The sequence below is a fragment of the Pristiophorus japonicus genome, chromosome 23, assembly GCF_044704955.1.
Source record: "Pristiophorus japonicus isolate sPriJap1 chromosome 23, sPriJap1.hap1, whole genome shotgun sequence".
Taxonomy (NCBI): Eukaryota; Metazoa; Chordata; class Chondrichthyes; family Pristiophoridae; genus Pristiophorus; species Pristiophorus japonicus.
In genome coordinates, this window is record NC_091999.1 from 23,145,969 (window position 1) to 23,277,663 (window position 131,695).

The 131,695-nt window shown below is 45.5% G+C and overlaps 1 pseudogene; it reads right to left on the reverse strand.

Annotated features, from left to right (window-relative positions):
• Positions 1–39,328: 39,328 nt before the first annotated feature.
• On the reverse strand, positions 39,329–121,600 carry LOC139235441 (oocyte zinc finger protein XlCOF6.1-like; annotated as a pseudogene).
• Positions 121,601–131,695: the final 10,095 nt, after the last annotated feature.

The following is a 131,695-nucleotide window of genomic DNA, read 5'->3' on the forward strand; positions in this document are numbered from 1 at the left end:
ACGGACTCTTTCTGTGCTGTATTATTCTGTGATTCTATTTCTTAGCTTTTATCTCTCACCAACTAGTGTCTCCTCTTTTTAAGTCTCTTTCTCTCTTTCTCAGTCTTTCATAGATTAAGCTTTTGTCTACAGAAGTTGGCCGAATACTGCAGCTCGGGCCAAACCTGTGATTTATAAAGCTTTAGCTATAAAGTCCTTTCTTTATAAGGGAACTAGTGGGCAAAATAAACAGATATGTTCTCCCAGTAGAGGTTCTGTCCCTTCGGGTGAAGGCATTGAACGGACTATTTTAACACAAGTACCTCCCTTTGTTGCGGTTACACTAAAAACCTTGAGTGTAATTTTCATCTTCACGTCCGGGCAGTAATCCTGCCCCAAAATCCATCACTTGTAATTAGATAAAGTGTCCGGGGCCTTTCCCAAGGCCACAAAGGGGCTCAGGGCAACTTTCAGCGTTCAGTCCGCTTCCAGCCCTTTACTGTTACACCAGACCTCGCTTCTGTTGTTATCACTTCCCTCTGTTATTCTTAAACCAGATCCCATTGCCGCTCTTGTAACACTACAGCCCGCATCTATTCCACAGGAATGTAGGAACACGATGAGGCTGTTCTGCCCCTAGATCTCATATTTATAGCCCATTAAAGAGATAATGGCTGATCATAACTCCATCTATCCTCATTGGTTCCATATCACTTAGTTAGCAAATGTCTGTCTCAGATTTAAAATGATGAATTGACCCAGCATCTACTGCTGGTTGTGGGTGAGAGTTCCACACTTCTACCACTCTTGGTGTGAAGACGTGTTTCTTAACTTCTCTCCTGAATGCCCTGGCTCTGATTTTAAGGTTCGATCCCCTTTTTCTAGACTCCCCCATCAGCGGAAAAGTTTTCTTTCTATCTGCCCTATCGATTCCTTTCAAAATCCTAGAAATCTCAGTCAATTAATCTGAACCTTCTCTATTCCAGAGAATACAAGCCAACCACGCGTCGATAGTTATTGGACAAACAGTGAAGTGAAGTACGTATTGAAATGTTGTCGCTGCTGCAATGTAGGTAACTCAGCAGATACTGTTCGCACAGCAAGATCCAACAAACAACAATGTTATAATAACAAGTTACTCAGTTTTTAGTGAGGGTTGGTGCAGGAAAATATTGGCTCAGGACACCCGGGAAGAGCTACCCTGCTCTTCCTCTGATAGTGGCCATGGGATCGTTTATAGCCACCTGAAAGGGTAGGCGGGGCCTCGGGTTAACACCTCACCAGAAAGACGGCACTAAATCTGTACTGACACCGGGAGATTCGGCATAGATTGTGTGCTTGAGTCTTTGGAGTGAGAATTGAACCCACGATCTTCTGACTCTGGGGTGAGAGTGCTACCACTGAGCCAAGGCTGACATGATCGACTCTGTGTTCCCATTACACTATACTGTGCATGTGATATTACACAAACCCACCCCATTCATACTGCAGTAGGCCTTGATTCTGTTATTAAATATTAGGCAAAGCATTTGCAATTATAACACTCGGCCCTGATGTGCGCACACTGTTATATGAGACACAATATTTGTTTCATTGCACTAGATATTGCCAGTGTGATCTTCACACTAGATGCAGTATTGTCTTCAGTATAACACTAGAGTCTGCCTCTGTTATTAATGGATCAAACACTGTCTTTGTCACTCTTACAGTGGGCCATGCATTTGCTGTTATTACTCTGGACCATGCCTCCACTCTTATTGTATGCGACCTTGTCTCTGGAATTGTTACACTAGACCCGCCCTCTGCTATGATTGGAAAATAACCCGCTACTCTTATTCCAGTTCTGGTGCACACCTCTATTATTATAACTATAGGTTTTTTCTCTGTTGTATTCAATAGAGTATGTTTCTGCTATTGTTAAAGTAGACCCGACTTCTGTTAGTGTGACACTATCATCTCTTTCACTTATTATTGCAAAAAAAATGATATTATTATAAAAATACTGGTTTCTTTTAGATTTTCCCTCGGCCCTGCCTCAGTTATTACTGCACCAGACCATTCCCAAAGATGTTGGAAGGGGTTGGAAATAAAACAGTGAATGTAGTCAGTCAATTTCTCCGGAGATTAGCAAGTGTTTCACCCTTTTTCCAATCGAAGGTAATACGTGGATCCGCTGCACTGGGGGAAGGATGAAGAGAGGAAGCGCTATAGTGGTAGGGGATTCGAATTTAGAAGAGCAAACAGGCGTTTCTGCGGTCGCAGGCATGACTCCAGGATGGTATGTTGCCTCCCTGGTGCCAGCGCCAAGGATGTCACCGAGCTGCTGCAAGACATTCTGGAGGGAGAGTGTAAACAGCCAGAGGTCATGTTCCATATCGGGACCAATGACATAGGTAGAAACAGTGATGTGTTCCTGCAGGCAGACTTTAGGGAGCGATGAGAGAGATTAAAAAGCAGGGCCTCAAATATTACTGTTGGTGTCACGTGCTAGTGTTTACAGAACGAGGAGCATAGAGCAGATGAATGCCTGGTTGGATAGATGGTGCAGGAGGGAGGGCTTTAGATACCTGAGGCATTGGGATCGTTTCCGGGTGTGGTGGGACATGTACAAGGGTTACACCTTGACAGAGCCGGGACCAATATCATCGCGGGAGATATTGACATGAAATGTTAACATTGTTCTCGCCACAGATGCTGCCTGACCCGCTTAGATTTCCATCACCTTCAGCTTTATTTCAGGTTCCAGCATCCACGGTATTTTACTTTCATAAAAGTTTTCAATTGGGGGAAAGTAAGTTTTATTTAACTAAATGTGATTTAGCCAAGGTGGACTGGAAACAGCTACTTAAAGGTAAATCAGTGTCAGAGCAGTGGGAGGCATTCAAGGAGGAGATGCGGAGGGTTCAGACTAAATATGTTCCCTTAAAGAAAAAGGGTGGGTCTAAAAAACATAGCGCCCCCTGGATGTCAAGTGACGCACAGGCTAGGATAACGGGGAAAAAAACGGGAGGAGTATGGCAGATACTGAGGGCTCAATACTGCGGAAACACTAGAGGAGTATGGAAAGCGCAGGGGTTAAATTAAAAACGGAATTAGTGAAGCAAAGAGAGAGCAAGAATATTTTAGGAAAATCCAATTATGTTTTATAAATACATCAGGAGCAAGAGGATAACTAACGAAAGAGTGTGGCCTATTAGTGACACCGTAAAGGTAATCTGTGCATGGAGGCAGAAGATGTGGATATGCTTCTTAATGCATACTTTGCATCTGTTTTCACAAAAGATGCCGATATTGCAATAAGGGACGAAGTGTGATAAAGACCTATTTCCCTTAGCAGAGGGGTCAACAACCAGGAGGTCGAGATGTAAAAAAATTGGTCGGAGGTTTAGAGGGGTTTCAGGGGAAATCGTTGCATGCAGAGGGTTCCTGGGTTATGGAACTCACTGCCTGAAAGGATGGTAGAGCCGGAAACACACCCCACTTTTTAAAAGTATTTCGATGTGCACTTGAAATGCCATAACCTACACGGCTACAGACTAATATCAGAAAAGTGAGATTAGGCTGGATAGCTCTTTGTCGACCGGCATAGACACAGGTTACTGCACAAGATTAAATTTCATGGGGTTGGAGGTAATATATTATCATGGATAGCGGATTGGCTAATAAACAGAAAACAGAGAGTCGGGATAAATGGTTCATTCTCGGGTTGGGATTCAGTAACTAGTGGTGTGCCGCAGGGATCATTGCTGAGACCCCAACTATTAGCAATCTATATTAACGACTTGGAAGAAGGGACTGGGTGTAACGTAGCCAAGTTTGCTGATGATACCAAGATGAGAGGAATGCAATTTATGAGGAGGATACAAAAAATCTGCAAAAGGACATAGACAGGCTAAGTGAGTGGGCAAAAATTTGGCAGATGGAGTATATTGTTGGAAAATGTGAGGTCATGCACTTTGGCAGAAAAAAATCAAATAGCAGGTTATTATTTAAATGGAGAAAGATTGCAACGTGCCACAGTACAACGGGACCTGGGGGCACTTGTGCAAGAAAAACAAAATGTTAGCGTGCAGGTAAAGCAAGTGATCAGGAAGGCCAATGGAATATTGTCCTTTATCGCAAAGGGGATGAAGTATAAAAGTGGGGAAGTCTTGCTACAGTTATACAAGGTATTAGTGAGGCCACACCTAGAATGCTGTGTGAAGTTTTGGTTTCCATATTTACAAAAGGAAATACTTGCTTTGGAGGCAGTTCAGAGAAGGTTCACAAGGTTGATTCCAGAGGTGAGGGATTGGCCTTATGAGGAAAGCTTGCATACGGTGAGCCTCTACTCATTGGAAGTCAGAAGAATGAGAGGTGATCTTATTGAAACGTATAAGATTATGAGGTGGCTTGACAAGGTGGGTGCAGAGAGGATGTTTCCACTGATAGGGGAGACTAGAACAAGAGGGCAAATTCTTAGTTAAAATGAGGGGAGGAGGAATTTCTTCTCTCAGAGGGTTGTAAGTCAGTGGAATTCGTTGCCCCAGAGAGCTGTGGAAGCTGGGACATTGAATAAATTTAAGACAGAAATAGACAGCTTCTTAAACGATGAGGGAATAAGGGATTATGGGGAACGGGCAGGAAAGTGGACCTGAGTACATGATTAGACCAGCCATGATTTTATTGAATGATGGAGTATGCTCGAGGGGCTATTACTTCTCTTATTGCTGAAATTCTTATGTTCTTATAATAACATAAGTAATAGAAGCAGGAGCAGCCTATCTGGCCTCTCGAGCCTGCTCCACCATTTAATAAGATCATGACTGACCTGATCCTGGGCTCAGCTCCACTTCCCTGCCCACTGCTCATAACGCTTCACACCATTATCGTCAAAAATCTGTCCATCTCCGCCTTAAATATATTAAGTAGTAGCAGGATATTTCGAAAATCACAATACAATCAAGCAGCATAAGCATGGTTTTTTGAAAGGGAAATCGTGTTTGACAAATTCATTGGAGTCCTTTGAGGATGTATCGAGCAGGGTAGAGGAAGGGGAACTGGTAGATGTAATGTATTTGGTTTACCAATAGGCATTTGATGAGGTGCCGCATAAACGTTACTAAGCAAGATAAGAGCTGATGGTGATAGGGGTAATATGGATGGAGGATTGGCTAACTAACAGAAAACAGTCAAGATAAATGGGTCATTTTCAGGTTGGCAAACTGTACCTAGTGGGGCGCCAAGGGAATCAATGCTGAGGCCTCAACTATTTACAATCTATATTAATGACTTGGCTTAAAGGACTGAGTGTAATGTAGCCAGATTTGCTGATTATACAAAGATAAGTGGGAAAGCAAGTCCTAAGGAGGACACAAAAAATCTGCACGGGATATATATAGGCTCAGTGAGTGGGCAAAGGATTGGCAAGTGCAGTATAATGGGGGAAAATGTGAGGTTATCCACTTAGAAAAGAATAGAAAAGCAAAGTATTATTTAAATGGAGAGAGATTACAGAATGCTGCGAGACAGAGGGATCTTGGGATCTTTGTACATGAAACACAAAAAGTTAGTATGCAGTTACAGCAAATGATCAGGAAGGCAAATAGAATGTTGAGCTTTATTGCAAGTGGGATGGAATATAAAAGTACAAGTCCTGCTCCAATTGTTCAGGGCGTTGGTAAGACCTCACCTGGAGTACTGCGTACAGTTTTGGTCTCCTAATCTGAGAGAGTGCAGCGAAGTTTCACCAGACTGATTCCCGGGATGGCAGGACTGACATATGAGGATCGTCTGGGCCTGTATGAACTAGAGTTTAGAAGGATGAGAGGGGATCTCATAGAAATATATAAAATTCTGATGGGACTGGACGGTTAGATGCATAAAGAATGATCCAGATGTTGGGGAAGTCCAGAACCAGAGGATACAGTCTAAGGATAAGGGGTAAATTATTTAGCACTGAGATGAGGAAAAACGTCTTCACTCAGAGAGTTGTTGACCTGTGGAATTCTCTAAAGCAGAGAGTTGTTTATGACAGTTCATTGGATATATTCAAGAGGGAGTTAGATATAGTCCTTACGACTAAATGGATCAACGGGTATGGAGAGAAAGCAGGAAAGTAGTACTGAGGTGAATGATCAGCCATGATCTTATTGAATGGTGGTGCAGGCCCGAACGGCCGAATGGCCTACTCTTGCACCTATTTACAATGTTTCTATGTTTCTATAACATGATTGAATTCTTTATTAAATGGAAAGTGAAGTAGCCCAATCCGAAACTATGGTCCTAAATCTAAACAAAGCAAACTACGAAGGTATGAGGAATTAATTGGCTATGATAGATTGGGCAGATTCATTAAAAGTCACGGTGGTGGACATGCAATGGCTAAAATTTAAGGAACGAATGCATGATTTGCAACAGTTATACATTCCTCTCTGAAGTAGAAACACAAAAGATAAAATGGCCGAACCATGGCTAACAAAAGAAACTAAGGATGGTATTAGATCCAAAAAGAAGTCATACAAAGTTATCAGAAAAAGTAGCAAGCTTGAGGATTGGGAAAAGTTTAGCATTTAACAAAAAATGACCAAAAGATTGATTAAGAGTGTAAAAATAGAGTATGAGAGTAAATTGCAAGGAACATAACAACAGACTGCAAACGTATGCAAAAGGAAAAAAAGATTAGTGAAGACAAATGTAGGTCCTTCACAGTCAGAAAGCGGAGAATTTATAATGTGGAAAAAGGAAACGGCAGAACAACTAAATAAAGGCTTCCATTCTGTCTTCCCAGAAGAGGAGACAAATAACGTCCCATATATGCTAGGGAACCAAAGGTCTAGGGAGCAAGAGGAATGAAAGGAAATGATTATTAGTAAGAAAATATTGCTGCACAAATAATGGGAATGAAGGTCGATAAATCTCCAGTGCCTGATGGGCTGCATCCCAAGTACTAAAAGAGGTAGCCATGGAAATAAGGGATGTATTGGTTGTCATCATCCAAAATTCTACAGATTATGTAACAGTTCCTGCAGATTGGAGTGTGGCATATGTAACCCCACTATTTAAAACATGAGGGAGAGTGAAAACAGGGAAGTACAGACTGGTTAGCCTAATATCAGTAGTATGGAAAATGCTAGAGTGTATTATAAAGGATGTGATAATGGGATACTTAGATAATATCAACGGGATTAGCTAACGTCAACATGGATTTCTGAAAGGAAAATCGCGTCTGCAAACCTACTGGAGAATTTCAGAAAGTAACTGATAGAATAGATAAGCGAGAACCAGGGGATGTAGCGTAGTTGGATTTTTAGAAGGCCTTTGATAAAATCGCAATTTGAGATTTGTGTGCAAAATTAAAGCACAGAGGATTGGGGGTAATATCCTTGCATAGATTGAAGATTGGTTAACTGACAGGAAACAGAGAGTAGGAATAAACAATTATTTTTCGGTGTAGCGGGCAGTGACTAGTGCGGTACCACAGGCATCAGTGCTTGGCCCCAGTTATTCACAATATATATATAAATGATTTGGATGAGGGAACCAATTTAATATTTCCAATTTGCTGATGACACAAAACTTGGTGGGATTGTGAGTTGTGAGGAGGATGCAGAGATGCTGCAAGGCAATTTAGATAGGTTCAGTGAGTGGGCAAACACTTGGCAGATGCAGTATAACGTGGATAAAGGTGAAGTTATCCACTTTGGTCGGAAAAACATAAAGACAACGTATTATTTAAATGGTGGTAGCTTGGGAAATGTAAATGTACAAAGGGACCCGGGTGTCCTTGGACACCAGTTACTGAAAGGAAACATGCAGGTGCAACAAGCAGCAACAGGATTTGAGTGCCGAATCAAGGATTATTTACTACAGTTATACAGGGCCTTGGTGAGACCACAGCTGGAGTATTGTGTGCAGCTTTGTCTCCTTGCGCAAGAAAGGATATACTTGTCCTAGAGAGAGTACAACGAATGTTCACCAGGCTGCTTCCTGGGTTGGCAGGACTCTCATAAGGGGCGAGATTGAGTCGACTAGGCCGGTATTCACTAGAGTTTAGAAGAATGAGAGGGGATCCCATTGAAAAATGTAAAATTTAAAATTATGACAGGGCTGGACACACCGAATGCGGGGAAGAGGTTTCCCCTGGCTGGGAAGTCTCGAACAAGGGGGCACATTCTCAGGATGCTGGGTAGGAAATTTAGGATTGAGATGAGGAGAAATTTCTTTACTCAGAGGGTGGTGATGTGTGGAATTCTCTGCCACAGAAGGCTGTGGAGGCCAAGGCACTGATTATATTGAAGAAGGAGATAGATAGATTTCCAGATACAAAAGGCATCAAGAGATAATGAGACAAAGCGGGAATATAGTGTTGAGATAAAGGTTCAACCATGATCATATTGCATGGCCTTGGAGGCTCGAAGGGCCGAATGGCATACTCATGTTCCTATTTTCTCTTTCTCTCTCGGGGAAAACTCACTTTCACTCACTGATTGCGGCTCTTAACCAGTACCGAAGATTTAGAGGGGATTTAAGGGAAGCTTCTTCACGCAGAGGGTTGTGGGGGTCTGGACCTCACTACCTGGAAAGGAGGTAGAGGGAGAAACCCTGACCACATTCAAAAGGTGCGTGGATGGGAACTTGAGGTACCTTAACCTGCAGGGTTAAGGACCTAGAGCTGGTAAGTGGGATTAGATTGGATAACGTCTTGCTGGCTGGTGCAGATACAATAGTAATACTTCAGGGAATCTAATATGGCCAGAGTGATCTCCTGCACTCCGTTCGATTTCCTGGATGAGTCTGAGAGGAATTTTTCCAGCTTTTTTATTGATCGACAATTGGCGTGAGTTTTTATCTGTTTTTTTTGCCTCTCACAGGCGATCGTATGGCACCTGGTGTGATGGAGTATAAAATGTTGCGATACATGGAGTATCGCAGTTGGGGGGTGGAGGGGGGTGCGTAATGGTTGGACCGGGTACTCTTTACCTGTCCAGCATTGTTCATTGTACATAGGTTTATATGTAACATCAGGGCTGCTAACCGGGCTGTGTGGCTCTTTGTCCGCCAGCGCAGACACAATGGGCCGAAATGGCCTCCTTCTGCTCTGTAAATAACATTGTTTCTATCTTTAGAAACAAATGCCCGCACGGAGCCTGAAACTCAGGGCCCAGCGAGCAGGGGAGTGTGGGAGAGGATGATTGACTGGGGCCCAGCGCGCAGGCGCGGGGGACGATAATTGACAGGGACCCAGTGTGTGTGTGCGTGTGTGTGTGTATGTGTTGAGCATGCGCGGTATGAAACCGGGGCCAATGGAGGAGTGGGCGGGGCCAGGGGCACAAGCGCGGTGTCAGTCACAACTCAGGGCGGTGCCGGAGCGCAGGGGCATGTGAGTATTGCATCCGCCATTACTGTTGGTCCTTTCAACCAACCGGCTGAAAATCAGCTTCACTGCCCCCGGGCTGGGAGGTGGGGGCATTTAGCAACTTTCTCCCAGTTATCACTTTTCGAATCTCGTTTTTGCAGGGTTTTAGATGTTGAGCATTTACAGACAGCAAGCTGGAACCAAACATTACGTCAGGATCTGACAGGTAGCGCGATTCAGTAAGACTTGAATATAATCGGCTTTGCTCATGGAAGGGGAGGGCAGCCATCGCAGCGCGGAAAAACCAAACACGTGTCCCGCGTGTGGACCGGGATTCAGCCGATCGCCTGGTCTGGTGAGACACGTGCACCATCACACCGGGGAGAAACCGAGTCAAGGTGGGCACCGTGGGAAGGGATTCAGTTCCTCGTCTGCACCGATTGACTTTCAACACAGTCACACCGGGGACACTCCGTTCACCTGCTCCGTGTGTGGGAAGGGATTTGTTTATTCATCCTGCCTGCAGATACACCAGCGAGTTCACACTGACGAGAAACCATTTCAGTGTTCTGACTGTGGGAAGAGCTTTAAAAGCTCTGGGAAGCTGAAGGGACACGAGCTTGTTCACACTGATGAGAGGCCGTTCACATGTTTAATTACTTAGCAGCTTTTTGCCACTTTGCAAATTATTGAACTTCAACTATTCTCATGGTTTATATTTTAATTCAAACTAGGAGACTCTTGTTCAGATTAGAACAAATGTTTTTGATACAGGAATATTGAGTAAAAACAACAGAGATTTTTCAAGTAAATGACGTTCTGTTACAAAAAGTAATACTTAACAACTGATAGTCGCAGCCTGTTCTCCATAGCATCCTCTTGAGAGACCGTGGTGCTGACCCGTTATCCTCTTTTCCTTCTGAAGATGATTTTTTTCCCGTTGTCTTGATTCGCACTGCCTTTCTAATAGAAGAGCTCTTATTTTATGCCCCTTTCCTCCCATTCAAATGCTGTGAAAATCTGCAGCCGTTTTAACGATACAACAGATCACATTGACAACTGCCTTTCACCTTCTATGTTATCTCTACTTTCCCTCGCTCTCTGTGGCAGGATTCACTTCTCTGAGAATAATTATACATACCTATACACACACACTTATACTGAGCTTGGTTTTACAAAGTTATGACAATAAATGGTACATACTGCATACCTTTATCTTATTGATTAAAAATTTTGGCCTTGATCCTTCTAGTTCTAAATGAAGCTCTATCAGCAGTTACAAAAATGGATAACATAATAATGGCTCAATTTACCATGATGCTTTGCTTTTCAGCCTTTGGCCATTTCTACACCCATTTTATATTATACGGTCATTTTCTATCATTTATAAACTAGTTTTACAGACAATCAATGCACATACAGAAAGTTACAAACATAAAGGCTATTCATTATTTATAGAAATGTAAAATAAGCTTCTTCATTCTAACTTCTATCATCTGTCAATAGTTGATATCTGACAATCCTGACCTTGAGGTGGAGGAACTTCCAAAGTTTTCATTTTGTCTCTTGTCGAATCGGCTTTGTGCGGTTATAACATTAAGTCGTGTTTGTATGGCGTATGAGGTGCTTTAAATAGCAGATGTACACCATTAAACATATTAACACTGTGAGTTGAACTATTAACAATAAATGTGAATTTTTTCTAATCCAGGGAAGAAATTCTATATTAATCCCGATAACTTTTGCTTGGCTACCTTGTGATATTCGTGCTTGACTGGATATACTTTAATCAAATTTTTAATTTTACACAGTTCCGCATCTCTGATCCTGATCTGAGTCATTATCTTCTTTATAGGATTTAAAGCGAAGACTACAAAATTCCCCTGTTGGAGCGGATTTTTGGACATATACTTGACGAGTATACGGGACCAAACATTTGTTTTTATTTTCCCCTTTAATGAATTTTGTAAGGGACAATACTGATGCATTATGCTTTATATAAAAAAACACAGTTAGACTTCAAGGTATGCTGGCCTTGAGTTATGGAGATAGGAAAGTGAGATAATGAACGACTGGAGAGATAAGTGCTGAGTATGTTTGTCTATACCGGTGCCAAAGAGCCTGCCCTTGTTTATAATGCCCTGTCACAATGCAGGCAGGTTTATATCAAAAACTCAGCCTTGGATGAAAAGCTTTGTAAACCTTGTAATGCGATGATTAGACTTAAGGACTCGTGATAAAGCATGTGATGCAAAGTGATGATAAAAAGATAAAAGAACCTCACTGGAGATACCAAATTGAGAAGCTGGTTCAAAGACAGGGGTCTTTAACACTTCTCCCAAAGCTTTGTCTCCGATTTAATGAACCTCTCTTTATATATTATACAGTCTCTGAAATACTTTTCCACAACACCCCTTTATCATTTAAACCACCTCCTATGGCATCCTCAAATTTCACCATCTGTACACCTATCCCACGTCCGTCAGGTTTGAGGTAGGTATATTTTCCGCAAGCCTTGAATGTATTCATGACAGGTTTATTTTCCGGGTGGGTAGGTTTAATATGTGTTGCAATGCATGAGTACTGCACTTCATGTTTTTTCCACCATCTAGGCCAAAACAACTGGGTGTATGCTTTCCTTTCTGATGCTATTGGGCCTTGTTTTTTTATCTCCCCACAATCCCCCACTCTTTTTCAGAAATCTCCATACCTGTCGGCCTTCCCTATCTCTTAACGGACATCTCATACATACTCCGTATCCTTCTTTTATTTCCCACTGATCTGCACCTTCCATTATAGCACCACAACCTGCCGTATATTCTGTTGGCACATTATTATCCTGCTTCATCCACTGTGGTAAATGCCATCCATAGGATTCACTATGTCTTTGTATTTTTATGTCCACCAAGAACCAGTGGTTCTGTTCCAAAAAAGAGGAGTTGAGTACATTTATCTTATGAGACTGATCTGCAGTCCTGCTCTTCATTCGTTGTCTTTCCCATACTTCCGAGTAGCAATAGAAGCGTATCGATCCACATCATTCACATGCAAGAAAACTAAGCATAATATCTTTTCATTCTTAACAGGTTTCATCTGATTGATATGGAACCATTTCAGTTTTGGTTCTCCCTTTAGGACATTGGGAACATTCAATGGGTACACAAAGGGAATAATTTCTCAATTATTTGATGTGGACCCGCCCATTTGTGTGGTCTGTTATTCCCCAGGTTTTTGTGTACTGGTCTCCGCATTTGTCTCCCAGTCACAGCCTCATATGGACTTACTCTCATCGTCGCATGAGGGGTCGTACTCGGACTGGAGTTTATGCAAGTCGATAGACTGTGTTTCAGTGGCAGCCGCTGCAGCAGGTAACTGGGGAATTTAAAAAACGCATCCTGGAATATTTAATCCGGTTGTTGCAGATTCTTTAGCCAACTGATCGGCTGCATTATTGCCCTTGGTAGGGGGTGAGGAATCTTTCTGGTGTGCACAAACATTACTGATGTGACAAAGGGGCGAGTCGTTTCTGGAGCACTTCCCAAAGTTTACGGAGGAGACCAGAATGTAATAGAATTTTACCATCTAACTAATGGTACGCAGTTTTTGGTATAGGGGCAAGGCCATAACTTCATTGCATACATAGCTTCTGTCGGAGCAAATGTTTGTTGCTTCAGATGCTGTATAGTGGGTGGCGAGAATAATGGCTATCAATTATGCTTGCTGAGAGGAGTGGGTGTTCACTCTGAATCCCACCGAGAGAGATAAGAGCAGTAACCTGTATCGTCGCTTGAATTAAAGCATTTTACTGAGTTTGTCTGGCTATCGCCACAGGCCGGCCGAATCTCTTCCCCATACTTATTTTTCAACAGTCCATACAGAGGTTTGGCCCTGTCTGCAAAATTCTGAAATAAATTCCTTTGATATCCTATCAGTCCTAAGAAGGATCACAGCGCTGTGTTTGACACAGGCAGCGGAAGTGTCCGAATGGTGTCGACTTTCTGCTGATAAGGTTACTTTTAAAATTCTGAATGTAACTGGAGGAATATTAGTTTTTGTATTTAACAAACATCAGAAACAGATTCTATACAAAAGGCAAAAGAGAGGGGAACTTCCCTTCGCTTGTAGCTTCGAGAAATTTATGCAGGCTTTTTTAAAGGCACTTATTATCTTTCAAACCAATGTAATCAATTTTTAAGTTTTCTTTTGACAGGTAAGTGAGCATCTCGGATTTTTTCAGCTTGTAATAACACAATTGAAAAGACGGACTTTGTTACAATCTGGATTGATTTAACATGAGACCACACATTTATTTCTCCAATTAAAACGTCCAAATCAATTATTGTTTAGCAACTGTAACTTCAAGGCTTAAGTTTTATATTTTGTTAAACAAACCTATCCTTTTTGCAAACCCATCGCTCCATAAATCCTAATTAATCTAACTAGGCACCTGCGTTTCTAACTTAAAATGTAATTCAATTTTAGGTACACAATGAATATTTTAAGGCTCAATTTATTCATACTTTCACTTTTTTTCAATTATTTTTTTCCAGCAACATATTTTCTAGATCCCTGTTTTTTTCTTCCTTTGCTGAGTTCTTCGATCTTCCTGCTCTCTCTCCTGCACTTCATGCTTATCCTGTTTCTCAAGTCTCCATGCTACGTACAGATGTGTGTTGTGTTTTCCGGTTTCTAACCGGCCTCTTTAAGTTTAGTTTTTGAAGGCTGAGAACGCTGACACACTCCTACCAAACAGGAGTGCTGGTGATGCAGTGCTATCAGCATCGGCCGCAGTGTCAGCTGGTGTTGAGTTGGGGTGACATCAGTTCAAGTCCCGATACTTACTGGTTTTTGATAGCTGGGGGTTTGAGCGGAGCCTTTTTCTCATCCTTTATAATTGTTGTGTCATTATTACCACATGATGGGGTATTTAGCTTTAAGGGAGCGAGGAGGAATGGATACAGATTTCAACAGGAACGAGCCAGACTCTCATTAATGTCTGAGTAGGTACCTTCCATCGTTACTGCGGCTACATCTGCATGTTTTTAATCCCAACTAGTTTTATAACTGTCAGATTGTAGCCTGACAAGGTTGGTGGTCTGCCGCTCTTTGGGGACGATGCAAGGCCTCATTGCTCCCCATGAATCCTCTAATTTTTTGGTGAGATGGCTATTCTCTCTGCTTGGGTCTTCGTTTTGAATATCAAGATTACCTAATTTTTGCATTACAGTCCCTGCTTGATTTGCATTGATATTCTGCTGCTGCATTACTGCAGTAGCTGAGGCAAATTGACTCAGCAAATTCTCAATTTTGTGTTTATCGTCTGAATGAATTTTCTGCAATTCTTCATTCTTGGCCAAATTTTGTTTTTCAAATTCTGATATTTTATCCTCCAAATTTTTCTTGATCTTTGATTCACGTTCTGCGAAGTAGGAAGCTGCATAGGTGACTAGACTCATCGCCTTACCCAGCTTCCATTTCTTAGCTTTAATCTGTTCATCAATAAAAGTTGATATGTCCTTACTATACAGTATAAATGCACACGAGGCCCATAACTGAGAGGAGGTCGCTCTGTGAACAGTTACCTTTATTACCAAGACCTCAAGTGATGAAGTTGGGTGGAGCTTCCCCTTTTATACCTGAAAGTCGAGGTTAGGAGTGTCTCCCACAAGTTCGTCCCTTGTGGTCAATGTTCTCAAGGTGTACAACTTAGGTCAGCTTATACATGGGTTACAATGATAGTTGAATACATGGCATCACCTCACCACCCAAAGTCTTATTGGGATCAAATGTTAAGTCTCTCTGGTGGTTTACTTTCCCTTGTAGAGCGCCTGAGTTGGGGCTCCGGTTGTTAGCGCTGGCCTGAGTGTCTGCTGTTTGCGGTGCCTCCAGCCTGTCTGGCCTGCCCACAGTGATTGGCTCTCCTCCACTTGGTTCTACAGTTCTGTCACCTGTGGTGGATTACACTCTACGTCATATTCTTCCTCTGCTTCTTCTATGGGCTTGCTGAACCTCTTTTAGTTTGATCCACGTGTTTGCGGCAGATTTGTCCATTGGTAAGTTACACTACCAAAACCCTATTCCCCTCTTTGGCAATCACAGTGCCTGCAAGCCATTTGGGCCCTGCAGCGTAACTAAGGGCAAAGATAGGGTTATTGACATCAGTACATCACACCCTCGTATTCCTGTCATGGTAGTCACATTGTGACTGACGCCTGCTCTCAACAATTTATTACATAGTAGGGTGTATAATGGACAACCTGGTTTTGAGCGTCCTTTTCATTAGCAGCTCAGCGGGTGGAACCCCTGTGAGCCAGTGTGTTCTGGATCTTTTGGCCAACAGGAGGCGTGTTAAGTGGCTTTGTAGGGAACCCCCTTGGATTCTGAGCATCCAATGTTTGATTATCTGCACTGCTCGTTCTGCCTGGCCGTTTGAGGTCAGCTTGAACGGTGCCATTCTGACATGGTTGATTCCATTGCCTGCCACGAAGTCCTGGAAGTCAGTGCTTGTGAAGCACGGGCCATTGTCGATGACCATGCCCGGGTGCTAATTGTGAAGTTCTCTGATAAACACCTCTCTTCCCATCTGGGGCAAAACTAATTGGTTTCCACACAGTAGGCAATCGGCCTGAATTGAGAGTTCATCCTTGCGAATATGAAATGGTTTAAATTCCTCAGGGCACGCCCCGTACGTGGCTGCCCAGTCCCCAATCAGGACACATTTATTAACTAAAGACTGTAGAGGGTCTTTATTTGTCCAGACTTTAATCTGACGGGCTGTCACTGGTGAACCTTTACTTTCTAAAGCTTCAACAGCCATAACCATCTCGGCATCAAGCTCAGTTGCCCCCTCAGTGGTGGCTTGTGGGAGCCTGCTGAGTGCATCGGTGCAGTTTTCATTGCCCGGTCTGTACCGAATTGTGTAATCATAGGCTGGGACCATAAGTGCCCTCCTCTGCTTGCGGGCCGATGCATTCGCATTTATGGCTTTGTTGTCGCCAAAAGAGGCTTTAGGTGTTTGTGATCTGTCTCCAGCTGAAATCTCCTGCCAAACAGGTACTGCTGCATTTTTTTTTGCTGCATATACACATGCTAGCGCGTCCTTTTCTACAACCCCGTAGCTCCTTTCTCTCTGGGACAGACTTCTGGAGGCATAAGCTACCGCATGTAACTGACCATTGGCATTCACATGCTGCAACACACACCTGACCCCATTGGACGATGCATTGCATGTTAACACAAGTTTCTTACATGGGTCATATAATGTTAACAGTTTGTTCGAGCGTAACAAATTGCGTGCTCTATCAAAACCCTTTCCTGGCTGTCCCCCCAGACCCAATCACGACTTTTGCGTAGGAGCACCTGTAGCGGCTCTAACAGCATGTTCAATTTGGGTAGAAAGTTAACAAATTAGTTCAGGAGCCACAGGAACGAATGCAGCTCCATCGTGTTACGGGGTCTGGGTGCTTTCTGGATCGCTTCCATTTTGGACGCAGTAGGTCTGATCCCATCTGCTGCTACCCTCCTCCCCAGGAATTCTATCTCTGGAGCTAAGAAGACGCACTTCGTCTTTTCCAGTATCAGCCATAACCGGTCGAATCTGTGTAGCACATCCTCCAGGTTGTGGAGGTGTTCTTCAGTATCGCGACCCGTGATGAGGATGTCATCTTGAAAAACCACCGTCCTTGGAATCGACTTGAGGAGGCTTTCTCTGAAAGATCGCGGCGGCCGAACGAATCTCGAATGGACATCTGTTAAACTCAAACAATCCCTTGTGTGTCGTGATGGTGGTCAGCTTCTTCGACTCACTCTCCAGCTCCTGGGTCCTGTAAGCTGAAGTCAGGTCCAATTTTGAAAAAGGTTTTTCACCGGATATCGTCACAAAGAGGTCCTCCACTTTCGGTAGCATGTACTGGTCTTGGAGTGACACCCAATTGATGGTGACCTTGTAATCGCCACATATCCTGACCGACCTTGAGCACCGGCACGATCGGGCTCGCCCAGTCACTGAATTCGACTGGCGAGATAATGCCTTCCCTCAGCATGCGGTCCAATTCGCATTCTATAATTTCCCGCATCATTGAGTCAAATTTGTCCAGGATCTGTGAGTATGATAATCGCTCCACAGAAGAAATTGCATTGACATCGCCCCATTTCGACTTCATGACATCAAGCCAACTCCTCCCCAGTAGTGTGGGACCATCCCCCAGGACAATCCAGAGTGCCAACCTGTTCTCCAAATTTTTGTGGGTCACGAATACCGTGGCGCTGCCGAGCACCGGAATGATCTGCTTTTTATATGTCTGTAGCTGTGCGTCTATCAGCAATAATTTTGGGCTCCTGGCCTTGGACACCCGTAAACTTTCAAACGGTTTGATATTCATCAGGGACTGGCTGGCCCCGGTGTCTAGCTCCATTAATACTGGGATGCCCTTGAGGAGCACTTTCATCATTATCGGTGGCGTCCTGGTATAAGAACTGTATATGTGCTCCACGTGAACTCACTGAACTTCAGCTTCCATCGATTTCCCCCAATATTCATTTGGCCTCGTAGTGCTTACATCGGACACATCCTCTTCGTATATGAACCTGGCTGTAGGTTTCCTGCACATACGCACTGACATTGCAGTTTCTGCAGGTATATTGCGGATACGTGCAAGCTCTGGCTGGGTGTATGCATCCACATCTCCAGCATGAGCGGGTGGCCCCATTGTTGGAAACAAAAGTTCCATTACCAGTCAATCGTCTCTGACTGTCTCTGTAACTGTCCTTAAGTGCACCATTAACAGGTGTTGATGGCCCCATTACTGGCCACATTGTTATTGCGATGGCATGAATCACCGTTCTGTTAGCCATTGTTTCTGTTGAATTCCCCCTTTATGTTCGACTGCTTGCTGGGGCATCTCCGATTGCCCGTGTCTGCCTAGAGTACTGGGTGCCGCGTTAACAATGTTGATTCCCTGGTCGTTCGCCTCAATTAAGTCAAGATTTTTGTCATACATCATTCTGGTCTCTTCCTCCCTTGAGATTAATGTCTGGGCTATCAGAGCCGCCGCTCCCACGGTCAAGTCTTTGATCTCAATCAGTTTCCTGAAAACCCCAGTGTGACCGATGCCTTCAATAAAAAAGTCTCGCAGCATCTCCGCTCTGCATGCATCTGGGAACTTACATAGGCTCGCCAGTCGCCGGAGATCTGCCATGAAGTCTGGAAAGCTTTGCCCTTCTTGCCGCCGGTGCATGTAAAACCGGTGTCTCGCTGTAAGACAAATTTGCCATTAGGGGTACCAGCGGGACAATGGTTAAAGTGCTGGTTCCTGCACCGCCCCATAAGGAGGTAAAAGACCTCTCCTCGGCCTTGTACCAGGGCTCCAGAAGTTATCAATTCAATAATATTCCGACAGGATACGATGTGAGAACCTAAACAGACATTGATAAGACCTTGCGAAGAGGCTCAAGGCAGACTCACGGGCACCAAGGAGAATCAACAATTCTGACCTAATGAAGTCATTCTAGTCACGGCCTAAGGTGGTCACGAGGGTCTTGGCCTGTCAATCCATGTAGCACTAATAAGGTAGTCCAATTAGAGAAGTAGCACTGATAAGGTTGTCCAATTAGAGATCGAGGGAGGTCTTACCAGGGAACGGAGGGGTTTTTGAAATGTATAAAAGTTGTATGATTGTGATGTTTGGGGAGCATCTCCACTCACAGGCGGCTGTGACAAGAGGTGTTCCCGGACGTTCGTAATAAACATCGTTATATTTTGCCATCCGTCTCTGTCTGCTAACTTCGAGAATTGCTACGTGGGCTGCGGTGAGCGTCGACCCTCTATGTCAGTGGGCCCGCTCGTGGGAAAAGAAGCCTTCTCTCTCTCCCCTTAACATTTGGTACTGCGAGCAGGGTACGGATTTACCGAATGGAACAATGACTCAGCTGTTGGGTTGAGTATGTTTTAATTTACCACCTTCAAGTTAGAGCTGTGGCATTGTAAACCACAAGGGAAGGACATCCGTACAAAAGAACGATCTGTAGTGAATCCCGGAGGGACGGAGACAGAGGACAAGGACGATCTATGGGTGAAAGGGGGGCAAAAGGTGCATCCTAAAATGCGCGCGTGGAGGTAGCATGGCAATGCGAGGGTATGACGCAAGGGAAGATATAGAGGAAGGTCTATTGACCCGAAGCGGTACGAGCGCACATTGAAGCGATGACATTGAGAGGACATAGTGACAACGTCCCGGCAGTGACGGGATATACTGACCCAAAGCGTGACAGTGGTATGAGTGTACGGCGCCAAGGGAAGACATATAGATAGCGTCCTGCATACTGAACACGAATTTAAGGGAGTACCTAAGACCCTCATAACACGAAGAAGATGGGTAACATGGCTGGTAAAAAGATGAATAAAATCAATCCTTAATTGTAACTTATGTAACTACGTAATGCCATAAAAAAGCTGATAGTGACTATCTTAAGTGACATATGTATCCAAATATAGATCCGGGCAAACAATTAATAGGCTTTGTTGAATAAAGAGTGACTTTTGTGAATGTCTGTCGTTGAGTGAGAGTTCTTGGGTGATTTTTGACTGCGGAATGAATTTTCATGTTTCTGAAAGCCTGTTTGGAAAAATAGTGCAGCTCCACCCAGTTTTCCAAACAGAGTGAAAGTTTTTTAACCCTTTGTAGTGTGTCCTTTATGTGGGATGTTTTAAGACATTTTAAGTTATAAACGCAGATGTGGATTTATTCGGATGATAAGTTACGGAGCTAGGAAAGGCACAAAGGATTAGATTGTTGAGCAAAAGATAAAAAATACATGGTCCCAGTGGTTAAAAAAAAGAATTTATTTGACACGCTCACTTACTTGTCGACAGAAAACACGCAATCATTGATTACATTGGGTTGAAAGACTTTAGTCTAGGAATGAGATAAAGAATGCCTTTTAAAAAAGGCCTGTGAGGATGTCTCGCGGCTGCGGGGAAGTATGCTCCCATTTTCCTTTGTGTAAAACCTTGACGCAAAAGCTTCTAGCTCAGTAAAAAAAAAGAGTTTTAAATAAAGATTGAAATTACAAAATTTGAATTGGGATTTTGAAATATTAAGAGAAGGCACAGCAAAATACTGAGATGGATTCAAACTAAAAAAAAATTAATTATTAAATTAAATCTGATCTCTTAAAGAAAAAAGGAGATATAAAACTAAAAGGTTTGTAAACAATCTAGAAATGGCTTCACGTATCAAGTCAAACTCCTGGGCGAGTGGCGAGCTAAATGCGAATGTGTAAAAGGGACTTTTGAAAAATGTTAAAACAGCATGCTTTAGCAGTTTAGAAAATACATTGTAATGACCTTGAAACTGGAATTTGAGAGAACAAAAAGCAGCCCTCAAAGCCTACGTGCTACATTCCGTTCTAGTTATGGAGAAAATAAAAAGATGAAGACGCCACTTTGAAAGTAAACAAATAGAACGATTGAAAGAAAAAGTGTGTTCAATTGTCTGATGATTTTAAATTAACAAATTTAAGGAGTCTCGAGCTCTCCGTGTAAAATACAAAACCTAATTTGAAGAAAGGTGGTCTAAAAAAAAAGATGTAATGCACTAATTAGGTGCTGGGAAAAAAAGGGGTGTTTGCGATGGAAAAAGACATAACTTACTAAATACTAGTTGATATCGGCTGTGAAAAGGATATTGGTTTAATTGAAAACAAAATAATTTGAAGCGGTAAAAGACACTCTCAATTGATAATGATTTTAAATTACGAGAAAGTTTCACTGCAGTTTGAAAGATTTCCAAAATGGACGTTGTTTATCAAGAAAAGTCCCGAAAAGTCTAAACAAGCAGGAGAATTTTGAACATAACGGGGAGAAAAGATCTAAGCTATGCGAACTCAGCGCAGAAAGAAAAAACTGGGAATTAGAGAATCTTCCTGAATTTTTAAATTCTTATAGAAAATGGAACTGGCATGGATGTTTAGATTTTGTGATGAGAGAGAAATAAAACACAAGATTTGCCCAGTGAATGGAACCGTAAAATAAAACGAAATGTTGAGAATATATACAGCGTGTATGAAAATTGGATTTCAGTAAACAAAATAGCTATTAAAAATGTGTGGTCTCGTTTTAAATCAAAAAAAATCTTTGGCAAGTACTTGAATTAGAAGTTAAGAAAAAATTGGAGTTTAATCTAAAATGCCGTCTTTCCTGATGAGAAAACTTTTATTATGATGGCTTTACTAATGATTTCTGCTGTTTTAACGGATTCCTAATTTATAAGCAAGTTTTGAAGGCACAAAGACTTAACAAAGAATTTTCGGATGATTACGCGAAGTCACGCAATGACATCAGGCTTTCTTACAAACCTGTAAAGGAGTTAACCCTTTCCATTGACAGCTGTTTTATACTGGACATTATTAACTTGGATGTCTTAATAGAATAAAAAAGACTCACCTGACAGATAGAGGAATTGGTGGGATAGTCAGAATAAAAATAAAACAGAACTAGCCTATGTAATAATACTCCCCTGATACAAATAACAGAAAGATATTCAAACAAAACAAATTCAAAAGTTAAAAACAAAGATAAATAAGCTGGAACAGATTTTTTTTTAAATGGGACCAGGCGGATATTGCAGTGTGCAGCCATAGCACCATCACCTACGGCAATAGAGCCCACGGTGGGTAAGTAAAGTCCACAAACCCAACCTAACCATTACCTCCGATTTCACAGAGTGACCTGAACATGCATGGATAAAAGATGAGTAGACCAGAACCTAACACCTGGTGATGAACAGGCTATCTATTTAAAATTTGCAGGTAAAACACTCACCGAGATGGGACCGCAGCGGCTACTTCGACCCTGGAGACTCAGGATACTGGGAACCTTAAGGCCCACGCAAGCACTGGATAATACAGATGGACTACGAGAGATATAGCACACGCAGGAAAGACACAACTACATGAACTAGCTTTGTTTAATTTAACTGCCGAAATATGCATCCCAGCAGCCAAGGACTGGAACGAGGACTGAACCTATTTTAACGCATGACTATGTATAGTGTATTAAATGTTGTAATGCAGCAGGCTGCCGATGCCATGGGCGCCAGTAGATTCCGAGGACAGGAGCTAGTTCATAGGACCAAAATTGGAAGTGCGCAGAAATCGAACTGGATGGAATTTCAGTTCTAGAAGCTCATGCCTGGGCGGACGAAGCTGCAAAACAAGTCGCCAAATCCACCCGCAAGAGAAACAGAAGGGTGGGAACAGAAGAAAGCAAAAAGGGGGATGGTACACCAGGATGTTGAGGAAAACTGGCCAGTGGGATAAAGTGAAGACCAAGGGAGGTCTCTGGAATATAAGGTGTATGTCCCGAAGCGTGACATGGTAACAACACGGAGAAGCCGGCATTGATCATGTGCAGCGCAAACAAGAAGGAATACAACCTAAAAAGGGCGGCGGATGCAGGTGGAGGAAAGATGACAATAAAGGTCACGCTGGGACACCAATCACGCCCAAAGGGACCCTGGGAAGGCCTACCACTGCCCCAACAACCACCCTGGGGACAAAAACTCTTCCCAGCACACCCACGCAAGTCCCCCCATAAGCCCATCAATAAAGACTGGAGCCAAAGGGGGGCTAGTGATAAAAGAATCTAAAGAAAGTATATAATTTGGGATGTGTCAGCGACTACTTAACCTAAATCTAATGGATATCACTCTTCCTAGCTTCTGTGGGAATCAAACTACCAGAACTTGACTCAACGGATCCTCGAAGGCCCGGAATCCATTACCCTGACATTTAATGTCAGAAAGGGAACAGGGCAAGGTCGAATAAAAAGGGGAATACTGGAAACACTAGGCACGGGTTATGCGGCAGGGGTTACGATGATGAATTCCATAGACCTGTATGCAATATATGACCGGGCTAACAACTTAATGACATAGTCTTGAGGGGTTTACTGGGGAGGGACTTGGATAACCAAACCCTACAAGCGTGGAAGGGGAACTTTTACAGGAGGCCCATACATTACAGGAGCCTGCCAAGACAAATTTGATCCATGCAATAGGGAACGACTTAAGTAAACGATCACAAGCTGAGGTAGTTTGCTCTGTGTATGGGGCCTGGATTAAGTGAAGCACAACATAACTTGGAGCAACTCCAGAATGGGGACATACCAGATTGGATACCGAACAGCATACTAACAATTGGACTCTAGATAAAAAAATGAATGACAAATCCGAGGTACGAAGGAACAGTCATGCATGGATGCCAAATTTCAGATGTATTACTGGGCGGGTGAATATGATGGGATTTGTGTTGTCCATACCACAGTATGATGTAACAAAGGGAGACCCCTTATATTAGATCAATAATATCGGTGAATTAAGAAACCAAACTCGGTTGCGTTACCATCAGCCTGCCAGATGGGCGATTAAGATTAACAATAGTACCAAAGGCATTGACAGAACCGACTGCTATAAAATTAACCAAGTGGTTTTATGTCGAGGTACAACACGAATGACGAATGATGATTGTAGATTCCACCAAACAAACGGATGGATGCTGAGTATCACTCCTCTCGAACACGATTCTGAAACAATCGCTGCTCCACAAGGGAATGCAGAGTGGTACCTGAGCATGGGGGCAGCAGCCCGACGAGTAAGACCAGGGAAGGAGTCAACCCCTGTGTCATCACCAACCCTAACTTCTGTTTCAGGCCCATGGGAAAAATAGACATATATGGATACCACATACATCCCAAGACAACGGAAAACATCCACGGAACGATCACGGATACCCTCCGAGAAGGATACAAGGAGGCGGTATGGAAACCGCAAGGCAAACAGATACCAGAACTAAATGAGGAACAATTACGTTTGGTGCAAGGAATCCAGAATCAAAGACGACAATATATCCGGCTGATGGAAGAAATGGACAACTTACAGAGAGACACTGATGCAATGCTGGCTGATCAGCCCCTGTACTCAAAGCTGTGGGACATTGGACTTGATATTCAAATTCACCCATGGATAAGAATAATATCATATATACTTGTAGGAATACAGGGCCTGGTTATGATGGTCATGATGGGATTAACATGTGCATGAATTAAACAGGTTAAACAATACGTCAGGGCATGCACTATGATTAAGGCTATAAGGGATGGAAATTTCAGCAGTCCTATCGAAGGACTTACCTTATATAACTCTGCGGGAAAGGTCTCATGAGGTCCCGAAGCTTGGGAGATGGCCACCCAGGTGAACGGACCTATCTGGAACTTGCCTGCAGGGAAATAGTTATCGGGAAATATGGCCAGCTTGGCGTATAGCCAAGGGCCAAAAGGGGGGAATAGTAAGAGGAATTTGTCATTAGGGGTGCCAGCGGGACAAGGGTTAAAGTGCTGGTTCCTGCACCGCCCCATAAGGAGGTAAAATACCTCTCTTCGGCCTTGTACCAAGGCTCCAGAAGTTATCAATTCGATAATATTTCGACAGGATACGATGTGAGAACCGAAACAGACATTGATAATACCTTGCGAAGAGGCTCAAGACAGACTCACGGGCACCAAGGAGAATCAACAAATTCTGACCTAATGAAGTCATTCCAGTCACGGCCTAAGGTGGTCACGAGGGTCTTGGCCTGTCAATCCATGTAGCACTAATAAGGTAGTCCAATTAGAGAAGTAGCACTGATAAGGTTGTCCAATTAGAGATCGAGGGAGGTCTTACCAGTGAACGGAGGGGTTTTTGAAATGTATAAAAGTTGTATGATTGTGATGTTCGGAGAGCATCTCCAATCACAGGCGGCTGTGATAAGGGGTGTTCCCGAACATTCGTAATAAAGATCGTTATACTTTGCCAAATGTCTCTGTCTGCTAACTTCGAGAATTGCTACGTGGGCTGGGGCAAGCGTCGATCCTCTATCTCAGTGGGCCTTCTCTTGGGAAAAGAATCTTTCCCTCTATCCCCTCAACACTCGACATGTGCATGCTGCTCGCCGGTTTAAGGTGTTCCCCGATCAACTTACTGAGCTCTTCGAACGTCTTCGCCGCCGGTTTCTCTGGTGCTAGAAGGTCCTTCATCAGTGAGTACATTCTGGATCCACAAACCATCAGGAAATGAACCCTGCGTTTGTCGGCCGAATCCTGTCCAAAACATTCCTTAGTGACAAAACTTTGTTGTAGTCTCTCAATAAAGTCGTCCCAATCATCACCAACACAGTCCCTCTCTTCTGTGCTACTAGTGGCCATGCTCGCGTGGTTTAAATCCCAGTTTCTCCTCGCCAATGATATGTCCTTACTATACAGTATAAATGCACTCGAGGCCCATATTTGTGAGAAGATCACTCTGTGACCAGCTATCTTTATTACCAAGACCTCAAGTGATGAAGGTGTGTGGAGCTTTCCCTTTTATACCTGAAAGCCCAGGTTAGGAGTGTCTCCCACAGGTTCGCCCCTTGAGGTCAATGTTATGAAGGTGTACAACTTAGGTCAGCATTTACATGGATTACACAATGATAGTTGAATAAATGACAAAAGTGACCGCATCCTGAAGCGACACTTTTGGGTTTTTCACTCGGCAATCTACCAACAGTGTCTACACTTGCGTTTGGCAACACCTTTTTTCTAACTTTTTCTGATACTCTTCCCAAAGACACTCCTCTGGCATCTTAAAATTAATTATTTTTAATTTATCTTCCTTAACGAAGATAATAGTCACTATCGTTTGATGTAAATTAACCCACCATAAGGTTTGATCGGTGATCAAACTATCTGCCTTGCATCTCCTGTTTATACAACCTGTTTTCAAATGGAGAGAAAAAATTACAAGAGTCCCCAATTAAATTGGTAAAGAATATATTGTATTTTGTACAATATCTCTTTGTTTTGTCCCTTCGTGTTCGCCAGATGCACTTTTCAACTACTTAGCAGCTTTTTGCTGCTTTGCTAACTGTTGCAATTCAACTATTCTCAGGGTGTATATTTAATTGAAACCAGGAGACTCTTGTTCAGATCATAATAAATGCTTTTAATACAGGCATATTGAGTAAAAAATTGAGTTTTATCAAGTAAATTACGTTCCGTTACAAAAAGTAATACTTAACAAATTATAGTCATAGCCTAATTCTCGATAGCGTCCTCTCGAGCTGACCGTGGTGCCGACTCCTTATCTCCTGTTCTCTTGATTCGTACTGCCTTCTGAGTAGAATAGCCGTTACTTTATACCCGTTTTTTCCCATTCAAATGCTGTGAAAATCTGTAGCTGTTGTAGCCTTACAATAGATCCTATTATCTACAGCCTTTGACCTTCTATGTTATCTCTATCTCGCCTCCCTCTCTGTGGCAGGAATCACTTCTCTGAGAACAATTATACAGAACATGTCACACAGAATTCATTACTGAGCTTGGTTTTACAAAATTATGAAAAGAAATGGTACATGCTGCATACCTTTATCTTATTGATTAATATTGTTGGCCTTGATCCTTTGCAGTTCTAAGTGGAGCTCTATCAGCAGTTACAAAAATGGATAACATAATAATGGCTCAATTTATCTTGATGCTTAGCTTCTCAGCCTTTGGCCATTTTAGGCCCAATTTTATGTTATACGGCCATTTCCTATCATTTATAAACTCGTTTTATAGAAAATCAATGCATATACAGGAAGTTACAAAGATATAGGTTATTCATTAATTAAAGACGTGTAAAATAAGCTTCTTAATACTAACTTCTAACATCTGTCAATACGTGATATATAACGTTAGTCACCAACTCCACCCATTCCCAAACTCACTTCCAAGCCTCTTCAGCAGCACCGATGTTTCTTCCCTCCTGCCAACACGAAGCACTATTCTACTAAAGGAGGCCTCAGGCCTGGACCCCATGTGTTTAGAGGAAGTGCATCACGGCATCAGATGCAAAACGCCGGAAGATACTCGGGTGTGACCAGAAAAAGCGGGAGGTGTTCCGTGGTCGGGTGGCACCAAATGAACGTTCAGATGGTGACGGACAAGCTTCCCGAAGTTCTGGGAAACAGGGAGTGAATGTCACTGGTGGATCCCTGCGTGGTCTTCAGTGAGTTCAGGGAGATTGTATCAGAAGGAATGGAGCACAGTAGAAGATAAGAACATAGGAACATAAGAAATAGGAACAGGAGTAGGCCATACGGCCCTCGAGGCTGCTCAGACATTCAATAAGATCATGGCTGATCTGATCATTGTCTCAGCTCCACTTCGCTGCCCGCTCCCCATAACCCCTTATCCCATTATCGTTTAAGAAACTGTCTATTTCTGCCTTACATTGATTCAATGACCCAGCTTCCACAGCACTCTGAGACAGCGAATTCCACAGATTTACAACCCGCTGAGAGAAGAAATTTCTCCTCATCTCTATTTTCAATGGGCGGCCCCTTATTCTAAGATCATGCCCTCTAGTTGTAGTCTCTCCCATCAGTGGAAATATCGTCTCTGCATCCACCCTGTCGAGCCCCATCATAATTTTATACGTTTCGATAAGATCACCTCTCAGTCTTCTGAATTCCAATGAGTAGAGACGCCCATCCTACTCAACCTTTCTTCATAAGTCAACCCCCTCATCCCCGGAATCAACCTGGAAACCTTCTGTGAACTGCCTCCAATGCAAGTATATCCTTTCTTAAATATGGAAACCAAAACTGCACGCAGTATTGCAGGTGTGCCCTCAGCAATACCTTATGCAGCTGTAGCAAGACTTCCCTGCTTTCATACTCCATCCTCTTTGCAATGAATGCCAAAATGCCAATGGCCTTCCAGATCACTTGCTGTACCTCCATACTCTCCTTTTGTGTTTCCTGTACAAGTACCCCCAGATCCCGCTGCACTTCGGCACTTTGCAATCTTTCTCCATTTAAACAATAAATTGCTCTTCGATTTTTTTCTGCCGAAGTGCATGACCTCACACTTTCCAACATTATACTACATCTGACAAATTTTTGCCCATTGATTTAGCCTGTCTATGCCCTTTGTCAGGTTTGTTGTTTCATCCTCACAGATTGCTTTTCCTCCCATCGTTGTATCATCAGCAAACTTCGATGCGTTACACTCAGTCCCTTCATTCAAGTAGTTAATATAGATAGTCAATAGTTGAGAGCCCAGCACTGATCCCTGCGGCACGCCACTAGAAACTGGTTGCCAACCAGAGAATGAACCATTTATCCTGACTCTCTGTTTACTTTTGTTAGGCAATCCTCTATCCATGCAAATATATTACCCGCAATCCCATGAACTTTATCCTGTGCTGTAACCTTTGACATGGCACCTTGACAAATGCCTTCTGCAAGTCCAAATACACCACATCCACTGGTTCACATGTATCCACCCTCTTTGTTACATCCACAAAAAGCTACGGCAAATTTGTCAAGCAAGACTTCCCCTTCATAAATCCATGCTGACTCTGCCTGACCGAATTTTGCTTTTCCAAATCTCCGTCTATTGCTTCTTTAATAATGGACTCCAACATTTTCCCAACCACAGATGTTAGTCTAACTTGTCAAGAGTTTCCTGCTTTTTGTCTGCCCCTTTTTTAAATAGGGGCGTTACATTTGCAGTTTTACAATCTGCTGGGCACTCCCCAGAATCCAGGAAAGTTTGGTAAATTACAACCAATGCATCCACAATCCCTGCCGCTATTTCTCTTCAGACCCTAGGATGCACGCCATCAGGTCCAGGGGATTTATCTTCCTTTAGTCCCATTATCTTACTGAGTACCACCTACTTAAAGATTATGATTGTGTCAAGTTCCTCCCTTCCCCCGCCCCCGACTCGCCACAATGAATATCCACTATCGTAATATTGCTGGTGCCCTCTACCTTAAAGACTGATACAAAATATTTGTTCAGAGTTTTTGCCATCTCCATGTTCCCCATTACTAATTCCAGTAGGGCGAACTGTAATCTGGAAACAGGAGATAGAGTGTCAGGGTTAATGGGTGTTGCTGAGATTAGAGCAGGATTGGAGGTGGTTACTTTGCTCTCAGTCTGTTTCAAACATTTGGACTCGGGAGACATTTAAAGAGGCCAATCCAAAACCAAAAATCATTGTACAAGTGCCCTCCCGGACAGGAGGGTTCCACTCACATATTTGGCCTGGTCAAAATTAAATGCTGTTAGATCAGAATTGGACTTTTCCAGGCGATCACACACCTTGCCGCCACCGAGCCCACCAGCGGAGAAGGGTCAATAATACTCGCAGGCACCGTGCAGCGCCGCCTCTCATTGTGGATATGTGAACTGGATATATGGAAATAAAGACAGTAAAGTGAACTGGATATATGAAAATGTATAAGCCATGGAAAAATAACTAAGAGAATGTCAGATTGCAAATAATACAACATCAACACAATTAACAGACTTTATCAAGGTTTTAAGTTACTAATCATGCCAGTATAGATTCTAACATGAACTGGATATATGAAAATATGAAAATACAACATCGGCACAATTAGCAGAATAGCATGGTCTCAGTTACTAATCACGCCAGTAAAATTGTAACCTTTAGAAACAATGCATGGGCTTTAGCAAAATCAGCTCATTTAGATGTCGGCTCATGATTGGACAAAGGAAAGGAGGGATCAAAAGGGATAAGCTGAACTCGGATGTCACTCTAATTGTATCTTGTTATCTTGTACCAAAAAATGTATAACTGTGTCCCTTTACAATGTAACTTCACTTGTCCTTAGGAAGTGTGTACGCTCTATCAAGAGAGTATTCCTTCTGTCTGATAAGTCTCGTCCGGTGATTAATAAAGACTGCTTTGTTACAAGCTCCTTTGGTGTTCGCCTCAGTGTATTCTCTGAAACAGATTGAAGGAAAAGAATCCAGAAATCAACATTTGGTGTCAGATGTGGGATTTCAACGGACGACAGCCGAAAACTTGTGAATTAAGAGCCAGACTAGCCTTGGACGAGACGAGGGGAAAGTGGCCACTGGAGTAAGTATACTTTCAATACTGCTCCAGTTTCCCCCGGTTTCAAAAGTCTGAGGAAAGTTTAGGCACTCGCTGGTTCTCAGGTAGTGTCAGAACGAGTTCCAGGTCAATCTGGCGAATACCTTCTAAACATAGGAAATAAGAGCCCAAGTCAGGTGTGACGTCGACCTTGTATATCACTTGGCCCGTCTAGGCACTGATTAGATTTAAACTGCGCGGTGATGTGAAAGGATAGGGAAATCTGGAGACTAGAACAAATTAAGTAAAGCTCATAGGGGAGAATAAATTAAGTAAAGCTCATAGTGGAGAACAAATTAAGTAAAGCTCATAGGGGATAAGCATCCAAGTCAGGTGTGACATCGACCTTGTATATCACTTGGCCCGTCTAGGCACTGATTGGATTCGAATCGTGTGATGACGCGAACCACGGGCCGACGCGAGATTACATAGTGACGCGAACTGCGGGGCGACGCGGGACATAGAGTTAGTTTAGATAGGGTAAGTTTAAATCGCGCGGCGATGCGAACCGCAGGGCGACGCGGGAGATAGAGTTAGTTTAGATAGGGTTAGTTTAAATTGCGCGGCGATGTGAACCGCGGGGCGATGCGGGAGACAGAGTTAGTTTAGATAGGGTTAGTTTAAATCACGCGGCGATGTGAACCGCGGGGCGATGCGGGAGATAGAGTTAGTTTAGATAGGGTTAGTTTAAATCATGTGGTGATGCGAACCGCAGGGCGAAGCGGGAGATAGAGTTAGTTTAGATAGGGTTAGTTTAAATCGCGTGGCGACGCGAACCGCAGGGTGACGCAGGAGATCGAGTTAGTTTAGATAGGGTTAGTTTAAATCACGCGGCGACGTGAACCGCAGGGCGATGCGGGAGATAGAGTTAGTTTAGATAGGGTTAGTTTAAATCGCGCGGTGACGCGAACCGCGGTGCGACGCGGAGAAAAAGAAACCGCGCAACGTCGCGGAGGTTCGAGAAATCTGAACTAATTAGAAACAGTTAAGATATAAGGGGCGATGCGAAAATGGGTAATCAGTTAGATAAAACCACGGAGGCGGGTAGTCTGCCCCAAAAGTTATGTGAGGAATTCCATGAAAGAGCTGAACAATTTAGAAAATTATCAGGAGCCCTGAACAAATTATTAGGAGATGACCAATAGCCCCTAGGTGGCAGTAGAAACGTGGAGGTAGCAATAAAGGCTCAAGGATTGATTTGGAGAAGGGGCGAGGGAAAAGGGACAAGAATTTAATTGCAACATGGCGACATTATTGTCAAAAATTAAAAGATGTATCACTTCTGTCAAGTTGGCAAATAAACGCCATTAAATTAGGACTTTCATTGACAGAAGGAGGACATGTTAAAACCGTAGACGTCTTAAAAAAAAGAATGCGCACACGTAAAACGTACTAAGAGATCCGCTGGGAGCTCTGAGAAAGGTATTGACCGACTACGTAGTCAAATTGCTGGCTTTGTGTTGACCGAGGCTGATGATGAAATTGATGAATGGTCACTGACTCGGCGCCCAACGGCGACTCCCGCACCCCCTAGACCCTTGTCCCAGTCCTCTTCTCATCCCCCTCCACCTTACACTCCGGCGAAAAAAGTGAATAAATGTAACCCCACACCAACGAAGCTACAAGCCCAAACTGACTCCTCATCCTCTGATAGCGATTCGGATCCCCAATTCACAGGCAATATAACTGAGAGGACCAGATCTCACACTCGGAATGGCTGAACTAGATCTCGACATCACAAACAGTCCCGTAAATCTTCTAGTCAAACTACCAGTCCCAGTTGTGAAAGGCATAGCAAACACTCCCGCCGATCAAGACGTGGAGGTGTCGAGCAGTCAGACAGCTCCGAAACATCTTCCGACCTAGAAATGCCTCCCAAGATTCCAAAGCCCCGACACCAATTCCCTGTCAGACCAATGCCAAACCCTGATGCACAATAAGCTGCAAACCACCCCACCATAGATGTCTATGTGCCCTGGAAACCGAACGAAATTATGGCCATTATGGCCAGCATACCAGATCGAAAAAAAGAACCTATCAAATTTATAGTTCATCTTCGAACTACTATTTCAGTTTATAATGCACAATCAAGGGACCTGTGGGCCTTGGTAAAGCAAACCCTGAGCCCAACTGAGCATACCCGATTTCTAACTCACCTAGCATGTGTTACTCATGATGCATTGTTGGTTGCACACCCAAACGATGTCCAGGATCGCATAAATGCTATCTTTAATGCTCTCACCTCGAACCTTCAGAAGCCAATCAGTATGGCCACAGTATTAGAAACTAAACCCAAACGAGAAGAAACTGCTGATGAATTCATGGAAAGATTTATTGAAATATACGGGAGTCAATCATGAGATAATGCCTTCAGGGAAGGAGAGGATACTCCTCAATTCTGTGCTATCCTATCTCAGTGCCTGCCCTATTCAATTGCTCATGCTATTCAGACAAATAATATGAATTGGGCAGATAACAGTAAAGCCCAGATGGAAAGGGCGGTTAGATATTATTGGCAGGAAAAGAAAGGAGAGCGGTTGGTGCGCCCACAACCCGGGTCAAGTCTGAATAAGTGACTAGAAAAGAAGAGCCGTCTCGGGTGGAAGGACCAAAACCCAACCTAAGGGGATACCAGATGGAACCGCAATATTGTATGCAGGGTTGGGTGGATAAGCAAGGATACAGTTATACTAAACACGCAAACGGCCCGGGCACTGCTAATTACGGACCGCCCTATTGTCCCCGGCCTGGTATTGGAAGAGGTCGGGTTTGGGTAAGAGGAGATGAATGCTTTAATTGTGGGCAAGAAGGACATTGGAATAAAAATTGTCCCTTCCATCAGCACGAAAAAGGAAGAGGAGGAAGAGGAGGAGGATCTTACACTAACTTCTCCGAGAACAACCCCTTTGGCGAATCGTCCCCCAATTATTCATATTGACTACGTAGCTTGATTGTGCAGGGACCCTCCCCGGACGACGAACCGATGATATTGTTAATAGTTCTGAATGAGTGGCAACACTTCTTGATAGATACGAAAGCCTTCATGTCTTCTGTACAATCAAAGCTTAAACTCCCTGCCTACACTGAAACACAGGGACTGTCAGGATTCCTGGGACAAGTCTCTACATTCGCGGTTTCAGAACCGGTTAAAGGGGTTACCATGAAAAATCGGTGGAACATCGATTTGTTATCACTACCAATCTGGACTGCAACTTGATAGCTAGAGACCTCCTCTGCAAATTCCAGTTGCATTTGGAGTGTGGAGATGATGGGATTATTGTAAAACAAGGAATCCTTAAGCGGCAGATAATACCACTAGAACCCCTCAGTGGTGGTCTCTGGACCAGCCGCAGGCACGCTATCGCGTGACCCTAGCATACGATCCCAGTGGAAAGAATCAGGACCTGCAGAACTTTTATCAGAATCACGAAGGGGAAGTGAAGGAAATTCTATTAAGGGCTCGAGTGACTGGACCGGAAGGGAAGGCAGATTTTGTGGAAATGGATAAGAATCTGTGGAGACAGCCCCCAACTGTGGCACCACATATTACTCGTGAAGTATTAGCCCCTCACCACGCTAAAGATTTGGGAGAATGGCGCGGCAGGCTATAGACGAGGCTGACCCTAGCAGCAGGGATGTGCAAATTGTGAAACATGGCCGAACAGTCCAATTCCACGTGGACCCCGAGAAGCTCTTAACGACTCTGCAGCATCATACTGGCTCTGACATACCTGACTATGTGGATCCTCATGTGTGGGCAGAGGACCCCTCCCAAGTGGGTTATAATCCCATTGATCCGATTGAGATCTCAGTACAGGGCAATGTAGACTGGCCCCCTATCCGACAGTACCCACTGAAGTCACAGGCAATACCGAGTATCCACCGATTGATTAAGGGGCTAGTAGAACAGAGGATTTTGATCCAATGCCAGTCCCCGTGTAATACTCCTATACTGGCAGTCCCTAAGCCAGGCAGACCAAACGAATACCGTTTAGTTCAAGGTCTTCGAGCAATCAATGCTATCGTCCAGCCCCTGCACGCTCTGGTTCCCAACCCAGCACTGATACTGTTAATAATCCCAGCAAACGCCAAGATCTTCGCTATGATAGACCTTCAACATGCCTTCTTCGCTTTGCCGCTAGCCCAGGCAAGTCAGTACCTATTCGCCTTCACTTACCAGGGACAGCAATATACCTTGACTAGACTTCCCCAAGGGTTCATCCACTCCCCGACCTTATTCTCAAGGTGCCTGCAGAAACAGTTACAATTCCTCACGCTGACTAAGGGATCCACTTTAATTCAGTATGTGGACGATTTACTGGTAGCCAGCATAGATGAACCAAGTAATAGGGAGGATGCTAATCAGTTATTGAATTACTTGTCCTCCCTGGGATACATAGTTTCCCCGTCAAAGTTCAAAATTGGCCAGTCTCAAGTCAAATTTATTGGGATCATTTTATCAGGCACCCACCGAGCCTTGGAGGTATGTCGAATCGAACCCATCTGCCAGTTTCCAGTCCCTAGCACGACTAGACAAATGCAGCAGTGGTTGGGGATGATAAATTACTGTAGATCCTGGATCCCTAATGCTGCCCTGATGACCAAACAACTCACACCATACACGACCAAGGAAGGCAGCTTTGAAATAGAAACCACAGACGTCCAAGCCTTTAAGGAACTAAAAACAGCCCTGCTGCAAGCTCCGGCTTTGGGCCCCTCTATGACCGACCCTTTCAACTGTATTGTACGATCTTGAAAGATTGTGCTACCGCTGTCTTAACTCAGAAACATGGGGATAAGCATAGGCCTGTTGCCTACTACTCTTCTAAAATAGACCCTGTTGCCTTGGGACACCCCATATGTACTCAAATATTAACTGCCATCTACAATAGCCTTCAATCTGCCGCCAACCTTACCCTCCAGCAGGATATTGTTTATATACCTCTCACTCCGTAGCTGCCCTTTTTGGTCAACTGCAGACTCAACATCTTACCATGGCCAGGCAAAGTAGATATGAGATTTACCTACTAAATAATCCAAGGCTGACCTTTCGGCACCGTACTGCCATTAATCCGGCCTGTTTTCTGACCAAACCACCTCAAGATAGGAAGAACCGAGTCATGACTGTTTATCTTTAATTCAAGAAGCTAACTCGGTCAGGGAGGATTTAGTTGATGTACCAATGGAGGACCCTGACTCTATTATGTATGTTGACGGAAGCTCTTCCATTGACCCAGAAGGCAGACGAAATTCGGGATACGCCATAGTAGACCAGAAGAATCAGGTCCTGGAATCTGCCGCCTTTGAGACTGCCATTTAGCTCAACAAGCTGAACTATTCGCCCTCACCCGAGCCTGCATCTTGTATAAAAACCTCAAGGTCAATATCTATACTGACTCTGGGTATGCCTTTGGAGTAGCCCATGATTTCGGACAATTATCGAAAATAAGGGATTCCTAACATCAAATGGGAATGAGATATCCCATAAGCAGCTAGTATCTGACTTGTTGCAAGCCCTCCTGCTCCCCAAACTCATTGCCATTGTCAAATGTACCGCCCACACTACCGGAAACTCTCCGGTTGATATAGGAAACCGCTGTGCTGACCAAAAGGCCAAAGAGTCCTCTCGTGGACAACAAATGGTAGTGCCTAGAATGATGAGTCAAACTAAAAATCTTGCAAAGGATAAAATAGCCTCGGAAAAACTAATGCCAACCATCCATGATGTCATTAAAGCACAGGAGGACGCTCCTGAAAAAGATAAACTGTTATGGAAAGATTATGAATGTACCTATGACAATGTTTCTAAACTCTGGACCACTCTCACGGAACAGACTTGCAGGTCTGACGAGTTGGCTCTGTGGGTTATTGAATGTATGCATTTTGCTACTCATTGTGGAGCAAGGGCAACAAGTGATACGCTTTTGGCTACTTGGTGGCACCCTAGACTCCAGGTGCTGGCCCAGAACATCGGTAGTCGTTGCCTTGTTTGCCAACAGCATAATGCAGTGAAGTGAGGTCCCTGTTCTTGGGGTAAGACGCCCCTACCAGAAGGTCCCTTTGAGACCTTGCAGTTGGACTACATTGAGTTGCAAAGGGTTCAGTGTTACAAATATATGTTAGTAATAGTGGATGTGTTCAGCAGATGGATCGAAGCTTACCCTACTCGGGACAATAAGGCTCAAACTGTTGTTAAAGTATTAATGAGGGAAATTGTTCCTAGATAATTGTATCCCTGCTCAACTGAGTTCCGATAATGGCCCTCACTTTATTGGCAAAGTTAACAAAGAATTTTGTTCCCAGATGCGCATTAACCAGCAGCTGCATTGCGCCTACCGACCCCAAGCTGCGGGATTAGTTGAACGTGCTAATCAAACTCTTAAAACCAAGCTTGCAAACCTGGTAGCATCAACCAGACTCAAGTGGCTTAAACTCCTTCCCATAGCCCTATTCCAGATTCGCACTACTCCTTCTGGTAAGGCTAGGCTGACCCCTGCTGAGGTCATTTAAGGTAGACCCCTTAGGACCCCCTGGAATCAGAATGTCCCCTCCACTGTCCAGTTCCACCACATGACTGAGGAGATGATCACCTATATTCGTTCCTTGACTCAGGCTCTGCGAATAGCCCATAACCAGGTTCGAGATGCTCACCTCGACCTCTCAGTTTTTCCAGAATCATCCCTCGTGGTCCCAGGGAAGTATGTCCTGATTAAGAGGTGGATTCGGAAGGGATTGGAGCCACGATGGGAGGGCCCTTTTCAGGTGTTACTCACTACCCCCACTGCAGCCAAGGTTGAGGGGAAAAATGCCTGGGTTCACCTGCACCACTGCAAGCTCACCACCCTCTAACAAACTTATTTTACTGGTTATTCTAATTCCTGTTTCTGTTCCAGATTTCCTCTTCTCCATAGCTGAACAAGGCCGTCGACACCCAGCTACACCGACAGCTACACCACACTGACCTGAGAAGAGAGATGGGAAAACTGAAATCTATTAATCAGCAAAATTGTGAGCTATAAGATGAAACCATGTCTGTTTGCAACAGTCTGTATAATAGTGTTGATATATGACAGTTTCGGCGCATGGGAAGGGAGACAGAGGCGAGAGCTCAGTGTAAACACCTTTTTATATATGTCTTATGTTTATGCGCAAAATGGGCACTTTTCTAGATGCTGGGTGTTTTCCCATATTCCTATACATTCCAAGGGGGGAATTCCTTTGCGCCCTGTTCCACTGACCCTAACTGAGACTGTCACATGGATTCAGAGCCAGACTATCACGAGAGGAGGGGGGCCATCGCGAATACAAGAGATGAAAGGCGGGTCAAAAGAGGGATCACCAAGATCAGGAGGAGTATCATGCCGTTACCACATGAACAACCAAGGGGAGGTCACCAAGTGGGAGAGTGCTGGATACCCCATTAGTCAGACGTTCCAGGGATGGTACCAACCAACCTACAACACTGAAAAAGAACCCCATTCATAGCCTTCACCAATACCTCAGGGATTGGGAGACCAACCGGGGACATATGTCTAACCCGAAATGACACCAGTAACAAGGGACATATCATAGGGTACAGCAATTGCCCACACAGTCACAACTTCACCACAGGTGCACGAGTCACCATCCTTTCTCACCTTCCGGATAAAACAGGTGGAAGTTTGTGGGCCCAGTCCTGGGACCCGGAGGCAATATATCAGAAAGCAGCTTTTAACGGCACGTATTTCGTGTGTGGTCATAAGGCATATCCTTGGTTACCTAGGCGATGGACAGGGTCCTGCTCTCTGGGATATGTGGTGCCATTTGTGGAGCAAATACGTACCCTGGCAGAAGCACATGCTTCCAGCCGATACAAGCGAGCCATCACCCCCGCCGACAAGTTCTTTCGGGTCATGATGTTCCCAATCGGGATAAGACGTCTCATGGATGAAGTACAGAACCTTGAGACAATTTTGGAACAGATAGCTAACAATACTGCTGAAGCTCTGGAGGGCATCACAGCTAAATTGGTAGCAATAAGGACCGTAGCATTACAAAACCGAATGGCCCTCGATTACCTGTTAGCTGAGAAAGGGGGAACATGTGCCCTGATAGTGCAACATTCAGATCCTTACATTCCTGATAGATCAGAAAACATAACCAATCTCGCTGATCACATAAGAAGGGAGGTGAAGAAGTTATCCACACCAGCAAGAGGATCTAGCAGGTCTGATTGGCTGTTAGGTGGATCTTGGAGATCCGATCTAATGCATGGGGCAATTATTCTCATCGTAGTAATAATTACCTGTTGTCTGATTGTTGGTTGCCTTAACTTCTGCTGTAAAGTAATAATGGCAAGGTTAGCAAACCCTCCTGTGGTCAAGGGCTCACGGGTTATGATCCAACGAACTAAAGAACTACTCGACAATAACAACAATATGATTCAGGAAATAGAGTGTGAACAGATGAATGCAATTCTCCTAGAATGATCCTAAATGTTATCATGGAATGATAAAAGGGGGGAATGTGCATATGTGAACTGGATATTTGGAAATAAAGACAGTAAAGTGAACTGGATATATGAAAATGTATAAGCCATGGAAAAATAACTAAGAGAATGTCAGATTGCAAATAATACAACATCAGCACATTTAACAGACTTTATCGTGGTTTTAAGTGACTAATCATGCCAGTATAAATTGCAACATGAACTGGATATATGAAAATATGAAAATAGCACAATTAGCAAAATTGCAAGGTCTCAGTTACTAATCACGCCAGCAAAATTGTAACCTTTAGAAACAATGCATGGGCTTTAGTAAAAACAGCTGATATAGATGTCGGCTCATGAGTGGACAAAGGAAAGGAGGGATCAAAAGGGATAAGCTGAACTAGGATGTCACTCTAATTGTATCTTGTTATCTTGTACCAAAAAATGTATAACTGTGTCCCTTTACAATGTAACTTCACTTGTCCGTAAGAAGTGTGTACGCTCTACCAAGAGAGTATTCCTTCTGTCTGATAAGTCTCGGTCGGTGATTAATAAAGACTGCTTTGTTACAAGTTCATTTGGTGTTCGCCTCAGTGTATTCACTGAAACAGATTAAAGGAAAATAATCCAGAAATCAACATCATCTCCCTGAAATATTGTCGAAAAGCTGGAGCCACTCTGTGTGTTCAACTGGAAAATAGAGAGTCGGTGAGTATAACACAAAACAGTCGAGAGAGTGTGTGTGTGTCCGATAGGCACCGGGCTCTGGCAATCATTCCCCGGGGTTGTGTTCTCTGGGGTGTTTGTATCAGATTTCTAACCCGTGCTGTACATGCCCTGCGACTTTTGATGGGACAGTGTAGAGAGAGCTTTATGCTGTAGCTAATCTGTACTTTACCTACCCTGGGAGTGTTTGATGGAGCAGTGTAGATGGAGATTTACTGTGTATCTGCGTCGGGATAAATGGGTCATTTTTCTGTTGGAAAACATTGACTAGTGTAGAGCTGCAGGGATCGGTGCTGGGTCCTCAACTATTTAGAATCTATTTTAATGACTTGGATGAAGGGGCTAACTGTAGCTAAGTTTTCTGATGATACAAAGATGGGTGAGAAAGTAAATTGTGAGGAGGTCACAAAAATTGTGCAAATTAATAGACAGGTCAAAGTGAGTGGGCAAAAATTTGGCAAATGCTGTACAATATAGGAAAATGTGAGGTTATCCACCTTGGCAGAAAAAATAGAAAAACAATTATATTTTTAATGGTGAATAATTGCAAAGTGCTGCATTGCAGTGGGACCTGGGGTCCTTGTGCATGAAACACAAAAAGTTAGTATGCAGTTACAGCAGGTAATCAGGAAGGCAAATGGAATGTTGGCCTTTATTGCAAGGTGAATGGAGTATAAAAGCAGAGAAGTATTTCTATAACTGTACAGGCTGTTGGTGAGGCCACAGCGAGAGTACTGCGTCTAGTTTTGGTCTCCGCATTTGAGGAAGGATATACTTGCATTGGAGGCTGTTCAGAGAAGGAACACTAGGTTGATTCCAGAAATGAAGGGGTTGAATGATGAAGATAGTTTGAGTAGGTTGGCCTATACCCATTGGAGTTCAGAAGAATGAGAGGTGATCTTATCGAAACAGATAAGAAAATGAGGGGGCTCGTCAAGGTGGATGCAGGGAGGATATTTCCATTCACCAAGGAAACTAAAACGAGGAAACATAGTCTCATAATAAAAGGCTGTCCATTTAAAACTGAGATGAGGAAGAATTTCTTCTCTTGGATGGTTGTAAATCTGTGGAATTCTCTGCCCCAGAGCACTGTGGAGTCTGGTTCATTGAATATATTTAAGACGGAGATCGACAGATTTTTGAGCGATAAGGGTATAAAGGGCTATATGGAGCGAGCAAAAAACTGGAGCTGAGTCCATGATCAAATCAGCCATGATCCTATTAAATGATGGAGCAGGCTCTAGGGGCCAGGTGGCCTCCTCGTGCCCTTGGAATGTCTGGTGGGACAGTGATGAGGAAGCTTTATTCTGCATCTAAGCAACTGAAGTATAACCTTCCTTCGATAAAGAGGCCAAAACTGTGCACAGTACTCCAGGTGTGGTCTCACCAAGGTCCTGTGCAATTGTAGAGTGAGGTTAGAGAGAACATTCCCCTCTATCTAAATTATGCTGTACCTGCCCTCGGACGGTGCAAAGGGAGATTTACTTAGTATTTAACCAATACCTGGGAGAGTTTGATGGTACTGTGCAGAGGGAGATTTACTCTATATCTAACAAGTACTGTACCTGCCCTGGAATGGTTGGGACAGGATAGAGGGAGATGTACCCCGTGTCTAACCTATGTTGTACCTGCCCTGGGAGTGGTTGATGGAACAGTGCAGAGAGAGCTTTACTCTCTATTTGACCCATGCTGTACTACCCTGGGAGTGTTTGATAGGATAGTGTAGATGAAGTTTTGCTCTGTATCTAACCGGTGTTGCAACTGCCCTGGGAATGTTTTGGATATTGTAGACTGAGATTTACTCTACATCAACCCTGGTAGTGTTTGGTACAGGATGGAGTGAGATTTCCTTTGTATCTAACTCGTCCAGTACTGGTAGTCCCGACATCAGTAGTAGGGAAAATGCTACAATCTATTATTAAGCACGTGGTAACAGGGCACTTCGGAAGTGATAACAGGATTGGGCAGAATCAACACGGATTTATGAAAGGGAAATTGTTCTTGACAAATCTGTTAGTGTTTTTTGAGGTTGTAACTAGTAGGACAGATAAGGGGGAACCACTGGATGTGGTGTATTTAGATTTACAGCATGCATTCAATGAGGTACCACACAAGAGGTTATTAAACAAAAGTAGAACTCATGGGATTGAAAGTAATATATGAGCAAAGATTAAGAATTGGTTAATGAACAGAAAACATAGAGTATGAATAAACGGGTGATTTTCGGGTTGGCAGGCTGTAACTGGTGGGGTGCTGCAAGGATCGGTGCTTGGGCCCCAACTATTCACAATCTATATCAATAGTTTGGATGAGGGTACCAAATGTAATATATCGAAGTTTGCTGAGGATACAAAGCTAGTTGGGAATGTAAGTTGTGAGGAGGATGAAAAGAGGTTTCAAAGGAATATATACAGGATCAGTGAGTGGGCAAAACATGGCAAATGGAATATAATGTGAAGAAATGTCAAGTTAGATACTGATAGTAAAAATAGAAAGGCAGAGTATTTTTTAAATGGTGAGATTGGGAAATGTTGGTGTTCAGAGGGACCTGGGTGTTCTTGTACACAAATCGCTAAAAGTTAATATGAAGGTCCAGCAAGCAATTAAGAAAGCAAATGCTATATTGGCCTTTGTACAAAAAGATTTGAGCATTTACGTCTTACTGCAATTATACAGGGCCCTAGTGAGACCACACCAGGAGCATTGTGTACTGCTTTGGTCTCCTGACCTGAGGAAAGATAAACTTGCTGTAGAAGGAGTGCAATGAAGGTTCATCAGACTGATTCCTGGGATGGGGGGAGTGTCCTGAGAGAATGAGTAGACCAGGCCTATATTCCCGAGCATTTAGGAGAGGCGAGAGGTGATGCGCACATGCCATAAACAAATTTTTAAAAAGAGATCGGAGGTGTTTAAATTGGATCAAGGACACCAGCCAAATTATTAGAAACACTTCCTTTCGTTCAGGACCTGTGTCCAGGGAGAAGCTGATGGATTATCTGATCATCTTTGGGTTAACTGCTGTGCTTATCGAGCTGAGCACCTCGTGCCAGCATCAACACTCTCCAGTCCGGCACAGCATGGGTCAGATACAGAGTGAACCCATCGGTCGCTCCCCGACACAGATACTGAGGGACAGGGAGTGTCAGGGACACTGACCTTTCGCCCTCAATAAGGTATATATTGATCGTGTACCTCTCCCCATTAATCCTGGGCTCCACACGGGTCGTATCCTGCTCCTGTTTCCCTTCCTGGAACAGCACGAAGCTCAACCCAGCCGGTAATGAGCAGGGCTCAGGGAGTTTGATTGCAAGACACTGAAGTGATGTCACAAAGCAGGGCCATTCAGCCCAGCTGGTCTCTCCTTGTCCCTTTAAAGGTGGAGAACTGGGACAGCCTGTCTCAACACACATCCCCCTGTTCATACTGAGAATCCCCGGGGAAGGCCCAAGGCCCAGAGTGTGGAACACAACCAAGGGGGAAAGAGGAGGAGAGCTGGGACATCCTGTATCAACACACAGCCCCCTGTTCATACTGAGAATCCCCGGGGAAGGGCCAAGGCCCAGAGTGTGGAACACAACCAAGGGGAAAGAGGAGGAGAAAAGGGGAGGTAAATCAAGGAGTGGGGACTGAGGGCCACAAGCTTCGGTTTTAGAGCCTGTAGACTTCAGGAGGGGAAGAGTGAGTAAGAAACATAGAAAATAGGTGCAGGAGTAGGCCATTCGGCCTTTCGAGCCTGCACCAACATTCAATAAGATCATGGCTGATCATTCACCTCAGTACCCCTTTCCTGCTTTCTCTCCATACGCCTTGATCCCTTTAGCCATAAGGGCCATATCTAACCCACTCTTGAATATATCTAACGAACTGGCATGAACAAATGTCTGCGGTAGAGAATTCCACAGGTTAACAACTCTCTGAGTGAAGAAGTTTCTCCTCAACTCGGTCCTATATGGTTTACCCATTATAATTAGACTGTGACCCCTGGTGCTGGACTTCACCAACATTGGGAACATTCTTCCCGCATCGAACCTGTCCAGTCCCGTCAGAATTTTATATGTTTCTATGAAATCCCCTCTCATTCCCATAAACTGCAGTGAATACAGGCCCAGTCGATCCAGTCTCTCAACATAGGTCAGTCCTGCCATCCCAAGAATCAATCTGTTGAACCTTCACTGCACTCCCTCAAGAGCAAGAACGTCCATCCTCGGATTAGTGGAGCAAAACTGAACACAATATTCCAGGTGAGGCGTCAGCAAAATCCTACACAACTGCAGTAAGACCTCCCTGCTCCTACACTCAAATCCCCTAGCTATGAAGGCCAACATGCCATGTGCCTTCTTTACCACCTGCTGTACCTGCATGCGAACTTTCAATGACTGATGAACCATGACACCCTTGTCTCATTGCACCTCCCCTTTTCTTAATCTGTCGCCATTCAGATAATATTCTGCCTTCATGTTTTAGCCACCAAAGTGGATAACCTCACATTTATCCACGTTATACTGCATCTGCCATGCATTTGCCCACTCACCTAACCTGTCCAAGTCACCCTGCAGCCTCTTAGCATCCTCCTCACAGCTCACACCGCCACCCAGCTTAGTGTCATCAGCAAACTTGGAGATATTACCCTCAATTCCTTCATCTAAATCATTGATGTATGTTGTAAATAGCTGGAGTCCCAGCACTGAGCCATGCGGCACCCCATTAGTCACTGCTTGCCATTCTGAAAAGGACCCGTTTATCCCAATTCTCTGCTTCCTGTCTGCCAACCAGTTCTCTATCCACATCAATACATTACCACCAATACCCTGCGCTTTAATTTTGCACACCAATCTCTTGTGTGGGACCATGTAAAAAACCTTTTGAATGTCTAAATACACCACATCCACTGGTTCTCCCTTGTCCACTCTACTAGTTACACCCTCAAAAAATTCTAGAACACTTGTGAAGCATGATTTCCCTTTCATAATCCATGCTGACTTGGACCGATCCTGTCAATGCTTTCCAAATATGCTGCTATTTCATCTTTAATAATTGATTTCAATATTTTCCCCACTACGGATGTCAGGCTAACCAGTATATAATTCCCCATTTTCTCTCTCCCGCCTTTTTTAAAAGGAGTGTTATATTAGCTATCCTGCAATCCATAGGAACTGATCCAGTAGGAAAATGATCACCAATGCATTCAGTATTACTAGGGCCACTTCCTTAAGTGCAGTGGGATGCAGACTGTAGTTGCAGGATCCAGGGAGAGAACAAGGAGCAGATGGGGAGATTGGTGTGGATACCAGCACAGTGAGGATGTAGTGGGAGGGAGATTGTGGCGGGCCGTGTATTAGGGGTGTAGGAAGGACAAGAGAGGAAAGGTCAGAGGAGCAATTACTGCAGCAATGTCCATAAATAGTGAGAGAGAAAAGGTGGGGGTCAGAGTGGGCCCTGGACAGGCCGGAAAATTGTTTGTTTGCTGTGACCAGCTTTCCTTCTGTCACAAATAGCCTCCTGTAGCCCAGTGACACAAACAGCCCATTAAACACCACCAATGTCCTTTGGTCTGTTGAGGTCTCCCTTTGTGAAATATTGGCTGTTGTTAAAGCTTCTCATTCTGACTATCTCAAAGTGAGACAGTATCCACTGTCCCTTTTATTCCATGGGCTTCATCTTTGCTGGTATTGGTAACACGCCCGGGATCACTAAACACAAAACCCAGTCTGTTAATCACTTTCAGCGACTGGACTTAGTGTGTGCCCCACAGCACCTCTCTCACCTTCAATGTGTGAATAGAGCATCACGCATGCATAGCTGGTTTAAGTTTATATCCAGGCAGAAAATCTATTTAAGAAAATTCTGCAGGCGGATGAGACACTGCTCCGGTGCCAGTGTGCTGCTGGTTTGTCTGGCATTTCCTGTAATGCAAAGTAACTGAACATTTCTCCCAGTGCAACCTTTGCTGTAATGAAATGTGTCTTTTAATAAGCCTCATGTCCTTGCTCATGTCTGCTGAAGAAAGAGGATGTGAAGAGATGGTGTTTGTATGGAGATGTGAAACAAGGAAACGGTATCTGGGTGTGGCAGTGACACAGCCTTGTGGTCACAGGCAGAACCATGCACCGATATCCTTGTGGTTATGGTTTGAGCAGGGTCAGTTCATGAATGCTCAAACTAAGAGGTGATAGGGATCTGGAGCAGCAGCAGTAAACAAAATATAAATGTAAATTCTGATGTAGATTATTTTCATTTATTCCTAATTTTATAGGTTTTTCTGAATGTGGCCCATGCCAAGTGCCAGGATATTGGGTCAAGCCCACCATGGAAAATGAGTTTGACACCTTGAGGTAGAAAATGTCAACCGGATTCCCCCATCCACCAAACGAACAACTTCTTTACAAGCTCAAGCTAGTTTTTAAGACGTGACCATGTTTACCAGAATCCATGTTCAGTATCTGTAATGGCCCCTTCCCTTTCCCCATGATTGAAAACAGCATCTCTCAGGATCCCTTCAAGCACCTTCCCAGTGATCGAGGTCACGTCGATGGGCATTCAGTTCCCGACTTGTGGCCAATTTGCAAAACTTGAACTATGTGTGCTACCTTCCAATCTCGGGGAATAACCCATGACTCTACTGAGCTGATGGAGATATGGGCAAGGTGCTCACAGAGCACCCGTCCCATCTCTTAAAACACCCTTGGGTGGATATCATCCGTACCTTACAATGTCAAGGTTAACACGCATGGCGACTTTGCTGTCAATGAAGAGTGATGAGAAAGAACAAAGTGCCGTTTGCCCCTCAAGGACTCTATCCAGGCTGAAATTATCCCCACATGCGATCCTCCGCACAGATTGTCCTCTCTGACCTCCAGCCAGGTGATGCTAATCACTCAGGTGGGAAAGACAAAAATACACATCAATGTGTTGAAAGCAACACGAATTTATTTGTCTTTCTCCCAAATATTAAACTCCGGTCCAGTTACAGGAGTTATTGATATCAGCGGAAACAAACCGCAACTGTCTGAATGAACATGGTTCAGTCGGGATGTGATTTACAGCAGTAATAACAGCAGAATCCCACCCCTGCAGTCAGTTGTGAACTCTCTGGTGTTTCAGCAGGGTGAATGACTGAATGAATCCCCTCCCACACTCAGAGCAGGTGAATGGCCTCTCCCCGGTGTGAACTCGCTGGTGATTCAGCAAGTGCGATGACTGAGTGAATCCCTTCCCACACTGTGAGCAGGTGAATGGCCTCTCCCCAGTGTGAACTGGCTGGTGTGCCAGCAGGTGGGATATGTAGTAAATCGCTTTCCACACTCTGAGCAGGTGAATGGCCTCTCCCCAGTGTGAACTCGCTGGTGCCTCAGCAGGTCGGCTGACCGAGTGAATCCCTTCCCACAATCGGAGCAGGTGAACGGCCTCTCCCCAGTGTGAAGTCGCTGGTGTGCCAGCAGATGGGAGGACCGAGGAAATCCCTTCCCACAATCGGAGCAGGTGAACGGCCTCTCCCCAGTGTCAACTCGCTGGTGTGCCAGCAGATGGGAGGATCGAGGGAATCCTTTCCCACAATCGGAGCAGGTGAAAGGCCTCTCCCCAGTGTGAACTCGCTGGTTTATCAGCAGGTTGGATGACTGAGTGAATCCTTCCCCACACTCGGAGCAGGTGAATGGCCTATCCCCAGTGTGAACTCGCTGGTGCCTCAGCAGGTCGGCTGACCGAGTTAATGCATTCCCACAACTGGAGCAGCTTAACGGTCTCGCCCCAGTGTGAACTCGCTGGTGTATCAGCAGGTTGGATGATTGAGTGAATCCCTTCCCACACTCAGAACAGCTGAATGGCCTCTCCCCAGTGTGAACTCGCCGATGTATTTCCAGCTGGGACGGGTAGTTGAAACATTTCCCACAGTCCCCACATTTACACAGTTTCTCCCCAGTGTGACTGCACTTGTGTTTCTCAAGGTTGGATGATCGGCTGAAGCCTTGTCCACACACAGAGCACGTGTACTGTTTCTCCCCGCTGTGAACAGTGCTTTTTGCTTCCATGATCAAAGGCCGATGATATTCCGTTCCCGATGAATCGAGTGACTGTCACATCTTAATGTGATGTTTGGTTTGAGCCTCTGGTTGACAAATCCTCCCCTTTTAATAACCTGTAAAATGAGTTTCAAACAGGAAAAAGGGAGGGTGAGAGAGAACCCACAAAAACACAAAGGCAGGTTGTGAAATTGAGCTGAATGAACCTTGCTATTTCTGCGGCCATTAGCAGAAAAAAAGGGACCAACTGGTCACTAATATCCTGCAGGCAAGGGAACCCATCAACCGGTCTGGTCCGACACAAGACTCTGGCCTCTATGGGAGGAGGGAATTTAAACATCTGCAACTCGACCAGAACTTTGACAGAACCTCCCAAACCCGCAACATATCCCGCCTAGATGGACCAGGGCAGCAGGTGCATGGAAATCCATCACCTCCAAGTTCCCCTCCAAGTCTCACACCATCCTGACTTGGACACATATCGCCGTTCCTACATCGTCACTGGGTGAAAATCCTGGAACTCCTCACCGAACAGCATTGTGGGAGGGCCTTCACCACACGGACTGCAGCAGTTCGAGAAGGCCCACCATCACCTTGTCGAAGGGCAAATGGAAATTGGAAATATATTCTGGCCCTACTAGCAACACCCACATGCCAAGAATGGATTAAAACAAATCTGTATATTGAAAGCCTCGACAGAAATACTTGTTCCTAAAACAATACTCTTCTACATTGTGCGGGCAGTGTCTGTTTCTCAACCTATTCTCCCCTAGAATCCACCGCTGTTGACAGTCTCTCATCGGAAATTGTTGGGCCCGACTGGGCCCGGAGGTACTGGGGGCTAAACCCAGAAGCTTCTCCCCCCTCTCCACTCCAGGTCAAACTGATGCAACAAACAGACCCACACAGGAGGCTAGGGAGCGACTTCCGTATCCAGCGCCCACCCTGATACAGAGCGGCTCTGGATTGGTCGCTCTGTGTTTCCAGTATCGATGCACTGAAGATCAGCATATGAGGGAGAAGGGAATAGAGGCTTATGCTGAGAGAGTTAGAACCATAGAATTAGAGAATGGTTACAGCACGGAACAAGACCATTCGGCCCGTCGAGCCCGTGCCAGCTCTCTGCAAAAGCACCTCAGCTAGTCCCACTTCCCCGCCCTTACCCCACAGCCATGCAAATGTTTTTCTTTCAGATACTTATCCAACTCCCTATTGAAAGCCGTGATTGTGTCTGCCTCCACCACCATTTCAGGCCGTGCAATCCAGATATTAAACACTTGCTACGCAAAAAGTATTTTTCTTGTGTCACCTCTGGTTCTTTTGCCAATCACCTTAAATCTGTGTCCTCTGGTTCTCGACCCTTCTGCCAATGGGAACAGTATCTCTCGATCTACTCTGGCAAGACCACTCATGATTTTGAACACCTCTATCAAATCTCCTCTGAATCTTCCCTGCTCTAAGGAGAACACAAGAAATAAGAGCGGGAGTAGGCCATTTGGCCCCTCGAGCCTGGTCCATCATTCAATAAAATCATGGCTGATCTGATCATGGACTCAACTCCACTTCCCCGCTCGCTCCCATAAACCTTTACTCCATATCGCTCAAAAAAATATGTCTATCTCCGCCTTAAATATATTCAATGATCCAGCCTCCACAGCTTTCTGGGGCAGAGAATTCCACAGAATTAGAACCCTCAGAGAAGAAATTTCCCCTCATCTCAGTTTTAAATGGGCAACCCCTTATTCGGAAACTATGCCCCCTATTTCTAGATTCTCCTATGAGTGGAAATATCCTCTCTGCATGCACCTTGTCAAGCCCTCCAGTATTTTTTATGTTTCAATAAGATCACCTCTCATTCTTCTGAACTCCAATGAGTATAGGCCCAAACTACTCAACCTTTCTTCATAAGTCCATCCCCTCATCTCAACCTAGTGAACCTTCTCTGAACTGCCTCCAATGAAAGTATATCCTTCCTTAAATACAGAGACCAAAACTGTACAAGGTACTCCAGGTCTGGACTCACCAATACCTTTACAGTTGTAGCAGGACTTCTCTGCTTTTATACTCTATCCCCCTTGCAACCCCAGCTGCTCCAATTGTCATGTAACTGAAGTCTCTCATTCCTGGATTAATTCTTGTAAATCGTTTCTGCACCCTCTCCAAGGCCTTCACATTATTCCTAAAGTGTGTTGCCCACAATTGGGCATAATACTCCAGTTGAGACCGAACCAGTGTTTTGTACAGGTTCATCATAATATCCATGCGTTTGTACTCTATACTTCTATTTATAAACAGAGATACTGTCACGTGTAGTATAAACAGGGACATGGTCGATTGTAATATAAACAGAGGCAGGGTCGAATGTAACATAAACTGAGACTGGGTCATGTGTAATTATAAATAGTGACATGGTCTAGGGTAATATTTCGAATGACTCCTGGTGCCATGAACTAGTGAATACAGAAATAGGAGGATAGAGCAGATGAATGCCTGGCTGGAGAGATTGTGCAGGAGGGAGGGCTTTAGATTCCTGATGCTGGAGGGAGGTGGGACCTGTACAAGCCGAACGGGTTGCACCTCAACAGAGCCGGGACCAATATCCTCGCGGGGGGGGGGCGGTGGGGGCGGTGGGGGCGGGGGGTTGTCAGTGATGTTGGGGAGGATTTAAACGAGCTTGGCAGGGGATGGGAACCTGAGAATAGATTCAGTATGGGAGGAAAGTAAAGCTGGAATTAGAAAGCAAAAATGCAGAAAGTGAGTTGTAAGGACAGAGGAAAAAAGTAGGAAAAACAGGAAAAAAAAAATTTAAAAGCTCTTTGTCTAAATGCACATAACATTTGTAAGAAAATAGATGAGTTAACGGCACGAATAGATACAAATGGGTATGATTTGATACCCATTACAGAGACGTGGTTGCAAGGTGACCAGGACTGGGAACTAAATATTCAGGGATATTTGACAATTCGGAAGGACAGACAGAAATGAAAAGGAGGTGGGGTTTCACTGTTAATAAAGGATGAGATCAGTGCGTTAGTGAGAAACGATATTTGCTCAGAGGATCAAGATATTGAATCAGTTTGGATGGAGATGGGGAATAATAAAGGGAAAGTCACTGGTGGGCAGAGTCTATAGGCCCCTAACAGTAGCTACACTGTTGGACGGAGTATAAATCAAGAAATAATGGAGGCTTGTAATAAAGGAACGGCAATAATTATGGTTGATTTTAAACTTCATATTGATTGGACAAAGCAAATAGGCCAGGGTAGCCTTGAGGAGGAGTCCATAGAGTGTATATGGGATAGTTTCCTTGAACAGTATGTTGTGGAACCAACAAGGGAGCAGGCTATCTTAGATCTAGTATTGTGTAATGAGGCAGGATTAATAAATGATCTCGTACTAAAAGATCATCTCGGACTGAGTGACCATAATATGGTTGAATTTCAAATTCAACCATATTGTGGTTGGTAAGAAAGTTGGTTCTCAAACCAGGGTCCCAAGCTAAAATAAAGGAGTCTACAATGGTATGAGGGCAGAGTTGGTTAAAGTGGACTGGGGAAATAGATTAAAGAATGGGATGGTTGATGAGCAGTGGCAGACATTTCAGGAGATATTTCATAACCTGCAACAAAAATATATCCCAATGACAAGGAGAGACTGTAAGAGACGGGATAACTATCCGTGGCTAACTAAGGAAATAAGGGAGGTATGAAATTGAAAATAAAGGCATACGGTGTGGCCAAGTCCAGTGGGAGGCCAGAGGTTTATGACATTTTTAAAATCCTGCAGAGAACGGCTAAAGAAATGATTGAGAGGGAAGATAGATTATGAAGGAAAACTAGCACAAAATATAAAAACAGATAGTAAGAGTCCTTCATGGTAGAAGACACGAAAAACATCCCAGCAGTGGATAAGCGAGGGGCTATCGATCGGGACGAATGCAATACAATCACTATCACTAATGATGTAGTACTAGGTAACATAATAGGACGAAAGGCAGACAAGTCCCATAGACCTGATGCTTGCATCCTCGGGTCTTAAGAGCAGTGGCTGCAGAGATAGTGGATGCATTGGTTGTAATCTACCAAAATTCCCTGGATTCTAGGGCGGTCCCAACAGATTGGAAAGCCGCAAATGTAATGTGCCTATTTGAAAAAGGAGGCAGACAAAAAGCAGAACAAGTTAGACAAGTTAGTCTAACATCTGTCATTGGGAAAATGCTGGAGTCCATTATAAAGGAAGCAGTAGCAGGACATTTGGAAAAGCATGATTAAATCAAGCAGATTCAACATGGTTTTATGAAAGGGAAATCATGTTTGACAAATTCGCTGGAGTATTTGAGGATGTAACGAGCAGGGTGGATTAGGGGGAAGCAGTAGGTGTGGTGTACTTGGATTTCCAGAAGGCATTCGATAAGGTGCCACATAAGAGGTTACTGCACAAGATAAAAACTCACAGGTTTGGTGGTAATGTATTAACGTGGATAGACGATTGGCAAACCAACAGAAAACAGAGGGTCGGGATAAATGGTCGTTTTCCAGTTGGCAAACATGACTAGTGGGGTGCCGCAGGGATCGGTGCTGGGTCCTCAACTAATTACAAGCCATATTAATAATTTGGATGAAGGGACCGAGTTTGCTGTTGTTACAAAAATTGTGCGGAAGACACAAAAAATCTGCAAAGGGATATAGACAGGTTAAGTGAGAGGGCAAACATTTGGCAGATGGAGTATAATGTGGGAAAATGTGAAGTTATCCACTTTGGCATAAATAATAGCAAAGCAAATTATAATTTAAATGTAGAAAAATTGCAAAGAGCTGCATTACAGAGAGACTTTGGGGTCTTGTACATGAAACACAAAAAGTTAGTATGCAGGTACGGCAAGTAATCAGGAAGGCAAATGGAATGTTGGCCTGTATTGCAAGGGGGATAGAGTATAATAGCAGAGAAGTTCTGCTACAACTGTAATAAGTATTGGTGAGGCCACACCTGTAGTACTGCGTGCAGTTTTGGTCTCCGTATTGAAGGAAGGATTTACTTGCATTGAAGGCTGTTCAGAGAAGGTTCACTGGGTTGATTCCGGAAATGGGGGGTTGACTTCTGAGGATAGGTTGAGTAGGTTGGGCCTATACACATTGGAGTTTGAAAGAATGAGAGGTGATCTTATTGAAACTTAATGATAATGAGGGGGCTCGCCAAGGTGGATGCAGAGAGGATATTTCCACTCATAGGGGAAACTAAAACTAGGGGGACATAGTCTCAGAATAAGGAGCCGCCCATTTAAAAGTGAGATGAGGAGGAATTTCCTCTCTGAGGGTGGCAAATCCATGGAATTCTCTGCCCCAAAGAGCTGTGCAAGCTGAGTCATTGAATAATTAAAGGTGGAGATAGACACATTTTTGAACGATAAGGGAGTAAAGGGCTATGGGGAGCGGGCAGGGAAGTGGAGCCGAGTCCATGATCAGATCAGCCATCATCTTATTGAATGAGGAGCAGGCTCGAGGGGCCAAATGGCCTACTGCTGCTCTTATTTCTTATGTTATTGACTGTTTTCCCTCCACTCCCAATTTCCACCACCAATTCTGGCTGCGTTCAGTTCGACACTCACTGTCTCCACTCCATCTCCTTCCCTGAAGGTGCTGGCTCTGGCTGGGTTCAGGTCAACATTCACTGGTTCCCCTCTCCTCCCCTGAAGACTCTGGTTCTGTCTGGGTTCAGTTCCACACTCACTGGTTCCCTCAGCTCACCTCCGCTGATGGTGCTGACCCTGGCTGGGTTCAGTTCTACACTCACTTGTTCCCCTCCCCTGAAGGTACTGACTCTGATTGGGTTCAGTTCTACACTCACTGTTTCCCCTCCCCTGAAGGTACTGACTCTGGTTGTGTGCAGTTCCAGACACTGACATCATTCACTTTGTTTCGACGACAAGATAGCAGCGCATGCGCTATGCTACTCACTGAACCAAGATGGCGGAGCGCTGAACCTGCCTTCCTGTACAAAGATGGCCGCCGTTACTCTGGGCCTGTGACCGGGAGAACGACCCGAAGCTGCAACCGCCGATACTCCGGTTATTATTCCGAGCTTGCGGCGGGCACCGGATGTTTATGAAGCCTCCCCGGCTCCCCGCTGGTCCATTATTCCGCTCCGTACCGCTGAAAACGACACTTCTAAGGAGCCTGTCCAAATTGTGTCTCCTCCGCCATGACACGCATCGCGCATGCTCCAAATACATCCAAGATCGGCGCCTGCGCACTGAGCTCCTGTAGTCTGGATGCGGCACATTCTTCCGCGCAGGGCATGCTGGGTACATAAGACCATGAGAAATTGGAGCAGGAGTGGGCCACCCGGAACCCTGAGCCTGCTCCCCATTCAATAAGATCATGGCTGGTCTGATCATCGACTCAGCTCCACCTCTCTGCCCGCTCCCCAGAACCCTATACTCCATTATCGCTCAAAAATCTGCCGATCTCCACCTTAAATATATTAAATGACCCAGCCTCCGCTGCTCTCTGGGGCAGAGAATTCCAAATATTTACAACCCTCAGAGAGAAGACATTTCTCCTTATCTCAGTTTTGAATGGTCTGAGGAGAAAGGTTGCATTCACAAATAGAACAGGATTTACTGTGATTGCATTGGGCACTGAAACATGTTCACTCTGGCAGCTCTACTTTGTTTCTGATGATCTTAATAACCCCAATACCTGAGCTGGAGATTAATATTGTGTATAACTGTTGAATACATTATCTTTGTTTCAAACACAGTGTGTCGAATATTTGATTCCTCCATGATCAGAGGAGACTAATTGATGCTCTGTTACTGACTGTTCCATTTTAGTGCTTTTTCTTAATCTAACTTACGTCATTTCTCACCTAGTTCGCCTTCTATCAAACCCCAAACTTGTTCCATTTGAGAACGAGTTGTAGTTGTAGTAGACTTAACTGCATTGTATCAGTTTAAACTCAACTGAATCCTTTGAACCACCCCTTTATTGAACCATCTTGCATAATGTTCGAAATCCGTTACTTTCTGTAACCCGTTTTTGTAACCGATTGAATTTTACAAACTCATCCACACATTTTGCACGTGATAGCCTGTCAAATATTCTGATATTTGTAATTGTCATTGCCACAACCTCCGTTCCCTAGCCACAGACTCTGTCCCTTTCCCCAACTTTTGTCTGAGCCTGAACCAGACTGTTTGCAACCTTGGTGTCATACTTAACCCTGAAATAGGTTTTTTAACCATATATCCACGGCATAATTAAGACTGCCTATTTCCATCTCTGTAACATCATCCTTCTCTGCTCTTGCCTCAGCTCATCCACTACTGAAGCCCTCATCCATGCTTTTGTTACTTCTGGACTTGACTATTCCAATGCACTCCTCCCACATTCCACTCTACATAAACTAGAGTTAATTAAAAATTGGGCTGCCCATGCCCTAACTCGCACCAAGTCCAACTCACCCATCATCCCTGTCCTCACTGACCGACATTGGCTTCTAGTTAAGCAACGCCTTGATTTGAAAATTCGAATAAGGGGAGCTTTACTCTGTATCTAACCCGTGCTGTACCTGCCCTGGGAATGTCCAGCAGAACAGTATAGACGGAGATTTTCTCTATATCGAACTGATGCTGTATCTGCCCTAGAATGGCTGGACAAGTCAGAGGGAGATTTAGTCTGTGTCTAGCCTGTGCTGTACTTGCCCTGGGAACGTCTGATGGAACAGTATAGAGGGAGCTTTACTCTCTGTTTAACCCATGTTGTACTTGCCCTGGGAATATTTGATGGGACAGTGTAGAGGGAGCTTTACTCTGTATCTAGCCCATGCTGTACCTTCCCTGCAAGTGTCTGGTGGGAGAGTGTATTGAGATCCTTACTGTGTACCTACTCATGTCCGTTATACTCCGCAGAGGATGAAAACCACTCTGTGACCCCGGGAGGAGCTCCTCAGCCACAGGTAGAAGATGGTTGAGGAGGATTCTAGCGATGGCTTTCCCAGGGCGATTCATCTGTAATTGCTGCAGTCGGACTTGTCCCCTTTGTTAAAGATGGTCACGATTACTGCATCTCTGAGATCTCCAGGCATGCCCTCCTTCTTCCAGATGAGAGAGATGAGGTCATGCATTTGTGCCAAAAGTGCCTCTCCGCCATACTTTAGTGCCTCAGTGGGGATTTCATCCACTCCCATTGCCTTGTTGGTTTTCAGCTGGCGGATGGCCTTTTCCACCTCATACAGGGCTGGGGTTTTGCTGAGATGGTGGTGGGTAGCATGCTGTGGGTTGGAGTCGAGGACACTCGAGTCAAAGGCAGAGTGTCGGTTAAGGAGATCTTCGAAGTGTTCCTTCCAGCGGGTCCTGGCTGCCTCGGTGTCCTTGATGAGTGTTTCCCAATTCTTGGCCAACAGTGGGGTGGTGCCTTGGGTGGTTGGGCTGTAGGTGGCGTTGACTACTGTGAAGGATCCTGACACATCATGGCTGTCAGCCAGCTGCTGAACCTCCTGTGATTTCTCCACCCACCAACTATGCTATGGGTCACAGGTTTTTTCTTGGACCTCGGCCTGAAGCCACCTGTAATGCTGCTTTGCTGGTCCCGAGTTGGGTTGTTGTTTTAGGTTCAGAAATACCCTGTGCTTGCGATTTATTAGCTCTTGGATCTCCTGGTCATTCTCATCAAACCATTCCCGGTGTTTCCTCGATCAGGCCAACATCCTCAGCATCAAATACTGACCACACTCGACCAGCTGCGTTGGGTGGGCCACATTGTTCACAACTATTTTAAGTCGAACAATAATCAAGTGCCCCCTGATTAAAGGGGGGGGGGGGAGGGTTACACTCCAGAAACTTTCATTAAAATGCCCACTTGTTTTTTTTTTGAGGGCACCAAAAACACAACTTAATAATTCAACATAAAGGGAACCTTTGTCAAATCAAATCAAATTAATAAAAAGAAAAATTCTGTTCTCTCTTGAAATGATGCACTCCAGTCTCTGCAGTGTCCATCTCTTGTGAACACGGCGTGCTCCATCTCCAGAGATACCCTGGCTGACCACATTGTTCACATGGCTGACACAAGACTCCCAAAGCAAGCGTTCTGCTCAGAACTCCTACATGGCAAGCGAGACCAAGGTGATCAGAGAAAACATTTCAAGGACACCTTCAAAGCCTCCTTGATAAAAATGCAGCATCCCCACTGATACCTCGGAGTCCCTGGCAAATTCCGCCCTAAGTGGAGGATGTGCATCCGGGAGGGTGCTGAGCACCTCGAGTCTCATCACTGAGAGCATGCAGAAACCAAGTGTAGGAGCATGCGGCAAACCAGTCCCACCCACCATTTCCTTCAATGACCGGCTGTCTCACCTGTGACAGAGACTGTAATTCCCGTATTGGAATGTATAGTCACCTAAGAACTCACCTTTAGACTGTATGCAAGTCTTCCTTGATTTCGAGGGACTGCCTATGATGATGATAATGTGTACCTAACCTGTGTTGTGCTTGTCTTGTATATTTGTGGATTGGCTGTTTTGAAAGACGTTTACCCTGCATTTAAATTATGCTGTACTTGCCCTGGGAGTGTTTGATGGGACAGTGTAGAGGGAGCTTCACACTGTCTCTAACCCCTGCTGTACCTGCTACCGGTACGCTTGCGGCTTTCTGTAAGAGGACGGCACTGGATGGACTGGAGTGCATCGTCACCTCGAGCAACCAAATTTTAATTTGATTTAAGTTTACCATCCAAAGTTTAATTAGTTTATTTTGTTGGTTATAGTACCCTCCTCCCTTTAATCAGGGGCATTTGATTTACAGATTAACAACAAAATAGTTGTGCTGTACCTGCCCTGGGATTGTTTCTTCGGAATGTGCAGAGGGAGCTTTATTCTGTCTCTAACCCGTGCTGTACATGCCCTGGGAATACCTGGTGGGACAGTGTGCAGGGATCCTTACTGTGTATTTAACATGTGCTGTACCTGCCCTGGGAGTGTTTGATGAAAGTCAGCGTACAGCAAGCTTTAAATTGTAACTAACCCGTGCTGTAACTGCCCTGGGATTCTTTAGGACAGTACAGAGGGAGCTTCACTCTGTATATAACCCTTGCAGTATCTGGCCCACTCCTGCCTGTTTGTCATGGTCTTATCTACCCAGCATGCCCCGCGTGGGAAAATGTGCCGCACGCAGAATGCAGGAGCTCGGTGCGCAGGCGTGGGCCGTGGCTGTGTCTGGAGCATGCGCGGTGCGAGTAATGGCTGAGAAGACGTGTTTTGTACAGGCTCCTCAGAATTTTCTTTTCAGCGGGACGGAGCGGGGTAAGGGACCAGCGAGGAGCCGGGGAGACTTCATAAACAACCGTTGCCCGCCACAAACCCGGAATAATAACCGGAAGATCGGCGGATGCAGATTCGGGGCTTTCTCCCGGTCACAGGCTAACGGCGGCCATCTTCGTACAGGAAGGCATGTTCCGCAATCTTGATTCATTGTATAGCACAGCGCATGCACGGCCATCTTGGTGCAGGAACAAAGTGAATGATGTCAGTGTCTGGAACTGAACCCAGCCAGAGTCAGTACCTTCAGGCGAGGGGAACCAGTGAGTTAGAACTGAACCCAGCCAGAGTCAGTACCTTCAGGGGAGGGGAACCAGTGAGTGTAGAACTGAACCCAGCCAGAGTCAGTACCTTCAGGGGAGGGGAACCAGTGAGTGTAGAACTGAACCCAGCCAGAGTCAGTACCTTCAGGGGAGGAGAACCAGTGAGTGTAGAACTGAACCCAGCCAGAGTCAGCACCTTCAGGGGAGGGGAACCAGTGAGAATAGAACTGAACCCAGCCAGAGTCAGTACCTTCAGTGGAGGGGAACCAGTGAGTGTAGAACTGAACCCAGCCAGAGTCAGTACCTTTAGGGGAGGGGAACCAGTGAGTGTAGAACTGAACCCAGCCAAAGTCAGTACCTTCAGCGGAGGGGAACCAGTGAATGTAGAATTGAACCCAGCCAGAGTCAGTACCTTCAGGGGAGGGGAACCAGTGAGTGTAGAACTGAACTCAGCCAGAGTCAGCACCTTCAGGGGAGGGGAACCAGTGAGTGTAGAACTGAACCCAGCCAGAGTCAGTACCTTCAGGGGAGGGGAACCAGTGAATGTAGAACTGAAGCCAGCCAGAGTCAGTACCTTCAGGGGAGGGGAACCAGTGAGTGTAGAACTGAACCCAGCCAGAGTCAGTACCTTCAGGGGAGGGGAACCAGTGAGTGCAGAACTAAACCCAGCCAGAGTCAGTACCTTCAGCGACCAGTGATTGATTGGTGCCACGGCCCCGCCCCCGCCACTGATTGGCGCGGAGCAGCGCGCTGGGTGGGCTGGTGCCCCGCGGCCCCTCGCCATTGGCTGCGGGCTGCGTGTTGCGGGCGGGCGGTTTGTTGGTGGGTTTGGTGGTGGGCTCCGCTCACAGCCTTTGAGCTTAAGGCCCAGGTGAGGTGAGGCGGAGTTGTGCGCAGGCGTGGAGCCAGCCTATTGTGGGAGATTAGCTGCGGACGGGCGACGTTTTTCCCTCCCCCGCGGAGGATGGATGAGCAGCCCGGGAAGTGCGCCCAGCCTCCCTGAGGAGTCACGGACCCACGGACACGCGCGGGCGGTGAGATTTGCCGCCGAGTCGGTGGATGGCTGTTGCGGGGCAGGGACGTGCCTTGGTCATTGTCGGGGGTTGCCGGGAGTTCGGCCGCCAGCTTTGGGCAGCAGGGGTCCTCCCGCCACGGGGAGCAGGGAGCAACAGGGGCGGGGCATCCTCGATGTCACAATACTTTCTATTGTCCCGCTGCATGGCAGGGAGCATACACGCCGGCCATCTTACTGCAGGGAGCAGGTGCAGGATGGGGACCAGTGACATGAACACATGAGAACATCAGAAATAGGAGATGAGTCGGCCCCTTGGCCCCTCGAGCCTGCCGCCATCCAATAAGATGATGGCTGCAGCATCTGGGGTGGTTCTCCTTGGAGCAGTGAAAGTGCAGGGCAGGTTTAACAGGTGCTCACAATCAGGAAGGCTTTAGATTGAGTCAGGGAACAGAGTGGTTCTGCTCACACAATCAGAGAATGGTTACAGCACGGAAGGCCATTCGGCCCGTCGAACCCTTGCCTACTCCCCTCCCTTTCCCCCGGCCCTGAAAATTTTTTTTTCAGATACTTATCCAACTTCCTTTTTTTTTGAAAGCTGTGATTGAGCCTCCCTCCACCACCCTTTCAGGCCGTGCTTTACGGATCCTAACCACTCTGCATAAAATAGATTTTTCTGATGTCTCCTTTGGTTCTTTTGCCATTCACCTTAAATCCGTCTCTTCTGGTTCTCGACCCCTCCACCAATGGGAACAGTATCTCTCTATATACTCTGTCCGGACCCCTCATGATTTTGAACACCTCTATCAATTCTCCTCTCAACCTTCTCTGCTCCAAGGAGAACAACCCCAGCTTCTCCAGTCAATCCACGGAACTGAAGTCCCTCATCTCGTGAATCGTTCTTGTCAATCTTTTCTGCACCCTCTCTAAGGCTATCACATCCTAATGTGCGATGCCCAGAATTGGACACAATGCTCCAGTTGAGACCGAACCAGTGTTTTACAAAGGTTCATCATAACCTCCTTGCTTTTGTACTCTGTGATGCCCAGGATCCTGTAAGTTTTTTTAACTGCTTTCTCAACCTGTCCTGCCACCTTCAGTGATTTGTCCGCATATACCCGCAGGTCTCACTGTTCATGCACCCACTTTAGGATTGTACCCTTTAGTTTATATTGTCTCTCCCTGTTTATTTAATCATGCTTCTCTAATTTTATTTCTTAACTCAGATTCACGGTCTTGTTTTATTTCTTCCTCCGAGCCCCTCAACTTAATCTGTCAGCGCAATGTTGGTGAGTGGTGATTGATTGCCCTGGGAACCAACAGGAAGAGAGGTCAGGGGCCGTTGGGCCCAGGGAGCAGCTTGTTCTGCAACCAATCACGGTGCTTGAGGGGTGGATCCTGAGTCGGCCTGTCAGGTGAGTCTGTGTGAACCCCTGTTAAACAATTTATCTGTTAAAAGTTACATTGAGATTTCTTTTGTCAAGAAAACAGTTCAACATTTGTCAGTATTTTGTTTTCCTGGAGTTCCCATTGTGAGTTTCAGACACTTCAGTGCCAAGTTAATCAGGTGTTTAAATGTGAGTCATTTCCCTCTTTCCATGTCGCTGTTAGTTAAAGGGACATAGATTGATTTGCCCGTATTATGCAGTCGTAGTAGTTAAAGTAACATCCTTCCTGTTGGTAGTGAGTTACATTATGTGCTGGGCGAGATGGCTGCTGGCATCAGCCTTTAAAATACTCATTCTCTTGTTCAAATCTCTCCAGGGTCTCACCCTTCCCTATCTCTGTAACCTCCTCCAGCCCATCAACCCACTTAATGGTTTGTTTTCTTTGGAACAGAGGAGGCTGCGGGGAGATCTTAATGAGGTGTATAAAATTATGCGTGGCCGATATAGAGTGGATAGGAAGGAGCTATTTCCCTTCGCAGAGGGGTCAGCAACCAGCAGAACTTAGCAAGCCCAACAAGAGAGCGGGAAGTTCTGGACTTAATATTAGGGACTGAAGCTGGGCAGGTAGAAGGAGTAGCAGTGGGACAGCATTTTTGTGCTAGTGTTCATAATTCAGTTAGATTTAGTGTAGTTATGGAAAAGGACAAATATAGACCAGGAATAAAAGTTCTCAATTGGGGAAAAGCCAATTTCGCTAAGCAGAGATTTGGTTTAGCCAAAGTGGACTGGAAACAGCTTCTTGAAATCGTGAGAGATTGGGAAACGTTGGTGTTCAGAGGGAACTTGGTGTTCTTGTACACGAATCACTGAAAGTTAATATGCAGGTACTGCAAGCAATTAAGAATGCAAATGGTATGTTGTTTATTTCAAGAGGATTTGAGGATAATAGTAAACATAAGAACATAATAAATAGGAACTGGAGTAAGCCATACGGCCCATCGAGCCTGCTCCGCCATTCAATAAGATCATGGCTGATGTGATCATAGACTCAGCTCCACTTACCCGCCCGCTCCCCATAACCCCTTATCCCCTTATCATTGAAGAAACTATTTCTGTCCTTAATTTATTTAATGTCCCAGCTTCCACAGCTCTCTGAGGCAGCGAGGTCCACTGATTTACAACCCTCTGAGAGAAGAAATTCCTCCTCATCTGTTTTAAATGGGCGGCCCCTTCTTCTAGAATCATGGCCTCTAGTTCGAGTCTCCCTCATCAGTGGAAACATCAGCTCTGCATCCACCTTGTCAAGCCCCCTCATAATCTTATACGTTTCGATAAGACCACCTCTTATTCTTCTGAATTCCATTGAGTAAAGGCCCAAACTACTCAACCTTTCCTCATAAGTCAACCTGCTCATCTCTTATATCAACGTAGTGAACCTTATTTGAACTGCCTCCAAAGCAATGATATCCTTTCGTCAATATGGAAACCAAAACTGCACGCAGTATTCCAAGTGTGGCCTCACCAAAACCTTATATAGCTGCAGCAAGACTTCCCCACTTTTAAACTCCATCCCCTTTGCAATAACGGTCAAGATACCATTGGCCTTCCTGATCACTTGCTGTACCTGCATACTTTCCTTTTGTGTTTCATACACAAGTAACCCCAGGTCCTACTGTACTGCGGCACTTTGCAATATTTCTCCATTTCAATAATAACTTGCTCTTGCACGTTTTACTGCAATTATATAGGACCCTGGTGAGACTATACCTGGAGTATTCTGTACAGTTTTGATTGCTTACCTAAGGAAGGTTGCACTTACCATTGAGGATGGCAACGAAGGTTCACCAGACTGATTCCTGGGATGGGGGGATTGTCCTGTGAGGAGAGATTGAGCAGACTAGGCCTATATTCTGTACAGTTTAGAAGAATGAGAGGTGATCTCATTTTAAAACAAACAAAATTCTTACATGGCTTGACAGGGTAGATCAGGGGTGTCAAACATACGGCCCGAGGGCCAGACACGGTCCCGCAAGCCCCTTCCTCCGGCCGCCACGTGTTTTAATTTATATGACCCCTCCCCCCCCCCCCCCCCCCACTCCCGATCTTTCGCTTGCTGACTGGAACACAACCTTAATTTGTCGGCCGTCACAGAACATGAGGAGGGCGGTGGAGGCACGGGGAAGGTCAGTCGGTGTCCACGGGGAGTAATTCTGGGACAACGAGGGCACTCACACGGACTGTCAATGGGAGATAAGCTTTGAGTGAGGCAGTGAGTAGATAAATACCAAGAGAGAGGGGGAGGAGTGTCGCTGGAACTCCAGGTGATTTAACAGATGATGGGGGTTGGTGCAGGGTAGGTAGTGAGGGGGTTGTGTTCCTGCACTTCTCCTCTCTCCTCGGCCCCAGCGAGGCACTGATTTTAAAATTCTCAGCCTCGTGTTCAAATCCCTCAATCACCCCTCCCCTCCCTATCTCTGTAACCTCCTCCAGCCCCTACACCCCATCCCTATCTCTGTAACCTCCTCCAGCCCCTACACCCCTCCCTAGCTCTGTAACATTCTCCAGCCCCTACGCCCTTCCCTATCTCTGTAACCTCCTCCAGTCCCTACACCCCTCCTATCTCTGTAACCTCCTCCAGTCCCTACACCCCTCCCTATCTCTGTAACCTCCTCCAGCCACTACACCCCTCCCTATCTCTGTAACCTCCTCCAGTCCCTACGCCCCTCCCTAACTCTATAACCTCCTACACCCCTCCCTCTCTCTGTAACCTCCTCCAGTCCCTACACCCCTCCCTATCTCTGTAACCTTCTCCAGCCCCTACATCCCTCCCTATCTCTCACCTCCTCCAGCCCCGACACCCCTCTCTATATCTCTAACCTACTCCAGCCCTACACCCCTCCCTATCTCTCTAATCTCTTCGAGCCCCTACAGCTCTCCCTATCTCTCTAACCTTGTTAGGGTTAACTTCAAACCACCACTAGGATTCTGTTAGCCTTAAAGTAAATGCAGGTTTTATTAATACAAGCCGGCAGGGGAGCTATCCTTGAAATAATGCTCGAAGATACTGCCAGATGCATCTTACTTTGTACAATTTCAGATTATAGCATTAAGTAATTACGCAAGTTACAATTAATACATGCTGATTGATTAATACATGATTGATTGGTACAGCGCTTCCTCCGATCTGGCTTCTATATACCTAAGTTGGTAATTCCAAATACATGTTGTTATGATTCTTTTTATTTAACTCTTATCTTGTTGTACAATTCCAATTCTATGTTATCTGTGTCCGTGCCCAGCTCCCTTTGGTCTATGAATTGGAACATCTGCTCCTCTGTGGAAGGCATCCCACACATGCTTCCCACAGTCTGAAAAACAGGTTGTGGGATCCATTTTAAAAACCTGTTAACTCCATTTTAAAACATCGCAGTTATTACTATTAATTGTAATTACAATTTGTAATCTGCCCTTTCAGTCCCTCCTGTTGTTCTCTGATTATTTCTAAATAATCAGCTGACCACATATATGTTCTGAGCCATCTGCTGGAAATGGTGATATCAAGTCCATATCCCTGGGATCGCTCGTAGTTCCATCTTTTGCGGAGTCTTTACATACTACCCCTTACCATTGCCCTGGGATATTGGCACGCCACTTTTATTTATTTTTGTACAGACAGTGCATCAGCTCGGGGGTCTTGGTTGCTTCCCTAATGCGTTACAAAGTCACTCGCCTCCCTATCATGCCTACGTTACATAATTAACAAAGGCTGTTTGCTGTTCGGCTAGAACCACGTGGTTGTATATCTCTCTGATCTTACACATCAGATATAGTTGGATCGCGATACATATCTCTTCCACTAGCATAATTACCACAATTGAGTGCCACATCAATTTGAGGACTGCTTAGGCTTTAGGTGATCAGCCCTTAAAAATATCCCACCAAGAACAACAATTTTCCTTTCCCTGCCTTATCCTGTCCTGATTCCTATGTCTCCCACCTCGGTTTTGTTGATCAGGCGATAGGATTGGGACACTCACGACTCAGATCAGGTATTCATGCCGTCTTATTGTTTGATTAACCCTCTTTCTGCATTCTTGGTTCCGGGTCTTGGCCAATCTCTTCTTTCTGCGTCTCTTGTATCTGCCTGTACAGTCTCCCAGTAGCAGCAACACCACTATCAGCTGCACTAGGACTAACACATGGGAAATAATTATAATCCCTATCTTATAACTTTACTCGGGTAAGCCACGCCTGTCTTTGCACTTGTTACATAACATCACCAACCAACTCAAGGCTATTACTATCTGTACTGCCACTAGGGTATGGGAAAGGATCCTTATCCAGGGATGTATAATCTCAAGTACCAAGGCGGGTTTTTCAGCTTATCCTTTACTTCACTGTCCAGTTCTTCTGCTTTCCGCTTCAGCTCTTAATATTTTTTAATGTTATTTCTTGAGCTAGTTAAATCTTCAAATAACAGGGGAATTGATTGTGCTTGCTCTTCCATGTAAACATCAATATCTTGCTTAATCTCATCGCTTATATTTCATGTCATTGTCTTCCTGGCATGTCATGCGTGCACTTCCCGCTGCCACCGACATTATTGGAGTAACGTAAGTTCCCAGGCTAGTTACCACACAATATTCTCCTCGCCCTTGATAGGTGTAATGTAGGTTCGGGCAGGGTTTATTGCAATGACGCATCCTTCCGTAGTATTGTCAAACCCGCATCTATCCTTGCTCCCGTCTCCCACTGGATGACGACCTATAGTTAGGCTCCCTTCTCTCCAGCACACGGATAAAGATATTCCCCTTATATTTCCATTCTTTTTGATCTCATACTGGCCCATCGCGGATGTACTCTTCCCCTCGTATTATGTTTGCTTCCCCTCACATCCTCCTGTAACCGCATACACCCTTGTCATTCCTTTCAAAAAGGGCCACATTACAGCAAAAGTCTAAAGGGACAAAGTGTGTTAAAAAGACAAGCCTGAAGGCTCTGTGCCTCAATGCGAGGAGTATTTGTAATAAGGTGGATGAATTAACTGCACAGGCAGCAATTAATGAATATGATATAATTGGCACCACGGAGAGATGGCTGTCCTAAGGCTGTGTCCACTGGTTCTGGACTTCCCCAACATCGGGAACAAGCTACCCACATCTAACCTGTCCCGTCCCGCCAGAATCTTTATGTTTCTATGAAATCCCCTCTCATCCTTCTAAACTCCAATGTATAAAAACCCAGTTGATCCAGTCTCTCCTCACATGACAGTCCAGCAATCCCGGGAATCAATCTGGTGAACCTTTACTGCATTCCCTCAATAGCAAGAACGTCCTTCCTCAGATTAGGAGATCAAAACTAAACACAATATTCCAGGTGAGGCCTCACCAAGGCCCTGTACAACTGCAGTAAGTATCTGTTGAATCTGCATTTTACTGTAATTCTATGACATTCTGAACCGATAAAGAAATGGAATCGTGAAATGTATCTGTGTCTCTCAGTCTCTGCCTCACTCTCTCCCTCTGTCTCTTTAGAGATCTGTGCATGTGTTTGCGTGTTTGAGTCTTTGTCTCCCTCACTCTGCCTCGCTCTGACTCACTCTGTCTCTCCCTGTTTCTCTGTTTGTCTCGGTCTCTCAATCTGCCCGTGTCTTTCTCACAGTGTCCAGTACTGTTGCAATGGGATTCTCTCAGTGTCTCGGTCTGACTGTCTGTCTCATTCCCATCATCACTGTCTGTCTATGTCTCTGCCTATCTGTCTCTCTTTGCGTGTCTCTGTTCGATCCTGTCTCGAACCTGCTGAGTATTTCCATCATTTTCTGTTTTTATCTCTGTCTCTCTCTCTCTCTATCTTCTCACTCACTATCTCTCTCTCTCTTTGTCCCTTTCTTTGTCCACGTCTTTGTCTTTGTCTCTGGCTTTCCATTACTATTTGCCTCCCTCTATTTATGGAGCACAAACGCACACATCTCTATGTATGTGTGTGTTTGAGTCTTTGTCTCACTCAGTCTCACACTTGAGCTCTCTCTATTTCTCTAGCTCGCTGTCTGTCTCTCCCTGTTTCTCTGTTTGTGTCTGTCTCTCAATGTGTCTGTCTCTTTCTCATGGTGTCCAGTTCTTTTCACAGCTCGATTCCTGCTGTCTCAAAATCTACACCCGTCAGTACCTCGTCAGTATAGTCGTGAGTATCCCCGCCTGTCACGCGGGAGGAAGCATTTTCGAAATGCAGAATTGTACTTCTGTTATTCGGTACAGATTCATATTAAAAGTTCCAGAGCAACATAGAAGAGTAAAAATACAGCAAGAGGAGATTGGCTCTTCCAGATTTTTAGGAAACGGAGACTTTTTCAGGACTCTGCGGCGTTCTGATGCAGAGAGATGGATGATTGAGTTTTACCTGAGTCACATTTAAAGAGGTAGAAACCTAGTAGTCGTGCCTGGGTGATTAAGGCGATGGAACAAGAAACCCATTGGGGTTTCCCCCCGCAGGTTCGATCCTGTCGACTACCGATTTCAGCATTTTTCATTCCATTTCACAACTTAACCAGATCCCTGCAAAACGGATCCTGAGTTCGGTGGAATAACGTCCCAAACCTTTCAACACTGACATTTTTTTCTCATGTTCATTAATTTGCAATATTCACGATACATGCGGATAGAAAAACGCAAAAATCATCCAAATTCGCGACAGTGATTCAGCCTGTCTATCCCTCTTTATGTCTAAGGCACTGTGTATGTCCGTTGGTGCGTGTATATTTTTGGTAGTGTGTGTGTGTGTGTGTGTGTCTCTATGTCATCCTATCTGTATGTATGTCACTGTTTATGTGCAACTGTCTGTGGATATCAGCACCATGAATTTGGTATGTACTGGAACTTGTTAAAAAGACTTGGGATAAATAATACAGTTGTGACATTTGATATCGGCTTTGGTTCAGCGGCAGCATTTTCGACTTCAAGTCCCATTCCTGAGACTTGAGCATATAATCTTGGCTGACACTCAAGTGCAGTACTTGCGGAATTTTACATTGTTGAAGCTGTTGACTTTTGGATGAAATGTTAAATTGAAGCTCCGTCTGCTCTCTCGGGTGAATGTGAAAGTTCCCACAGCATTATTCGATAAAGAGTAGTGAGTTGCCCCGTGTCACTTTTATATAAATATTCTGAAATGCTCACTGAAAACCTGTGTGTATGCGTCTGTATGTGAGGGTGGAGCTCAAGCCCAGATTTTCACAGAGACAGAATGTGAATGTTCACAAATCCAGAATGGCCGAGTGTAGAAGTAATTGCAGTTAGGATCGCATGGGTTTATACCCGCATGGGTACGAACCCCACTCCTCGTAACTCTTGAATTTTGCACCGATTTTCTCCCATCCTGCTCAGTGTTACCCGAATGCCTTCTGTTGAATCTGTAACTCTGTCACACTCTCAACTGACAAAGAAATGGGATCGTGAAATGTATCTGTGCCTCACACTCTCTGTCTATGGGGAGCCCTGTCTATCTTTATGTGTTTGAGTCTCTGTCAATCTCTGACTCACTCTGTCTGAGGATCGACAAGCTGAATTCAGGGAGCTCGGAGTTAAATTAAAAAGTAGGACCTCAAAGGTCGCAAACTCAGGATTGCTACCAGTGCTACCTGCTAGTGCGAGCAGGAATCGCAGGATAGCTCAGATGAATACGTGGCTTGAAATGTGGTGCAGATGGGAGGGATTCAAGTTCCTGGGACTTTGGAAAGGGTTCTGGGGGAGGTGGGACCAGAACTAAATCGGACGGTCTGCATCTGGGCAGGACCAGAAACAATGTCCAAGGGGGAGTATTTGCTAGCGTTGTTGGGGAGGGTTTAAAGTAATATGGCAGGGCGACAGGAGACAGAGGGAAGTAGAATGGGCGCAGAACGAAAGATTAAAAGTACAGGTGGAGGGCAGAGAAACCCACAGCAAAAATCAAATAGGGCCACTTTACAGCAAAATTCTAAAGGGTCAAAATGTATTAAAATAACAAGCCTGAAGGCTCTGTGCTTCATTGCGAGAAGTATTCGTAATAAGGCGGATGAATTAACTGCACGAACAGCAATTACTGAATATGGTATAATTGGCATGACGGAGACATAGCTCCAGGGTGACCAAGGCTGGGAATTAAACATTCAGGAAGCATAGACAGAAATGAAAAGGTGGTGGGGTAGCGTTGCTGGTTAAAGGGGAAATTAAGGCAATAGTAAGGAACGACATTAGCTTGGATGATGTGCAACATTTATGGGTGGTGCTGCGGAATACCAAAGGGAAGAAAACGCTAGAGGAGTTGTGTACAGATAAGCAAACAGTAGTAGTGAGGTTGGGGACAGCATCAAACAAGAAATAAGGGATGCGTGCCATAAAGATACAGCAGTTATCAAGGACGACCTTACTCTACATGTAGATTTGGCTAAACAAACAGGAAGCAATACGATGGAGGAGGATTTCCTCGAGCGTATTAGGGATGGTTATCTCGACCAATATGTCGAGGGACCATCTTGAGGGCTGGCCATCCTCGACTGGGTGGTGTGCAATGAGAAAGGACAATTAGCAATCATGTTGTGCGAGGCCGCTTGGAAAGAGTGACCATAATAAGGTAGAATTCTTTATTAAGGTGGCGAGTGATACACTTAATTCAGAGACTTGGGTCCTGAACTTAAGCAAAAGTAACTTTGATGGTATGAGACGTGAATTGGCTAGAATAGACTGGCGAATGATACTTAAAGGTTTGAAGGTAGATAAGCCATGGCACACATTTAAAAATCACATAGACGAACTTCAACAATTGTATTTCCCTGTCTGGAGTAAAAATAAAACGGGGAAGATGGCTCAACCGTAGCTAACAAGGGAAATTAAGGATAGTGTTAAATGCAAGGAAGAGGCATATCAATTTGCCACAAAAAGCCACAAGCTGATGACTGGTAGACATTTAGAATTCAGAAGAGGAGGACAAAGGGTTAAATTAGGAGGGGGAAAATAGATTATGAGAGGAAGCTTGTTGGAAACATAATAAAGTTCTATAGATATGTGAAGACAAAAAGATTAGAAAAGACAAACGTAGGTTCCTTGCAATCAGATTCAGGTGAATTTATAATGGGGAACAAAGAAATGGTAGACCAGTTGAACAATTACTTTGGTTCTGTCTTCACGAAGGAAGACACGCATAACCTTCCAGAAATACGAGGGCACCGAGGATCTAGCGAGAAGGAGGAACTGAAGGAAATCCTTATCAGTCAGGTAATTGTGTTAGGGAAATTGATGGGATTGAAGACCGATAAATCCCCGGGGCCTGATAGTCTGCATTGGAAAGTACTTAAGGAAGTGTCCCTAGAAATAGCGGATTTATTGGTGATCATTGTCCAACAGTCCATGGAGTCTAGATCAGTTCGTATGGACTGGAGATTAGTTAATGAAACACCACATTTTAAAAAAGGAGGGAGATAGAAAACGGATAATTATAGACCGGTTAGCTTGACATCAGTAGTGGGGAAAATGTAGGAATCAATTATTAAAGATGAAATAGCAGTGCATTTGGAAAGCAGTGACAGGATAGGTCCAAGCTGCATGAATTTATAAAAGGGAAATCAAGCTTGCCAAATCTTCTGGAATTTATTGAGGATGTAACTAGTATAGTGGATAAGGGGAACCAGTGGATGTGGTGTATCTGGACTTTCAAAAGGCTTTCAACAAGGTCCCACACACGTATTGGTGTGCAAAATTAAAGCACATGGTATTGGGGTTAATGTACTGACGTGGATAGAGAACTGGTTGGCAGACAGGAAGCAGAGAGTCGGGATAAACGAGTCCTTTTCAGAAAAGCAGGCAGTGACTAGTGGGGTGCCACAGGGCTCAGTGCTGGGACCCCAGCTATTTACAATATACATTAATGATTTAGATGAAGGAATTGAGTGTAATATCTTCAAGTTTGCAGATGATACAAACAGGGTGGCGGCGTGAGCTGTGAGGAGGACGCGAAGAGGCTGCAGGGTGGCTTGGACAGGTTAGGTGAGTGGGCGAAGGCATGGCAGATGCAATATAATGTGGATAATTGTGAGGTTATCCACTTTGGTGGCAAAAACACGAAGGCAGAATGTTATCTGTATGGCGGCAGATTAGGAAAAGGGGAGGTGCAATGGGAGCTGCGTGTCGTGGTACATCAGTCATTGAAAGTTGACATGCAGTTACAGCAGGTGATGAAGAAGGCAAATGGTATGTTGGCCTTTATAGCTAGGGGTTTTGGGTATAGGAGTACGGAGGTCTTACTGCAGTTGTACAGGGCCTTTGTGAGACCTCACCTGGAATATTGTGTTCAGTTTTGGTATCGTAAACTGAGGAAGGACTTTCTTGCTATTGAGGGAGTGCAGCGAAGTTTCACCACACTGATTCCCGGGATGACAGGACTGACATATGAGGAGAGACTGGATCGACTGTGCTTGAAGTCACTGGAGTTTAGAAGCATGAGAGGGGATCTCATAGAAACATAAAAAATTCTGACGGGACTTGACAGGTTAGATGCAGCAAGAACGTTCCCGATGTTGGGGAAGTCCAGAATTAGGGGACACAGTCGAAGGATAAGGGGCAGGCCATTTAGGACCGAGATGAGGAGAAACTTCTTTACTCAGAGAGTTGTTAACCTGTGGAATTCCCTATCGCAGAGAGTTGTTGATGCCAGTTCATTGGCTATATTCAAGAGGGAGTTAGATATGGCCATTAAGGCTAAAGGAATCAAGAGGTATGGAGAGAAAGCAGGAAAGGCGTACTGAGCTGAATGATCAGCCATGATCTTATTGAATGGAGGTGCAGACTCGAAACCCGAATGGCCGACTCCTGCACCTATTTTCTATGTTTCTCTGTTTGTCCCTATCTCTCAATCTGACTCTTACTTTCTCACGGTGTCAAAGTTCTGCTCCAATGGGATTCGCTCAGTCTCCCTGTCTATTTGACTCTCTCTTTTCCATCATCCCTCTATGTCTGACTGTCTCTCTCTTTCCCATCGTCTCTCTCTATCTGTCTATGTCTCTGCCTGCCTGTCTTTCTTTGCCGTGTCTCTAACCTGCTGAGTATTTCCATCATTTTCTCTTTTAGTCTGGATCTCTCTTTCTCGATCTGTCCCTCTCCTTGTCACTATCTTTATCATTATCATTCTCTCACTCTTTCCCTCTCTCTCTTACTAGATCACACACACACATCTCTGTATATGTATGTATTTGAGTCTTTTTCTCACTTAGTCTGCCTCTCCTTCTCAGTCTCACACTTTCTGTCTCTCGTTGTCTCTATCTCGCTGCCTGTCTCTCCCTGCTTGTCGGTTTGTCTCTGTCTCTCAATGTGTCTGTCGACTTCTCATGGTATCCAGTTCTGTTCACAGCTCGATTCCTGCTCTGACAGTGATGGTACCCGTCAGTTCCTCGTTAGTACAGTGGTGAGTATCTCTGCCTGTTGTGCTGGAGACCAGAGTCCAATTCCCCGACGGGGCGGCAGTTGTTTCAAAATGTTGAATTTTACTTCTGTTTCTTGGTAGAGATACATATTAAAAATTCCAGAGCAATATCGAACTGTAAAAATACAGGTAGAGGAGTTTGCCTGTTCCAGATTTTTAGCAAACGGAGACTTTTTCAGGATTCTTTGGCCGTCTGCTGCACCGAGATGGATGAGTGAGTTTTTTCTTAGTAACGTTGCACAAAGTAGCGACACAGTAGTCGTGGCCGAGTGGTTAAGGCGATGGACTAAAAATCCTTTGGGTTGTTCCCATGCTGGTTCGAAGCCTGCCGACTCCGATTCTCAGCATTTTTCATTCCAGTTCTCTGCCAAACTGATCCTGAGATTGATGGAATAACGTCCCACACCTTTCAACACTGACATTTTTTTCTCGTTTTTATTAATCTGCAATATTCACGATACATCCGTATAAAAAAATCGCAAAAATCAGTCAAAGTTGTTACAGTGATTCAGCCTGACTATCCCTCGAGATGACGAAGGCATCTGTGCATGCTGTTGGTGCGTGCAAATTTTTGGGTATGTGTGTGTGTGTGTCTCTGTGTCTGTCTATCTCTATATATGTCTCTGTGTATGTGCAACTGTCTATGGAAATCATCACCATGAATTTGCTATGTCCTGGAACTTATAAAAAAGGCTTGCGGAAAATAATACGGTTGTGAACTTTTGTATCGGCTTTGGTTCAGTGGCAGCATCCTCGATTGAATCAGGAGTGTGTGTGGTCAAGTCGCACTCCTGAGACTTGAGCATATCATCTTGGCTAACACTCAAGTGCAGCACTTGGGGAATTTTGCAATGTTGCAGCTGTTGACTTTCGAATGAAATTTTAAATTGAAGCTCCATCTGCACCCTCGGGTCAATATGAAAGGTCCCAGAGCATGACTCGAAACAGAATAGGAGAGTTGCCCCCGTGTCAATATTACTAAAAATGTTCGTAAATGCTCACTAAAAGCCGATGTGCATGCGTTTGTATGTGGGATTGGGGCTGAAGCCCAGATTCTCACAGAGATCTTTTCGAGGCTCGCACAGGACCAGGATAGCAGAGTGGCTGAGGTGTTGGCCTTACAAATCAATGGGGTTTTTCCCGCGTGGGTTCGTACCCCACTCCTGATATCTCTTTAATTTAACACATATTTCCTCCCATTCTGATCAGTAGTGCCCGATTTTCATCGGTTGAATCAACGATTTTCTGTAACTGTGTGACACTCTGAACCGATAATGAAATGAAATTTTGAAATATATCTGTGTCGCTCGGTCTCTGCCTCTCTCTCTCTTCAGAGAGTTGTGTATGTGTTTGTATGTTTGAGTCTTTGTCTCTCTCAGTCTGACTCACTCTGTCTGTCCCTGTTTCTCCGTTTGTCTCTGTCTCTGAATCTGGATCTTTCTCACGGTGTCCACGTCTGTTCCAATGGGATTCTCTCAGACTCTTTATCTGACTGGCTCTCTCTTTGCCATCATTTCGGTTTGTCCATGTCTTTGCCTGTCTCTGTTAGTTCCTGCCTCTAACCTGAAAAGTATTTCCATCATTTTCTGTTTTAGTCTCTATCTCTCTCTCTCTATCTGTCTCTCTCCTTGTCACTGTCTTTATCATTGTCTTTCTCTCACTCTTTCCCTCTCTCTCTTAATAGATCACACACATACATCTCTCTATATGTATGTGTTTGAGTCTTTTGCTCACTCAGTCTGCCTCTTCTTCTCAATCTCACACTTTCTGTCTCTCGTTGTCTCGATCTCGCTGTCTGTCTCTCCCTGGTTGTCGGTTTGTATCTGTCTCTCAATGTGTCTGTCGACTTCTCATGGTGTCCAGTTCTGTTCACAGCTCGATTCCTGCTCTGATAGAACTCATGCTCATTAGTATCGTGGTGAGTATCCCCGCCTGTTCCGTCGGAGATCGTGGTTCTACTTCCCGACGCGGTGGCAGCATTTACAAAATGTAGAATTGTACTTCTGTTTCTTGGTGTTGATTCATGTTAAAAAGTTCCAGAGCAATACAGAACAGTACAAATACAGGAAGAGGAGATTGCCTCTTCCAGATTTTTAGCAAACGGAGACTTTTTCCGGATTCTATGGCCGTCTGCTGCACAGAGATGGATGACTGAGTTTTATGTGAGTACCATTTAATGATGCAGCGAGCTAGTAGTCGAGTGGGTCAGACAATAGACAAAAGATCCATCGGGCTTTCTCTGCACAGGTTTTAACTCTGCCGACTATGTTTCTCAGCATATTTCATTCTGTTTCTCAATTTAACCACTTTACTGCAAAACTGATTCTGAGATATATGAAGCAAAGTCCCACATCTTTCGATGCAGCCGCTGTTTTCTTTCTTTCATTAATCTGCAGTATTCACGAAACATAAGGATAGAAAAACGCAACAACCATCCACAGTAGCGAAAATCACACTGCCTGTCTATCCATCTATTTGTCTAAGGCAACCTATGTATATCTTCATCTGGGTGTCATTGCACATCAGTCATTGAAAGTTGCATGCAGGTGCAGCAGGCGGTGAAGAAGGCAAATGGCATGTTCGCCTTCATTGCTAGGGGATTTGAGTATAGGAGCAGGGAGGTCTTACTGCAGTTGTACAGGGCCTTGTTGAGGCCACACCTGGAATATTGTGTTCAGTTTTGGTCCCCGAATCTGAGGAAGGACGTCCTTGCTATTGAGGGGTACAGCGAAGGTTCACCAGCATGATTCCCGGGATGGCAGGATTGACATATGAGGAGAGACTGGATCAACTGGGCTGGTATCCACTGGAGTTTAGAAGAATGAGAGGGGATCACACAGAAACATATAAAATTCTGACGAGATTGGACAGCTTAGAGGCTGAAAGAACGTTCTCGTTGCAAGGGAGTATGAGAACAAGGATTACAGTCTAAGAGTAAGGGTAAGCCATCTAGGACTGAGATGAGGAGAAACTTCTTCACTCAGAGAGTGGTTAACCTGTGAAATTTTCTACTGCAGAAAGTCGTTGAGGCCAGTTCGTTAGATATATTCAAAAGGGAGTTAGATATGGCCCTTACGGCTAAAGCGATCAAGGGGTATGGAGAGAAAGCAGGAAAGGGGTACTGAGGTTGAATGATCAGCCATGATCGAAGGGCCGAATGGCATATTCCTGCACCTAATTGCTCTGTCACTATCTTTCTATGTTGATACGTGTAAAGTTTTGGTTATTGTGTGTGCGTGTGTCTGTGTATGTCTATCTGTATGTATGTCTCTGTGTATGTGCAACTGTCTGTGGAAATCATCACCATGAATTTGGTATGTCCTGGAACTTTTTAAAAAACTTGGGGAAAATAATACGGTTGTGAACATTGGTATCGGTTTTGGTACAGTGGCTCCATTCTCGACTGAATCAGGAGGTTGTGTGTATAAGTCCCACTCCTGAGACTTGAACACATAATCTTGGATGACACTCAAATGCAGTATTTGGGGAATGTTGCATTGTTGAAGCTGTTGACCATCGGCTGAAATTTTAAATTGAAGCTCCATCTGCACCCTCGGGTGGATGTGAAAGTTCCCAGAGCCTTAGTCGAAAAAGCATCGGAGAGCTGCGCCCGTGTCAATATTACGAAAAATGTTCGTAAATGCTCCCTGAAATCCAATGTCTCTGTGTGTCGCTGTGGGGGTGGAGCTGAAGCCCAGATTCTCACAGAAGCAGAGTCCAACCACTAACAGGATCAAGACCAGGATGGCCGAATGGTAAAGGTGTTGGACTTGAGATGTAATGGGTTTATTGCCCCGTGGGTTCAAACCCAACTCCTGGTAATTCCTCAATTAAACAGAGTTTTTTCCCATCCTGCTCAGTGATACCCGATTTTCATCTGCTGAATCTCCAATTTTCTGTAACTCTGTGACACTCTGAGCCGATAATGAAATGAAATTGTCAAATGTATCAGTGTCGCTCTCTCTCTTTAGAGAGCTGTGTTTGTGTTTGTGTGTTTGAGTCTTTGTCTCTCTCAGTCTCCCTCTCTGACCCACTCTGTCTGTCCCTGTTTATCTGTTTGTCTATGTCTCTCAATCTGTCTCTTTCTCACGATGTCTAGTTCTGTTGCAATGGGATTCTCTCAGACTCTCTGTCTGACTGTCTCTCTCTGTGTCATTATCTCTGTCTGTCCATGTCTTTGCCTGTCTCTGTTCGTCCCTGTCTCTAACCTGATAAGTATTTCCATTATTTTCTGTTTTTGTCTCTATGTCTCTCTCTCTATCTGTCTTTCTCTCTATCTGTCGCCCTCTTTGTCTCTCTCTTTGTCCCTGTCCTTTTCTCTGTTTCTCAATGTGTCTGTCACTTTCTCACGGTGTCCAGTTCTGTTCGAATAGGATTCTCTCAGTCTCTCTGTCTGACTGTCTCTCTCTTTCCCATCATCTCTGTCTGTCTATGTTTCTGCCTATCTGTCTCTCTTTGCCTGTCGCTGGTAATTCCTGTCTCTGACCTGCTGAGTATTTCCATCATTTTCTGTTTATATATTTGCCTCTCTCTCGATCTGTCGCTCTCTCTCCATCTGTCTCTCTCCTTGTCACTGTCTTTATCACTGTCTTTCTTTCACTCTTTCCCTCTCTCTCTTTATTGATCACACACACACATCTCTGTATATGGAGGTGTTTGAGTCTTTTTCTCAGAGTCTGCCTGACTTTTCAGTCTCACCCTTTCTGTCTCTCGTTGTCTCTCTCTCTCGCTATCTGTCTCTCCCTGTTTGTCTCTGTCTCTCAATGTGTCTGCAGACTTCTGTTCACAGCTCGATAACTGCTCTGACACAACCTGTACCCTCGTCCGTATAGTGGTGAGTATCGCCGCCTGTTACGTGGGAGAACTGGATTTAATTCCCCAACAGAAAAGCAGCTTTTTCAAAATGTCGAATTTTACTTCTGTTTCTTGGTATAGATTCATGTTAAAAAGTTTCAGAGCAATATAGAACAGTAAAGATACAGCAAGAGGAGATTGCCTCTGCCAGATTTTTTGCAAACGGAGAATTTTCAGGATTCTGTGGCCGTCTGCTGCACAGAGATGGATGACTGAGTTTTATCTGAGTAACATTTAAAGTGCCAGAGACGCAGTAGTTGTGGCCGAGTGGTTAACGCGACGGTCGAGAAATCCTTTTGGTTTTCCCCGCGCTGGAACGAAACCTGCCGGCTCCGATTCTCAGCATTTTTCATTCCATTTTACAATTTAACCAGGTTTTTGCAAAACTGATCCTGAGAAAGGCAGAAGAACGTTCCACCCCTTTCAACACTGACCATCTATTTCACATTTTTATGCAATATCTCAATATCTGCAATATTCAAGATACATACGGATAGAAAAACGCAATAATCAGCCAAAGTAGCGACAGTGACCCTGCCTGTCTATCCATCTATTTGTCTAAGGCAACCTGTGTATATCTTCATCTGGGTGTCATGGTACATCAGTCATTGAAAGTTGGTGTGCTGGTGCAGAAGGCGATAAAGAAGGAAAATGGCATGTTCGCCTTCATAGCTAGGGGATTTGAGTATAGGAGCAGGGAGGTCTTACTGCAGTTGTACAGGGCCTTGGTGAGGCCACACCTGGAATATTGTGTTCAGTTTTGGTCTCCAAATCTGAGGAAGGACGTCCTTGCTATTGAGGGAGCACAGCGAAGGTTCACCAGCATGATTCCCGGAATGGCAGGACTGACATATGAGGAGAGACTGGATCAACTGTACTGGTATCCACTGGAGTTTAGAAGAATGAGAGGGGATCTTATAGAAACATATAAAATTCTGACAAGATTGGACAGCTTAGAGGCTGGAAGAATGTTTCCGTTGCTCTGGTGTTCGAGACCAAGGATCATAGTGTAAGAATAAGGTGTAAGCGATTTAGGACCGAGATGAGGAGAAACTTCTTCACTCAGAGAGTGGATAACCTGTGAAATTTTCTACCGCAGAATGTCGTTGAGGCTAGTTCGTTAGATATATTCAAAGGGGCCCTTACGGCTAAAGGGATCAATAGGTATGGAGAGAAAGCAGGAAAGCGGTACTGAGGTTGAATGATGAGCCATGATCTTATTGAATGGTGGTGCAGGCTCGAAGGGCCGAATGGCATATTCCTGCACAAAATGTCTATTTTTCTATGTGTCTATGTTGATATGTGTATATCTTTGGTTATTATGTGTACGTGTGTCTGTGTTGTCTATATGTATGTATGTCTCTGTATATGCAACTCTCTATGGAAATCATCACCATGAATTTGGTACGTCCTGGTACTTTTTAAAAAACTTGAGGAAAATAATACGGTTGTGATCTTTTATATCGGTTTTGGTTCAGTGGCTCCATTCTCGACTGAATCAGGAGGTTGTGTGTGTAAGTCCCATTCCTGAGACTTGAACACATCATCTTGCCTGACACTCAAATGCAGTACTTGGGGAATGTTGCATTGTTTACGCTGTTGACCATCGGCTGAAATTTTAAATTGAAGCTCCATCTGCACCCTCGGGTGGATGTGAAAGTTCCCAGAGCCTTTGTCGAAAAAGAATAGGAGAGTTGCGCCCGTGTCAATATTAAAAAATATGTTCGTAAATGCTCCCTGAATTCCGATGTGTCTGTGTGTCGCTGTGGGGGTGGAGCTGAAGCCCAGATTCTCACAGGCAGAGTCCAACCTCTGACAGGATCAGGATCAGGAAGGCCGAGTGGTAAAGGCGTTGGATTTAAGATTTAATGGGTTTATACCCGCGTGGGTTTGAACCACACTCCTGGTAATTCCTTAATTAAACGTAGATTTTTGCCATCCTGCTCAGTGATACCCGATTCTCATCTGCTGAATCTGCAATTTTCTGTAACGATATGACACCCTGAGCCGATAATGAAATGAAATTGTGAAATGTATCTGTGTCGCTCGGTCTCTGCCGCTCTCTCTCTTTAGAGAGCTGTGTTTGTATTTGTGTGTTTGAGTCTTTGTCTCCCTCAGTCTGCCTCTCTCTGACACTCTCTGTCTGACTGTCTCTCTCTGTCACATTATCTCTGTATGTCCATGTCTTTGCCTGTCTCTGTTAGTCCCTGACTCTAATCTAATAAGTATTTCCATTATTTTCTGTTTTTGTCTCTATGTCACGCTCTATCTATCTGTCTTTCTCTCTATCTGTCTCCCTCTTTGTCCCTCTCTTTGTCCCTGTCCTTTTCTCTGTCATTCCATCGCTAATTGCCTCCCTCTCTTTGTGGAGCACGCAAATACATCTCTGTGTATGTATGTGTTAGAGTCTTTTTCTCATTCAGTCTGATCCTCCCTTTCAGACTCAAACTTTATGTTTCCCTTTGTCTCTATCTCACTGTCTCTCTCTCCCTGTTTCCCTGTTTGTCTCAGGTTCTCAATGTGTCTGTCTGTTTCTCACCGTGTCCAGTTCTTTTCGAATGGGATTCTATCAGTCTCTTTGTCTGACTGTCTCACTCGTTCCCATCATCTCTGTCTCTCTATGTTTCTGCCTGTCTGTCTCTCTTTGCCTGTCGCTGGTAGTTCCTGTCTCTAACTTGCTGAGTATTTCCATCATTTTCTGTTTATATCTTTGTCTCTCTCTCTATCTGTCGCTCTCTCTCTATCTGTCTCCCAACTTGTCACTGTCTTTATCACTGTCTTTCTCTCACTCTTTCCCTCTGTTTTTATAGATCACACACACACATCTCTGTAGAAACATAGAAACATAGAAACATAGAAAATAGGTGCAGGAGCAGGCCATTCAGCCCTTCTAGCCTGCACCGCCATTCAATGAGTTCATGGCTGAACATGAAACTTCAGTACCCCCTTCCTGCTTTCTCGCCATAACCCTTGATCCCCCGAGTAGTAAGGACTTCATCTAACTCCCTTTTGAATATATTTAGTGAATTGGCCTCAACTACTTTCTGTGGTAGAGAATTCCACAGGTTCACCACTCTCTGGGTGAAGAAGTTTCTCCTCATCTCGGTCCTAAATGGCTTACCCCTTATCCTCAGACTGTGACCCCTGGTTCTGGACCTCCCCAACATTGGGAACATTCTTTCTGCATCTAACCTGTCTAAACCCGTCAGAATTTTAAACGTTTCTATGAGGTCCCCTCTCATTCTTCTGAACTCCAGTGAATACAAGCCCAATTGATCCAATCTTTCTTGATAGGTCAGTCCCGCCATCCCGGGAATCAGTCTGGTGAACCTTCGCTGCACTCCCTCAATAGCAAGAATGTCCTTCCTCAAGTTAGGAGACCAAAACTGTACACAATACTCCAGGTGTGGCCTCACCAAGGCCCTGTACAACTGTAGCAACACCTCCCTGCCCCTGTATTCAAATCCCCTCGCTATGAAGGCCAACATGCCATTTGCTTTCTTAACCGCCTGCTGTACCTGCATGCCAACCTTCAATGACTGATGTACCATGACACCCAGGTCTCGTTGCACCTTCCCTTTTCCTAATCTGTCACCATTCAGATAATAGTCTGTCTCTCTGTTTTTACCACCAAAGTGGATAACCTCACATTTATCCACATTATACTTCATCTGCCATGCATTTGCCCACTCACCTAACCTATCCAAGTCACTCTGCAGCCTAATAGCATCCTCCTCGCAGCTCACACTGCCACCCAACTTAGTATCATCCGCAAATTTGGAGATACTGCATTTAATCCCCTCGTCTAAATCATTAATGTACAATGTAAACAGCTGGGGCCCCAGCACAGAACCTTGCGGCACTCCACTAGTCACTGCCTGCCATTCTGAAAAGTACCCGTTTACTCCTACTCTTTGCTTCCTGTCTGACAACCAGTTCTCAATCCACGTCAGCACACTACCCCCAATCCCATGTGCTTTAACTTTGCACATTAATCTCTTGTGTGGGACCTTGTCGAAAGCCTTCTGAAAGTCCAAATATACCACATCAACTGGTTCTCCTTTGTCCACTTTACTGGAAACATCCTCAAAAAATTCCAGAAGATTTGTCAAGCATGATTTCCCTTTCACAAATCCATGCTGACTTCGACCTATCATGTCACCATTTTCCAGATGCACTGCTATGACATCCTTAATAATTGATTCCATCATTTTACCCACTGTATATGTAGGTGTTTGAGTCTTTTTCTCGCTGTCTCTGACTGACTTTTCAGTCTCACCCTTTCTGTCTCTCGTTGTCTCTCTCTCGCTGTCTGTCTATCCCTCTTTGTTGGTTTGTGTCTGTCGATCAATGTGTCTGTCGACTTCTGTTCACAGCTTGATTACTGCTCTGACGCAATCCGTTCCCTCGTCCGTATAATGGTGATTATGCCCTCCCTGGTACGCGGGAGAACCGGGTTCAATTTCCTGATGGAAAAGCAGCTTTATGAAATAATCGAATTGTTCTTCTGTTTCTTGGAAAAGATTAATATTAAAAAGTTCCAGAGCAATATAGAACAATAAAAATACGGCAAGAGGAGATTGCCTCTTCCAGATTTTTTGCAACGGAGACGTTTTCAGGATTTTGTGGCCGTCTGCTGCACAGAGATGGATGACTGAGTTTTTTCTGAGGAACACTTAAAGTGCCAGAGACGCAGTAGTTTTGCCGAGTGGTTAAAGTGATGGTCTGGAAATCCTTTGGGTTTTCTGCGCATTGGTTCGAAAACTGCCGACTACAATTCACAGCATTTTTCATTCCATTTTACAATTTAACCAGGTTTTTGCAAAATGGATCCTGAGATAGGCGGAATAATGTCCCACACATTTCAACACTGACACCTATTTCTCATTTTTATTAATCTGCAATATTCATGATGCATACGGATAGAAAAACGCAAAAATCAGCCAAAGTAGCGAAAGTGATTCAGCCTGTCTATCCCTCTGTATGTCTAAGGCATGTCTGTTGGTGCATGTATATTTTTGTTATGTGTGTGGGTGTTTTTGTCTCTGCGTCTGTCGTTCTGTATATATGTCTCTGTGTATGTGCAACTGTCTGTGCAAATCATCAGCATGAATTTGGTATGTGCTGAAACCTTTCAAAAAGACTTGGGGAAAATAATACGGTTGTGAACTTTGGTATCGGTTTTGGTTCAGTGGCAGTATCCTCGACTGAAAAACGCAAAAGACAGCCAAAGTTGCAAATGTGACCCTGCCTGTCTATCCATCTATTTGTCTCAGGCAATCTTTGTATATCTTGATCTGGGTGTCATGATACATCAGTCATTGATTGTTGGTCTGCAGGTGCAACAAGCGGTGAAGAAGGCAAATGGCATGTTCCCCTTCATAGCTAGGGGATATGAGTACAGGAGCACGGAGGTCTTACTGCAGTTGTACAGGGCCTCCGTGAGGCCACACCTGGAATATTGTGTTCAGTTTTGGTCTCCGAATCTGAGGAAGGATGTCCTTGCTATTGAGGGAGTACAGCGAAAGTTCACCAGCTTGAATCCCGGGATGGCAGGACTGACATATGAGGAGAGACTCGATGATTTGGGCTGGTATCCACTGGAGTTTAGAAGAATGAGAGGAGATTTCAAAGAAACATGTAAAATTCTGACGAGATTGGACAGCATAGAGGCTGGAAAAATGTTCTCGCTGCTGGGGAGTTCGAGTCCAAGGATCACTGTCTTTGAGTAAGGGGTAAACCATTTAGAAACGAGATGAGGAGAAACGTTTTCACTCAGAGAGTGGTTAACCTGTGAAATTTTCTACTGCAGAAAGTCGTTGTGGCCAGTTCGTTAGATATTTTCAAAAGGGAGTTAGATATTGCCCTTACGGCTAAAGGGATGAAGGGGTATGGATAGAAAGCAGGAAAGGGGTACTGAGGTTGAATGATCAGCCATGATGTTATTGAATGGTGGTGCAAGCTCGAAGGGCCGAATGGCATAATCCTGCACCTAATTTCTATGTTTCTATATTTCTATGTTGATGCGTGTATATTTTTGGTTATTTTATGTTTGTGTGTCTCTGTGTATGTCTATCTGTATGTTTATCTCTGTGTATGTGCAACTGTCTGTGGAAATCATCACCATGAATTTGGTGCGTCCTGGAACTTTTAAAACAACTTGGGGAAAATAATGCGGTTGTGAAATTGAAGCTCCGGATGTACACTCGGATGGATGTGAAAGGTCACAGAGCATGACTCGAAAAAGAATAGGAGAGTTGCCCCCGTGTCAATATCACTAAAAATGTTCGAAAATGCTACCTGAAACCCTCTGTGTCTGTGTGTGTCTGTGGGGGTGGAGTTGAAGCCCAAATTCTGACAGAGACAATGCCCGTTTCTGCCAGGACCAGGATGACCGAGTGGTTAAGGTGTTGGACTTAAGATCCAAAGGAATTATAACTGCGTGGGTTCGAATGGTAATTGATTAATTAAACAGAGATTATTTCCCATGCTGCTCAGTGATACCCGATTTTCATCTGTTGCATGTGCATGTTTCGGTGACACTCTGAGCAGATAATGAAAGGTATCTGTGTCGCTCAGTCTCTGCCTCTCTCTCTCTATCTATCGAGAGCTGTGCATGTGTTTGAGTCTTTGTCTCTCTTGGTCTGCCACTTGTCCAGTTCTGTTCCAAAGGGATTCTCTCAGACTCTCTATCTGACCGTCTCTCTCTTTCCCATGATCTCTGTCTGTGTTGGTCCCTGTCTCTAACCTGATGAGTCATTCCATCATTTTCTGTTTTTGTTTCTATATCTCTCTCTCTATCTGTCTTTCTCTCTATCTGTCTCCCTTTTTGTTCTGTCTTTTTCTTGTCATTCCATCACTATTTGCCTCCCTCCCTTTATGGAGCACGCAAACACATCTCTGTGCATGTAAGTATTTGAGTGTGTGTCTCACTCAGTCTGACCCTCCCTCTGAGTCTAAAACTTTCTGTCTCTCTCTGTCTCTATCTCGCTGTCTCTCTCTCTCCCTGTTTCCCTGTTTGTCTCTGGTTCTCAACGTGTCTGTCTCTTTCTCACGGTGTCCAGTTCTGTTCGAATGGGATTCTCTCAATCTCATTTTCTGACTGTCTCTCTCTTTCCCATCATCTCTGTCTGTCTATGCCTCTGCCTATCTGTATCTCTTTGCCTATCGCGGTTAGTTCCTGTCTCTAACCTGCTGAGTATTTCCATCATTGTCTGTTTATATCTTTGTCTCTCTCTCTATCTGTCTCTCTCCTTGTCACTGTCATTAACACTGTCTTTGTCTCACTATGTCCCTCTCTCTCTTTATAGAGCACACACACATAACCCTGTATATGTATGTGTTTGAGTCTTTTTCTCACTGCATCTGCCTCTCCTTCTGAGTCTCACACTTTCTGTATCTCGTTGTCTCTATCACGTTGTCTGTCTCTCCCTGTTTGTCGGTTTGCCTCTGTCTCTCAATGTGTCTCTCTACTTCTCATGGAGTCCAGTTCTCTTCACAGCTCGATTCCTCCTCTGACCAAACCCACATTCGTTGGTTTAGTGCTTAGTATCCCGGCCTGTTATGCAGATGACAGGGTTTCAATTCCCCAACGGGCAGGAAGCTTTTTCAAAATGCAGGATTTTACTTCTGTTTCTTGGGAAAGATTCATATTAAAAAGTTCCAGTGCAATACAGAACAGTAAAAATACAGGAAGAGGAGATTTTTTCAGAATTCTGTGTCATCTGCTGCAGATGGTGGATGACTGAGTTTTATCTGAGTAACATTTGAAAATATGACGAGTAGTCGTGGCCGAGAGGTTACAGCGATGGGCGAGAAAATCCATCGTATTTTCCCCTTGCAGGTCGAATCCTGCCGACAACGATTCTCAGCATTTTTCGTTCCATTTCACAATTTAACCAGGTCTCTGCAAAACTCATCCTGAGATAGATGGAATAAAGTCCCACACCTTTCAAAACTGTCATTTTTTAAATAATTTTTATTAAACTGCAATATTCACAATATTTACGAATAGAAAAACGCAAAAATCAGCCAAAGTTGCGACAGTGATTCAGCCTGTCTATCCCTCTATATGTCTAAGACATCTGTGCATGACCGTTGCTGCGAGTATATTTTTGCTTATGTGTGTCTGTGTCTGTGTCTGTCTATCTGTATATATATATATATATATATCTGTGTATGTGCAACTGTCTGTATAAATCATCACCATGAATTTGGTATGTCATGGAACTTTTTAAAAAACTTGAGGAAAATAATACGGTTGTGAATTTTGGTATCGGCTTTGGTTCAGTGACGGTAATCTCGACTGAATCAAGAGTTTGTGTGTTTAAGTCGCACTCCTGAGACTTGAGCAGATAATCTTGGCAGACACTCAAGTGCAGTACTTGGGGAATTTTGCATTGTTGAAGCTGTTGACTTTCGGAAGAAATGTGAAATTAAAGCTCCATCTGCACCCTCGGGTGGATCACAGCATTACTCGAAAAAGAATAGGCGAGTTGCCACCTTGTCAATATTACTAAAAATGTTCATAAATGCTCACTGAAACCCTATGTGTATGTGTGTGTCTGTGAGGTGGAGTTGAAGCCCAGATTCTCACAGAGACAGAATCGAAACACTGGAAGGACCAGGATGGCCAAGTGGTTAAGGCGTTGGCCTTAAAATTAAATGGGATTTTCCCACGAGGGTTCGTACTCAAATCTCTTTAATTTATCACTGATTTCCTCCCATGCTGATCAGTGATACCCGATTTTTATCTGTTGAATCAACAATTTTCTGTAACTCTGTGACACTCTGATCCAATCAGGAAATGAAATTGTGAAATGTATCTGCGTATCTCAGTCTCTGCCTTTCTGTCTTTAGAGAGCTGTGCATGTGTTTGTGTGCTTGAGTCCGAGTCTGACTCACTCTGTTTGTGCCTGTTTCTCTGTTTGTCTCTGTCTCTCAATCTGTCTCTGTCTCACGGTGCCCACGTCTGTTCCAATGGGATTCTCTCAGACGCTCTGTCTGACTGTCACTCTCTTTCCCATCATCTCTGCCCATGTCCTTGCCTGTCTCACTTTGTCCCTGTCTCTAACCTGATGAGTTTTTTCATCATTTTCTGTTTTAGCAACATTGAAACATGGAAAATAGCTGCAGGAGTAGGCCATTAGGCCCTTCGAGCCTGCGCCGCCATTCAATATGTTCATGGCTGATCATTCCTTCAGTTCCCCTTTCATGCTTTCTCTCCATACCCCTTCACCCCCTTATTCGTAAGGGCCATATCTAACTCCCTCTTGAATATATCCAATGAACTGGCATCCACAACTCTCTGCGCAGGGAATTCCGCAGGTCAACAACTCTGTGAGTGAAGAAGTTTCTCCTCATCTCAGTGCTAAATGGCCTAACCCTTATCCTAAGACTATGTCCCGTGGTTCTGGACCTCCCCAATATCGAGAACATCCTTCCCGCATTTAACCTGTACAGTCCCGTCAGAATCTTATATATTTCTATGAGATCCCCTCTCATCATTCTAACCGCCAGTGAATAAAGGCCCAGTTGATCCAATCTCTCCTCATATGACAGTCCTGCCATCCCTGGAATCAGTCTGTTGACAATATCGGACCGAGTCAGCATGGATTTATGAAAGGGAAATCATGCTTGATGAATTTTCTGCAATTTTTTGAGGATGTAACGAATAGAGTGGACAAGGGAGAAACAGTGGATGTCGTGTATTTGGACTTTCAATAGGCTTTTGAAAGGTCCCGCACAAGAGATTGGTGCACAAAGTCCAAGCGCATGGTATTGGGATTAATGTACTGACGTGAATAGAGAACTGTTTGGCAACTGGTTTGCTGCACTCCCTCAATAGCAAGAAGGTCCTTCCTCAAACTAAGAGACCAAAACTGAACACAATATACCAGTTCTGGCCTCACTAAGGCCTTGTACAACTGCAGTAAGGTCTCCCTGCTCCTATATTCAAATCCCCTAGCTATGAGGGCCAGCATACCATTTGCCTTCTTTACCGCCTGCTGTGCCTGCGTGCCCGCTTTCAGTGACTGATGTACCATGACACCCAGGTCTCGTTGCACCTCCCCTTTTTCTAGTCTGCCGCCATTCAGATAATATTCTGCCTTCGTGTTTTTGCCCCCAAAATGGATAACCTCACATTTATCCACATTATACTGCATCTACCATATATTTGCCCACTCACCTAATCTGTCCAAGTCACCCTGCAGCCTCTTAGCATCCTCCTCACAGCTCGCACCGCCACCCAGTTTAGTGTCATCCGCAAACTTGGAGATATTACACTCTATTCCTTCAACCAAATCGTTAATGTATATTTTAAAGAGCTGGGGTCCCAGCACTGAGCCGTGCGGCAACCCACTAGGATCTGCCTGCCATTCTGAAAAGGACCTGTTTATCCCGAGTCTCTGCTTCCTGTCTGCCAACCAGTTCTCTACCATGTCAGTACATTAATCCCAATACCATGCGCTTGGATTTTGTGCACCAATCTCTTGTGCGGGACCTTGTCAAAAGCCTACTGAAAGTCCAAATACACCACATCCACTGGTTCTCCCTTGTCCACTCTACTCGTTACATCCTCAAAAAATTCCAGAAGATTCGTCAAGCATGATTTCCCTTACATAAATCTATGCTGACTCGGTCCGAACCTGTCACTGCTTTCCAAATGGGCTGCTATTTCATCCTTAATGATTGATTCCAACATTTTCCCCACTACTGATGTCAGGCTAACCGGTCTAGAATTACCCGCTTTCTCTCTCCCTCATTTTTTAAAAAGTGCCATCACATTAGCTACCCTCCAGTCCATAGGAACTGATCCAGAGTTGATAGATTGTTGGAAAATGATCACCAATGCATCCACTATTTCTAGGGCCACTTCCTTAAGTACTCTGGGATGCAGACTATCAGGACCCAGGGATTTATCAGGCTTTAATTCCATCAATTTCCCGAACACAATTTCCCGCCAATAAGGATATATGTCAGTTCCTCATTCTCACTAGACTCACAGTCCTCTAGTACATTTGGAAGGTTTTTTGTATCTTCCTTTGTAAAGACAGAACCGAATTATTGTCTCTATCTCTCTCTATATCTGTCTTTCTCTCTATCTGTCTCCCTCTTTGTCTCTCTCTTTGTCCCTGTCTTTGTCTCTGTCATTCCATTAATATTTGCCTCCCTCTCTTTATGGAGCACACAAACACATCTCTGTGTATGTATGTGTTTGAGTCTTTCTGTCATTCACTCTGACCCTCCCTCTCAGTCTCAAAGTTTCTGTCTCTCTTTGTCTCTATCTCGCTGTCTGTCTCTCCATGTTTCCCTGTCTCTCAACCTATCTGCCTCTTTCTCACGATGTCCAGTTCTGTTCCAATGGGATTCTCTCAGTCTCTCTGTCTGACAGTCTTTCTCATTCCCATCATCTCTGTCTGTCCATGTCTCTACCTGTCTCTCTCTTTGCCTGTCTCTGTTAGTTCCTTTCTCTAACCTGCTCAGTATTTCCATCATTTTCTGTTTATATCTCTGTCTATCTCTCTATCTGCCGCTCACTCTTTCTCTGTCTCTCTCTTTGTCACTGTCTTTGTCACTGTCTTTCTCTCACTCTTTCCCTCTCTCTCTTTATAGAGCACACACACACACATCTCTGTCTATCTCTCTATCTGCCGCTCACTCTTTCTCTGTCTCTCTCTTTGTCACTGTGTGTGTGTTTGAGTCTTTTTCTCCCTCAGTCTGCCTCTCCTTCTCAGTCTCATACTTTCTGACTCACGTTGTCTCTATTTCGCTGTCTCTCTCTCCCTGTTTGTCGGTTTGCCTCTGTCTCTCAATGTGCCTGTCGACTTCTCATGGTGTCTAGTTCTGTTCACAGCTCGATTCCTGCTCTGACAAAGCAAAAACCCGTCAGTTCCTCGTTAGTGTATTAGTTAGTATCCCTCCCTGTCATGTGCGAGGTCGGGCTTCAATTCCCCGACGAGGATGGAGCTTTTTTAAAATGTTGAATATTACTTCGATATGTCCTGGAACGTTGTAAAAAGACTTGGGGAAAGTAATACGGATGTGAGCTTTGGTATCGGCTTTGGTTCAGTGGCAGCATTCTCGATTGAATCAGGAGGTTGTGTGTGTAAGTCCCACTCCTGAGACTTGAGCAGAGAATCTTGGCTGACACTCAAATGCAGTACTTGGGAAATTTTGCAATGTTGAAGCTGTTGACTTTCGGATGAAATGTTAAATTGAAGCTCCGTCTGCACCCTCGGGTGGATATGAAAGTTTCCAGAGCATTACTCGAAAAAGAATAGGAGAGTTGCCCCTGTGTCAATATTACTATAAATATTTGAAAATGCTCATTGAAAACCTGTGTCTGTGAGAGTGGAGCTGCAGCCCAGATTCTCACAGAGACAAAATCCGAATACTGACAAAACCAGGATGGCCGAGTGGTTGAGGCGTTGGACGTAAAATCCAATGGATGTATAGCTGCGTGGGTTCGAACGCCACTCCTGGTAAATCTTCAAATTCAAACCGATTTCTTCCCATCCTGTTCAGTTATACCTCAATATATTCTGTTGAATCTGCACATGTCGATAACTTTATAACGTTCTCAACAGACAAAGAAATGGGTTTATGCAATGTTTCTGTGCCTCTCACTCTCTGTCTTAAGAGTGCTCTTTATGTGATTGTGTTTGAGTCTGACTCACTCTGTCTGAGGAGTCACAAGCTGAATTTAGGGAGGTAAATTAACAAATTGGATCCCAAAGGTAGCAATTTCAGGATAGCTACCACTACCACCTGCGAGTCAGAGTAGGAATCGCAGGGTAGCTCAGATGAATGTGTGGTGCAGAAGGGAGGAATTACATTTCCTGGGGGAGCTGGGACCAGTGCAAACCGGACGCTTTGCACCTGGGCAGAACCAATGTCCACAGGGGAGAGTTTTCTCGTGTTGTTGGGGAGGGGTTAAACTAATATGGCAGTGGGATGGGAAACTTTGCAGGGAGACAGAGGGAAGTAAAATGGGGGCTGAAAAGTAAAGGTGGAGGGCAGAGAAACCCAAGGCAAAAACCAAAAAGGGCCACATTGCAGCCAAATTCTAAAGGGACAAGGTGTGTTAAGATAACAAGCCTGAAGGCACTGTGCCTCAATGCGAGGAGTATTCGTAATAAGGTGGACAAATTAACTGCACAGGCATCAATTAATGAATATGATGTAATTGACATCACGGAGAAATGGCTCCTGCATGAGGAAGGCTAGGAACGCAACATCCACGGAGATTCACCATTCAGGAAGGATAGACAGAAAGGAAAAGGAGGTGGGGTGGCATTGCTGATTGAAGAGGAAATTAACGCAATAGTAAGGAAGGACATTTGCGTGGATTCTGTGTGGGTGGAGCTGCGGAATATCAAAGGGAAGAAAACGCTAGTGGGAGTTGTGTATCACCAAACAATCGTAGTGAGTTTGGGAACAGCATCAAACAAGAAAGTAGGGATGTGTGCAACATAGGTACAGAAGTTATCATGGGAGACTTTAATCTACATATAGATTGGGCTAACCAAACTGGTCGCAATACGGTGGACGAGGATTTGCTGGAGTGTATTCGGGATGGTTTACACGACCAATATGTCGAGGAGCCATCTAGAAGGCTGGCCATCCTAGACTGGTTGATGTGTAATGAGAAAAGACTAATTAGCAATCTTGTTGTGCGAGGCCCCTTGGGGAAGAGTAACCACAATAAGATAGAATTCTTTATTAAGGTGGAGAGTGAAACAATTAATTCTGAGACTGGGGTCCTGAACTTAAGGAAAGATAACTTCGATGGTATGAGACATGAATTGGCTAGAATAGACTGGGAAATGATACTTAAATTGTTGACGGCAGATAGGCAATGGAAAACATTTAAAATCACATGGATGAACTTCAACAATTGGACATCCCTGTCTGGAGTAAAAATAAAACGGGAAAGGTGGCTCAACCGTGACTAATAAGAGAAATTAAGAATAGCGTTAAATCCAAGGAAGAGGCATATAAATTGGTCAGAAAAAGTATCAACCCGAGGACGGGGAGAAATTTAGAATTCAGCAGAGGAGGATAAAGGGATTAATTCGGAGGGGGAAAATAGAGTATGAGAGGAAGCTTGCTGGGCACATAAAAGCTTCTATAGATATGTGAAGAGAAAAAGATTAGTGAAGGCAAACGTAGGTCCCTTGCAGTCAGATTCAGGTGAATTTATAATGGGGAACAAAGAAATGGTAGACCAGTTGAACAAATACTTTGGCTCTGCATTCACGAAGGGAGACACGCATAACCTTCTGGAAATAGTATGTGACCGAGGGGCTAGTGAGAAGGAGGAACTGAAGGAAATCCTTATTTGTGGGAAATTATGTTCGGAAAATTGATGGGACTAAAGGCCGATAAATCCCCGGGGCCTTATGGTCTGCATCCCAGAGTACTTAAGGAAGTGGCCCAAGAAATAGTGGATGCATTGGTTATCATTTTCTAACAGTCCATCGACTCTAGATTAGTTCATATGGACTGGAGGGTAGCGAATGTAACACCACATTTTGAAAAATGAGGGAGAGAGAAAACAGGTAATTACAGACCAGTTAGCCTGACATCAGTGGTGGGGAAAATGTTGGAATGAATTATTAAAGATGACATAGCAGCACATTTGGAAAGCACAAACAGGATCGGTCCAAATCAGCATGGATTTATGAAAGGGAAATCATGCTTGACAAATCTTTGAAAATTTTGTGAGGATGTAACTAGTAGAGCGGACAAGGGAGAAGCAATGGATGTGGTCTAGTGTGACTTTCAAAAGACTTTTGACAAGGTCCCACACAAGAGGTTGGTGTGCAAAATTGAAGCACATGGCATTGGAGGTAATGTATTGATGTGGATAGAGAACTGGTTGACAGAGTCGGGATAAACGGATCCTTTTCACAATGGCAGGCAGTGACTAGTTGGGTGCCGCAGGGCTCAGTGCTGGGACCCCAGCAATTTACAATATACATCAATGACTTAGATGAAGGAATTGTGTATAATATCTCCAATTTTGAAGATGATAATATGCTGGATGGCGGTGTGACATGTGAGGAGGATGCTAAGAGGCTGCAGGGTGAATTAGACAGGTCAGGTGAGTGGACAATTGCGTGGCAGATGTCGTGTAATAACGATAAATGTGAGGTTATGCACTTTGGTGGCAAAACCACGAAGGCAGAATATTATCTGAATCGCGGCAGATTAGGCAAAGGGGAAGTGCATCGAGATCTGGGTGTCATGCTACATCAGTCATTGAAGGTTGGCATGCAGGTGCAGCAGACAGAAAGAAGGCAAATAGCATGTTGGTCCCATATCTTGGGGATTTGAATATAGCAGCAGGGAGGTCTTGCTGCAGCTTTACAGGGCCTTGGTGAGGCCTCACCTGCAATACTGTGTTCAGTTTTGTTCTAATCTGAGGAAGGACGTTCTTGCTATTGAGGGAGTGCAGCGAAGGTTCACCAGACTGATTTCCGGGATGGCAGGACTGACATATGAGTATGATATGATCGACTGGGCCTGTATTCACTGGAGTTAAGAAGAATGAGAGGGAACCTCAGAAACACTCTGACGGGACTGGGAAAGTAAGATGAAGGTAGAATGTTCCCGATATTGGGGAAGTCCAGAACCAGTGGTCACAGTCTAAGGACAAGGAATAAGCCATTTAGGACCGAGATGAGGAGAAACGTCTTCACTCAGAGAGTTGTTAACCTGTGGAATTCTATTCCGCAGAACGTTGTTGATGCCAGTTCATCAGATATATTCAAGAGGGAGTTGGATATGGCCCTTAAGGTAAAGGGATGAAAGGGTATGGAGCGAAAGCAGGAAAGGGGTACTGAGGTGAATGATCAGCCATGATCTTATTGAATGTTGGTGTAGGCTTGAAGGGGCGAATGGCCTATTCCTGCAACCTTTTTCTATGTTTCTATGTTTCTATGTTTCAGGGTGAATGCATCTAATGGCCCAGTGTGCTGTGCCATTTCTTTCAATTGGGTACTATTTATTGAACCTGTAACTCGCCCGGTTTGTATCTGATCCATATTGTGACTCACCTGACCAATCATCCATCTCCCATAACCGTGACATGTATCTATTTTCCTGTCCTCGGCATCGTCCTCTCAATTCCTGCTTATTTTGCTCGTTAATTGTTCGTGCATGGCCTTCCAATACGGATACACCCTGTAGCATTTTTTTGGATGTTTTAGGTCCTAACTCTGAAGATTCTATCCCAATCCTGGCCTGTTTCCTGATTAGTACCTCCGTTGTTCCCCTCAAATTATCTACACGTGCCTGGATCGCCTGCATATCTGGTGCATCTACTAGAGATGCCCCTGTAAAATTAATACGTCATTCGCTGTAAATCTCCTCTGTCTTCCTTCTTTGTGTCTCAGCTTCTTGTGTTACTCCCTTGCTCCTGATGTGTCACTAGCTATTCTCAGGATTGTGTCTAGCAATCGTATTTACAACGCTTTAGTCTTGTGGCTAATTTTTTCTGGCAGGTATAGGGCTGATTAATTTATGCTCACAGGTAACATTTCATGCTGCACATTGTCAAATAACAACATTACTTCTGTTCCAGGTTTAACTACCACGCAATTTCCCAAGGTTAATTCCCCTGGTTTACAATATTCAGGTAACATTTTTTACACACTTATCTTATGGCTTCAAGACAAACGCTTCTGACACTTAGATGCCGCCCTCTAGAGGCTGCTTTACGTAGTTGTTGTACCCTCCGCTGTGGTTCAATGCTTCTGGGCCCCCTAGGGGCGGCCTTGTAGCTTGTCCTTGTAGAATCGGAAGGACGGTGATGATCACGTTTACATTCTGTTGATAAAACACATCCTGGATATTCCAGGTTTTAATTAGAGTCCTACCATTTCCATTTCAACCGGATTTTCCTTTCACTAGCCACTGTATTGGTTCTGCAATTGCTGTGGTTAGGCACAAAATTCCGACAATAGCTAACGAACCCCAGTACCTTACAAACCCCTCAGACTGGTTTTGGTCGTGGCATAATCCTAATGTCCTCCTTCCTGTCATTGGACATGGTCCGAGTTCCTTGGGATATTTCGTGTCCCAGGTACTGTACCACAGCTTGTCCGATTTGTGCCTTTTTGGGATTTACTTTAAATCCTGCTTTCCGTTATCTCAAATGTATTTTTCATAACTAGAACAGAGTCTAGCACGGAGGCTTTGATAGCTGCTTTCCGTTATCTCAAATGTTCCAGTTCCAAAGCCTTTACGTCTCAGTTTCTATGGTTCTTCAACCACTGTATCTTAAGTCACAAGTTCAACTTATATTTTCCTTTGTTCTAAACTGTTAAGCCTGCCATTTTAACATTTAATTTTTTTCAAAATTCATTTTACACTTTCGCAGATAGCTCCCCACTTGCCCAGGAGTTTGACCTGATCCCTGAAGGTACTTCTACATTGTTTCCAAACATGATAGTTTTACTTATTTTTTTTAAGTGATCAGATTTAACTTTTTATTTTAAATGTATCTCATTTTGTTGTGTATTTTCTTAAACAGTGGTACTTGAAATCTTCACAACAAAATTAACTCTTCACTGCTCCCATCCTAATTTCTGCTCCCCTTTTGTAGTATTTGTATTTATTGTTGGATTATGAAATGTCAAATATGGTAATACTGTTTTTTAATCAAACTTATCATTCATGCTTATAGTGATTCACAGATCACAGAATGCAAAGTACTTGTTTTATAATTATGTGCCTAACTTCTGTTTTAGAAGCTGAACATCAAAAACTCTAATCTTTTGCGCTGTAACTTCAATTTTGTGATACAGTATCTCATAAATTTAAACTTTTTAAGCTTCAGCTTCTGACGCAGTATGTTTACTTTTATTAAAAGTCTTTCAAACCCAAGATTTTCCAATACAACCAACATGTTTATCAAGGAGAATCACCAGAAATATCTCAAAGTCCCAATTCAAATATGCCAATCTTTTATTTAAAAATCGTTTTACTGAGCTCGAAGCTTTTGCATCAAGATTTTACACAAATAAATATTTCCCAAGCCCGCAGCCTTGAGACACCCACGCAGGATTCTTTTTTTAAGGCATTACAATTTCCCTTCTCCGTTCTTTATCTCATTCCTAGACTAAATGTATTGTCTTTCAAACAAATGTAATCAATGATTACATGTTTTCTTTGACAAGTGAGCGTGTCAAAATTTTTTTTTTAAAACCATCGGGACCACACATATTTTATTCTTTTGCTCAACAAACCTATCATTTGTGCATTTTCAATCTCCATAACATATCATCTGAATAAATCCACATCTGGGTTTCTAAATTAAAATGTAATTCAATTCTAGGTTCAAACTTAATTAAAACTTCCTTCATACGGGACAACACTGCAAAGGGTTAAAAAAAATTCACTCTGACTGAAAAAGTGGGTGGGGCCATAACAACAGACAGCTCTACCACTTTCTGAAGCAGGCTTTCAGACAACTGAAACATTCATTAATTTCCACATCAAATATTCCGCAGTCAAAAATCACACAAGCACTTTCATTCAAAGACAGACATTCACAAAAATCTCTTTTCATTCAACAAAGCTTATTGTTTGGCCGGCTCTATTTTTGTATCCATACTTCACTTCAGATAGTCACTAACAGTTTTTGTTATGGACTTCCGAAAAATATCTACTAAGCGAGCCTTCTGGCCCCCAATCAATACTTTATTTTCCTCAGGTCCTAATCATAACCCTGTTAGTGGGGGATACAAATTTGGGCCAAATTCCTCTGTCCATTCTCTTCTGTCATCTATATCTATTTTTATACTTACATCCTGTTGTCTTTTGTCACTTTCTCTGTCCATCTCACCTTCGGGTATCTTTCTATTCATCTTTCCGGCTGTTAAAATTAACTTTTTCCCTTCATCATATCCTGCCTTAACCATCTTCATGATCTTTTCAGATTTATCTTTCAGAAACTCTTCTGGTAGTTTATACATCAGCCCTCCAAGGGCCTTGGCAGATTCCTTTGCCATTTCATACATTGGGGCTTTTTCCCCAGTTCCCGTTTTACCATCTTTACTTAAGCAGAACTTTTTAAACCAAGGCTTTTTACCTAGTGCTGTGTTTCCGCCTTTACTTATGCGGAACTATTTACACTGAGGCTTTTTCCCCGATATCCCGTATACGCACTTATTGTCCCGACACTTACAGTATTTATTTACAGTGTCCTGACGCACCCTTCAACTGGATTTACTGGCTGCATGGACTCTACCTCAGATTCGTTGGATCTCTGGTTACTTTGCGAGGGGAATTTCTCAAGGTAATTCTCTACTCACTCGTTATTGAGTTGCTTTGGCTTTTTGAGTATAATCTGCCCGTCCAGTTGATCCTGCTGACTGCGCCACGTTGATAGAGTTAACTTCAAACCACCACTCGGAGTCGTTCGCCTTAAAGTAAATGCAGTTTTATTAATAAAAGATACAAGGTGGCAGGTGAGCTATCCTTGACTGAATGCTCTGAGAAACTGCCAGAGACATCTTATTTTATACAGTTTCAGATTATAGCATTATGTAATTACGCAAGTTACAATTAATATGTGCTGATTAATTAATACATGATTATCTGGTAGGTTGCTTCCTCCAATCTGCCCTCTATATACTTTAATTGGTAATTCAGGATACATGTTGTTATGATTCTTTTTTATTTAACTTGGATCTTATAATAGAATTCAAATTCTATGTTATCTGTGTCTGTGCCCAGCTCCCAAGGCCTTTGGTCTATGCATTGGAACATCTGAGCCTCTGCGGAAGACATCCCACACATGCTTCCCACAGACTGAAAAACAGGCTGTGGGATCTATTTTAAAAATCTGCTAACTCCATTTTAAAACATCCCAATTATTATTATTAATTGTAATTACAATTTGTGATCTGCCCTTTCAGTCTATTATGGGGTATCTTATCGAAGGCCTTTGGAAATCTAGATAAATTACATCTACTACATTACGTTAGTTTACGCTATCTGTTACTTCTTCGAAAAATTCTAAGAATTTGGTCAATTCAAGACTTTCCCTTTTCTTATCCATGCTGACTATTCATTTTTGCATTCTAGTTGTTCTTCCACTTTCTCCTTTAGCAGGGAATCCATTATTTTTCCTCCCAACGACTTTAAGTTGACTGGACTATAGTTCCTCAGACACGTTTTACCTCACTTCTTATAAATAGGTATTATATTAGGTATCTGCCAATCCTCCGGCACTGCACTTTACTCTAACGAAATATTAAATATGTTTATTAATGCCTCTGCTATCTCTTCCCTCGATGTAATTTGTCCGAAGCCGGCATTTTATCCATTTTCGGTTTGATTCGTTTTCTAATATTTTCTCTTGTTATTTTAAATGCAGTTATTTCATTTCTAATATCATCCAATGTCATGTCCACCTGTGTTGACTCCCTGATAAATACTGATGCAAAGTAATTGTTTAATATTTCTTCCTATCTCTACCTGTGGACAACCTTCTGAGCCACGTACCTTGGTATGTATTGTGGATGTCCTCCACGCAATCTTTATCCTTATCGTTGGGCAGGAGCAGTATTTCATTCTCAGTTCTCCTCTGATCTCGCTACACGGCACCCAATCAGCCACGGACTTTACTGAACCTGCGCTTTTCTGTGGGATGTGACTGTTTTCTGGATTAAATCACTTATCCTGTGTGCTTCAGAGTGTGTCGAACTCTCACTCCAGCCCAATTACCCTGAGCCAGAGCGAATAAAGCAGAGTCATTTCCTGCAGATGTGGGAATGTGGGACAGATTTTGTGTCCACAAACTCACACACATTACAGTCTCGACTCATTGCCTAACCTGCCATCTTTAGTTATTTTTTATAAATGTATTTGCTTATTTACGCACTGAATTAATTTAATTACTTAGTTTTTATTCAATGGTTATTTATAATTATATTAATTAATTAGTAATTATAGTTAAATTATTAATTTAATAAAGTATTGTTATTGTTCCCAGGTCTTAGTGTGGACCAAGCTTCGAGAAAAAAGGTAATACTCACCAAACGTTCATCTACCTGCTGTATTTTGGAGGACAAAGCAGCACCTCCTTCAACCACTGTTCCCATTCAAACTCTCACCAAATTCCGTTTAATATCACTGTGCAGAACACACTGTGAATCAGCAGTTAGTGTTTAGTTTTATACCTTTGGAGCCACACACAAGTTACAAGTGCTGTCTCAGCTCCATGACCATTGCTCGCAGTAATTAGCACATATTTAAGACTAACACTTACAGCTGACTGATAGGTAACTACCACTAACAGGCAGTTTCTGCTAACTTCTGTTTTTAAAGTTCTAAGTTCAATTCAAAACGCTGATCTAAATTTCCCTTCTTAGAGCTAATACTCAGCCAGACTCACCCCGGACTTACCACTGAATCTCACCTTTCTCTACGTTCCCAAGTTTACCACTCTCTTTGTGCACTCCGTTTAAGATCAGGATGTGGTAATCGAGTAAGCTCTGACATGCTCTGCTGGGCCGAAAGAGTCGGGGTGGGGAAGGTCGCTCTGTAAATTTGCAGTCCACAGGCAGACGGGCTGCTAACTCCCAGCACCCCCAGGGAAACCTCAGGGGAACCGCCTCAGACCAGTTTGCAGCCGCGAGCACGGAATGGACTATTTCTTTGCTGCAGACATTAAGTAACTCTTTGTAAAGTGATGGGTGAAGGAGATGGGATGTCTGAAATGCGATTCTGAGTCAGCCACAGGCCAGGGCGTGGTCAAAAGTGCAGGTCTGTGATGTCACAATGCTCAGGCACAGTGTCATGCGAGTTTCCCCGCTTTATTACATCACACATACTGCAATACCTAGGAACAAAGCTCGTTACCACCCTCCCTGAATGCTGCATATTATGGGCTATGTTTAGCACGGAGATTATTGAGAGAGTGAGGATGAGCTGAGTTTAATGTGTGTCGAGTGTGTGCGGGGAACACTTCATCCTGCAGATCACCGCATTGTTCAGGCAAACTTACAAAGGAACGTTATAGTGGTGAATGTCACTGGGATATACTCCGTCTGTAGGAGACCCTTTAATCCCAAAGGTAGATTATCTGAAACAAGGATACGTCGCTATCACCAGGCGCTGGGGCTGCTCAGGTTAAACCCCACTGGGAGAATAACACATGGAGCCTGCAAAGGGATGAAAGCACTGACCTTTGAGCCTTTGAAACCTTCCCTCTCTGGCTGTCGTTTGGTCCCAGGCCATTTCCCCCGAGCTTTCCCTGGGAGTGCTGGGGACTGAGCGGCCCTTCCGCCCGTGGACTGAAAAGTAACAGAGCCACCTTCCCCGTGCCGCTCCCTTTGGGTAAACACATCCGACACGAGCCTGGCGGTCGGGAGCTTTATAAACCCGTCCCAGGCCGCAGCAGACGTCTTAGCGGGGATAAAACCTGCAGGAGTCCAGCGGGACTGATCTCCGTGGACTTCCCCACCTCTAGCATTTTTTTTAGTCGCTGAATCCGGGCGGTGAAAGATGAAAACAGGCCTCACTGTGTGTGTATCACAGAGATGAGCGGATTGGGCAGAATACACGCCCAAAACATTGTGTGATTCTTATTATTTAATACATTTAACAATTACAGTAAAGGGATATTTCACCACATTCTTCAACTCCTCTCTAAATTTCGTCTGGGTCACGGCATAAATACATGTGTTGGTGCAGCAACTCAGGAGCTGAAGCATACATCCCATTTCCTGTACATATTGAGGTAAAGATACACGAATAACGTTTAACGAAAACAATCGTTCAACCACAGAATATAACATAAAAACTGCCCATAAGAGGATAAAATTTCCGGATATAACAAACAATAAAATTATGGATTTCCTTCGCTTCTCCATCTCTGGGTCACTGGGACTCTCCCCACTGCTGTGGGTCCTGAGTCTCCTGCGGGCTCTGCTCGACACTAAAACGTGTCTGACAGTTAAAGTATTGAGCAGAAGGATCAGAACAAATGGAATAAACGGTGTTATAATATAATGAAGGAATACAATTACTGCCCATGATACTGACTCATAGACTTCCCATCGAACATAACAAAACCAGGGACTATTGGAAATCTGATACTTACCTCCATACATAAAGTACCAGAAAGTGTTCTTTACACAGAACAACGCACTCACTGTTCCCACAACCACAGTCGCCGTTTTCTCGGTGCAATATTTGGTTTTGATCTTCTGACAACAAATGGCTATACATCGATCAAAGGTAAAAGCAACTGTGAACCAGATGGAACAGTCTGTGACTGCGTAAAGCAGGATGGCATGGATATTACAAGCATTAGTCTTCCACATGAACTCAAACGCGGTTGAGTAATGAATAGGAATCTGCCTGGATATCAGGTCGAGGATAACGACCAGTAGATCCGCCGCTGCCATTGCCACCAGGTAACAGCTGACACACTTGGAGAGACCGCACCTTCCTCGAGACAGGATCATTATTGTCACTAAGTTCACTGCAAGAAAGAGAAAAACAGGGAATTTATATTTCAGATTGAGAGCATTAACAGCTGTCTCAAAGAATTATGTGTGAAATGAGTCAGGATTAAGTGAACCAACCAATGGGACTTGTGGTGTTTGGGTCAGGACTGATGAAATCATTGGATGGGACGTTTGCTGTTTGGGTCAGGACTGATTACACCAGCGGATGGGTCGTGTGGTGTTTGGCACAGGTATTGAAAGAACCAATATATAGGACGTGTGGGTGTCGGGACAAGGACTGAATGTACCAATGGATGGGACGTGTGGGTGTTGGATCTGGACTGAATGTACCAGTGGATGGGGTGTTTGGGTGTTGTGACAGGGAGTGAGTGATGCGGTGGATGTGATGTGTGGTTGCTGGGTCATGACTGAAAGAATTAATGTGTTGGACTTTTTCCAGGTGTCTAAAGCTCCGAATGAGACTCTGATAGAACGCCATATCCAAGTCAGAGGAAGCAATAATTCAGCACAAGAAGCCGCGAGTTTGTGAATAACCTGTGTTCATTGAGGAGAATAAAGTCATTGTCCAGGGATGGGAATGTAGTATGGGGACAGCGAGGGGGATGAAATCTGTGTCCAGGGAGGAGAATGGAATTGGGGGCCAAGGGACGGAATGGAGTCTGTGGCCAAGGAAGGAATGGAGTCTGTGACAGGGAGGGGAATGGAGTATATGGCCCATGAGAGGAATCGATTCTTTTTCCAGGAAGGGGAATCGAATCTGTGTACAGGGAGGGGAATGGAGTCTGTGGCCAAAGTGGGGAATGAAATCTGTGGCCAGAGAGGGGAATGGAGTCTTTGGCGAGATTACTGCGGTTGTGTCGTAGGCTGAAGAAGATGAATTGAATTGTATTATTTGTCGAAATCAGAACCTTTCCAACCATTGTTTTGAAAGTACACTTTGTAACTGGCTTAAGCTGACTTTCCAAGAATATTGCAAATAATCTTTAAAGAAGGGACTGTCGCTTTACAATAGAATAATGATAACTCATGTTTTAAGATGTCACAGAAGATTTTCGAACGTGTCTGTTTACAGCTGGAACTGTGTCAACCAACTTCCTTTCACCTGGTGTGAGAAAGTTACAGACGTCCAGTTGACAGAGAGAGTTTGAGACTGGAAATATCAAAATATTTCACAATATAGTGCTCCATTTTGAATAGTTGCTACCGTGCGGCCCACACCGAGCTCTCCTGAACTGTGGCTGAACAAGGGAAATAAATCAATTCAAACACAACAGAATAAACATTTTACTGGAAGACGTATTGCAGTTTTAACCCTGTCCTGACCATCTGGAATTAGTGACTTTGAGGCAGAGCGGGAGGCAGTGGAAATTACGACAACTGTCTATAGCTGAATCATTAGTGAATAATGTCTCATATCTCAGTGTATTCGTGAAGGATCTCTCAACGCTGATTTCCACTGGTCAGTGTCATTTACAATAACCAGAGGTCCTTAAAACACTTGTTACCGCTGAACACATATTTATTATCCAACACTGGGCATCAGTGCAGAAAGCTGACTGCAAGCTGTTCAATAGTATAATCGTTCACTAACATATCTGTGTCAATAAAGTCACATTTCTGTCAAATCCTGTGAACCACTATCACTGGAAGCAAGTTGTGGAAACAACATACTTTTCATTGAACTGGGAGCAGCTAATTAACAAATGATCACACATTACATGACAGAAACCTATTTGCATTGCCAGACACAGAACAAGAGGTTTAATTGAATACAATTAATAACTAGAACTAAAGGACAAGGACAGCAAATACAGAGAAACATGGGTTACATAATTAATTGCAGATGAAGGACTCACCAGGAACACCAACAGCAGCGAGGAGCGGGTAATAAATACGTTCCACATTGAAAAGTGCCCACAGGATCCAAAGCTGAGTTGGAATCTCCCAGAACATGACTTGACTTTCTGTGAGCTCCAATGAGCGCTGTTCGTTTTAGACAACAACTTCCTTCAAACATTGCTGTACAGACTGAAAAAAAATCCCTATTTATAGCCTGAGGGAACTCTCCAGTGAGACAATTAAACTAAACACTGAAGGATATTAATCACAGTCACTGAATAAACAAGTTGTCCAAACCTGTTCTTTGCATCACTTTCAATTGCAAAATATTTTAAAAGCAACGTGGCTTTCAGATCAAATAACTTTATCCAAAACCAAGCACTATTGGTCAAAGCAGAAATAGTTAATTCCACAGAATCACAGCATACATGTGAAGGGAGCAACTTTCATTTCGGCAGTTTCTGTTATTACTGAAATGTAAAATAATTCTGTAATTTCAGATTTTCAATTCACTTCTCGGGGTAACACAAGTGAAATAAAACAAATGGAAGGATAGAGGCAGGCTAAGTAAATGTCAGTAACATACACGGGGACTGACAGTACAGTGCAAATTAAGGATACATGGGCACTGATAATACAGTGGTTATTAAGGGTACATGGGGCAGATAATATATTGGTCAGTAAGGGTACATGAGGACTGATAATACAATTGTCAGTAAGGGTACATGGGGACTGATAATACAGTGGTCAGTAAGGCTACATAAGAACTGATTATACAATCGTCAGTAAGGGTACATGGTGACTGTTAATATAATTGTGAGTAAGGATACATGGGTACAGATAATACAGAGGTCAGCAAGGATACATGGGGACAGATAATACAGTGGTCAGTAAGGGGACATGGGGCAGATAATATATTGGTCAGTAACGGTTCATGGGGACAGATAATAGAGTGGTCAGTCAGGGAACATGGGGACAGATAACATATTGGTCAGTAAGGATACGTGTGTGCTATTATTACAATGGTCAGTCCGGATTCATGGCAACCGATGCCATACTGACAGTCACACGCCATCAAATCGTTTATTCTCCTCAGAGCAGGGAATGTAGAGACTGGAGGTGAGGAATGGAGATGAAAGGAGCAGAGAGGTGAGGAGGGGAGAAGAGAGAGGACAGGAGGTGGGAGGGGAGTAGACGAGAGGAGATGAGTGTGGAGGAGAGGAGAGGAGGGGAATAGGATTGCAGAGGTGAGGAGAGGAGATGCGTTGAGTGGAGAATACAGCAGAACAGAGTAGAGGATAGGAGGTGAGAGGAGAGGGTGGGAGAAGGAAAGAGTGAAGATGAACAGGAAGGGGAGGAGAGGTTAGTGGAGGATAGGATAGATGAGAGGGGGAGTAGAGAGGAGAGCAGAGGAGAGCAGAGCAGAGATGAGTAGAGGAAAGCAGAGGAGAGTTTATAAGATGAAAGGAGAGGAGAAGAGAGGAGAAAAGAGGGGAGAAGAGAAGATAGGAGAGGGGAAGAGAGGAGAGGAGGGGAAAGGAGATGATAGTGTAGTGGAGATGGAAGGAGAGGAGAGTGGAATAGAGGTGAGGAAAAGGTAGGGGAGAGGAGTGGGATGAGGGGAGTGGAGAGGCGAGGGGAGTGGAGATGAGAGTGTAGGGGAGAGGGGTGGAGAGGAGAGTGGAGTAGAGATGGGGAGAAGGTAGGGGACAGAAGAGAGATGAGAGGAGCGGGGAGAGGAGGAGAGGAGCGTAGCAGAGAAGGGAGGAATGGAGAGAAGTGGAGAGGTGAGAGGATGAGAGAGAAGGAGAGTAGAGCAGAGGAGAGGGGAAGGGCAGTGGGAGAGCAGAGGAGAGACCATCAGAGGAGAGGAGAGGAAGAGAGCGGGGAGAGCAGGGGCGAGAAGAGATGAGAAGGGAGGGGAGGAGAGGGGAGAAGAGAGGGGAAGTGGAGAGGAGAGTGGAGAAGAGAAGAGCTATGGAGTTTCGAGCAATGGAGAGGAGAATAGAAGAGATGAGAGGATAGCAGAGAAAAGATGAAAGCAGAGTAGAGAGAGTAGGTAGTAGATTAGAGGAGAGGAGAGGACAAGAGAGGGGACAAGGGAGGAGATTAGAAGAGAGTGCAGGAGAGGATAGAAGAGTGGGTAACGGAGAGAGGAGTAGAGGTGAGTGGAGAAGAGGGGGGGAAGTTAGGGGAGAGAAGAGGAGAGAGAAGACAGTGCATGAAAGGAGGAGGTGAAAAGAGGGTAGAGGAAAGGAGAGCAGAGGGGAGGAGAGGGTAGGATGGGGAGGAGAGGAGTGGAGAAACGAGGACTGGAGAGGGTACAGGAGAGCAGAGGGAAGGAGAGGAGCGGGGAGGAGAGGAGAGGGGAGAACATCAGACGACACAAGTGAGGAGAGGAGTTAAAATGAAAAGGGAGAAGAGGTGAGGTGGAGAGGAGAGGGGTGAGGAGAGGAGGGGAGAATTTATGGGAGAGGAGTCGAGATGATTGGAGTGGAGACGAGTGGAGAGGAGAGAGGAGAGTGGAGTGAGAAGCGACCTGAAAATAGGAGAGAGGAGAGGATAGGGGTGGATCGGGGAAGACGGGAGATGAGTGGAGATGAGACAGCAGAGGAGATGAGAGGAGAATGGAGGAGAGGGAAAGGGAGGAGAATAGTGTAGGGGAGAGGAGAGAATGGAGTAGAGGCGTGGAAAAGGTAGGCAAGACGGGAGAAAATGAGGCACAACAGAGTTGATGAGAACAGCTAAAAGGGGAGGAGAGTTGAGGAGAGGGGAGAGGAGAGAGGAGAGGAGACAGGAGAGAACGGGAAGACAGGTGAGAAGAGAAGTGGAGAGGAGAGAGGACGAGATGGGAGAAGGGATGAGCCGAGTGGAGAGGATGGGGGAGGAGAGGGGAGAGGAGAGATGATGAAAGGATAAGGAGGTGAGCAGAGGGGAGAGGAGAGGAGTGTGAAGGAGAGGAGAGGTGAAAGGAGGAGAGTAGTGGAGAGGCGAGGAAAAGAGAGACGAGGGGAGAGAGGAGGGTAGAGATGAGCAGGGAGGGGACGAGTGTGTAGGGGAGGAGAGGGGAGAGGAAAGCAGAGCAGGGGAGAGTAGTGGAACGGAGAGTGGATGTGTTGAGAGGAGAGGAGAGGAAAGCGGAGTGAAGAGGGGAGGGGATTAGAGGAGAGGACTGGGGAGAGGAGAGGGTAGAGGCTAGGGTGGGAGAGGAGAATAGAGTAGAGGAGGGTAGAATGTAGGGGAGAGGAGAGGAGATGAGCATTGGAGAGAGGTGAGGAGAGGAGGGGTGAGGAGGGAAGGCGTTGTGGTAAAAAGGAGGCTTCTCTCCTTCAAGGTGGACTAACTGATGTAGTTAATCGACACCTGCCCTTCCGTTGGGATAAAACTAGGCTTCTCTCCCTCGGGGTGTACTAACTGATATAGTTAATCGATACCTCGTCCAGCTTCCCACTGTTTGACGAACACGGAAGTAAACAAACGAAACCTCAGGTTTATCGGTTTTTTTACGAGCAATGCACGGGAAGGTTCAGTATTGGAACCTCCGAAATAGAAGAGTTTTGAAGCATAATTTATACAGGTGTTGGAGAGGAGCTATCCTCCTACAAAATCATCGATAGGTCTATTGCTATCACCGAAGTTACAGTGATTTGTCGACTCTTATCAGACGGGCTCCGAGTGGTACATGAAACTGTCCATCTCTCATCATTGTTTTATTCCATTTTGCCCTCTACCCCAGTCTATCCGACGCCTGGTGTGGTTGTCCTGGCTTCTTTATCTCTTGATCAGCGACTTTTAAACAAAACTGCTGACTTTGGCTGTTTAAGTGTTACTCAGGTTAAGCTATGATATAATGCGTATAAGTGTGTCATACCTATATAAACAATTGATAAGTTCACTACCTTCGGCATAATTCTGACCCCCTATCTAGAACCTTACTATTTATCCCTTACAATTACCCACTAATGGCCCTTGACTATATGCCCAAGATAGGCCATTTCACAATTAATTCCACATGGGTGAGATTCCAGGGTTGTCCTTTCACTTGGGTAGTGCTACTTCCCGAGCTCCTGGAGCTATCTGTTGGCTTTCCCATCAAGGTTATACTATGTATGTCCTTTCTGCCGGACTATCTGATTTCCCTTTCTTCAATGTTTTAACTATAGTACGGGCTCGGGCTTGCCTCTTACGTCGGTTACAGCTTTCTGAAGGATAATACTAGCAAGGTGAGCACCCTTGCACCACAACCAGTACATTGAGTCTAGCTTAGTTCATGTATAAGTCCTTTGTAGCCAACATTTTCTCGGTGTTTGAATTATGCCACGCCTGGAGTATCTGCTGTTTCATCTATCTTCCCTCCACTTGGGGTCTTCACTGTTCTGCCGAATTTCTGCCCCGCCTGGAGTATCCTATATGTTGTCGAATGGTGTCCAATTCAGTCGAGTTTGTTTCTCTTTCAATTCGAGTATCAGTTTTCATTTTGGCCCGCTGGTCTTCGCATAATCTCCTCAGGCAATGTCCATCATTGTCCCATCGATCATTCCTCCTTTAGCTCAGGGGTTATAATAAACCCATTTATATCTGTCTCATCAAGTGGAGTAAAGCAGAAGTCTATATCCATAATGGTGCATGCGGTGTTGCTTTCTTCATTTCAGTTGCAATGGTGGTCACACATCAATCTCCATATCCTCGTGAAACAGCGATAATTTTGTAGTCCTGTGTTAGTGGAGGTGATGCTCAAGGTTAACGCGTCCACGTGGTTATATCCACAGTCATCTTTGATCATTCGTATTGGATCTCGACATAAAGCAACTTGGTTATTTTTATAACAATCTACATATGCTGAGATTCTTAGTACTATTGTTCTCCTCAGTTACATTTCTGGTTTGTCATCATACCACAAGCGAGTTTGATTCCTTATTTCTCCTGCATTGTTTAGTATAGAGGATCTCCTGTTGTCACATCATACTGTGGTAGAGATAATAAAAAATCTATTTAAATGTCCGGTAACACAGCTGGCCTTTGAAACCCAAGCATGACTGTTTCTCTGCACCTCGCAGGCATGAGTCATGTTTTTTCTAAGGTCCACTTGGTAAATATATCGAGTGTTATCCAATCCGGCACCTTTCCATTCTGAAGCTACTCTATGTTATGTTGTATTCCATTGAGCAACCATGCTCCATATCCTGCACGTACTAGTTCTGTCTGTATGGTTTTACTTAAGTTGCGTTATGCTCTATTCATTTATATTTCTGGTGTGGTCTCGCAATGTGTGCGCCACTGTAATAATTCGATTTCTGCGCCATTACCCAGCTGTGCCTGTATCTTTTCATTATCCTTATCTCTTTACAGCAATCCCTGTCAGGTTCATGCGAAGGCGTTAACTGAATCATCTATCGTGTGCAGGTCTATAGTTTCGCAACTCCCGCCACATACACGTATCCCGCCGTGTATTCTGCAGTGTATCCTGCCACGTATCCTGCCGTGTATCCTGCCTCGTACCATTTCTAGTATCCCTCTTTTTCCCCTGACCCGTTTTTTTTTTACCTGACCCTCTTTCCACATTAAACTTCATGGTTTTGGATTCAGCGCCTTTAAGTGCTCGAAGGATCATGTTTCTATACAGGCTTATACTGTTTAACCCGCAGATGTTGGGGTAGCTTTATTTTTTAAATTTAGGAATACAGTAATTATTCGCTGACGTACCCTGAAGTGTATCTTATCCTTGGTCTGCCTTATCAATTTCTCTTTTGCCCCAGTGTTCACAGTTGGACAGGTTTGTGGCGCTGGGGGTGTGATGGTCGAGGCCCTGGTCATGCTCACTGTTGCTAAACGAGTGGATGGGGCCGTGTTGGTAGGTCTATCTCTGGAGATATCCCTCCACCACCATTCATAGATGTTAGTGAAATCTGCACCCCCTTCCCCGGGTGCAGTATGTTTGTCCCTCTTGATTAAAAACACACCGCGGTCTTATTCCCACTAATTATGGTTCTATATTATTGACTCATCCCCAATGTTGTTTTGTTTCCTTGTAACGTTGTTTTATGCCCGTTATTTAACTCGACTATTGTTCCGTCCGTCACAATCAGTGTTTTTGATGTTTTATTAAACTAATGTCGCCCAAGTCCCTGTAGTACTGGCCTTGCCATCCCGCAGTCTGTTGTCCCTGATATGAGGCTGCCTCACTCCACGTTATTTCCACGAGCTCTCGAGTCCTGCAAAAAGCAATATTTTCCGGTCGTCACTGGTTAGTTAGTGACCATGCTTTTTTAACTGGATCCAGTGTTTCCACTTGCCGATACTCCTTATAAGTACCATAACTTACCATGATTACCTGATAGAGACCGATCCATTTGGATGCGATCCCGAACCTCTCTGGGGTAATCTCTTGACTGCCTATTTGGGGTGTTTGGAACTTCTGTTTCTTAGTGTCGTTCTCTAAATCCTTGATTTGCTGATCTCGAACCTTTGACTCTAAATCATGTAACTGCTTACAGAGTTCCATTACAGATTTCCATATTTTTTTAGTTCAAAGGTATCATTCCTGTCGTTCGACTAGGGGTTGCCTTGAGCTTTATTTATACTCGGGGTATCCTGTCTACCCATAACTTTCCAGTCTCGTTGATGTGGGATAGTTTTTGCCTAATCCCTAAGCGCACGCCTGTATCATTATCTTCCCTGTGAAGTGTGTACCTTGATATGAGTTCAGCTGCAGTGCCATTATTTTGTTTGCTAGGATCCTGGCCATGGTTTCTACTGAACAATTCCTAGTGGCGAAAGCTTCTACCCACTTCATAAACGTGTCTATTATAACTAAGCAGTATGTTTTCCCCTTGTTGCTGGATAAAGGTCCAATAAAATCTACCTGCAAATTTTCCCAGAGTCCCTTCGGTCGGGGCTGATGTCCCATTCTGACCTTTACTTTCCCCCCTGGGTTGTATTTTGCGCATATCACGCACCTTCTGCAGAGGTCCTCTATATCTCTAGATATTCCCTTCCACCACCAGCATCTGGACATCAAGCTTATCATGTTGGTTCGACCTGTATGCACATACCCGTGGTATAAATTTAATAGGCTCCCCTGGATGCATTCCGGGGCCACAACATTCCCATCTTTTCTCCATATCCCGTTGGTCCCTTGTTTGGCCCATCTCTGCTTCCACTCCTCCTGTTCCTGCGGAGTGGCCTCTCCCTGTACCTCAAGCATATTTACTTCCTCAGGCCCAATTGTACATGCTCTGCCTTGGGCTTCCCCGGTCAGTGTACCTGCCACTCGCTTGGCTGCTTCATCTGTCCATGCATTCCCCTGTTCATACTGATCATTATTTTTTACGTGTGCTTTGATCTTTATTATCGCACACTCCTGGGGTAGGAAGGAGGCTTCCACTAGATGTTTCCCAATCTCCTCATGTTTAATCGGTCCTCCTCCTGAGGTCGTGTATCACCGTCTGCTCCAGGCTATCATATAATCATGCTCTACTCCGAAAGCATATCGACTGTCTGTATAGATATTTACTCATTTTCCCCTCGCAAGCCTCAGAGCCTCAGTGAGAACCACAAATTCAACCACTTGAGCTGATAGATTCTCTTCTAACCGTCCTTCCCCTTTGACCTGACCGCTGCTATCTACCACGGCCCATCCCGTCTGTGGTGTCCCATTGATATAGCGCCGAAACTCATCTACATATAGATCCATGTCTGCCTCCTCAAGCAGGGTTTCACTTGCCTGACTACTTCCCTCATCTTCTGTTGTGCTACAATGATGCTCCTCTCCCTTTGTAATGATCCACCCTGCAGGCATCTTTTATTATTGTTACCGTCCCGTTGAGTGGGGCGGGGGGCGGGGTGGGGTGGTGGGGGGGGGGAGGAGGGGGGAGAACATTATTTACCTCCTCGCCATTTGTGCATCGAATACATTTTTAGCCTTCCAGTGTTAAGTAATTCTACTAAGGTACGCTGGGTTTGTAGAATAATGCACCCTGACATTATTATTGGTTCGTTAACTCTGATGGCCCAAGCCGCACAGTCGAGGGCAGCAACGCACCTGGACAGTCCTGCAGCTACAGGTTGCGGTTTGTCTGAGTAATATGCCACGGTCTATGCCTGTCTCCATGTAATTGAATCACCACCGCGTTATAATGATGGTTAATGTGGTAGGTATAGACGTGAAAGGGCCTATTCTGGTCTGGTAGTCCCAGGGCTGGAGCCCTTGTGAGAGTTTGTTTTAACGGCACACATGCAGTTTCTTGATCTAGGCCCCAGTTTACTGGCTCTTAGGAGGGTTCCCACCCTTTGACCTGTTTCTGTATAGGTTAGTCCACCTTGGCATATTCGGGAATAACATTTCTGCAGTAGTTGAATAGCCCTAGTACCTGCCTGACCCCTTTCACGGTTCCTGGTCTGGGGATTAATTGAATTGCTTCCTTACTGTCCTCGGGCATCTGTCTCTTCCCTTACGATATTATGTATCCCAGATATGTTACTTCGCTCCATCTTTCTCCTAAGTCTACTGGTTCCAAACTCCCTGACAATATTCGATGAAATATGCTCCAGCTGTTATTGAATCCCAGTGGTACCTTCGCCCATGTGTTTTGTTATCCATTTACCGTGAAGACAAATTTTCCTTGAGACTCTTTGGCTAAGGGAATGGTCCAAGTTCCATTCACTATATCCAGCATGGTGAATATCTTATGATCTGGATCCAGGCCATTAAAAATTGTGGCTGGACTTGCCACTATTGGGTGTTCTCCGGAAGTCACCTTATTCAGGGTGGTATAATCGATAGTCAATCGGTAAGACCTGTCGGGTTTCTTCATCAGCCACACAGGTGAATTAATGGAGGCTATTACATGTTTCAATATACTTTGCTCCTCTAATTCATGCACTATCTGACAGACCGCTACCTCAGCTTCGGGTGTTAATTGGAACTGTCGGTGAGCTTTGTGTTAGGGTCCAGGAATTTTGATGGGTGATATCTCTGCTAATCCATAATCTTGTTTGCATTGTGCCCACAGAGTCGGGTATAATTGGCACACGCTACCCCATACACCCTTTGTTTCCCACTCGGGTTGGATTATGGTTGTTCCTACCACTCGTTGCTGCTGGTGTCCCGGGTTTTCGAACTTAATTCGGTTTTCGTGCTTATCCCCCAAAATTATCCGATTACGCTGAAGAGCTATCAGTACCCGTATCTCCCTTAATGTATCGCTGCCTTCTGTATGCCTTCTTTATGTTGTCTTCTGTATTCTGACAGCACCAAAACTGAACAGGTAGCATTACCCCTGTACTTCGACAACACCATCTCACTTCGGGTTGCTTTCTGATATCCCCCACTCTCTCCTTGTATGTTGATGGTCCTATGGGTCAGGGGCAAATCTAAGTTGGCTATTGGGTATTCTCTGGTTGGGGCGGTGGTGGCCGTGGTACTGATACCTGTCTGAGCATGTCCATCAGATCTTCCCTGATTAATGGTATTCCCTTCTTTGCCTGTTTGTGGTCTCGCCATCCAGCGCCTTCCTCATAACTCCAGCAATATTTGGCCAAATGTCCAAGTTTACCACAATTATGACATTTCCCTTTAGAATTGCCGTAATGTCTGCTTTTCTGCAGGCAATCCCTACTGAAGTTGCCTTCCTGATTGCAGTTTAAACATATCAGTGGAGATGCGCGGGAGTCTGTCTCTTCCTCCTTCATCTCTGCTGCTAACGCTGTTGCTGCTATTTTTGCTCTTTTATCCCTTGTTCTAACTTTAACCCCTCTTCATGTTCTGACCATTCCAAAGTTTCATCATAATCATCTCCTAACTTAAATACTCACGTAATTATCTGTTGATGTGCCTTTCCTAGTCCATTCTTAAACATTTTCAAGAATGCTGCATCATTTCTGTTGCGGTCATCAGCCCCAGAGTGGTTTTTGTATTCAATCCACTTTCGTTCCCCGTACTCCCCACCCCTTTTCCCTGCCTTTTGAGTGACAGTATTCTACTCCAGTCTTTTGTCAAAGATCTGTATCTCGACTATTTTGCTTTAGCGGGTGGTAACTTATTCATTAGAATTTGTCTCCTGTGGGCTGAGGGGCACCTCCTGCATGGTAATGTGGGCTGCTCTACATCCGCTGGAGCGAATGGTGGTCGTGCGTATCAGTGCCACTGATAAATAGCCATTATCAGGTGCTGGGGCCACCTCTACTCCAAACTCATTATCCCTCTCTGGTTGACTGTTAGGTTGGGGTTGTGGACTGCACTTACCCACCTTGGGGTACATTATCTCTATTACCGTAGGTGATGGTGCTCTGGCTGTGCTCTGCACTATCCATCTGGTCCTGTCTTTTTCTCTGCCAGCTTATTTATCTTAGCTTCTAACTCTTGAATTTGATGTGTTTAAGTATCTATCTGTCCTCTGTAGGAGGTGAGTAAACATAGAAATATAGAAACAGAGAAACATAGAAAATAGGTGCAGGAGTAGACCATTCGGCCCTTCTAGCCTTCACCGCCATTCAATGAGTTCATGGCTGAACATGCAACTTCAGTACCCCATTCCTGCTTTCTCACCATACCCCTTGATTCCCCTAGTAGTAAGGACTTCATCCAACTCCTTTTTGAATATATTTCGTGAATTGGCCTCAACAACTTTTTGTGGTAGAGAATTCCACAGGTTCACCACTCTCTGGGTGAAGAAATTCCTCCTCATCTCGGTCCTAAATGGCTTCCCCCTTATCCTTAGACTGTGTCCCCTGGTTCTGGACTTCCCCAACATTGGGAACATTCTTCCTGCATCTAACCTGTCTAACCCCGTCAGAATTTTAAACGTTTCTATGAGGACCCCTCTCATTCTTCTGAACTCCAGTGAATACAAGCTCAGTTGATCCAGTCTTTCTTCATAGGTCAGTCCCGCCTTCCCGGGAATCAGTCTGGTGAACATTCGCTGCACTCCCTCAATAGCAAGAATGTCCTTCCTCAGGTTAGGAGACAAAATTGTACACAATACTCCAGGTGTGGCCTCACCAAGGCCCTGTACAATTGTAACAACACCTCCCTGACCCTGTACTCAAATCCCCTCGCTATGAAGGCCAACATGCCTTATTACATAGGCTTTCTTCGTTTTGTTTTCATTCTGAATATCCCCACATTTCTTCTGTCTGTCAGGTGAGTCTTTTTTCTTTTATTAAGAAATCCAAACTAATAATGTCCAGTATAAAACATCTTTCAATGGAAAGGGTTAACTCCACTACAGGTCTGTAAGAAGGTCTGGCGTCATTACATGACTTCGGGTATCCATCTGAAAATATTTCCCCAAGTCTTTGTGCTTTCAAAACTTGATAAGAAATTAGGAATCCGTTCAAATAGCAGAAATTATTGGTAAAGTTGTCAAAATAAAACCTTCTCAGCGGGAAAGGCAGCATTTTAGATTAAACTCCAATTTCTCTACACACCCGATTCAAATACGTGCCAACGAGTTTTTCATTGATTTAAAGCGAGACCACACATTTTAATAGCTATTTTGTTTACAGAAATCCAATTTCCACGCAAGCTATATACATTCCAGTATTTTGTTTTTTTATGGTCCCGTTCACTGAGCAAATCTTGTGTTTTATTTTCTCTCGGCACAAATCTAAACTTCGGTGCCGGTCCATCTTTTTAAGAATCCTGTAATTCCCAGTTTTTTCTTTCTGTGCTGAGTTCACATAGCTTAGATCTTTTCCCCCTTTTGAATCTGAACCTAATCATTTTTTGATGACCTTACTCCAGTCCATAGTTAAACATCTTTGTTTCTCTTCCTCGGCAAAAACCGCTGTCGGGTTTAACTCATAAGTTTTTATATTTCAACCAATATCCTTTTCACAGCCAATTTAAATCTCGTTTCTTCAAATTAGGTTTAGTATTTTGATGATCTTCCTCCAGTCCATTTTGCTCAACATCTTTGTTTCTCTGCAGCTTTCAAGGTCAAATTTCTATCTTTTGATAAAAACAAATTGTCCTTTGTAAATTCAATTTGATATCCAACATTTTTCTTTTCTTTTATTAATTTTCCATTTATCTCAGCGAGCATTTTATCCCACTGGCCAGTTTTCCTAGGATCCTGGGGTCCCATCCCACAGTTTAGGTTGTATCCCTTCTTGTTTGCACCGCACACGATCAATACCAGCTTCACTGTGTTATTACCACGTCATGCTTCAGGACATATGCCTTATACTTCCCATAACGATCGCTGGGGTCCACTCCCCATGCGGTTGCATTCCTTCTTTCTCAGGCATACACCTATCCCACCCTTGGTTTTCAGCCATCTGTGGTTCGTTATAAGTTGTCCTACAGCTGACCCCTTCTAATTCTTTATACAAATTAGCTCCTTCCCCGTCAATGCTACAGCTGCATGTGGTAAAAAAACATGCTCACTACCATTTAGCTGTCACGTGATCCAGGTCGGAAGGTCTGCATCCGGTTCATGACGCCAAATGTTGGGGTTAAATGGAGGCTTCTCTTCTTCGACGTGGACTAACTGATATAGTTCATCGACACCTCACCTTTCTCCCACTGTATAACGACCACGGATGTGAACATACGAAATCCAGGATCAACTGGCTTTTATTACGAGCAATTGCAAGGGAAGGTTCAGTCGTGGAACCTCCGAAATACAAGAGTTTCCAAGCATAACTTATACAGGTTTTGGAGAGGAGCTATCCTCCTGCAAAATCATTGATACGTCTATTGATATCAGCGAAGTTACATTGATTTGTCGACTCTTATCCGACGGGCTCTGAGTGGTAAATGCAACAGTCCATCTCTCATCATTGTTTTGTTCCATTTTTCCCTCTACCCCAGTCTATCCGACGGTTAGAGTGGCTGTACTTGCTTATTTATCTCTTCCTCAGGGACGTAAAAAAACTACTGACCGGCTGTTTAAGTATTACAGAGGTTACGGATTCAGTTCAATGCGTTATACATTTGCGCTGTACCTAAATAAGCAAGTGTTACCTACGTAGCAATTATAAGTTCAAGAACTTCATCATAATTCTGAGCTCCTATTTGCACCTTATAATTTATCCCTTGAAGGGGTCGATGCAAAGCCTCCATCATTGTTCCCCATGAGTCCTCTAATTGTTTGGTGAGACGTTTATTCTCTCTGCTTAGATCTTCTTTTTAAATCTCAAGATTTCCTAATTGTTTACATTGCAGCCCCTACGTGAATTGCATTGATACTCTGCTGTTGCATTACTGCAGTTGCTGAGGCAAATTGACTGCAAATTCACAATTTTCTGTTTCATGTCTGAATCTATTTTCTGCAATTCTTCATTCTTAGCCGAATTTTTTTTCCAGTTCTGATATTTTATCCTATAATTCTTTCTTGACCTTTGATTGACGTCCTGCGAAGTACGAAGCTGCACAGGTGACTAGACTCATCGCCTTACCCAGCTTCCATTACTTAGCTTTAATCTGTTCATCAATTAAAGTGACCATATCCTTAAGGGATACATTCGGATTCTTCCCTAGGCAATCTAGCAACAGTGTCTGCACTTGAGTTTCGTCACATCTTTTTTCTAACTTTTTCTGATACTCTTCCAAGAGACACTCCTCCGGCATCTGAAAATTAATTATTTTTAAGTAAGCTTCATTAATGAAGATAACAGTCACTAGCAGTTGACGTAAATCAACCTTACACAAGATTTGATCGGTGATCAAATGATCTGCCTTGCATCTGCTGGTGATACACAACAAATTGTTTTCAAATAGACAGAAAATATTACAAGAGTTCCCAATTAACTTGATTATTGAGTATATTGCATTTTGTTCAATATCTCTTTGTTTTGTTCCTTCGTGGTCGCCAGATGTAGTTTTTAACCAATGAGCAGCTTTTTGCCGCTTTGCTAACTATAGCAATTCAGCTATTTCCAGGGTATATACTTAATTGAAACTGGGAGACTCTTGTTCAGATCATACCAAATACTTTTAATACAGGTATAGTGAGTAAAAACAGTGTTTTATCAAGTAAATTACATTCTGTTACAAAAAGTAATACTTAACAAATTACAGTCACAGTCTAATTCTCGATAGCGTCCTCTCGAGCTGACCGTGGTGCGGACTCCTTATCTCCTGTTCGCTTGATTCGCACTGCCTTCTGAGTAGAAGAGCTGTTACTTTATAACATTTTTCTCCATTCAAAAACTGTGAAAATTTACAGCTGTTGTAGCCTTACAGTAGAGCATATTATCTACTGCCTTTGACTTTCTATGTTATCTCTATCTCCCTCCCTCTCTGTGGCAGGAATCACTTCTCTGAGAACAATTATACAGACCACTGTCGCACAGAATTAATTACTGAGCTTGGCTTTACAAAAATATGACAAGAACTGGTACGCAATGTATACCTTTATGTTATTGATTAATAATTTTGGCCTTGATCGTTCTATTTCTAAATGAAGCTTTATCAGCAGTTAAAAAAATGATAAAATAATAATGACTCAATTTTAAAATGATGCTTTGTTCATGTGTGTAAATGTGTATGTATGGTTATGTCGAAATGTTTGTTTATGTTGAGGTGTAAGTGTGTGTGAGTTTTCGTGTAACATTGTGTTCACATGTAAGTGTGTGTGTGTGTGTTTTGTGTTAGTTTGTGTTTGGATTTATAGGCATGTTCATGCTTGTGTAAGTGTGTTGAGGTGTGTGTTTTCCTGTAAGTGTATGGTTATGTCTCAATGTTGTTCATGTTTAGGTGTAAGTCTGTGTGTGTTTGTGTGTGTATGTTTCGTGTAAGTGTGTGTTTTGATTGATGTGTGTGTATAAGTGCAATAGTGTGTTTGCATGTAAGCGTGTGTGTGTTTTGTGTAAATCTGTATTTGGATTGATGCGTTTGTTTACGAGTGTGTGTGTGTTTTATGCAAGTCTGTGTGTGGATTGACGTGTGTATTTACCTGTGTGTAAGTCTGTTTGTGTGTTTTGTGTAAGTGTGTGTGTGGATTGATGTGTGTGTTTATGTGTGTGTAAGTGTGTTTTTGCAAGTGTGTGTGTGGATAGATGTGTGTGTTTATGTGTGTGTAAGTGTGTATAAGTGTGTTTTGTGTAAGTGTGTGTGTGTGGATTGATGCGTGTGTTTATGTGTGTGTAAGTGTGTGTGTGCTTTGTGTAAATGTGTGTGTGGATTGATGTATGTGTTGATATGTGTGTAAATGTGTGTAAGTGTGTTTTGTGTAAGTGTGTGTCTGGATTGATATGTGTGTCTATGTTTGTGTAAGTGGGTATAAGTTTCCGTTGTGTTAGTGTACGTTTCGAATGACGTGTATTATTGTTTTGTTCAAAGTTTCAGAGAGTACCAATAACTGGATTTGACAATGATGGTTTTCATTATATTCTAGTTATGTATAATATTATGTTTCAGGTTGTTAGTATGTCTTTATATGTAAGTCTTTGTGTGTTCATGTGTAATTGTGCACTTACACAAAAACACAAACTTATACAAAATCATCAAAACACTTACATGTGAACACACACAAACTCACTTTCACATGTATTCTCCTCCGCTCTGTGTAAATGTTTTCTGTGTGAGGCGCAATGTGACATCAGCCGAACGATTGCAACAATTCAACCGATGGGCTTCAGCAACATCAGGGACACAACTGTGAGAAACCCGCAGAGGATTCAGTCACCAGTTTAGACATGGCCCATTAGAATTCAACATGTTAGTTTACAATTAACAGGGACTGTTGCACCCCCAACTCTATTTAAAAATATTACGTGGAATAAATAGTTATTTCAGAATATAATACTCATATGGCAAGTTTAAAATCTTTAGATCATGGGTTAGAATGTACGATGGCAACGTAGTGCATTTAAAAGAGGGTAGTTCACTTCCCATCTCCCTGCGGGTGCGTGTGAGAGGTACAGTGAGTTAAAATTACCCTTTACTCCCTCTCAGCTGAAGTTACCTTCAGGAATCCTGTAATGAGAGAACTCCACCCAGTTTCTAACTCATGCTGTATCTGAGCTGGGAGCGCTGGCTGTACAAGCCTTGGGACCGAGATCCGCAAACACCCTACTTCAGATAAAAAGCCCTCACATTGGTCAAAATACGCAACATAATTAATTGAGTGGCTGTGTGTTCAACTCACGATGGCAGAAAAGCCCTTTATTGTTTTTTATTTAAGAACTGAAAGGCAATCGAGACATTCTCATCGACAAGAATGACTAAGAAAGCTATAAAGAAAGGAAAGATACATTTCAAAGGTAAACTTGCGCAAAACATGAAAAAGGATAGTAAAAGCTTTTACTAATATGTAAAACGGATAAGAGTGACTAAAATAAATGTTGGTCCCTTAGAGATGAGAAGGGGGATTTAATAATGGGAAATGTGGAAATTGCTGAGAGCTTAAACAATTATTTTGCTTCGGTCTTCACAATGGAAGACACAAAAACCATGCCAGAAATTGCTGGTCAAAGGAATGTGGGAAGGGAGGACCTTGAGACAATCACGATCACTTGGGGGGTCGTGCTGGACAGGCTAATGGGACTCAAGGTAGAGAAGTCCCCCGGTCCTGATGAAATGCATCCCAGGGTATTAAAAGAGATGGCGGAAGTTATAGCAGATGCATTCGTTATAATCCACCAAAACTCTCTGGACTCTGGGGAGGTACCAGCGGATTGGAAAGCAGCTAATGTAAGGCCTCTGTTTAAAAAAGAGGGCAGATAAAAGGCAGGTAACTATAGGCCGGTTAGTTTAACATCTGTAGTGGGGAAAATGCTTGAAACTATCATTAAGGAAGAAAGTGCGGAACATCTAGATTGGAATAGTGCAATCAAGCAGACGCAGCATGGATTCATGAAGGGGAAATCATGTTTAACTAATTTACTGGAATTCTTTGAGGATATAACGAGCATGGTGGATACAGGTGTACCGATGGATGTGCTATATTTAGATTTTCAAAAGGCATTCGATTAGGTGCCACACAAAAGGTTACTGCAGAAGATAAAGGTACGCGGAGTCAGAGGAAATGTATTAGCATGGATAGAGAATTGGCTGGCTAACAGAAAGCAGAGAGTCGCGATAAATGGGTCCTTTTTGGGTTGGAAATCTGTGGTTAGTGGTGTGCCACAGGGATCGGTGCTGGGACTACAACTGTTTACAATATATATAGATGACCTGGAAGAGGGGACAGAGTGTAGTGTAACAAAATTTGCAGATGAAACAAAGTTTAGTGGAAAAGCGGGTTGTGCAGAGAACACAGAGAGGCTGCAAAGAGATTTAGATAGGTTAGAGAATGGGCTAAGATTTGGCAAATGGAATACAATGTCGGAAAGTGTGAGGTCATCCACCTTGAGGGAAAAAAAACAGTAAAAGGGAATATTATTTGAATGGGGAGAAATTATAACATGCTGCGATGCAGAGGGACCTGGGGGTCCTTGTGCATGAAACTCTTTTAGGAGCAAACAAAAAACATTAAACCGTGCCCCCCGATCTGGGGGAAGCACCAACATTTACAAGGTTTCTTTTTGGCACAAAAACATATTTTTTCTCCAAGTGCCCCCTATAAAAAGGGAGGGGGACACTAAAAGCACCGGCAATTAAAACAAATTAACTTAAAAACATAAAATCAAATTAAAATTTGGTTGCCGGGCGTGATGATGCACTCCAGTCCCTCCGGTGCCCACCTCTTGCGGAAGGCCGCGAGCGTACCGGTGGACACCGCGTGCTCCATCTCCAAGGATACCCTGGAACGGATGTATACGCGGAAGAGAGGCAGGCAGTCTGGCTGAACGACCCGCTCGACCGCCCGCTGCCTGGACCGGCTGATGGCCCCCTTGGCCGTGCCCAGGAGCAGTCCTTCGAGGAGGCCCTCGGACCCAGCCGCTCCCCTCCGCACAGGGTGCCCGAAGTTCAGGAGTGTGGGACTGAAGTGCAGCCAGAATTTCAGTAGCAGCCCCATTAAATAACAAAACAGGGGCTGCAACCTCGTGCACTCAATAAAAACATGGAACACGGACTTTTCCAGACCACAGAAATTGCAGGCGGCCTGGGAGCCCGTGAACCGGCATAAAAATTTATTCAACGGCACTGCTCAGTGCACCACCCTCCAGGCCAAGTCCCCGACAAATAGTGGGAGGACCCCTGTGTAGAGTGCCCTCCATCGAGGACCCCCGCCTCCTCCGGACGGCAAGATGGTATGCCATGGCGTGTCCGGATTGCAGGCGAGGATGGCAAAGTTGAGAGTGTGCAGGAGCAGCCCGTATAGGAAAACCCTCCACGCAGAACTGAAAGGCACGGAGGGGATTTCTCCGAGTCGGCTCAAGTTGTGAGGCGCCGGCCCCCGAGGGAGGTTCCGGGGTTTGGCGCCGATGAGGAATTCCGTCCCGACGGGATCTCCCCGCGTGCTTGAGCCTCCTCAATGCACCTAATGGAGTCGGGGCCCAGAGCTGTTTTTAGCGACTCGATGGCATCGGCCGCGAGGCGGACGTTGGCGGAAATTAAGCGCCGCGCCAGCGTGTCTGGCGCCATCCAGCCCGCTCCTCCGCCATCGAGCAGGTCCCTGGCCCTGGTCACCTCACCAGCCACAGCCTTCTCGTCCGACCGCCACCTAAAACCTCGGTCGTGGAGGTACGGATTCCCGAGCAGCGGCTCCTGCAGGACAGCCGCCACTCCAGTCGGTGGAGAGCTGCGCTTGGTGGAGACTTTGTTCCAGACCCTGGTGAGTTCCTTGTAAAAGACAGGCAGCTCCTGAAAGGCGGTCCTGACGCCCCCCACACTCACAAACAGGAGCTGCGTGTCGTAGTTGAGGCCGGGCTGCAGGCGGAAGAAGTACATCGCCAGAGCATGCCACCTAGGAGGGGGTTCGACGTAAAGGTATCTCTGCAGGGTCTGAAGACGGAAAGTCACGAGCTGGGTGCTGACGCACATCAACGACTGACCGCCCTCCCCAAGCGGGAGACTCAAGACCGTGGCAGAGATCCAGTGCTTCCTGTTGTTCCAGAAGAAGTCCACCAGCTTCTTCTGTATCTTGGTTAAAAACGCAGGGGGAGGGGTCAAAGTGACCAGCCGGTACCACAACATTGCGGCCACCAGCTGGTTTATGACTAGCGCTCGACCCCTGTAGGACAGCATTCGGAGCAGTCCTGTCCAGCGCCCTAGGCGAGCGGCGACCTTGGCCTCCAGCTCGTGCCAGTTCGCCGGCCAGGGTTCGTCGTCGGGGCTAAGGTAGACTCCCAGATTGAGGAGATGGGTCGTGCTACAGGCAAAAGGCCTGAGCTCCTCCGGCAGGGACTCCACCCGCCACTGACCCACCAGGAGTCCGGAACATTTCTCCCAGTTGATCCTGGCGGAGGATGCGGCCGAGTAAATCACCTGGCACTCACGCATCCTCCGCAGGTCAGTGGGATCCTCTACCGCGAGGAGCACGTCATAGGCGTAAGACGAGAGGACGACCTCCACGCCCGGCCCTTGCAGAGCCAGTCGCGTCAACCTCGTCCGCAGGAGGCGCAGGAAGGGCTCCACGCAACCAGCATATAACTGGCCGGACATGGGACATCCCTGGCGCAGCCCTCTCCCAAAGCGAAGGGGCGCTGTCAAGGACCCGTTAACCGTAATCTGACACTCCGCGGTGGCGTACAAACGTCGGATCCGGGATACGAAATGCGTCCCAAACCCGAAAGCGCGCAGAGTTCCGAACAGATAGTCGTGATCCACCCTGTCGAACGCCTTCTCTTGGTCGAGGGATAGGAAGGCGACCGAAAGACCAGCCTCCTGGGAATAATGGATGAGGTCCCGGACCAGATGGATGTTATCGTGGATTGTCCGGTCCGGGACCGTGTAGGACTGGTCGGGGTGGATCATGTGGTCCAGCACGGCACCAAGGCGAGCAGACATCGCCCTGGCTAAGATTTTGTAGTCCGTGCTGAGGAGGGAGACCGGGCGCCAGTTCTTAAGGAGGCGGAGATCGCCCTTCTTTGGCAGCAGGACGATGACTGCCCTGCGCCAAGAGAGGGGTATCTCCCCGGTCACCAGACTTTCCCACAGGACCCACGCCTAGTCGCCCCCCAGGACTTCCCAGAATGCCCTGTGGAACTCCACGGTCAGCCCGTCCAGCCCTGGGGCTTTTCCCCTCGAGAGCCGGTCGAGGGCGCCGGTCAGCTCTGCAAGGCTAAGCGGAGCTTCCAGATTATCGGCGCCCTCCGGGCTGACCTTCGGCAGGTCCTCCCACAACACTCTACGCGCTTCCTCGCTGGACGACTCCGGAGAGAACAGGGCCCCGTAATATTCACGGGCCCTGTTGTTGACGCCCTCCGGATCCGAGACTAGAGAACCGTCGTCGGCCAGCAGTGTCAAGAGCTGCTTATGGACACTCTGTCTTTTTTCCAGCGAGTAGAAGAAGGAGGAGCCGTGGTCCAGATCCCGCAGGAACCGGATCCGCGACCTCACGAACGCGCCTCGGGCCCCGGCGAGCTGTAGGTCTTTCAGCGTGGCCTTATTCGCTTCGTACACCGTCCGCAGGGCCGGGTCCCCGATGACTTCACCGAGATGGGATTCCAGGTCGAGCACCTCTTTTTCTAGGCGCCCGACCCTTGCCGCCCGCCTCTTGGTCGACCCCCTCGCGTACTCTTGACAGAAGACGTGGACGTGAGCCTTGCCAACATCCCACCATAGCCTCAAGGAGGGGAAGCCCCCTGCTTCCTTCTCCAGTCGGCCCAGAAATGACGGAACGAGTCCTGGAACCGTACATCTTCCAGCAGCCGGTTGTTAAAATGCCAGTACGTGGACCCCGTCCTCGTGCGGAGCGAAGCGAGCTCCGCTCACACCAGGTGGTGGTCCGAACACGGCAACGGTCGCATGGAGGCCGCCGGGACGCAGGAAACGTACGCCCGAGACACGTAAAGGTGGTCGACTCTGGACCATCCTACTCCAGGCCTCACCCAAGTAAAGGCGCTGGAGTCGGGGTGGAGATTTCGCCAGACGTCCACCAAGTCGAAGGACCCGATCAGGTCCCTAAACTTCTCCATCGCCGTCATGCTCTGCGGGGCACCGGAGCGGTCCCTCGCCTCGAGGGTGCAGTTAAAATCCCCCCCGAGGACAATGCAGTCGCCGACGTCGACGGAGCCAAGAAGAGCGGACACCTCTTCGAAGAAGTGCGTTTGCTGCGGGCCGGGCTGAGGGGCATACACGTTCACGAGATGGAGCGGCACGTCCCCCAGGCGAACCGTTACGTGAAGCAAGCGGCCTGGCACAGGCTCCTCGACCCCCAAGATCTCCGGCTGAAAATGCGGGGCCAGCATGATGGCCACCCCACTAGAAGTGGCGGTGAAGTGGCTCATGCGGACCTCTCCTTGCCATTCCAGGCGCCACGTGGCTTCATCTCCCGGAACGGTGTGGGTTTCTTGCAGGAAGCACGCCGCATATTTCCCCTCCCGAAGGAGCGAAAAATTCTTAAATCTACGGCGTGCCCCTCTGCCGCCGTTGATGTTGAGGCTGGCTATGGTTATCTTCATGACTAGAGCATAGTGCAACCTCTACCTAACCTATTGTGATGGGGGGAGTGGAGTCGCTTGTTGACCTCCACTCTTTCAGCAGCCCAGCGAGGAACTTTTTGAGCCGATGCAGCTCAAGGCCTTGCGCCTTTGATAAGGGCCCGCCCGCAGCCATGGTTTTAGCGGCGGCGTGGATGGAAGCGACGAGCAACACCGGCTCAGATCATCTTTCCAGGGCCAGACGGGCTTGGTCGCAGCGACCCCGGCACTGGACCAAAAAGGCCCCCACACACACTTCCACACACACACACACACCCCGCGATGTTCCGGCCCTCGAAAAATCTTCTTTCCTCCCCCCACCGATACACAATGTCTTTCGGGGAAATGCACCAACACCCACCTGTAGAATGGTAGAGTCTCCCTCCTTCCACACTGGATGTTGTTGTTGGTCTCTCTCTCCTTCCACACTGGATGTTGTTTTTGGTCTTTCCCCCTCTCTCCAACTCTTTGTAGAAATTGTAAAGTTGTTCAAGTTTTCTGCTTTCCTCCTCTCCCTCTGGGTGAATGTTGGTGGTGACGCCCCTTCCTTCCTTCTCTTCCTGGGCTGATTCATAGGCCCAGCCAGGAGCTACAACAGGAGCTGCTCTCCTCACTGCTCACTCAGCCAACTGAGCAGGACACGCCTCCAAAGCTCCACGATTGGTCCTTGTGCATGAAACTCTTTTTGGAGTTTATCTGCAAAACAAAAAACATTAAACCGTGCCACCCGACCTGGATGACACACCAGACATTTATAAGGCCCTCTTTTTTTTCTTTTTTTGGTTTTTTTTTGGGCACTAAATCACTTTTTTTTTCCAGTGCCCCCTATAAAAGGGGAGGGGGACAATAAAAGCACCAGCAGTTAAAACGAATTAAACTTTAAAACGTAAAATCAAATTAAAATTTGGTTGCCGGGCGTGATGATGCACTCCAGTCCCTCCGTTGCCCACCTATCACGGAAGGCCGCGAGCGTTCCGGCGGACACCGCGTCCTCCATCTCCAAGGACACGCTGGACCGGATGTAAGAGCGGAAGAGAGGCAGGCAGTCAGGTTGAACGACCCCCTCGACCGCCCGCTGCCTGGACTGGCTGATGGCACCCTTGGCCGTGCCCAGGAGCAGTCCTACGAGGAGGCCCTCGGACCTACCCGCTCCCCTTCGCACAGGGTGCCCAAAGATCAGGAGAGTGGGACTGAAGTGCAGCCAGAATTTCAGGAGCAGCCCCTTCAGATAATGGAACAGGGGCTGCAACCTTGTGCACTCAATAAAAACATGGAACACGGACTCCTCCAGACCACAGAAATTGCAGGCGGCCTGGGAGTCCGTGAACCGGCTTAAAAATTTATTGCACGGCACTGCTCCGTGCACCACCCTCTAGGCCAAGTCCCCGACAAATAGTGGGAGGACCCCTGCGTAGAGCGCCCTCCATCGGTGATCCTCGCCTCCTCCGGACGGCAAGATGGTATGCCATGGCGTGTCCGGACGGCCGGCGAGGATGGCAAAGTTGAGAGTGTGCAGGAGCAGCCCGTACAGGAAACCCCTCCGCGCGGAACTGAAAGGCACGGAGGGGATTTCCTCGAGGCGGCTCAAGTTTTGAGGCGCCGGCCCCCGATGGAGATTCCGGGGTTTGGCGCTGATGAGGAATCCCGTCCGGACGGGGGTCAGTTCGGACGGGATCTCCCCACGTGATTGAGCCTCCTCGATGCACCTAACGGAGGCGGGGCCCAGAGCTCTTTTCAGCGACTCGATGGCATCGGCCGCGTGGCGGACGTTGACAGAATTTAGGCGCCGCGCCAGCGTGTCTGGCACCATCCAGCCCGCTCCTCCACCATCGAGCAGGTCACTGACGCTGGTCCCCTCACCAGCCACAGCCCTCTCGTCCGACCGCCACAACAAACCTCGGTCGTGGAGGTACGGATTCCCGAGCAGCGGCTCCTGCAGGACAGCCGCCAATCCAGCCGGTGGAGAGCTGCGCTTGGTGGAGACTTTATTCCAGAACATGATGAGTTCCTTGTAAAAGACAGGCAGCTCCCGGAGGGCGGTCCTGGCGCCCCCCACACTCACAAACAGAAGCTGCGTGTCGTAGTGGAGGCCATGCTGCTGGCGGAAGAAATACATCGCCAGAGCACACCACCGAGGAGGGGGCTCAACGTAAAGGTATCTCTGCAGTGTCTGAAGTCGGAAAGTCGCGAGCTGGGCGCTGACGCACACCAACGACTGACCGCCCTCGCCAAGCGGGAGGCTCAAGACCGCGGCAGAGACCCAGTGCTTCCTGTTGTTCCAGAAGAAGTCCACCAGCTTCTTCTGTATCTTGGCGACAAACGCAGGGGGAGGGGTCAAAGTGACCAGCCGGTACCACAACATGGCGGCCACCAGCTGGTTTATGACTAGCGCTCGACCCCTGTAGGACAGCACTCGGAGCAGTCCTGTCCAGCGCCCTAGGCGAGCGGCGACCTTGGCCTCCAGCTCCTGCCAGTTCGCCGGCCAGGCTTCCTCTTCGGGGCTAAGGTAGACTCCCAGATAGAGGAGATGGGTCGTGCTCCAGGCAAAAGGCCTGAGCTCCTCGGGCAGGGAATCCACCCGCCACTGACCCACCAGGAATCCGGAACATTTCTCCCAGTTGATTCTGGCGGAGGATGCGGCCGAGTAAATCTCCTGGCACTCACGCACCCTCCGCAGGTCAGCGGGATCCTCAACTGCGAGGAGCACGTCATCGGCGTAAGCCGAGAGGACGACCTCCACGCCCGGCCCTTGCAGAGCCAGTCCCGTCAACCACGTCCGCAGGAGGCGCAGGAAAGGCTCCATGCAGACGGCATATAACTGGCCGGACATGGGGCATCCCTGGCGCACCCCTCTCCCAAAACGAAGGGGCGCCATCAAGGACCTGTTAACGTTAATCAGACACTCCGCAGCGGCGTACAGAAGTCGGATCCGCACGACGAAATGCGTCCCGAACCCAAAAGCGCGCAGAGTTCCGAGCAGATAGTCGTGATCCACCCTGTCGAACGCCTTCTCTTGGTCGAGGGATAGGAAGGCGACCGAAAGACCAGCCTCCTGGGAATGATGGATGAGGTCCCGGACCAGATGGATGTTGTCGTAGATTGTCCGGCCCGGGACCGTGTAGGACTGGTCGGGGTGGATCATGTGGTCCAGCACGGCACCAAGGCAAGCAGACATCGCCCTGGCGATGATTTTGTAGTCCGTGCTGAGGAGGGAGACCGGGCGCCAGTTCTTAAGAAGGCGGAGATCGCCCTTCTTAGGCAGCAGGACGATGACTGCCCTGCGCCAAGAGAGGGGCATCTCCCCGGTCGCCAGACTTTCCCCCAGGACCCGCGAGTAGTCGCCCCCCGGGACGTCCCAGAACGCCCTGTGGAACTCCACGGTCATCCCGTCCACCCCGGGGATTTTCCCCTCGAGAGCCGGTCGAGGGCGCCGGTCAGCTCCGCCAGGCTTAGCGGAGCTTCCAGATTTTCGTTGCCCTCCGGGCTGACCTTCGGCAGGTCCTCCCACAAAACGCTACGCGCTTCCTCGCTGGACGGCGCCGGAGAGAACAGAGCCCCGTAATATTCACGGGCCCTGTTGTTGACGCCCTCCGGATCCGAGAGAGAGCCGTCGTCGGCCAGCAGCGTCAACAGCTGCTTACGGACACTCTGTCTTTTTTCCAGCGAGTAGAAGAAGGGGGAGCCACGGTCCAGATCCCGCAGGAACCGGATCCGTGACCTCACGAACGCGCCTCGGGACCCGACGAACTGCAGGTCCTTCAGCGCGGCCTTCTTCGCTTCGTACACCGTCCGCAGTGCCGGGTCCCCAACGACTTGACCGAGACGGGACTCCAGGTCGAGCACCTCTTTTTCTAGGCGCCCGACGCTGGTCGCCCGCCTCTTGGTCGACCCTCTCGCGTACTCTTGACAGAAGACGCGGACGTGAGCCTTGCCCACATCCAACCATAGCCTCAAGGAGGGGATGCCCCCTGCTTCCATCTCCAGTCAGCCCAGAAACGACGGAACGAGTCCTGGAACCGCTCGTCCTCCAGCAGCCGGTTGTTAAAATGCCAGTACGTGGACCCCGTCCTCGCGCGGAGCGAGGCGAGCTCCGCCCACACCAGGTGTTGGTCCGAACACGGCACTGGCCGCATGGAGGCCGCCGGGACACAGGAAATGTACGCCCGAGACACGTAAAGGTGGTCGATTCTGGACCATCCCTCCCCAGGCCTCACCCATGTAAAGGTGCTGGAGTCGGGATGGAGATTTGGCCAGACGTCCACCAAGTCGAACGACCCGACCAGGTCCCTCAACTTCTCCATCGCCGTCAAGCACTGCGGGGCACCGGAGTGGTCCCTCGCCTCGGGGGTGCAGTTAAAATACCCCCCCGAGGAAAATGCAGTCACCGACGTCGACGGAGCCAAGAAGAGCGGATACCTCTTCGAAGAAGCACGTTTGCTGCGGGCCGGGCTGAGGGGCGTACACGTTCACGAGATGGAGCGGCACGTCCCCCACACGAACCGTGATGTGCAGCAAGCGGCCTGGCACGGGCTCCTCGACCCCCAAAATCTCCGGCTGAAAATGCGGGGCCATCATGATGGCCACCGCACAAGAAGTGGCGGTGAGGTGGCTCATGCGGACCTCTCCTTGCCTTTCCAGGAGCCACGTGGCTTCGTCTCCCGGAACGGTGTGGGTTTCTTGCAGGAAGCACACCGAATATTTCCCCTCCCGCTGTAGCGAAAAATTGTTAAATCTACGGTGTGCCTCTCTGCTGCCGTTGATGTTGAGGCTGGCTATGGTTATCTTCATGACAAAAGCATAGTGCAACCTCTACCTAACCTATTGTGGGGGAGGGGGGAGTGGAGTCATTTGTTGACCTCCACTCCTTCAGCAGTCCAGCGAGGAACTTTTTGTGCCGGCGCAGCTCAAGGCCTTGCGCCTTTGATAAGGGCCCGCCCGCAGCCATGGTTTTAGCAGTTGGCACGGACGGACGCGACGAGCAGCCCCGGCTCGGACCATTTTTCCCTGGCCAGATGGGCTCGGTTGCTGCGACCCTGGCTCTGGGCCAAAATGTCCCGGAGTTCCTTTACAGGAATGAGGGGGGACTCAGCGGCGGGCACGAGGAGATCCACCACCTCACTGGTGATGGACTCAAGATCTTCTCCCTCGTCCCCCACCGAATCCACATCCCCCTCCGGGAGGTCACTGCCAGCAGCCGGCCCGTCGACCACACAAGGTACGGCAAATGACCCGGCCGCTCCAACCGGCCCTGGCTCTGCCCCGATCCCACCCCCAGGATCGTCGGCAGAGGAGTCCCCACTGGGCTCTTTTAAAATTGGTGCTGGGTCAGGAAGCGACAGCGGAAGGGCTTCCTCCTCCGCCCCAGGAACCGGGGAACACGGAGAGACCTGGCCAAAGTAATTCTCCAGGTCCTCCAAGTACCCCTGCTCCAAAGTAGTGGACGAGGGTTGGTGGTCTTCCCACTCCCCGCCGCCACCCCCCTGCCCAGCGTGTGGATGTTCTGTAAAATTATTAACATTTTCAGTTTCTGCCGAGTCGAGCAAATCCCGGGGGCAGTTGGATAAAGGCTGGGTGGGCTCAGGTTCGGACTTTTCGGCCCCGCCCGCCTCAGTCCCCGGGACGCTAGACCCGGCGGCTACGCATTCCTCCGCTGGCCCCACGTCCCCCACGACAGGCAGATCTTCCACGCCACCCCTGGGAGGCAGAGGCTGGGCAGCCTCGACTGCCTCACCCTCCCCGGGGACAGATTCCTCCTGCCTACGGCGCAGTTTTGGGGGCGCCGGTGGGGGACGCGGGACACGCGGCGGGCACCGACTCCTCCGCAGAGGGATGTTGTTCCCCCTCCGCCTCATTGGAGCGGCGCCTCCTTTTGTTCCTGGGGGGGCGTGGAGGCAGGGAGACCTCCATGTCTGCCGAGGCCTCCCGCTCCACTCCCCCCTTTTTCTTATGTTGCCCACGCCCGAGCCCCTCTGCGGTATTGTTCAAGAGCTCGGGCACGGGCTCAGGGCATCCCGCGCTCGCCGGTGACGGGGTTGGGCTGAGCGCGGTAAACAAATTGTCTGGCGCACTGAGGGGACCCGCCTCGAGATGTTTCGCCGCCTTCCGCGCCTTCCTTCCGATCGGACGCTCTCCCTCCCCCCCGCCGGATGCCGTGAAAACAAAGGCCCCCGACGATGCCCACGCACCTACGGCTCCCGGCACGCAGACGCAACAACAGGGAGGGGTGGTGGCGGCGCCAGCCTTGGTCGCCTTCGGTGGTTTGGCGGCCTTGGAGGCTGGGCAGTTCTTACGAACATGCCCCACCTCCCTACATGCATGGCACCGCACGCCTTCCGACGTCCAGAAGATGTGGTAGGCAGTCCCCTCGTGCACCACAGTAAAATTGCCCTCTGTCATCTCCTCCCGCGCCAGCCGGATAAAAAGCTGGCGGCGGAAGGAGAACACATGGCGCAGGCTGTTCTCCCTGAGGCCGAGCGGTATGGGGTTGATCCCTGACCCTACCTCCCCCAATTGTTGTAGGTGAGGGAGGAGGAGTCCAGCGGGAACAAAGGGCGGAACGTTTGAAATGATGACCCTCTGCGTGGTGGCCTCGAGAGGGTTCACCGGCAGGAACGTCCCGCCCATAGTGAGCCACTTTTCGAGGGCCAGGGACACCGCCTGCTCCGACCCCAGGAAGAATACAGCCTTCCCAGACATCCTAGAGTCCGCGACAATGGCCGAGGGGCCGACTACCCCAGCCATCGCCCGCACGCACGCCTCGATGCTTATTGTGGGGTGAGTGTTGCTCTTGACCCCGTGTTTTTTTGTTATAAGTCTAAATGGTGGCAGGGCAGCAGGAAGCGCAGGAGGCGCCGTGAATGTGGATGCCGCCTGCGCGTACGTCTTAGCTGGCCCTGCCACCGGCGTGGATGGGGTCGCCATCACGGGGTCCCTTTAAGGGCTACACCCACACCAAAGTCAGAGGCCTTAATCGTCTTTAATTGGCCTCGTTGGTGTTTTGAGCAGAGGGAGCTCTTAATGCGGCACACCTCTCCCTTAGTTAACGAATGGGGAGGGGCCTTGCTCCCTCTGCTCAGTAGTCTTAATTAATTTTAATTTAAGGAGGAAAGGGGCTCTCAGAGATAGAGGGGAGAGACAGATGGAGTGACAGAGAGAGAGAAAGGGGGGTGGGAAAGAGGGAAGCTGCGAGGGCAGGTCTCCCCTCACAGCGATGGGTGCGCGTTTTTCTGGGGTGCACTCCCCAGATGATGGAAAAAAAACAAGATACAGTCCTTGTAGATGGTCTTCGGGTTGGGGGAGAAGATGTCTTCAACTGGGGCAGCTGGAGCCACCAAGGCACACACTCCCAACGATGTTAAATAGGGTGATTAGTAATACTTCAGCCAGGTTGCTCCAGCTATCCAAGGCTAGGCAATGGGGGAGGGGTGCTTCAGTGGTGTGTGGGGCCTACCTGTAAGCAAGACCCCCACACACACTTCCACACACACACACACCCCGCGATGTTCCGGCCCTCGAGATGGTCTTCTCTCCTCCCCCCACCGATACAACAAAGTCTTTCAGGGAATTGCCAAAACAAACCCACTTGTCGAAGATTGTAGAAATGGCTCTTAGTCCTTCCACACTGGCTGGTGTTTTCTCAGGATGTTCTTTTCCCCCTCTCTCCAACTCTCTGTAGTAGTAATAAGTGATACATTTTCTGCTCTCCTCCTCTCCCTCTGGACGTTGAATTGTAGTAAGCCAGCCCCCTCCTCCTCTTCCTGGGCTGGTCTCAGGGTTCACTCTAGGCCTTCCAGGCAGGAGCAAAGCAGCAAGCTCCTTCTTTCACCACAGCACAGCTCCAACTGAATAGGCCACGCCTCCAAAGCTCCACCATTGGTCCACAGAACTCTTTTGGGAGGAAACAAAAACATTAAATCGTGGCCCCCCGATCTGGGGGCCGCACCAAACATTTACAAGGCTCTTTTTGTTGTTTTTTATTGTATTTTCTTTTGTGCACTAAAATCATATATGTTCTCCAAGTGCCCCCGATAAAAGGGGAGGGGGACACTAAAAACATCGGCAATTAAAAGAAATTAAACTTTAAAACATAAAATCAAATTAAAATTTGGTTGCCGGG